The following is a 144,179-nucleotide window of genomic DNA, read 5'->3' as shown; positions in this document are numbered from 1 at the left end:
CTCAGAGTAAAAGGGAGAAAAAATAGAAAGAAAGAAAGAAAGAAAGAGGCTATAATATAGTGAAGTAAAATAAAGCTATTGTAAAGCAAAGCTATACAGACAAAATCTCACCCAGAAGCATATACATATACACTCACAAAAAAAAAGGAACAGGGGAAAAATTAATATATCCTGCTCCCAAAGTCCACCTCCTGAATTTGGGATGATTCGTTGTCTATTCAGGTATTCAACAGATGCAGGCACATCAAGATGTTTGTGGAGTTTTAATCCGCTGCTTCTGAGGCTGCTGGGAGAGACTTCCCCTTCTCTTCCGTGTTCGCACAGCTCCTGGGGTTCAAATTTGGATTTGGACCCGCCTCTGCGTGTAGGTCGCCTGAGGGCGTCTATTCCCCGCCCTGACAGGACGGGGTTAAAGGAGCAGCTCCTTCGGGGGCGCTGGCTCACTCAGGCCGCGGGGAGGGAGGGGTACTGGGGAGGCGGGGCGAGCCTGCTGCAGCAGAGGCCGGCGTGACATTGCACCAGCCTGAGGCGCGCAGTGCGTTCCTCCGGGGAATTTGTCCGGGGATCACGGGACCATGGCAGTGGCGGGCTGCACTGGCTCCCGGGAGGGGCGGTGTGGAGAGTGACCTGTGCTCACACACAGGCTGTTTGGAGGCGGCAGCAGCAGTCCCAGCGTCTCACGCCCGTCTCTGGGGTCCGCGCTGATCGCCGCGGCTCGCGCCCTTCTCTGGAGTTCGTTTAGGTGGCGCTCTGAATCCCCTCTCCTCGCACGCAGCGAAACAAAGAGGCAAGAAAAAGTCTCTTGCCTCTTCGGCAGCTGCAGACTTTTTCCCGGTCTCCCCCCCAGCCAGCTGTGGTGCGCTAACCCCTTCAGGCTGTGTTCACGCCGCCAGCCCCAGTCCTCTCCCTGCGATCCGACCGAAGCCCGAGCCCCAGCTCCCAGCCCCGCCCACCCCGGCGGGGGAGCAGACAAGCCTCTCGGGCTGGTGAGCGCTGCTCGGCGCCGAGCCTCTGTGCGGGAGTCTCTCCGCTTTTTCCTCTGCGCCCCTGTTGCTGTGGGATCCGCGCTGTTAGCTGCGGCTCGCGCCTGTCTCTGAAGTTCGTTTAGGTGGCGCTCTGAATCCCCTCTCCTCGCGCACCAGGAAACAAAGAGGGAAGAAAAAGTCTCTTGCCTCTTCGGCAGCTGCAGACTTTTTCTCGGACTCCCTCCCGGCTAGCTGTGGTGCGCTAACCCCTTCAGGCTCTGTTCACGCCGCCAATCCCAGTCCTCTCCCTGCGATCCGACCGAAGCTCGAGCCTCAGCTCCCAGCCCCCGCCCGCCCCGGTGGGTGAGCAGACAAGCCTCTCAGGCTGGTGAGTGCTGGTCGGCACCGCTCCTCCGTGCGGGAGCCTCTCCGCTTTGCCCTCCGCACCCCTGTGGCTGCGCTCTCCTCCGTGGCTCCGAAGCTTCCCCCCTCTGCCACCCGCAGTCTCTGCCCGCGAAGGGGCTTCCTAGTGCGTGGAAATCTTTCCTCCTTCACAGCTCCCTCCCACTGGTGCAGGTGCCGTCCCTATTCTTTTGTCTCTGTTATTTCTTTTTTCTTTTGCCCTACCCAAGTACGGGGGGAGTTTCTTGCCTTTTTGGAGGTCGGACGTTTTCTGCCAGCGTTCAGTGGGTGTTCTGTAGGAGCAGTTCCACGTGTAGATGTATTTCTACTGTATCTGTGGGAAGGAAGGTGAACTCCGCGTCTTACTCTTCCGCCATCTTCTCTCCTAAATCTCTCTTGCCCTTTCTATTGAGAACAGTTCCTCTGCCTTTTCATTTTACTTAACTTTGTCTCTGTGAAATTAGGTGAAACAGTTACCTACTGTGGTTTTGAAGAGGTGTTCTTAGGTGGGAGCATCCCTATGTAGACTGCATTGCCAAATACATTTGGTGGAAGGGATAGATTTGATGTGAATGCCAGTCATGTTTTTCCTCAGGGTGTGCTGGCCACTGTCACCTTGGTAAGAGGTGTGCCTGGTGATGGAGAAGCTAATGCCTGCACAGAGTTTAAGGTAGGACTTCCTCTCTGCTAAGGGACCATTACTGTCTTGTTAGGGTCAGGGTCTGTTCCCAAGTTGCTGGAATGTAAGCTCTGAGTTTCAGGCTTAAACTGGTTTTATTCCCTTTAAGCGTGTGTTTTTCCTTCTCCCTGAACTAGGGCCTTTGCCCCAAAGGAGGGAAGTGCTGAAGCAAGTGTGACCTATGTACTTACAGATATCCCATGTGCTGCCTGTGTAGGCATCTGAGGCTCCACTCAGATGCAGTCCATGGTCATGTCTTTTCCCATGTTGTGGCCACCCCAGATCTAATGCTAGGTGTGGGTGGAGTAGGCGGGGCTGGAGCATTCACTCTGCTTGGGCTGGGGTGTGCATTAAGGCAGTCACGGGAATTCTGGTGGCCATGCTGCTGTCAGAAGTCTGGGCTGTTTGAGTAAGCGCCAACTATGTCTGCATCTGTCCCACCTGGACTACAGCCCAGGCCTCTGCGTTGCCTCTGTGTACCTCAATCAGGTCTTTTCTCTGGTCCTGGCTGCCCTAGATCCAGTGCCAAGCTGTGGCGTGGAGTGAGTGGGTGTTTATTCGGTCAGCTAGGGCTGACCTCTCTCTACCCTATCTGGGGACAAGCCACACCCGTGCACTCCTCACTAGTGGAAATAGGCTTCTCTAGCCTTTTTACCTGTCTTAGCAGTTCTCCCAGCAACCAAGAGGGCTTGTCTCCTATGTGTAGGATCCCAGAACTGGGAAGCCCAGTTTGTGGCTCGACCCACTCACTCCCCAGGGCGAGTGTCCACCTGTGTGATCTCCTTTTTCCTCTTAGTCCCCTCCCAGGTGTACAGGTTCTAACCCAATGCTTTCTTCCCATCCTACCCATTATGTGTGTATCTTTCTTACAGCCTTGGTTGTATAGGAGTCTTTCTGCCAGTTTCCAGTTAGTTTTCCATGAGGATTGTTCTGCATGTAGATGTATTTTTGATTAGTTAATGCTGGAAGGTGAACTCCATGTCCTTTGACTCTGCCATCTTAATCTCCCTCTCCTTAGATTTCTTTTAGAGAGAGATTCCTTGTATTAAGCTGAAATCATTCGTCCTGTGGCATTTGCTCTTGTATCCTGCTCTACCCTCTGGGACCTACCAAAACGTGCATACTCACTCTGCTCCTTGACTGTTCCAAGTTCTGAAGACAGAAGGTATATCTACCTGAGTCTTCTGTTCTTCTAAGATCATTAAGCCCCTCTTCATAAGGTAGATTTCCTCTTCTTTCTCTGGACTTCTCACTTTCTTCTGGATACATATTTGTCTATCTGGGCCACTCTTAAGGGTCTGGGCCCCTCAGCTGATGTAGGCTATGTCCCTTGAGTAGCTTGCTTAAAGATACCCATTTCCTCATGTAAGCCATGTTTAATACAGTTTACCAGAATTTGTCTGAGTAAGGAGAATTAGGGCGTACCATTGGAGAGCAGCTGCAACAACATTGTTATATGATAGAGGGAAAAAAACAGCTTGAGAATTAAGAGACCTTGTTTTGAATATCCATTCTTTCTTTATGTCTGTGACCTTAAGCAAATAACTTCCACTTTCTGGGTTTCCTTTTCTACTACTGTAAATGAGCTGAGAAAGAGATTGAACTAAGTAATTTCTGAGGTTTTTTCCAACTCCAAGGTATTTTGAGTGTGGGCTTCGAGGCCATTGATGACCCAGGAGAGAACTGACAAAATTGATATGCCAAGTGACAGATAGAGGAAGGGATAGATATTTGGTATTTAAAATATAGTAAAATGTTAAAGATATAATCTAGGTGGAGGGCATGGAGGTGTTTACTATAAAATTCTTTCAACTCCTGTATGCTTGAACATTTTAATAACAAAACTAGGGGGTTGATAATCCAACAGCTATAAGAAATACATTTTTTTCTTGGACATAGATGGTCACATATTTGTTGTTCTTAAAATCATATGATTCTTATTACTTCCAGGTCAGTCAGTGTACAGCTCTTACTTTCCCTTGGTAGTGTTTATCAAATCCTCCCCACCACCTGGACATTCATATTAAAATGACTACTGGAGAACAAAGGAGCAAGAAAAGAAACTAAAGACTCCAAGAAAGGATGAAGATAGGAATTTTTTAGATGGCCTCTGACTGAGACTTGCCAGCAGTGGGTAAAGTAGTGATTAAAATATTAAATCTAGTCAATTCAGAACAACAAACATTTAAGATACATCTGCTGTGTGCCAGGCACTGTGCTACATCTGGGAACCCAAAAATGAAAAAGATATGGCCCTTGACCTGGAGAAGCTCTAGCTATAACAGGTCAAACAGACACATAAACAGATAATTTAACTATAATGTTATGTAATCCTAAAGATTAAAAAAAATTTTAAATAATATGGTGTTTTCTATTTTATGCTTTTGCTGCTATGCTGATGATATGATGAAAATGTCAAAAAGATTGTATTGTGTAAGATTGAGCCCAAACTGACAGTGAAATGTTAATTGAAAATTCATTTGCTAGAGAACTCACAGAAAAGTGTTAATGCTCTATATAAACTGGCTTACATTTCAATATGTCTTGTCCCATGAATAACCAGCAAGAGTGATTCTAAAGCCACTGATTTCATAATTCACGTCATTCAGAGATTTTCCCTGACACCAGAGCAGAATCAAAACAAGAAAGAAAACATAATTCAGACAATGCTTCATGTGAAATAGGGCCTCTCAAACCTCCTTAGGATTGGGACATAAGGCTACCTAAAATATAGAATGTTTTTATGGAATAAGATCCATTCTAATCGTTCATTAAGAGAAAATATAATCGATAATGTATCAACTGGTGAACACATTATGTACTAGACAATGCTCCTTCTCTGTATTTACATTGGCCCATAAAATCCACCTAAAATGCTTAAAAGGTAGGAAGGTAGATATCAACTCTACTTTTTGAATGAAGAAATTGGAGCACAAAAACATTAAGTATCTTGTCCATTGTCACATAGCTAGTAAATATTTGAAGTGTGATTTGAACCTATACTGTCTAATCCCAGATCCCATCCCCTTAACCAGTGTCTCAAATCAATTTTTACTCATTTTTACATTATTTGAACTCCCCTCACAAGACAAGCTGGGGGTGGAATGGGCAGTCTAAATTTTTAAGGAAAGATTGGATGAACTTTGGGAGGTGGAGCCAGGAGAGCATCTTAGAAGTAGCAGTATGTAGTAGAAAATACTCTTGATAGTTTACCTGTGACAGCTTCAGGAGCTGAGCTTGTTTAGACCCAAGCAAAAGGTCCAGGTTAATCTAACTTAGGAAAACATATGAATTGACATAATAATCTGAAAAGGAAATGCAATTTGTACTCATCATTTTCTCTTCTGGGTGTTTATCTTTAGGAAATAAGGACAAATGTGTGAAGGTGTATATATTTATGTACTAGAATATCCATTGAAATGCAAATTTTGAAAGCAACAAGTTGAAAAAAAAAGTCTAAATATACACTGGTGTGTAATTGGATAAAAATTATGGAATATCCATAAAATTAGTATTGAACAGCCATTACAAATGTTGATATAGAGCTGTATTCACATGGAAAGATGACAAGACATATTGTTCAGGTTAGAGAAAAATATATGACAAGTTGAGAAGATTGATTTCTAGAAAGATAGCATGAGGATTTCCACAGATTTGCTCCCAATTGAAACTGATAAAAAAAATATAAGAAAGCAACGATTTAAAACCTCTGGAAAGAGTCCTAAGGACACACAAAAAATGAAGAAACATTTATTCAAGAAAATCTATGAAAATTCTGTATGAGAGACAAGCCTATAGTATTTGAAGTAGAAGACCACACTCTCCCTTCCCCCTTCCAGCTCAACCAGGTGGAGACTACACTCCATACTGCTGCAGCCAAGAACACAGAGTTCCCTCTCTCCCCAGCTTCCAGTCAAAGGGCTGTCTTACTGGGAGGAGAATGATGTCAGTGTTTCTCATCCTGTCTCCAGCTACCTGCTGCTGAGGCTAAGTCCCAAGTGAGTGCAGGCTCCCTTCATCTATCCATCCTCTTATCATGGAATGGAGGCTCTACCTTGGATGCAGCATGCTGAGAATACTGGGAACCCAGTTGCCCTTTCCCCAGTTCATGAGGTAGGGGTTTCATGCCAAGCAAGACAACAAGCTAAGATGTCCTTAGGCTACTGCGTCTCACCACCACAGTGAACTCAGCTCCTGGAGTAGGGGTGTCACTCAGAGAAAAGCTTGCTATTGTCCCCAAGCCCAGCTCCAGAGCCCTAGATCAGAGTTTTGCCAGAACAAATATCAAACAGTGACTTCAGAAACCTCTCCTTCAAAAGAGCCAGAATTTGACTGAACTAGTTTGCAGAGCAATGTATGCCCCAGAGAACTGTTGAAAACAATAGAGCAAACACCCTATAATTAGTACAGTTTAACATGTGAGTGTGGTCAGGGAAAAAGGGGAAGAAAGCACTACCAGAGCCACTGTCATCCCAGGGTGACTGTGGGCATATTCAAAGCGGTGTTTTCATGAGAATCAACATCATAGGCATGGAGAAGAGAGGAATAGATTTCACTTAAATAATCCAGCCCGTCACTAAACAAATAAGCAATAAAAGTAAAAAACCCTGGATGAGGGAAGACCAGTACCCAGATTTACTATAATATATTATTTTAAATGTCCAGTTTCCAACATACGATTATGAGGCATACAAAAAAAAAAAAACCAGGAAAGTATGACAAATACACTAAAAAAAATCATGTTTCAGAAACTGCATGTGAGAGGGACTAGATGTTGGATTCATCAGAAAAAGACTTCAAAGTAGCAGTTGTAAGCATGCTCATAGAATTAAAGGAAACCATAATTAAAGAAGGAAAATAAGATACGACAATACCATATCAAATAAAGAATATCAATAGAGAAAAATATTTTAAAAGAATCAGAATACACTGGAGTTGAATAAAATAACTGAAATTAAAAATTCACTGGAGGGCTGGAGGGACTCAACAGTAGATTTAAACTAACAGAAGAAAGAATAAGTTAACTTGAAGATAGATCAATACACATTATGCAAGCCAAAGAACAGAGAGAAAAATCAAAGAAGAAAAATGAGCAGTCTTAGAGAAACGTGGGACATCATTAAGCATGCCAACATATGTATAATAGAGGTACCAGGAGGAGAGAAGAGAGAGAAAAGAGCAGAAAAATAAATATTGAAAGAAATAATGGATCAAAACACCATTTTCGTTTTTTTTCTTTTTTTCTTCTTCTTCTTCTTCTTTTTTTTTTTTTGAAAAACAATAATCTACACTACCAGGAAGCTCAATAATTCAGGATTGGATAAATACAAAGAGATCCACAAACAGACACGTCAAAGTAAAAAGTACTGAAATTCAAAACAAGGGAGAAATATTTGAATATTGAAATTCAAAACAAGGGGAAAACATTGAAGTTAAAAAATAACTTTTTGGCAGAAACGAGATGAAAAGGCTATGGAATAATTTATCGAAATTGCTCAAAGGAAAAGATTTTTTAAATTCTAGATAAACAAAAGCCAAGAAAATTGATTGCTAGAAGACCTGTCTTACAAAAAATACTAAAGGAAATTCTTCAGAATGGAAGCAAACAACCCGAGATGGTAACTCAAATCCACATAAAAGATGAGGTAGCCAAGCTAGCAGAGTAGGAAGACAAGACACTGAGCTCACCTCCTCCCACAGGCACATCAAAATTGAAACTATTTACAGAAAAATTATCCATGATAGTGACCTGAAGATTAGCATAAAATATCTTCTACAACTAAAGATATAGAAAAGGAACCATAATGAGATGAGTAGGAAGGGTGGAGACACAGTATACTCAAGGCCCATACCCCAGGGTAGATGACCCATAAATGGGAAGATAATTACAATTACAGAGGTTCTCCTCAAGGTGTGAGGGGTCCAAGCTCCACATCAGGCTCCCCAGCACAGGAGTTTTGCACTTGGAAGATGAGCCTCCAGAATGTTTGGCTTTGAAGGCCAATGGGGATTACTTTCAGGAGAGCCAGAGAGCTGTAGGAAATAGAGACTCCACTCTTAAAGGTAACACACAAAATCTCACATGCTCAAGACACAGGGCATTAGCAGTAATTTTAAAGAAGCTTGGGTCAGACCCATAATCTGATCTTAGAGAGCTTCCCAAAAAGGCAGGGGCCAACAGAAACTCACCCTGGGGACATAGACACCAACAGCAGCCATTTCTGGGAGTTTATCCCACCATGAGGACTGGTGCTGATAAGTGCCATTTTGGAATCCTCCCTCATGGTTATTAGGACCAGTACCCAGTCCCATCTACCAACTATTCAACATCTGTCCTGGGATGCCCAAAGCCACGCAGCTATCTGGGTAGGGACATCGCCCCACTTGTGAGCAGGCTGGGTGATGTTGGACACCCTGAGCCCACAGCTGCCCCAGAACCTGGCCCTGCCCACCAGAAAGCCCAGGACTTGGCAGCACCCACCAGTGGGGCAGCAGCTCTGGGAATCCCTGGGCCCTGCTAACACCCACTGGGGGGCCAACACCAAATCTATAATTTATAGACTCCACAACCAAAGAACCCAGGACCTGGTTCTGCCAACCAGTGAGCCAGCACTAGCCCTGAGACATGGCCTCACTCAATCATGAGCAGACATCAGCCCTGGGATCCCCTGGGCCATGGCCCAATATACCTGAGGGTCAACACCAACTTTGGGACCTCCAGAGCTCTGCAGCCAGAAATCCCAGGACCCAGGTCTACACACAAGAGCACTGGCACTAGCCCTGTGTCATTCTAGGCCCTAGAACAACTCAACAGTGGGATAATACCAGCACTAAGATAACCAGAAGCACACTGAGAGACCCCAGGAAGCAGTTCCACCCACCAGAGGACCAGCTTTAGTCCCAGGACCTAGCCTTACACAACAGTAAGTGGGCACCAGTCCTGTGATACCCTGAGCCCAGGCCCCACCCACGGGTGGGCCAACACCAGTTCCAGGACCACTGTGGCCCCACAGTTAGCCATGTTAACCAGGCCCAACAACTAGCAGGCCAGCAACATCCTGGAACAACCTGGGCTTCAGTGCTTCTCAGCAGTAGGCCAAAACAAGCTCCAGGACACCATGGGTTCCTCCACCAGCCATGTCAGGATCTGGCCTCACCCACCAGTAGGACAACACCAGCCTCAGGACCCCCTCCCAGGCCACTGTCCCACCCATCAGCAGGTGGGCATTAGCTCTGGGATCCACGGTCCTGCAGGCAGGAACTGCAGGGCTTAGTTCAACCCATCAGTGGGGCAGCACTACCCCCAGGTGGTCTCCTGCCCTGACCCTGCAACCTACAGACTAGTACCAGAACCAAGACTCCCATGGCCAGCTGTGCCAGGACACACTTCTGCCCACTAAGGGCAGGCAGCCTCTGCACAAGGCAAAGCCTGGCAACCAACTGAAAAGGGGACCAATCATGCCTACCAGTGTACCCACAGTACTCTGCCAACCACAAAAGAAGGACACATACAGCCCATATAGAGGATACCCCTAAAGCATATAGCTCTGGTGACCAGAGGGGAGTATGATACTAGATCCCATAGCATGTCACCTACATAAGGTCACTTCTCTAAGATTGGGAAACATAACCAACCTACCAAATACATAGAAATAAAAACAGTGAATTAGGCAAAATGCGGTAACAGAGGAATATGTTCAAAATGAAGGAACAACATAAAACCCCAGAAGAAGAACTAAGTCTGGTGATGGACAATCTACCTAAAAAAAGAGTTCAAGGTAATGATCATAGAGATGTTCAAAGAGGGATGCAGCAAAAGCAGTTCTAAGAGGGAAGTTTATAGGAATATAATCTTACATCAAGAAACCAGAAAAATCTTAAGTAAAAAACCTAAGCTTACACGTAAAGCAATTAGAGAAAGAAGAAGAACAACAACAACAACAAAAAACCCCAAAGTTAGCAAAAGGAAAGAAATCATAAAGATCAGATCAGAAATAAATGAAAAAGAAATGAAGGAAACAATAGAAAAGACCAATAAAACTAAATGCGGGTCTTTGAGAAGATAAACAATATTGATAAACCATTAGCCAGACTCATCAGGAAAAAAGGGGAGAAGATTCAAATCAGCAGAATTAGAAATGAAAAAGGAGAAGTAAAAACTGACACTGCAGAAATACAAAGGATCATGAGAGACTACTACAAGCAACTATATGCCAATAAAATGGAAAACCTGGAAGAAATGGACAAATTCATAGAAAAGTACAACCTTCTAAGACTGAACCAGGAAGAAAGAGAAAATATGAACAGACCAATCACAAGCACTAAAATTGAAACTGTGATTAAAAATCTTCCAACAAGCAAAAGCCCAGTACAGATGGCTTCACAGGTGAAATCTATCAAACATTTAGAGAAGAGCTAACACCTATCCTTCTCAGACTCTTCCAAAATATAGCAGAGTGAGGAACACTTCCAAACTCGTTCTATGAGGCCACCATCACCCTGATACCAAAACCAAATAAAGATGTCACAAAAAAATAAAACTTCAGGCCAATATCACTGATGAACATAGATGCAAAAATCCTCAACAAAATACTAGCAAACAGAATCCAACAGCACATTAAAAGGATCATACACCATGATCAAGTGGGCTTTATCCCCGGAATGCAAGGATTCTTCAATATACACAAATCAATATGAACAAACTGAAGGATAAAAACTATATGATAATCTCAACAGATGCAGAAAAAGCTTTCAACAAAATTCAACACCCACTTATGATTTAAAAAAAAAAATCTCCAGAAAGGAGGCATAGAGGGAACCTACCTCAACATAATGAAGGCCATACATGACAAACCCACAGCCAACATCATTCTCAATGGTGGAAAACTGAAAGCATTTCCTCTAAGATCAGGAACAAGACAAGGGTGCCCACTCTCACCACTATTACTCAACAGTTTTGGAAGTTTTAGCCACAGAAATCAGAGAAGAAAAATAAATAAAAGGAATCCAAATCGGAAAACAAGAAGTAAAACTGTCACTGTTTGCAGATGACATGATACTATACATAGAGAATCCTAAAGATGTTACCAGAAAACTACTAGAGCTAATTAATGAATCTGGTAAAGTAGCATGATACAAAACTAATGCACAGAAGTCTCTTGCATTCCTATACATTAACAATGAAAAATCTGAAAAAGAAATTAAGGAAACATTCCCATTTACCATTGCAACAAAAAGAATAAAATACCTGAGAATAAACCTACCTAAAGAGACAAAAGACCTGTATGCAGAAAACTATAAGACACTGATGAAAGAAATTAAAGAGGATACAAACAGATGGAGAGATATACCATGTTCCTGGATTGGAAGAATCAACATTGTGAAAATGACTCTACTACCCAAAGCAATCTACAGATTCAATGCAATCCCTATCAAACTACCACTGGCATTTTTCACAGAACTAGAATAAAAAATTTCACAATTTGTATGGAAACACAAAAGACCCTGAATAGCCAAAGCAATCTTGAAAAAGAAAAACGGAGCTGGAGGAATCAGGCTCCCTGACTTCAGATGATACTACAATGCTACAGTAATCAAGACAGTACGGTACTGGCACAAAAACAGAAATATAGATCAGTGAAACAGGATAGAAAGCCCAGAGATAAACCTACACACATATGGTCAACTTATCTTTGAGAAAGAAGGCAAGAATATACAATGGAGAAAAGACAGCCTCTTCAAAAAGTGGTACTGGGAAAACTGGACAGCTACATGTAAAAGAATGAAATTAAAACACTTCTTGACACCATACAAAAAAACACAGTCAAAATGGATTAAAGACCTAAATGTAAGGCCAGACACTATAAAATTCTTAGAGGAAAATATAGGCAGAACCCTGTATGACATAAATTACAGGCAAGATCGTTTTTTCCCTAGAGTAATGGAAATAAAAACAAAAATAAACAAATGGGACCTAATGAAACTTAAAACCTTTTGCACAGCAAAGGAAGCCATAAAGAAGACAAAAAGACAACCCTCAGAGTGGGAGAAAATATTTTCAAATGAAGTAACTGACAAAAGATTAATCTCCAAAATATACAAGCAGCTCATGCAGCTCAATATAAAAAAAAAAAGAGAAAAACAACCCAATCTAAAATGGGAAGAAAATCTAAATAGACATTTCTCCAAATAAGATATACAGATAGCCAAAAAACGCTTGAAAAGATGCTCAACATCACTAATCAATCATTGGAGAAATGTAAATCAAAACCACAATGAGTTATCACCTCACACCAGTCAGAATGGCCATCATCAAATATCTACAAACAATAAATGCTGTAGAGAGTGTGGAGAAAAGGGAACGCTCTTGAACTATTGATGGGTATGTTAATTGATACAGCCACTATGGAGAACAGTCTGGAGGTTCCTTAAAAATCTAAAAATAGAACTACCATATGACCCAGCAATCCCACTACTGGGCATGTACCCTGAGAAAGCCATAATTCAAGAAGAGTCATGTACCATATTGTTCATTGCAGCTCTATTTACAATACCCAGGACATGGAAGCAACCTAAATGCCCATCAATAGATCAATGGATAAAGAAGATGTGGCATATATATATATACAATGGAATAATTCTCAGCCATAAAAGAAGCAAAATTGAGTTATTTGTAGTGAGGTGAGTGGACCTAGAGTCTGTCATATAGAATGAAGTAAGTCAGAAAGCGAAAAACAAATATTGTATGCTAACACATATATATGGAATCTAAAAAAAAAAAAGGGTTCTCATGAACCTAGTGGCTGGACAGGAATAAAGATGCAGATGGAGAGAATAGACTTGAAGAAATGGGGTAAGGTTGGGGACGGGGAAGCTGGGACAAAGTGAGAGAGTAGCATTCACATATGTATACTACCAAATGTAAAATAGATAGCTAGTGGGAAGCAGCTACATAGCACAGGGAGATCAGCTTGGTTCTTTGTGACCACTTAGAGGGGTGGGATAGGGAGGGTGGGAGGGAGGCTGAAGAGGGAGGAGATATGGGGATATATGTATTCATATAGCTGATTCACTTTGTTATACAGCAGAAACTAACCCAACATTGTAAAGCAATTTTACTCCAGTAAAGTTGTGTAAAAAAAAATAAAAAATAGCATTCAAAGAACTCAGGACAAGATTTAATGAACAGTGAGAAGTTAGAAGCTTTTAACAAAGAGTTAGAAAATATACAGAAGAACCAAACAAAGATGAATACAATAATTGAAATGAACAATACACTAGAAGGAATCAACAGTAGATTAAATGATGCAGAGGAATGGATCAGCATGCTAGAAGACAGAGTATAGAAAATCACTGAAACTGAACAGAAAAAAGAAAACATAAGAATTGAAAGAAATGAGGACAGTTTAAGAGACCTCTGAGACAACATAAAGCGTACTAATATTCACATTATAGGGGTATCAGAAGGAGAAGAGAGAAAGGAAAAGGCAGAGAACATATTTGAAGATATAATAGCTGAAAACTTCCTTATCTGGGGGAACAACAACAATATCCAGGTCCAGGAAGCAAAGAATCCCGAACAAGATGAACCCAAAGATATCCACACAAAGACATTTTGTAAATAAAATGGCAAAAATGAAGGATAAAGACAGCAAGAGAAAAGCAACTCGTTACATACAAGGAATTCCCTTATGGAAAGCAGCAGACATTTCAGCAGAAACTTTGCAGGCCAGAAGGGAGTGGCATGATACATTCAAAATGATGAAAGGTAAAAAACCCCTACAAACAAGAATACTCTGCCCAACAAGGCTCTCATTCAGATTTGAAGGAGAAATAAAGAGTTTTACAGATAATCAAAAGTTAGTGAGTTCAATAGCACTAAAATTGGCTTTACCATAAATGTTAAAGTGATTTCTCTAAGTGGAAAAGAAAAGACTACAACTAGATATATGATAATTATGACGAAAAATCTCACTGGTTAAGATAAATATTCAGAAAAAGTAGATCAACCCTTATAAAGCTAATGGGGGATTCCCTGGTGGCACAGTGGTTAAGAATCCGCCTGCCAATGCAGGGGACACAAGTTTGAGCCCTGGTCCGGGAGGATGCCACATGCCACAAAGCAACTAAGCCCATGCATCACAACTACTGAGCCTGTGCTCTAGAGCCCGTGAGCCACAACTACTGAAGCCCGCACACCTAGAGCCCATGCTCCACAACAAGAGAAGCCACCACAATGAGAAGCCTGTGCACTGCAACAAAGAGTAGCCCCCGCTCGCCACTACTAGAGAAAGCCCGTGCACAGCAACAAAGACTGAACACAGCCAAAAATAAATAAAATAAAATAAATAATTTTTTAATAGAATAAAGCTAATAGGAAGGTTAAAAGGCAAAAGTAGTAAAATCAACTATATCCACAATAACTAGTTAAGGGATACACAAAAGAAAAAGATGTAACATATTATGTCAAAAATTAAATGCAGGGGGGATAAAAATGCAGGGTTGTTAGAATGTGTGTGAAAGTAAGAAATCATCAACTTAAAATAATCATATATATATTCATATATAGTCATTATAGTTATACATAAACCTCATGGCAACAACAAACATGTATCTATAATAGATACACACAAAAAAGAAAGGAATCCCAACATAACACTAAAGATGTTCACCAAAATCACAAGGGAAGAAAGCAAAGGAAGAAGAAAGGAACAAAAAAGAACTACCAAAAAGCCCCCAAACAATTAATAAAATGGCAATAAATATATACCTATCAATAATTACTTAAAATGTAAATGGAATATGCTACTGAATAACCAATGGATCACTGTAGAAATTAAAGAGCAAATCAAAAAATACCTGGAGGCAAATAAAAATGGAAACACAGCAATCCAAATTCTATGGGACACAGCAAGAGCAGTACAAAAAGGAAAGTTTAGAGCAATACAAGCCTACATCAGGAAACAAGAAATATCTCAAATAAATAATCTAACCTTACACCTAAAGGACTAGAAAAAGAAGAAAAAACAAAACCCAAATTTAGTAGAAAGAAATAAATAATAAAAATCAGAGCAGAAATAAATGAAATAGAGGATAAAAAATATATACAAAAGATCAATGTCATTAAAAGATGGTTCTAAGAAAAGATAAACAAATTTGAAAAATCTCTAGCCAATATCTTCAAGAAAAAATGAGAGAGAGGCCAAATGAATAAAATCAGAAATGAAAAAGAGAAGTTACAACTGGCACCACAGAAATACACAGTATCATAAGAGATTGCAACAAACATTTGTATACTAATAAAATGTACAACCTAGAAGAAATGGATAAATTCCTAGAAATATACAATCTCCCAAGGCTAAATCAAGATGAAATAAAAAATATGACCAGACTGAATACCAGTAATAAAATTGAATTAGTAATAAAAAAAAATCCAAAAAACAAAGTCCAGGACCAGATCGTTTCACAGGTGAATTCTACCAAACACTTAAAGAAGAGTTAACACCTATCCTTCTCAAACCATTTCAAAAATTTAAAGTGAAAGGATTGCTTTTGAACTCATTGTAAAAGGCCAGAATCACCCTAATACTAAAACCATACACAGCACCAAGTCAAAAAAAAAAGGATAGTACTAAAATACTTGATAGAAATAGCATATACTTTAGGACTGGATGATTAGAGTTAAAGTATTCTAAAATCCTTTTATTGTTTAGGAGGAAGGTCAAAACATGAGCTAAAATTAGAATTTTGTTAGTTAAGTATGCATGTTAATACAGCTAGAGTAAACACTAAAAGACTAAACAGAGCATATAACTTCCAAATGATAGAAGGAGAAAAATATAGAGTAAGGAGGAAAAGCTCTAATCATTCCAAAATATGGTAAAAACTTAGGGGGAAAAGGGGGGAAATAGAATACATGGGACAAATAATAAGTGCATACAAATAAACAAAAATTATCAGCAATCACAAAAAATTTACTATGTTAAATGACAGAGGTCATCAGAATATTTTTTAAATCCTGCTGTAAACAGTTCAAAAGAGATACACCTAAAACAGAATGGCACAGCAAGTGTGAATGTCAAAGTATGGAAAAATATATAACAGGCAAATACTAATAATGGAAAAAAGGTTGCTGTGGCTATGTTAATATCAGTCAAAAGAGACCGTGAAGCAAAAAGCATTAGTAAAGATAAAGGTGGTCACTATACAGTGACAAAATGATCAATTAATCACTAAGATATAACAAATATAAATTTATATGTATCTAACAATTTAAGCTCAAAATTTATAAAGAAATAAAATAACAGCACAATAAGGAGAAACAGACACCTTATACCATCACCATGGGAAGTTTAACACATCTTTCTCAGTATTGATCAAGCGGACAGAGTCAGTAAAGTTATAGAAGACCTGAACAAAATAACAATCAAATTTGAACTGCTGGAGTTCAAAAAACTATATACAGAATTTCATACCCAGAATTTGGAGGATACATATTATTTTTAAGCATGCATGAACATTTGTGAAAATTGACCATGTGCTAGGCCCTAAGACTAACCTTAACAAATTTCAAACGATTGGCATCCTACAGCTCAAAAAAATGCAATCAATTTAGAAAACACTTATAAAAAGATAATTAAAGATATATTTAGAAAAACACCCTACTAAGCAACTCATGAATCAAAGAAGAAATCAATGGAAAATTTGAAAATACTTAGAACTGAAAAATAATGAAGATACTACATAGAAAAACTAAAGTGGTACTTGTAAGAACATATTTACCTATGAATATTTATATTAGAAAAGAAGAAAGGCACAAAATTAATAATTTAAGCACTCAAGAATTTAGAAAAGGAAAAGCTGAATGAACCCAAAGAGAGTAGAAAGTAGGGATAACATGCATGTAATTTGATAAAGTATTGTCAGATTTTCCTTCAGTTTACACTCCCATCAGTAGTGCCTGAGTATTCCTATTTCCCATATGCTCATCAATACTTGATATTTTCCTCCTTACTAATTTTGTCACTTTTATCTGTATAAAGTGGCCGTTCATTATTTTACCTTTTCTCCAGATAAATTGAATAAATATTCATATACTAATGAGCCGTTCAGGTTTGTCTTTTTGTGAATTATTTTATTCTATAATTTTCCATTTTTGCTCTTGGATTTTGAGAGATATTCAAGAGTTAGAACCACATGACTGGTGACTGGATGTGGGACATTAGATAGAGGGAAGAGTCAGGGATAAGGATATCAATTTGGATTTCTCTAAGTTATCACTTCTCACCAAACAGCCCTGGTTCTAAAACCCTCCATGGATTATGATATCCAGCTCCTTCATAAATTGACTTTTTGTCTTCTGAAAAAGTTCTGTCAATATTCTCCTAAAAGAGTTAGTACCAGAGCTGGACGAAGCCTTCTAGGTCACCTTCTCATTACAGACTTCTATAAATTCAGATTTGATATAGCCATACCATTAATTGTGCATTAATGAAGCAATTAGAACCCACCAATACAATGATGAAATGACAGAACTTTCTGTATTTGGGGGTCTATAGTGTTCCTCTTTCCACCTTCCCTCACTACTTAAAACATATAGCCTCCTTAGCAGCTGTCCACTAATTCCACAGATTTTCCTGAAGCATATGGTCTGGATTAGGAGTAGAACACAGACAAGTGAGACCAGAGAATGGGTTATATTTCCCTAGGAAGCAGGTAGATCCCAACAGACAGAATTTGGTTCCCCAAACACAGACTGCTCTTCTTCTCTCCATTCATCTATTTCAAAGATGTTTGCCATCAGTCATAATGCACTGCCGCATATAAAGACCATTCCTCTTCCTTGGGATGAAAGTCAAATTATATGCTCTACCCATGGTGGGTCAAAAGAATCCTTCAAGGCAGACATCATAAAGTAGTAATTATGAGCATAGGTTCTGAAGTCAGACAGACATCTGTATTTAAATTTTGTTTCCACAACTCGCTGTCTGTGAAATCTTGGGCAAATTGCTTAACCTGTCTGAGCCTGTTTCCTCATCTGGGGAATAGCACATATCTCTCTGGAATGTTGTGAAGGTTAAGTGAGATAATGTGTGTACTAGGACCTTTGAACATAGTCCTTCATGAACATTAATAGCTGTATACTATTGTTATTCAGTGATATAACAGTGCATGAGCATAAAGCAGAAGTAAATTAGACACTAAACATAATGAAGTGAAAAGAACACTGGTCTGGAGTTAGCAGAAGAAACTCCAATTATTAGCCAGATCCACTCATGCTGGTACAAATTTTTCAGACTAGATGAATCAAAAAATGCCCAGGTTATAATCTGTTCCCCCTAATCCTAGAAAAGAAGATCCTATCTCCCATTAATCTGCCCCTGGCTGCCTTGTCCTGGCCTGGGTTCTACCTGCCATCTATCTGAGCAGGTACCTCTATCTGACAGGGCCCAGGGAAGCTCATAAATAAGATCCTAGATTTTTAACATACTAATTACTTTTTATTTGGAAATAATTTCAAATGTATGAAAAGTTGCAAGAATAAGAATAGTACATGATATGTCAATTATTTCTCAATAAAATTGGAAAAAAGAACAATAATACATAGGATACCCCTGTACCCTCTAGACTTTTTCATACTGAAATGTTTGTTTCTGTTATCACAGTGTGGAGTTTATTCCTCCTGACTATTGCCACCTCCCTCTTCTCCACATAAAAAGTAATAGAGAAAGAAAGGGCAACCAAGAGGTATTCCCCAAGTGACAATGGGAGGTCCAACCCTGGGAAGTTGCCCAGAAAACTCCACTATCTTTCATTTTATTTAATGTAGTTTTTTAATAGGAAAAAACAAATTTTTATTTCTGTTACATTATGGACATTTTTATTCCTCAGGAGCTACCAGGGTCCCAAAGGGATCCAAGGAGATAGAAGAGTTACCCAAAGCAACCAATCCCCTCATTGGTTGCCAAGGAAACATCCTCTGTTGATAAAGGTCTCATGCAGTATCAACTTCATAGTTGAAGGAAGAGGGCCTTGCACAAAGCTGGCAGCTAGTCCCTAGGAGGCCAGGACATGGGGCTCAGGCCACAGTAACCATACTTTTTCCAGTTTCAGAGAAAAAAAAGGAATAAATAGCCAATTTTTCTCAGAAAGACAGAAAGACACCATGACTTTGGACACTTTGAGGCTCCTCCAGGCTAATTAGAGAGTCTTACCACATGATTGCTGCCCTTTCATTACCTGATTCACTCTCGCTACTCAATTCATAAGTCTTGGCTCCTGCTCTCAAAAGACTCTTAGAGCATAACTAGGTGCCATTTTGGGAACTGAACTTAATTTCAGAGAGGCACCATTGGCTTGTGGGAAGAATAGTTAACTATAGGAGTCAGTCGTCTCAACTCTGATTTTGACAATTTGTAAGACTCTTGGTCCAGACTCTCTTTGAACCTGAGTCTTTCCATCTGACAAATGAGAGGAGAGAGAATTGAACCGGGTGATCCCTGAAGTCCCTTTGAAATCTGATGCTTTCTGAGTCAATACTGTCTCATTATTACTCCTCCACCCTGAGGTTAGCTTTGGTGTTCTAATAGCAATAAGAAAGGAGAACACCAAACCAGCCCCTCCCTCACATCGACAGTGTGGACATTTTCATCTCTGATATGCATCCCTATCCTTCAAACAAGTTGACATGCTGTTATTTGTATGGTCCATGGTGAATGAGAAGAGCAAAGGTAAATGACCCACAGAGGAGTTGAATTGGGCCTGTTGGCTTCAATAATGAGGTGTGCTAATTAACTGAGCTAATCTGCTATACACTAATAAAGCAGCTTAATGGCCTTATCTGAGCTTCCCAAGGGAAGATACCAGGAACAAAGAAGTTCCAAAATAGTTATTTTTCCCCTGAAAAAGGAAGGGTGGAAGGAAGGAAACTAGCACTTCATAAAAACCTATTATGTCAGCCCCTGTGTTTATTATACACCTTTTCATGCATTACCTCATTCTGCTATGAGGAGGGTTACAGATACATATTTGTCACCTTATTGACCTCCAACTTTGACTCCTCTTTAACCTTGTCATCCCCTGTGTGTCACTCTTCCTTGAAGAGGATGATTTACAAAGAAGAGGACCATTATTCGGCAAATGACTTAAGAGTAGCTGCTCCTGCTGGAATCTTTGTTATCATATTTAATCTTCTTATCAGCTTCATGAGGTCCTGATCTCTTGCGCCCAGGTAAGACAGATGATGAAATGTATGTTCCACAAACTGAAATAGCTTACCCAAGGACACACACTAGCAAGTGTCAGATTTGGAATTGGAACCTAAGACTCTGATACCATGTCCAGTCTTATCTATACTGTTCCTTATAGGTGTTACTTAGATCCCTCCATTCTTGGGGACTAGGAATAACAGACAGGGGTAAGCCTCAGGAACACGGAATGGGCAGCCCAGCAAAATTGGGAGCTCTGTTTCCCAGAAGATGCTTCAGATTGGGAGAGCCTCCCACGTTTACAGGCTGAAAAAAGTACCAAAATCAGCAAAGTAGCTTAGAGACCTGCTGAATTAATATTTCCATTTAAAGAAAACCACACTGTGAGACTAGTGAGACATCAGTACAGTCTGAGTTAGCTCTAGTCCACTCCGTCAGTCATCCCAATTTCTGTGTCATTAAAATGTTCTTGACTTCTCTGGCCCTTGCCTACTTCTTCTTGGAAGAGAAAGGAAACCAAGAAGTTCCCTGGAGCCCTCCAACCTGCCTCAGACTCCATGAGACAAAGTCCAGCTCCTGGGCCTTTGGCCAGTGGTATCTCAGTTTCGTGAACTTACCCACAACAAAAAGCAAAAGGAAAGAGTGGGAAGGGCCCAGTAAGGTGGCAAGAGCTAAATTGTTTTTCCTCAAAATGAAATAAACTCATGGCAAAACAGGGCCCTCAGCAATTTTTTCCTCTGGCCCTGGTCAACTCATCTGACATAAGCCATAAAGCCTTCACTGACAAAGAGTCATGAACTACACAAACTTAATGCCTTCCATATGCACAGGCTTCCTACCTGGTACTAAATCTTATACCAGGTACAGTCAGAAACCTTATTGCATTAACTCCTCCAAACAACCCTAGAGAATGAGGGTAATAATAACTAATGTTCAATGAGTATTTGCTATGTTTCTAGCTCTGTTCTCTAAGGTTGGCATATATTAACTCATTTACTCCTCACAACAACAAATCTATGAGGAAAGTTCTACCATATTTCATCAAATTTTAGATGCACTTTAAAAAATTAATGTCAATAAAATTTGGATGTATTCAATATCTTGTTTCTTTAACATCTTGCTCTTCATCACAGCACTCATCACAAATTATACATTTGCTTGTGATTACATCTCTCACTGAACTGTGAGCTTTTTGAGGGCAGAACACTTTGACATTTTTTGACCTTCTTTACTATCTTATCCCCAGCACTCAGCACAGAGCATAGTGCATAGTAAGTGCTCAGAAAATATTGAATAAATTAATCAAACCACTAAAAAGTAGACATTTCAAAATAGAAAAGTGACTGGAATCATGTAAACTACCCCTTTGCTTCTATGCAAAAATATTTGCAAAATTGACCCACATTAATAAAGCTTTCATGACATAAGTCACAGCAAGATCCTTTTTGACCCACCCCCTAAAGAAATGGAAATAAAAACAAAAATAAACAAATGGGACCTAATGAAACTTAAAAGCTTTTGCACAGCAAAGGAAACCATAAACAAGACAAAAAGACAACACTCAGAATGGGAGAAAATATTTGCAATAGAAGCAACTGACAAAGGATCAATCTCCAAAATTTACAAGCAGCTCAGGCAACTCGATATCAAAAAAAAAAAAAAAAAAAAAAACAAAAACCCAATACAAAAATGGGCAGAATACCTAAATAGACATTTCTCTAAAGAAGATATACAGATTGCCAACAAACACATGAAAGGATGCTCAACATCACTAATCATTAGAGAAATGAAAATCAAAACTACAATGAGATATCACCTCACACCAGTCAGAATGGCCATCATCAAAAAATCTACAAACAATAAATGCTGAAGAGGGTGTGGAGAAAAGGGAACCCTCTTGCACTCTTGGTGGGAATGTAAATTGATACAGCCACTATGGAGAACAGTATGGAGGTTCCTTAAAAAACTACAAATAGAACTACCATACGACCCAGCAATCCCACTACTGGGCATACACCCTGAGAAAACTATGATTCAAAAAGAGTCATGTACCACAATGTTCATTGCAGCTCTATTTACAATACCCAGGACATGGAAGCAACCTAAGTGTCCATTGACAAATGAATGGATAAAGAAGATGTGGCACATATATACAATGGAATATTACTCAGCCATAAAAAAAAAACGAAATTGAGTTATTTGTAGTGAGATGGATGCGCCTAGAGTCTGTCATACAGAGTGAAGTAAGTCAGAAAGAGAAAAACAAATACCGTATGCTAGCACATATATATGGCATCTAAAAAAAAAATACGGTCATGAAGAACCTAGAGGCGATTGATTCAAGATGGTGGAGTAGAAGGATGTGCTCTTACTCCCTGTTTTGAGAACACTGGAATCACAGCTAACTGCTGAACAATCATTGACAGGAAGACACTGGAACTTAACAAAAAAGATACCCCACATCCAAAGACAAAGGAGAAGCCACAATGAGACGGTAGGAGGGGCACAATCACGATAAAATCAAATCCCATAACTGTTGGGTGGGAGACCCACAAACTGGAGAACGTTTATACCATAGTAGTCCACCCACTGGAGTGAAAGTTCTGAGCCCCACGTCAGGCTTCCAACCTGGGGGTCCGGCAATGGGAGGAGGAATTCCTAGAGAATCAGACTTTGAAGGCTAGTGATATTTGATTGCAGGACTTTGACAGGACTGGGGGAAACAGAGACTCCACTCTTGGAGGGCACACAAAAACTAGTGTGGGCATCAGGACCCAGGAGAAGGAGCAGGGACCCCATAGAGACTGAACCAGACCTACCTCCTAGTGTTGGGGGTCTCCTGAAGAGGCAGGGGGTGTCTCTGTCTCACCGTGAGGACAAGGCAAGTGGCAGCAGAAGTTCTGGGAAGTACTCCTTGGCATGAGCCCTCCCAGAGTCTGCCATTAGCCCCACCAAAGAGCCTGGGTAGGCTCCAGTGCTGGGTGACCTCAGGCCAAACAACCAACAGGGAGGGGACCCAGCCCCACCCATCAGCAGGCAAGCAGGTTAAAGTTTTACTGAGCTCTGCCCACCAGAGCAACAGCCAACTCTACCCACCACCAGTCACTCCCATCAAGAAACTTGCACAAGCCTCTTAGGTAGCCTCATCCACCAGAGGGCAGACAGCAGAAGCAAGAGGAACTAGAATCCTGCAGCCTGTGGAACAGAAACCATGTTCATAGAAACATAGGCAAGATGAAAAGGCAGAGGGCTATGTAACAGATGAAGGAACAAGATAAAACCCCAGAAAAACAACTAAATGAAGTGGAGATAAGCAACCTTCCAGGAAAAGAATTCAGAATAATGATAGTGAAGATGATCCAGGACCTTGGAAAAAGAATGGAGGCAAATATCGAGAAGATGCAAGGAACGTTTAACAAAGATCTAGGAGAATTAAAGAACAAACAAACAGAGATGAACAATACAATAACTGAAATGAAAACTACACTAGAAGGAATCAATAGCAGAATAACTGAGGCAGAAGAGCTGATAAGTGACCTGGAAGACAGAATGGTGGAATTCACTGCTGCAGAACAGAATAAAGAAAAAAGAATGAAAAGAAATGAAGACAGCCTAAGAGACCTCTGGGACGACATTAAACACACCAACATTCGCATTATAGGGGTACCAGAAGGAGAAGAGAGAGAGAAAGGACCAGAGAAAATATTTGAAGAGATTATAGTCGAAAACTTCCCTAACATGGGAAGAGAAATAGCCACCCAAGTCCAGGACGCGCAGAGAGTCCCATACAGGATAAACCCAAGGAGAAACACACCGAGACACATAGTAATCAAAGTGGCAAAAATTAAAGACAAAGAAAAATTACTGAAAGCAGCAAAGGAAAAACGACAAATAACATACAAGGGAACTCCCATAAGGTTAACAGCTGATTTCTCAGCACAAACTCTGCAAGCCAGAAGGGAGTGGCATGATATACTTAAAGTGATGAAGGGGAAAAACCGACAACCAAGATTACTCTACCCAGCAAGGATCTCATTCAGATTCAATGGAGAAATCAAAAGCTTTACAGACAAGCAAAAGCTAAGAGAATTCAGCACCACCAAACCAACTCTACAACAAATGCTAAAGGAACTTCTCTAAGTGGGAAACACAAGAGAAGAAAAGGACCTACAAAAACAATCCCAAAACAATTAAGAAAATGGTCATAGGAACATACATATCGATAATTACCTTAAACGTGAATGGATTAAAGGCTCCAACCAAAAGACACAGGCTTGTTGAATGGATACAAAAACAAGAACCATATATGTGCTGTCTACAAGAGACCCACTTCAGACCTAGGGACACATACAAACTGAACATGAGGGGATGGAAAAGGTATTCCATGCAAACGGAAATCAAAAGAAAGCTGGAATAGCAATACTCATATCAGATAAAATAGACTTTAAAATAAAGAATGTTACAAGAGACAAGGAAGGACACTACATAATGATCAAGGGATCAATCCAAGAAGAAGATATAACAATTATAAATATAAATGCACCCAACATAGGAGCACCTCAACACATAAGGCAACTGCTAACAACTATAAAAGAGGAAATCGACAGTAACAAAATAACAGTGGGGGACTTTAGCACCTCACTTACACCAATGGACAGATCATCCAAAATGAAAATAAATAAGGAAACAGAAGCTTTAAATGACACAATAGACCAGATAGATTTAATTGATATTTATAGGACATTCCTTCCAAAACTGCAGTTTACACTTTCTTCTCAAGTGTGCATGGAACATTCTCCAGGATAGATCACATCTTGGGTCACAAATCAAGCCTCAGTAAATTGAAAAAATTGAAATCATATCAAGCATCTTTTCTGACCACAACGCTATGAGATTAGAAATGAATTACAGGGAAAGAAACGTAAAAAACAAAAACACATGGAGGCTAAACAATACATTACTAAATAACCAAGAGATCATTGAAGAAATCAAAGAAGAAACCAAAAAATACCTAGAAACTAATGAAAATGAAAACACAACAACCCAAAATCTATGGGATGCAGCAAAAGCAGTTCTAAGAGGAAGTTTATAGCTATAGAAGCCTACCTCAAGAAAAAAGAAAAATCTCAAATAAACAATGTAACCTTACACCTAAAGGAACTAGAGAAAGAACAAACAAAACCCAAAGTTAGCAGAAGGAAAGAAATTATAACGATCAGAGCAGAAATAGAAACAAGGAAAACAACAGCAAAGATCAATAAAACTAAAAGCTGGTTCTTTGAGAAGATAAACAAAATTGATAAACCATTAGCCAGACTCATCAATAAAAAGAGGGAGAGGGCTCAAATCAATAAAATTAAAAATGAAAAAGGAGAAGTTACAACAGACACCACAGAAATACAAAGCATCCTAAGAGATTACTACAAGCAACTCTATGCCAATAAAATGGAGAACCTGGAAGAAATGGACAAATTCTTAGAAAGGTATAACCTCCCAAGACTAAACCAGGAAGAAATAGAAAATATGAACAGACCAATCACAAGTAATGAAATTGAAACTGTGATTGAAAATCTTCCAACAAATCTAAGAAAAAAAAAAAAAAAGGTCATGAAGTACCTAGGGGTAAGACGGGAATAAAGACACAGACCTACTAGAGCATGGACTTGAGGATATGGGGAGGGGGAAGGGTAAGCTGTGACAAAGTGAGAGAGTGGCATGGACATATATACACTACCAAATGTAAAATAGATAGCTAGTGGGAAGCAGCCGCATAGCACAGGCAGATCAGCTAGGTGGTTTGTGACCACCTAGATAGGTGGGATAGGGAGGGTGGGAGGGAGGGAGATGCAAGAGGGAAGAGATATGGGAACATATGTATATGTATAGCTGATTCACTTTGTTATAAAGCAGAAACTAACACACCATTGTAAAGCAATTTTACTCCAATAAAGATGTTAAAAAAAAAAACAACTAAAAATAGAACTACCATATGACCCAGCAATCCCACTGCTGGGCATATACCCAGAGAAAACTATAATTCAAAAAGACACATGCACCTCAATGTTCATTGCACCACTATTTACAATAGCCAGGTCATGGAAGCAACCTAAATGTCCATTGACAGATGAATGAATAAAGAAGATGTGGTACATATATACAATGGAATATTACTCAGCCATAAAAAGGAACGGGACTGGGTCATTTGTCACACAGTGCCAGTGTCAGAGCTTCCATAATTTCTATTTCAGTGCTCTTTCTACCATACCATTCTCTTTCAGAACCTGCTGAAGAAGAATAATGGCTGCAGTTTATGGAGCACTTATTCTTTACCAATCTCTGAGCCAAGCAATTTATGTTTATTAGTTGAATTGAGAAGATGGTTGGTGGTATACACAGAATGAATTGAAGAAAAGATTGAGGGTGGAGGGCATCAGATAGAAGGCTATTGAAATAGGTTAGTTTGAATAAAACTCATACTAGGAAACTGGTGGTGGAAATGGAAAGGAAAGGAGAAGTGGGAGATACTTCCATTGGATTAGCTGGAAACAGCAGGATCCCAAGGACACTGGACACATGAGTTTTGATGTAGGAAAAGATAAACAAATGTGTCCTCTAAAGAAAGGTGCTGTCCAGATTGCTATCCAGCATCTGTGAAGCTAGCTAGTTTCTAGAAGAATCCCAGCCTATATATATATCTCATATTCCTGTCTACTCCTCCCTCAATATGGAACTTCTCTCAAATGTGGCTATCCATTGGTAGCTCCAAATGCATCCATGTGCTTGCCATAAATCCTGCTCCACAGCCCCTCAAAATTCCATTAGCTTTCATTTCTGCAATGGGTACATCTGGGCAAAAGAGGAATTGGCAGGATCTCCTGCAGAATTTTGGTTCTGCATAATCTAAGTGAGGATGTTCCCTAGCATGTCCAGCTCCATCCTATCTTCTAAATACACACTTATACCCACATCTCAAATTTAGCATGTTTAAAACCTGCCCTTGATTCAACCTCCTTGATTTTCTAGGTTCTATAGACAGTCTCTCCATTCTCCCATCCCTGCGAGTTAAGTCCTGGGATATCCCAGACTTCCTCCTCTCTCTGACCTCCCACATGAAATCAATCACAGAGCCCTAACAATTCTCCCACTGCAGCAAAGCTGACATCAGTGTGGGCCTTTTCTTCTGCACTGCCCAAATTAAAGCTCTCATTACCACTGATACAGATTATTGTAATATGTGTTATTCCTGCCTCCTCTTTCTTACTCCTGTGATATATACTGCACCAAACACCCACCTATTTACTGAGGTCTTATGATGGCCTCTACACTGAACTAGTTGTGGAGATACAGATAATAACAACATTGCCCTTAAGAACCTCACCATCTGGTTAAGGAATACAGGTGAAAAATCAATGCAAAAATATCTTTGCAAGTATTACATTGGAAGCATGAATGAAAATGCTATAGAAACTTTTGTGCTTGTTGGGTGAAAATATTTGAAAGGACAGCTTCACGGAGGGGGTGACACTTGAGTATGATCTTAAAGGTTAAATAGTCAACCTGGTGGAAAAGCAGGAGAAAAGCACTGTAAGCAGAGGAAGGACATGCATGATGATATAAGGTGGTTACACCAGGACTGTTGAACAGTCTGAATGGTTAAAACGCAGAAGAAAACCAGTAAGGCAGGGGATAGGGCTCAGCCAAACCAGGCAGAAACCCATGCCCCTTTTGTAGGAAGTGGGGGTGGGGAGAAGACTGTACAGCTATCTCAGAAAGGATTCAGACTGGGCAGGGGAGCTGTCCAAATGAGGGCTTGTTTCTTGGCAACAGTATGATAGCCCAATAACTGTGTCCAGGGGTCTGTCAGAGCAAGATTATCATTCAGGAGCCAGCTCCTTCTGGCCCCACTTGAGCAGTCAGCCTAGCTCATGTGCCTTGCACTTTTCCCTAGGGGTACAGTCAGGGTTGGCTCCAGTCCTCGTCCCACCAAGCTCTACCATCAGCTAGCTCTGCCTACCTCCCCATCAGTATCTCCAGAACCTCCTCATCTCCACCCTGTGCTTCCCTGAAATTGCTTGTGCTTTTCCCAAGGAAACATCTGGTCCCTACACATTCTTTTCCAGGCCACATCAACATTTGGCACTGTACATATCCAGAGCCCCCCCCCCAGATTCTTTGCTTTTACTCTCTCATCCCCAAATACTCTATTTTGGCTGAAGCCTCTCAGCCTTGCTGGCTCATACTCTAAGTGTGTGTGTGTGTGTGTGTGTGTGTGTGTGTGTGGTGTGCTACTTCCACTAGCTCCCTCAGAACAAGGGAGGGAAGCACTCACCACAAGGTCTTGAAGATTGGAAAGATCCAGTGAGAGCAGGATTGAGCTCTAAACCCAAATCATTTCTTCTTGCCCTTTCCTATGTCCTTGGGGTATAATTCCTGTCACTACAAATTAGCCAGACATTCTCCCAAACATTCTCCTATGCCTTCATCTCTCAGTGCCCCCCTCCTTTCATTCCCCACTCCCTTCAGAATCACTCAGCTAGAGGTCTTTTCTTGCCTTGTACTTTCCTCTCTGCTCAGGATACCCAACCCCTGTCTTCCCTGGGGCACCTTAGCCCCTGCCTCTCTCTACAGTGGCCCCAATCCTGCCCTCTCTTTCCTGGCCTCCCGAAGCATAGGGGAGACATGGTCCGCTATACCCCCAGTCCCTTACTCTGAAGCCCTATTCTTATGGAGTCTTCTACAGCCCCCGCCCCAAACACTGCGCTGTGAGATCTGCACCAGATTCCCTCCCCTCCCCTTCGCAGCTCTCCAGTAGCCCCTCCCCAGGGCGGTCTTAAGGTCAGAGGCTCTTTCCAGCTCAATTCCGTCCAATCCGTCCCAGTCCAGTCCAACCCGCCCCCAGCCCCCGCCAGATGACTCACGTACGTATTTAACAAGCGAGGAGGGTGATCGGCGGCTGGCAGGCTACAGGGAGGTTCGGAAACCCTCCGGTGGGAACCAGGAGTTTCTGGTCAAAGGCTGTTCCGCGCCTTCAGGGTCAGTCCTCGCTGCATCCCTGTTCACCTTCTTCTCTCTCGGTCTCCAGGCACTTAGGGCAGCCTCACTCGCTAGCCCGCTGGGCGCCGCCACGGGTCTGTGGCACCAGGGCGGGGACGGGGAGAAGACAGCCGATTGTTGAAGAGAGCTTTACTCCTGCGGCAACCCCGCCACCATCCCGGCTACTGCTGCTGGTCCATGACAGCGCTGAGGGCTTCTGACAGGCTACCACTGCGACCTCGTGGAGCATGTCTCCCCTATCCTTTGGGCGAAATGCTGGACAAGCCCCGCCGATCGCTCTCCGCTAGCCAGATCTGGCCAACTTCAGTGCCTGGCCCCCGTAAAGAAGATCAGAGCAAGGTATGTAGTTGCGGCAGCGGGGAAGGAACAGGAGGCAGTTGTGCTCTACAACGTGGCCAGCCTCCGCACGAGAAGAAGCACGTGGGAATACTAGTGGGGGAAATCAGGGCTGAGGGAGAGTCCTCCAACACCGACTCCACCTCCCGTAGCTTCAAAGCCCCCGTCAACACCCTGATCTCCCACCCCAAATTTGAAAGTATATATATGACCTCACTTCCGAGGTGCGAAAACCATTTCCTTCTTCCCTGACGTGCCTGGAGTGCGAGCTGGAGAGTCAGATCCTAGAGTACCAGGGGCTCTGCAGGGCTGGGTTCTTCCCAGTCAGAGAAATGTAGCATAGGCAGAGGCAAGCCCCCTCCCCAGACTGGGCATGATGATTCCCCACTCCCACTCAGCATTCAGAGGGGGTGGGAGTTCCACTTTGCTCCATCCAGCCCCAGAAGCTTTTCTCCACTAAGCCACAGTTTATTCATCTGTTAAATGAGGCTACCGAAGTCCACTCAGAGGGCTGCTGTGAAGATTACTGGAGGTAATGTATGTGCACAGCTCTTGACACACAGGGGTCACTCACTTTTACTTTTCTTTGCTCTTGACCCTACAACCTTTGAATGATAGAAACCTGGCGCATTTCCTATGGGGTGATATTCTTGACCTCGCAGGCACAAATCATGCTGAATTAGCTACCTCAGGGACAGAGGCTCAAGAGACAAGTAGGGGTGGGCAGGAAAAGTCCAGAAGAAACGAGGAACCTGCTAATGAAAGGAGAAACTCTGGTGACTAAAGAATCCCAAGGAGAGGAAGAGCCCTGGGAAGTAGGAGGAGATGCCAGCAGGGAAGTAGAATCTGAGAAAGAGGTAGAGTCCCAGGGATTTGAACAGGGTCGCCCCAGGAGAAAAATTAAACCCCCAAAATAAAAAAGATTGAAGCCTCGGATTTAGAAAGGATACTGAAGAAAAAAAGGTGGTGCCACAGAGACATGGGGGACAGTGAATCCCATGAGACCTAGAAACCTAGAAGAAGATTGCAGAAAAGTGGTGGAGTCCCAAGGATGCCCAAAGGAAATAACAGGCTAGAGATGGGACTGCAGAAAATGAGTGGGGTCCCAGTGGTACAAGGAAGAGTCTCTAAAAAACAGTACTCCGGAAAAGGGGTGGAATCAGGAGGAGGGAGAGAAGGTTTCCTGAGAGAGATAAAAACTGCCCTTCCGGGCTTCCCTGGTGGCGCAGTGGTTGGGAGTCCGCCTGCCAATGCAGGGGACATGGGTTCGAGCCCCGGTTGGGGAGGGTCCCACGTGCCGCGGAGCAACTAGGCCCGTGCACTACGGCCGCTGAGCCTGCGGGCCACAACTGCTGAGCCTTAGTGCCACAACTACTGAAGCCCGCGCTCCTAGAGCCAGTGCTCTGCAACAGGAGGGGCTGCCGCGGTGAGAAGCCTGTGCACCACAGCGAAGAGTGGCCCCCGCTCACCACAACTAGAGAAGGCCTGGGCGAGGCGGTGGGGACCCAAGGCAGCCGAAAATAAAAATAAATTAAAAAAAAAAAACAAAAACTGCCCTGTAGTGCCAGGGATTTAGGGAGAAGAAAACAGAAAAAAGATAAGAGATGCAAGCATAGGGGGTCCCCAGGAAAGGTAAGATTCCAGAAAAAATGGTGAAGCCCCAGGGAAAGATGGAATGGGGGCCTAAATAAAATTTGGACCCAAAGAGGGGTAGGACTCTATATCTAAAGGGAGGGTATTTTAGAAATGAGATAGAACCTTTCAAAAGACTGGCCTGTATATTGGAGGGACATCAGAAAAGGGAAATAGGTCCAGGGATTTGGGGTAGTGATACCAGAAGAAAGAATGAAGAAAAGGGGTAGAATTGCAGAGATGCAGGAAAGGCACACCAGAAAAGTGGTATAGCCCTAAGATGTGGGGAGACCCTGAGAAATAAAAGGCCCCTAAAGGGAGTACAGCTTCAGAGATGTAAGGATGAGTCCCCAGGAGAGACATAAGACACTCCCTCAAAAAAAGGCAAGGCCCGGAGACATAGAGAGTAAACCAAAGGAGAAAGTTAGGACTCTATTAAAAAGAAAGATGACTTCTAACAAATATGGGGTTTATTTTGGGGATGAAGAGAATGTTCTCCAACTAATTATTATGGTGATGGTTACACAATTCCGTGACTATAATAAAAAGTATTGAAGTGTACACTTTAAATGGTTGAATTATATGGTACCTGAATATCTATCTATTTAGATATATCTAGATAGATAGATAGATAGATAGAGGGAGAGAGAGAGAAGGAAGGAAGGAGGAAAGGAAAGAAAGTAGGGAGGGAAGGAGAAAGGAAAGCTGACTTGCCGATATAGGAAGGAGAGCCCCAGAGAGAATTTGGACTCCCAAATGGATGGCCCTAGATATAGAGTGAGGAGACACCAGGAGCGATAGAGGACCCCAGAAAAAAGGTACCCTGCAAGATTGGTGGCATGCAAAAAAGGGGTAACTCCAGTAATTTGGGACAAGTAAGTTGAAGAAGAGACTTCAGAAAAGGGGTAAAGTCACAAAGATGTAAGGAGGGGCTTCTAGGCAAGAAATAAAACTGCCTAAGATGGGGGAGTCCCAGGGCTGCAGGGAGGGGACCCTAAGAGAGAGAGAATTTGCAATCCAAGTTGAAACCCCAGTGATTTGGGAATGGAACTCCAGGGGAGAGGCTGAACCCCAGAGACTTGAAGACCATGATTCTAAGATAGTTATAGAACTTCAGAAAATGGCCACAGCATTAGAGATTGGTTAAATGTATTGTTAAAAAGGTGGGGGGGTGGTAAGCCAAATAAAAGAGACTCAGGACAAGAAGGAGTACCTCATAAAATTTTAGACTATCAGGGATTTCAGGGAGTTGGGGAAGAAAAAATTTCAAGAAAGAGATCGATACCCAGAAAAAAGGCGAATCCCTGGGAGAGAAGAGCAATTCAGCAAGCCAGGTAAACACCCAGAATTTAAGGATGAAGACCCCAGGAGAACAGTGTGATCAATGAAGAAGGGGCTTTGGGGAAAGAGTTTTATCCCAGGAGAGGGCTGAAATCCCAGCCTGGCCACTATCTTTTACTTTTTTGTCCCCCCAGCCAGCTGGGCTGAGATGACTGTGGTTTAAAACTGTGATAGGTTAAGGAGATCCTCAAGGAGGGGATTGGACTAGGCCACAACCCCCAGCTTCAGGGTCTTAATTAAAACATTCCCTGCCCCTACCTCCTTTCTTTCCTTACCTCTGGCACCCACCCTGGCCTTAATCTTAAAGGGCTTATTGACCATTATATTTTAAGTGATATTTGAACAGAGGGGCCTTCTTGTCTTTTTCAGATTTCAGCTGCTTACCTACTTGCCTGAGGTTTTTTCCCCCCTCTTCTCATTTAATGCTCATTTTATTTCTGTTTTAGCTATTTCATTAATATATCATTATTATTATCATTACAATCACTGTTGTCAGAATAAAGCTAAAATATAAACCTACTAAGGAGAAGTGACATCATGTAATAAGACAAAGTCAAAAACACTGTATTACCTAGTTCTGTATTGAACTTGGGAGTGCTGGAGTAATTCACTTTTCCCAGCTGAGCCTCAGTTTCTTCATCTGAAATTCTCTATGTGATTCTGTGATTCTATAAACCAATTTCTGGACAGCACATTTACTCATCTACCTCAGGGTAGTCAGTTAAGGGAGTTGAGGCAATGGCTGGCACTCAGGGCAACCTATTCCCCCTAGTAGAGTCTCAAGAGCTCTCCAGGTAATCTCACTGCCAAATTATTCTAGTGGTCCTGGCTGGGCTACCAGGGGATCCTGGGAATCCAATTTTTGGTGCAGATGCAGGAAGATTCTACTTCCATATCGGGCTTGGTGGTCTGACAATCACTGATGCTTCTACCCTGTCAGTGAGTGAGACAAGAGACTGATTGCTTATGCCTGCTGATCACCACTCAGAAGAAAGATTATTAGACTCTAAGGGGGCTGGGGCACCCTGTTATCTCCAATCCTGAGCTCATACCCAAGTGCCTTTAGGTGGGGCACCAGGAGAATCCCAAATGTCTTCAATCAACATATCAAGAAAAGATATCTGAAGGACTATACTGCTCCCACAGAGTGCAATGCCCTCTCAGTTGCTCCCATCCCACAGGAATCCTAATTTATTAAATCAGTCGGCTCAGTCTGAATTGTTTCCAGAGAATGCTGGTTAAATTCCTTTTCTCCTTGTTCTCTCTCTGCCCTACCCAGAACCTCTGCATTTGTTGGTAGCTGCCAAAGAGTAAGAACCTCTGTGGGGTACTGCATTGCTGCTGCTGCCACAAACCCAAGGAGAAAGACCCAGAAAGACCAAGGTTTGTTGATGGATTTTATTGGGGACCTAAAAGTCTAGGAATTATGTGGGTAATATTTTAAAACTAGCACTACTATTAAGCTTATGATAAGTACCCTGTGTCAATTATGAATATGCCGAGCTTGACTGGTCCCTGGGCATACTCTTTAGCCACTAATAACCAAGTATGCACACCCTGTCCCATGAACGTAACCTCTATGTCTTCTCAGCTCTAACCAGGGTCAAACACAAACGCCCTGTGTCCCAGGTATCTTTCTCCTTCCCATCCCCTCAGCTGAAATGAAGGGTGCCTGCTCTACCCAAAGATCCATGGGAGGGGAAAAAATAAACCATTCCTCTGCCCACCTTTCCCTCCCGAGGAAAACACTCCTAGGATAGAGCATACCCAGACTTCCTGACTGGAAAGAATAATTAATATTTAGTCTTAAATCTCCCCTTACCTCATCCCCCTACCCACCTTACATTTAGCTAAAGTGAGTCCAGATACAACACTTTCATGTATGTCGAAGCTAGAAGGGAACCAGACTGTCCTCTTCACTTTACAGGTGGTAAACTGAGACCCAGAAAGAAGAGATTTTCTCAGTAACACTGTTAGTGGCAGAATAGGATATAAAACCTGCATTACCATTTCCCTCTCAGCACCACCCCTCCCACCCACTCTCACACACAACTCTGAGGCTTCTTCAGAACTGGACCTATGCATTTACAATGAAATGCTAGCCATCTAGTGTATTTCCCTTCCCAGGTGGATTATCCCTGAAAAGAGGACCTCAGGGCAGATTTACCCTTAACCAAATGAATGTCCTACCAGATACCTTCTAAAGTATCTGGTATCTGGTATCAATAATAGACTGAGAGAGATTGGAGTGGAGCAGGCTAGGAGGGGACCCAAGGAGAAGGAACGTGGACAATGTCTTCACTTTGACTTAGATTTATAAAGCCCACTCAGCTCATGCATGACCCCTCTCCATCACAGGCAGTTAACTCTGCACCCCCTACCCCACTCCCTTGCTAAACTGTTCTCCTGAAGCCAGCCCTAAGACAGGTATCTCAGACAGGAGTGAAAAGATAAAAGGCCAAGGTAAACACTCATACTGTTTTATTCCTTACCTACCACTCAGTGGCCCTAGACCAACATTGGTCATCTGAAGTTTTGTTATGGGAAGTGGAGTTTTCAAGAAGCCCCCATATTATTACTTACCTTGGGCTCTGGACTGCATTTTTTTAATCCCTGAAAACCAATTCCTTTGCCTCTGGTATTATGATACCATGGGCTGCCCACATAGACTTCTTCATCAGATAAGGCTTAGTAGCTAGACAAAGAAATGAGCAATGAAGCTTTGAAATTTCTGGGGTTTTTTTAAGGGAAGAGAGGTGGTATGTGTGGAGGGGATCTATTTATAGATATTGGTTTTTCAAAGACTCCTCTAGGCCCAGAATTCTGGTCCATTTTACACGTCATCTTGGCAATCATCTACCCTGGGAACAGGAATAAGGGGGTGAATACTTACTTTTCTTACTATAGTGTGACTTCTATGTAAATTATGTGAGTGAGTGGTGTTGTGTGTGTTCATGATTATATTTGTGAGTATGGTCGTTTGCACAGGTCAGTTTTACAAGTTTGTGTGTTCATATTTCAGCTAAAATTAATACAGTTAATATTGCTGGTTAACTTTGGCATGAATGAAAACAAACTTCCAAGCACTAAAATTATATGGAACAAAATCCATATATTCTAATTTCCCTAAATACTACAGAAGAGGCCTGTGTGCACATCAGTCTTGGCAGACACACACACACACATCACTGGAGAGGATTATCTTTGTAGGGACACTATTGCTGTTTACTTGGCTCTTAGAGTAGAAACAAATTCTAATTTTAGAGACTATATCATTGAAAATGCCTGGGGCCGACTGGAAGCCTAGGAAGCTTAGTTCTTGCTTTGGTTCTTAGAAAAACTCACTATGTGACCTTGGGCAGGTCTCTTCAACTCTCCAGGTCTGTTTTCCTCAACTGTAAACTTGGGCTGATGACATTAGCCTTCCTTTTCTAACAGTTTTGGAAGTTGAGGAGGCAAAGTACCCAACACAATGCCTGACAGAGAGTAGGGCCTCACTAAATAGCAAAGGGCAAAGGCTATACTCTCTACTTCCTCCGCGTCCCTGTCCAGCTTCTTCCCTGGATGGGGGCCAACTCCTTGGCTTCAGGGAAGCATTTCTCAAAGTGATCAGGGTGAATGGTAGGTAAGTAGACTGCTTAGTAAAATCATTTTGAGCCCAGAAAGCCCTATCTTCACCAAGTTTAGAGCAGGAAGTACTGGCATCAGCCCATTTGCGCTTGGACCTCTGCCCAAGCGCAATGGAGTGGTGTTATTCCTTTCTGCTTGCTTCCCTATGGTGGTGAGGGCCCTTCTTCAGGACTATCCCTCCAGAACTTCTATTCCCTCCACCTTCTTCCAACCCTACCCATTCACCTGCTCACAGATTTTTTCTTTTTTTTTGGAGGCGTTGCAGCATCATGTGGGATCTTAGTTCCCCGACCAGGGATCAAACTCACGCCCCCTGCATTGGAAGTGTGGAGTCTTAACCACTGGACCGCCAGGGAAGTCCCTCATAGATTTTTTAAAGTCATTTCACTGGATGTACAAAAGCGCCAATAGTAAACCCTCCATGGGAGTGGTCACTGCCTCTTTTCAGTTTCAGGGTTGCCAAGTAAGGTACTGTGACCTAAAAAATTATCCTCCTGGATACTGTTGCTATCTTAATCTTATGAGTCCTAGACACTTCAATGGAAATGACCTTGTTATGGGAGAAAAGAGCATGGCTATGCCCTTAGGCAGATTGCTTCTCCTCTCTCCCTTACTTTATTCATCTGCAAAATGGGGCTGATCAGTCCCACCTTGATTGTCTTACAAGGTCTCACAAGGATCCAACAAGACAAAGCATGGTCTTTGTGAACCAAAAAACACAGGCCAAATAATGTGGATACCAAAAAAAACCAACCAACCAAACAAACAAAAAAACACCAGGCCAAATATCCATCAAATATTTATTCTCAAGTCTAAGAAATAAAAATAAATCAATACAAATGAGAGGCAGGGCTATGGACAAGGGCATAATTCAAATATAAATTTAGCCCAAGTACCATTTCTGTTGCCACTAAGAATAGCAAGAGGAGAGATGGAACAGAGGGATGGAAGTATGGATAGCAGTAGAAGATGTCTAACTTTCTCCCTTTAGTTTGATCACCACCTGAAGTTCAGCCACCTGCCCTGTTCTGCATATTTTGAATTTTCACTTTTGGTTTTCTTTTCTTTTCAGGTGATTTCCACATGGGAGATATGGGGACTAAGACAGTAGGGTAAGAGGTAAGGGTAGCTAGGGCAAGGCCCTAACAGATAGTGGGCAGTTCCTTTTTTTCAACCCCAGTGTAAGGGCTGGCCCCCTTACATTTCTGGAGGAGACTTCTTTTGTGGTACAAGTGGTTTGAGGGCCTGCAACATTGCTAGCCCAGAATCATTCTGGCCTCTGACTCTGTGCCCATGGACAAGAGACTCCAAAATCACCCTCTTTGTCCAGGCCACAAAGCTGGAAGCTGGCCACACAGGCTGCTTGGCTGCTGTCTGTTTTGGCAAAAGCCATCCTACCTCCAGCAAGAAAGACCTAGATCCAGATGACTCCTCAGGGACCATGAGGCATTTGGGGGTAGTGAGGTAAAGGTACAGGTTGGAGAGATCCAGCGTTCTTTCTAGGGACATAGAACAGCTGGGGGTGGTTGTGAACCAGTTTGCCTCTAAGTCTGTCTAAAATTTCCCCATTCCCTTTAGGAGAAACACTGTCTCCTCCTTAGGGATAGATCTGAGAGCCAGCCAATGAGACTGAAAGGATCCATGAGATGCAAGTCCAATCCTCTCTGAGATGCTGCTCACAAGCCAAGTGACCAGAGTCCAGAGTCCACAGCTGGGTCCTGGGCCCCTTCAAACTACCTCACAGGGTTGTTGTGAGGATGTCACGAGATCATGTGCCCAACACAGTAAAGAGCTCAATAAATGTCTCTTGAACAGATCCATACATGTGATGGTGCTTTGCAAACTATAAAGCTCCATACCAAATGGTAGAGAGAGTCAGGACACTGTTTTGCAGTCACATAAAGGAAGTGATTTTTGCCACTCATTCTCACCCCTCACTTAAGACTGGGGCATGGGAAGGAAATGGAGAGGAGGGAGAAGTTTGAAATAGGAAATAAAGGAATAAGAGAACAACAAATAAAAGAGGAACCTAAAGGCAGATTATTCTCCAGGGACCAACTTGTATTTGAGAGTGGCAATGAGGGTACAGACAGGAGGGACTTAGAACTCTTTCTAGGGACAGAAGAACAGAGTTCAAATGGATCTTAGATATTTACTTCAAGGTCCCAGCTCCTGTTTGCAACACCTCCAATGATGGGTAACTGTTTTCTCCCTGAGGCAGCTGGTTCTAATTATAACCAGTTCTAATGGTTAGAAAGTACTTCCTTGTATTAAGATGTTTCCTGCAGCTTTAAATTCTATCCCTTGGTGCCATATAGAAAAAAGCTAATGCCTTGACATCATGTGAGCATTCAATAAGTGTCTGTTGACTGACATATGGGCAGGTGCTAGGGAGGAGTAGATGATCTCCTTTTGTGTCTTCAGGAGCCAGTCAGCACAGCCTTATATTTTACTGAAGGTTCAATAAATATGTGTTGAATAAATGAATGAATGACCATCCCAGGGTAGGCATGACTGCTACAATCTCTTGAGTTGAAATGGTCCATTAAAAGTCATCCAAATCTATCAACCTACCTCTCAAAGAACTCTAAGCCATCCCATAAGATTCTGAGTCTTCAAAATAAGCACCTGGCTGTTCAGTGACTTTGGGCCAAACTGCAATCTTACAGTGAGAAAACTAATCTCTTATTGATCTACCCTCACCCTCTTCCACATCCCAAGGCTGATGGAAGGCAACATCTTAAGTGGAAAATGACTCTCAAAGCTAATGTGTGACAAATGCTCAAATAGAGGGTGCTATGGGAGCACAGGTGCAGGAGTACTTGAGTCCACCTGGCTAGGAGGGGCTGTGTGAGGACATTCTAGAGCTGAGTCTTGAAAGATAAAGAAGCTGCATGTATAAATGAGGTGGGAGGAGGGGGCAGGTAGCTCAGATAGAGGGAACTTCATGGAGTCCTGAACATGCATTCATGGGAAATAGCAGGAGTTTGCAAAATGGCTAAGGCTTCCTAAATGAGGTCCTGAAATTTGGATGGAGGGGTGGTGAGAGAGCAAATAACAACTTCTAATTCAATTTGATTCTGGAGGTGACCCAGAGTTTGGCAAGAAGCCGGGCCGTGATTAAATAATCACCATAGCTACTATGATCAGCACTGTTCATCTTCACCGCTCTCATCTCATGTGTCACCACTGCCATCATCACCGTTGTCAGGACTGTCATCGCTGCTACCCGAAGTGTCAACATAATTGTTACCATTCCAGCCCACTAGCATTCCAACTATTACTTCACCCATGCTCTTCACCACTGACATCCACCATCACTCTTGTCATGGCCCTCTGAGCCAGTGTTTCTCATATACTCCAGGAAGTTGGGGGGAATATTCTGTCCTTCTGGGGTGTGCTAGGGATGCAACCCAAAACAGCTAACTACAAGCCAAATTTTCTTTGAAATGTTATGTTGTGTATCAAATATGTATGCAAGTTTTGTTTTCTTTGATATAGCCATGTTTGTTTTAAGATAAAAGCAACACTATTTAAATTGTTTACTCCCCCTCCCCCTGCCAAATCTATAAGTAAAACTGATGTTGCATGAAGGTGTTTTGTGTTTACTCTGCCACTTCGTGTATCCTTCGGTGCCTGAACTATTTCCTTGCTTCCATCCCATCATTTTCTGTCCCTGATTTTCAGAGGCAACAGAGCATAACAGTTAAGAGTATGCGTCCTGATGTCAAGTAGCTTGGGTTTGAATCATATTATACTGTGGTATGTCCTTGGAAAAATTACGTAGCCTCTGTCATTCTGTTTTCACATCTCTAAAACAGAACTAATAATGGTACTTACCCATAGGAATATTGTGTTTTCGCAATGAGTTAGTGCATGTAAAGTGCTTAACACAGTGCCTGGCACATAATCTGTGTCCAATAAATTTATTATACCATGGTTGAATCAATTCAGTCTTTACAGAGCACATACCCTATGGCAGACATAGTGATAGGCTATGCTGTTGGGGGAGAAAGAGTGGAGTCAGATATGGGACTAATCTTTAAATTGCTCACACTTGGTGGGGTAGGACATGAAGTGAGGAGTATGAAATAAAATGTATTTAATCAATACCATAAGAAAGAAAAAATCAAATTGTGCCATGGAAAATTTAGCATTTAATAAGGATCTTGAAAGATAGGTAGAATAAAGACACACAGAAATGTACCAGATTGAAGGAATCCCACGGGTGAAAGGGTAGAAATGGGAAAATAGAAGACACAATGAAGAAACGAGTGTTGCAGTTTGATTGGAACATGGGATTTTTGGAATAGGGAAATATAACATTGACCTGTGAAACAAAGACCTATATGTAGAAAAGAAATTACTGGAAAGAGAATCCAGCAATGTATTTACCTTGATTGTGTTTGAAAACTGGTATACTAAGTAATTTCCTTCTTTTTTGTATTTTTCAAAATAAGCATGCATCATTTTTATACCAAAGAAACAAAAAAGTTATATTTTATTTTTTCTTGAGGGAAGATGAATTGTGTCAGTTTATCCAGGTGGACTTGACAGGACCTATAGGTTAGTATAGTGGAGGCCTGGGGTCTCCTAACCACCAACCCCCCAATTCTGCCACTGTGTGACTTTGGATAAATCTGTTTCAGTTGCCATATCTGTAAATTCATTAATTGATTTTAAAAATGTTTACTGAGCACCTACTACGAGCCAAGTTCTAGGTGCTGGGGATATAGCAGCAAACCAAACAGAGAAAAATTCCTGCTCTGTTTATTCTAAGCTTTAAAATAAAAGTCTTCTTATTTTCATCATGTGAAATCTTCAAAAGTATCCCCTACTTCCTCAGATTACATAAGCCCTGTTGGCACGCTTTATTCTCCATAGGCCCTATTGAGGAACCTACGTGTTGGTCCCTATGCCTGTCTGCAGACACCTAAACATTCCTATTAACACCTCCTCAGCTGCTCACACCTTCAGTGATACCACCTGTTTGTTCAGTGACTTTGGGCCACATCTTCAATGATTCTTTCTTCCCTCTAAGGTCACTTTCTAAACCAACCAACAAATATACCTTCATTTCCACAACTCCCAAGAGATCAGGCCATGGGAAAGAGGGTCCGAGGTCTACCTTCACCTACCATGGGCAAATGCCCCATTGTCCTTGGTGCCCTGTTCCAAATTCAGCTTGGTACTATTCAGCAGACTTAGGTGAACACCTGTGCCAGGCATGGTGTTGGACTGCCTGGTAAAATCTTTGCAAAGAGATAGAGTTTTAGATGGGCAGCTCTGCATTCTCTAGAGATCCCCAAGTTTCAGAGAAACAGGCTAATAACAAAGTATGTCTCTCTTTTCTTAAGGAGCCTCTGAAAGAAAGGCCTTGGTCCTAGTCTTAATTCTGTCACTGTTTCCTTACTTCAGAATGGGAAGTGCTGATGAGGGGCAGTATCTCATTTAAGGATAGGTTTCCTGGAAATATTCCAGGGTGCAAAGACTGAAGGTGGCCAGAGAACTCTAAGTCTACAGGGAGCATTCCTAGACTGGTATCTCCAAACCTAGAGCAGAGCTCAGTAGCCTTAAAACCCTATGATAATCTCAGATTCACCGTTATAGGGATGGTGGGTGATAGGGAGGGGTGTGGTCAGAGAAAGAACTATAGATGTAGCCCAATGTAGAGTTCTCCCTGCTATCAATGAGCACAATGCCCTAAGCCTAAGTGGCTTACTGAGAACAAGGAACTAATCATATCAACATTCAGCCAAGGTTTGCTTCCTTTCTCCCACATCATGCCCTTTCTTAGCCCTTTCTATAAGAATCTAGGACCAAGGCCAGTCCTACTTCCCTACACTCCACTCCAGCTACTTGACCTTTCTGTGATTCAGTGTCCTTAGCTGCAAAATGGAAATAATTATGATACAACTTCACAGGGCTGAGGAGAGGGTGACATGAGTTAATCTAAGTAAGTGCCTAGTGCATTTACTAGTGCATTATTACTATCATCAATATTATAACAAGTGGTATTTAATGAGTCCAAGCTAAGTTTTGAGACTCAAGGGGTATCTGAGGATGGAATGTTACTTTAAGGAAGGTATACCCCTCAACCCAGGAGAAAGAGAAATTTTTCCAAGCCTTAGGAATGGCAAAATATCATCCCATAAGAAAAAATTCAATAGCCTCTTTTTGGAGTGTCTACCACCTTTCCTCAGGAGCAAATGACCCATACCTGCCTAGAAAGGGGAGGAGAGCAAAACGAAAATATCAAAACAAAACACAAAACAAAACAAACAAAAAAACGCCAGACTTGACCCTGATGCCACCCCTGATAAGGTGGGACCCAAATCTCTTTGGGCTTCAGTTTCCTCAGCTACCATATAGAATAATGATACTAACTGTATTGGGTTGTGGAGACTATCATGGATATAATAGAGGTGAAAACAGTTTTCAACTATAATACATGCTCCAAACATAAGGTCTTAATGGGGACAGAAACTAACTGCTCCTGCCACAAGAAGAATTTAAGCCGTACTTAGGGAAGAACTTCCTGGTAACTCAGGGTTTTCTATTATTGCAATGGGTTAGGGAGAGGGAAAAAGAAAGAGACAGTGACATCCTTTATAATCAAAAGCCATCTGCTCTGCCTGGCTTGGCGCTAGTATAATCTTTTCTCCCAACGGGAGAAAGGTCTAATTTCTGATGATCCCTTCCTCACTGAAGATCCCAGCTCTCTTTGGTTGCTGGACAGCCTAACACTGTGAGTATCATACCCAGCTTCTGTTTGCATTCAGTTTCCCCCTTTCCTTCCTTCCTATCTTCCATCTTCCTTCTTTCTTTCCTTCCTTCCATCTTTCTTCCTTTCTCCTTCCCTCTCTCCCTTCCTTTCTTTGTAAAAATTATTCCCTGACATACATCAACTACTGCAGTCCCCTGGGGGGAACGGTAATTGCCAATCACCTGTTCTCTTCCTTAGCCCCTCCTTCCTGCCCTGTCCCAACACTCCTTCCACATCCCTTCATCCCATTATCTAGGTCCCTGTCTTGGGAAGATGAATTAAACTGTGGTGGTAGTATCAGATTTGAAGTTTTACTGAATCTACCCAGGGGATAGGCGAACATCACTCTCAGCCCTCTAGCTCCAAACAGCTTGCTTGGGCTTCAGTAAGGCTGAAATTCTCAAATTTCAAAGGGCAAAGGGAGGAAAGTTGGGAATTTGAGTGTGAGAGGGACTAGGAAGGTGTGGGCCTTTAGTGGCCATCACCATTAATGGTTTTTAATGGACATTCACCATCCTGTGTGTTTTAGGGAAGGGAAAGGGGACCAAAAAGAGTAATAATAATGCTTTTTGAGCACCTACTGTATACTGGGTATTTCGTGTGGTTAGGATTATTATTGGTCCTCCATCTTACAGAGAAGGAAATGGAGGTTCTGAGAGATGAAGTAACCTCTCCAAGAGTACACAGTTAGTAGGTACAAGTGCTGGAATTGATACCCAGAACTGCCTGATTTTTCCAGCCCAAACAGGCAATGGTCAATTAGAAACTGGCATAAAAAGTGGACGCTCTGACCACTAGATGCAAGTATTTTTTTTTTGGAGTATAGTTGATTTACAATGTTGTGTTAGTTTCTGGTGTAATTAAAGTGATTTAGTTACATATATATGTATACATATATATCTGTATACATATGTGTATATATATATATATATTCTTTTTCATATTCATTTCCATTATAGTTTATTACAAGGTATTTAATATAGTTCCCTGTGCTATACAGTAGGACCTTGTTGTTTATCTATTTTATATATAGTAGTTTTTATCTGCTAATCTCAAACTCCCAATTTATCCCTCCCCCACACTCTTTCCCCCTTGGTGCACCATAAATTTGTTTTCTGTGTCTGTGAGTCTGTTTCTATTTTGCAACTAAGTTCATTTGTATCATATTTTAGATTCCACATATAAGTGATATCACATGGTATTTGTCTTTCTCTGTCTGACTTACTTCACCAGCATGACGATCTCTAGGTCCTTCCATGTTGCAGCAAATGGCATTATTTCATTTTTTTGTTTATGGCTGAGTAGTATTCCATTTTGTGTGTTTGTGTGTGTGTGTGTGTATTATATATATATATCACATCTTCTTTATCCATTCATCTGCTGATGGACATTTAAGTTGCTTCCATGTCTTGGCTTTTGTAAATTGTGCTGCTATGAACATTGATGTACATGTATCCTTTTGAATTAGAGTTTTCTCTGGATATATGCCCAGGAGTGGGATTGCTGGATCAAGGCAACTTTTCAGTGTTTTAAGGAACCTCCATACTGTTTTCCATAGTGGATGCACCAATTTACATTCCCACCAACAGTGTAGGAGGGCTCCCTTTTCTCCACACCCCCTCCAGAATTTATTATTTGTAGACTTTTTAATGATGGCCATTCTGACTGGTGTGAAGTGATACCTCATTGTAGTTTTGATTTTCGTTTCTCTAATAATTAGCGATGTTGAGTAGAAATAAGTAATTTAGGATGTGACTTTGGTCAAGTCACTTCTCCTCTCAGCTTCATCTTCCTCATCTGTATAATGGGGGTTGAGTTGGGTTGGGTTGGGGAAACTGGAAGCAAAGGTGTTGGACCACATGATATCAAAGATCTTGTAGACCACTGACATTTTCTACGTCTCAGGTGTTATGAATATATTCCTCATGGTCATGCTCCTTTGGGATGCTTGGTATTGAATGAGATAGGTAATAAAAAAGGTCATCTGCCAGAAAGACAGATGATTTCTTTCCCTCCAGACATACAGGCTGAGAGCAGGGCATCAGTGAGACCAGAGAGTGGACACGGGGCTCTGGGCTAGGTGCTGACTGGGGAACTGCACAATTTGGGACATAGATCATGGGGCAGACAACTTGTGTACATTTTCCCTATCAAAATGTCTTCTTTTAGGCATCATTTCCAAAACTTATCTAATACTTGCAATCACTTGGAGTGGGAGTTCTTTCAATTACAAATTGCCAGGCATCCCCCTTGAATATTCTGAACCAACATATTTGGGGTGGGATTGATTCCTCCAAAGTTGGATGGTCCCTCATATGTGGCACAGACCTTTTTCCAAAGGGTCCTCAGCTGAGACTAACATCCATCAAAAGTGATAGTAACAAATCCTAAAGAATAGAAAGGAAATAAGTACAGAAATCATGAATAGGAAATAAACAGCCAAGCTTCTTAAGTATAGTATACATTGATTGATTTGCGCATATTAAAGAATCCTTGCATCCCTCAGATAGTTCCCAGCTGATCATGGTGTATAATCCTTTTAATATGTTGTTGGATTTGGTTTGCTAGGATTTTTGCATCAATGTTCATCAGTGATATTGGCGTGTAATTTTCTTTTTTTGTGATATCTTTGGTTTTGGTATCAGGGTGATGGTGGCCTTGTATAATGACCTTGGGAGTGTTCCTTACTGTGCAAGTTTTTAGAAGACTTTCAGAAGGATTCGGGTTAACCCTACTCTAAATGTTTGGTAGAATTCAACTGTGAAGCCATCTGGTCCTGGACTTTTGTTTGTTGGAAGATTTTTAATCACAGTTTCAATTTCAGTATATGTGATTGGTGTGTTCATATATTCAGTTTCTTCCTAGTTCAGTCTTGGAAGGTAGGACCTTTCTAATAATTTGTCCTTTCTTCTATGTTGTCCATTTTATTGTCATACAGTTGCTTGTAGTAGTCTCTCATGATCCTTTGTATTTCTGTGGTGACAGTTGTAACTTCTCCTTTTTCATTTCTAATTTTATTCATTTGAGTCCTCTCCCTTTTTTTCTTGATGAGTCTAGCTAAGGCTTATCAATTTTATTTATCATCACAAAGAACCACCTTTTAGTCATTGATCTTTGCTACTGTTTTCTTCATCTCTGTTTTGTTTATTTCTGCTCTGATCTTGATGATGTTTTTCTTCTACTAACTTTAGGTTTTGCTTGTTCTTCTTTCTCCAGTTGCTCTAGGTGTAAGGTTAACTTGTTTATTTTAGATTTTTCTTATTTCCTGAGGTAAGACTGTACTGCTATAAACTTCCCTCTTAGAACTGCTTTTGCTGCTTCCCATACATTTTCATTCGTTGTGTTTTGGTTGTCATTTGTCTCTGGGTATTGTTTTTATTTCCTCTTTGATTCCTTCAGTGACCCATTCGTTGTTCAGTAACATATTATTTAGCCTCCATGTGTTTGTGTTTTTTACAATGTTTTTCCCTGTAATTGATTTCTAATCTCATAACATTGTAGTCAGAAAAGATGCTTGATATGATTTCAGTTTTTTTAAATTTACTGAGACTCGATTTGTTACCCAATATGTGATCTATCCTGAAGAATGTTCTGTGTGCACTTGAGATGAAAGTGTATTCTGTGCTTTCGATGGAATGTGCTATAAATAGCAATTAAGTCTATCTGGTCTAATATGTCATTTAAGGCTTGTGTTTCCTCTTTAATTTTCAGTCTGGATGATCTGTCCATTTGTGTCAGTGGGGTGTTAAATTCCCCCACTATTATTGTGTTACTTTTGATTTCCCCTTTTATGGCTGTTAGCATTTGCCTTATATATTGAGGTGCTCCCATGTTGTGTACGTATATATTTACAATTGTTATATCTTCTTCTTGGATTGACCCCTTGATCATTATGTAGTGTCCTTCCTTGTCTCTTGTAACAGTCTTTATTTTAAAGTTTATTTTGTCTAATATGAGTATTGCTACTCCAGCTTTCTTTTGACTTCTATTTGCATGGAATATCTTTTTTCATCCACTCACTTTCAGTCTGTATGTGTCCCTAGGTCTGATGCAGGTCTCTTGTAGACAGCATATATATGGGTCTTGTTTTTGTATCCATTCAACTAGTCTGTGTCTTTTGTTTGGAGCATTTAATCCGTTTACATTTAAGGTAATTATCAATATGTATGTTCCTATTTCCATTTTCTAATTGTTTTGGCTTTGTTTTTGTAGGTCTTTTTTCTTCCCTTCCTCTTTTGTTCTCTTCTCTTGTGGTTTGATGACCATCTTTTTGTATTTGGGTTGCTTTTCCTTTTTTGTGTGTGTATCTATTGTAGTTTTTGGGTTGCATTTCCCATGAAGTTTTGATATAGCAGTCTATACATATACAAGGTTGTTTTAAGTTGCTGGTCTCTTAATTTCAAATGCAATTCCCATTTTCTGCATTTGTACTCACCTCTTCTCATGGTTGCTCATTTTGATATCATATTTGTGTATGGATGATTTCCTGCTTTTACTGTATGTTTGCTTTTACCAGTGAGCTTTCCCATTTGTGATTTTCTCGTTTATAGTTGTGCCCTTTTTTTTTCCCCTTGCTAGAGAGGTTCCTTTAGCATTTGTTGTAAAGCTGGATTGGATGTGCAGAATTCTCTTAGCTTTTTTTTTGTCTGTAAAGCTTTTGACTTCTCCATCGAATCTGAATGAGAGCCTTGCTGGGTAGAGTATTCTTGGTTGTACATTTTTCTCTTCCATCACTTTAAACATATCATGCCACTCCCTTCTGGTCTGCAGAGTTTCTGCTGAAAAATCAGCTGATAGCCTTATGGAGATTCCCTTATATTGTGTTTGTTGCTTTTCCCTTGTTGCTTTTAATATTTTTTCTTTGTATTTAATTTTTGTTTGTTTGAGTAATATGTGTCTCAGCATGTTCCTCCTTGGGTTTATCCTGTATGGGACTCTCTGGGTTTCCTGGATCTGGGTGACTATTTCCATATTAGGGAAGTTTTAGACTACAATCTCTTCAAATATTTTCTCAGACACTTTCTCTTTCTCTTCTTCTGGGATCTCTATAATTCGAATGTTGGTGCGTTAAATGTTGTCCCAGAGGTCTCTGAGACTGTGCTCATTTCTTTTCATTCTTTTTTTTTATTCTCTTCTGTGGCAGTGATTTCCACCATTCCATCTTCCAGCTCACTTATCTGTTCTTCTGCCTCAGTTATTCTGCTATTGATTCCTTCTAGTTTATTTTTCATTTCAGTTATTTTATTGTTCATCTCTGTTTGTTTGTTCTTCTAGGTCTTTGTTAAACATTTCTTGTATTATCTTCTTAATCTGTGCCTCCATTCTTTTTCTGAGATCTTGTATCATCTTTACTATCATTACTCTGAATTATTTTTCAGGTAGTTTGCCTATCTCCTCTTCATTTAGTTGTTCTTGTAGGTTTTTTATCTTGCTCTTTCATCTGCAACATATTTCTCTGTCTTCTCATTTTGTCTAGCTTACTGTGTTTGTGGTCTCCTTTCCACAGGCTGCAGAATCGTAGTTCCTCTTTCTTCTGTCGTCTGCCCCCTGGTGGGTGAGATTTTTCTAGGGGCTTGTGCAGGCTTCCTGGTGGGAGGGTCTGGTGCCTCCCCTCCTGTGAGTGGAGCTGGGTCTTGTCCCTGTGGTTGGCAGGGCAATGTCAAGTGTTGTGTTTTGGGGTGTCTGTGAGCTTAGTACAACTTTAGGCAACCTGTCTGCTGATGGGTGGGGCTGTGTTTCTGTCTTGCTGGTTGTTTGGCCTGAGACGTTCCAGCACTGGAGCCTGCTGTCTGTTGGGTGGGGCCAGCTCTTGGTGTAGAGATGGGTACCTCTGGGAGAGCTCACAGTGATTAATATTGCCTGGGGCCTCCACTACCTATCCCCTTGCCACCACAGTGAGCTACATCTAACCCCGCCTCTCCAGGAGATGCTCCAAGACCCCTAGGTAGGTCTAGACCTGTGTTCCTATGGAAGTGCTGCTTTTTGCTGGGTTTCACTGTACGTGAAGCCTTGTGTGTGCTCTCCAAGAGGAAATGTCCCTGTGTAGCCTGCATATGCATGGGGTTAAATTTTTTTTGTTGTTGTTCAAGGGCTCCTTTTAGTATGGATGACTGCCACCTCTTTCCTCAGTGTATGCTGGTCATTATTCCCTTGATAGGGTGTTGGACTGGTGTCTTGGTGACAAGAGCTTGCCCTGGATATTGAGCGGGGCCTCCCCTTTGCTGTGTGGTTGTCACTGCCCTGTCAGGGACAGTGTCTGCTCCTTAGTTTTTGGAGTAGTGGCCCCCAGTTCTGTTTCTTTACTGTATTTCTGATCTGCATTGCAAGGTAGGTGGGATTGGAGCACCCCCACTGGGAGAGAAGGCACTGAGAATTCTTCCTGTGGAGCTGTTCAACTGTGCATGTGCTCTGTTGTGTCCCCTTTCACCCATTGTGCTGGCTCACAAAGTACACTGTTGTCCGGACTGGTCTCAGTCCTTTCACCATAGGTATGTTGGCAATTGGCTCTGGTGTCTCTCAGGCACTCTTTCACCAGGCCACCAGTGCAGAATCACTGTGGTCAGGTCCCAGGACTTCAGTAATCATGTACCTGGACCTGCTATGGGAGCTATAGAAGTAGCTCAGATTCTGGCCTGGCCCAACCCCCATGTGTACATGCCCACAAATCCCACATCTGCTAAAGCCAGACCCATCTCAGCTGCAGGAGCACTTGTCTGTTCGGATGTTGTGCAGGTGCTGAATTTAGGAAGCCTTTAGCAGAGTTATAACTCCACCATTCACACTGGTGGGAGGAGAGATTTCAGCTCTCCTTCCTTAGTCACACCACCCCTGGGACTCAGCTGTGGTTTCAGTCTCACCTCTGCATATGGGCCACCCACTGGCATCTGCTCCAAAGTCTGCCAGAGCACACAAGCCTGTCAGGTGGGAGGGAGCTGCGAAGGCGATGGGGCAAGCGGGCTGCCCAGGAAGGAGGGAGCAGAGGCAGAAATCGGGGCTAGCATGTTGCCCAGGTGGGGAGGGGCAGAGGAGGCGATGGCTGCGGTTGGTCGTGTAAGCCTACTCCGGCGGGACCCCTCCCTAGTGCCCATGGAGGCAGGGGTCGGCACCTGAGGGCAGAAGCTGCAATGGTGGCCCCACCCTTTGCACCTCACACAACAATGGTGCTTTGCTTCTATGGTGGTCCGGGCTTCCTCCATGAGCACTCCTGTTTGCAGATTTCCTTACTCCCATCCCCTCAGGCTGTCTCTTCACAGCCAACAGCAGTCCCCTCCCCAAGTCTCCAAACCCCACGTTCCAGCACCCATCCCCCTTGTGCACTGGCAGACACCCATCTCAGCCTGAGCTGTGCAGAGCTGTGGCACAGACCATCTGTGTAGGTCTCACTCTGTCCTGCCTGCCACATACCGGTTGCTGTGCTCTCCTCCAAGCCCCCGAAGCTCCCCTTCTGTCCCAGCTGATCTCCTCACCAGTGAGGGGCCTTCCCCAGATGCGGAAACCTCTCCTCTTCTTTAGCTCTCCCCCAACCAGGGGCGCAGGTCCCGTCCCACTTCCTTTCCTCTTCCTTTTCCCTTCTTCTTTCTTTTGGCCTACCTGGTTATGTGGGGATATTTCTTGTCCTTTTAGGTGTCTGAGGTCCTCTGTTACTGTTCAGCAGGTGCTCTGTGAGAATAGTTCCATTTGTAGATTTATTCTTGCTGCATTTGTGGGAAGAGATGAACTCCATATCCTCCTACTCCTCCACCATCTTGACCTCCCTCTTTGCCATTTTAATTACAATGTGTCTTGCTGTTGTCCTCTTTGGGTTGATCCTGTTTGGGACTCTGTGCTTTCTAGACCTGGGTGCCTGTTTCCTTTCCCAAGTTAGGTAAGTTTTCAGCTATTAGGTCTCCAATATGTTCCCTGTACATCTCTCTCTCTCTCTCTCTCTCTCTCTCTCCTCCTTCTGCGACCCCTATAATGCAAAAATTAGTATGCTTGATTTTTGTCCTTGAGGTGTCTTAAACTATCCTAATTTTTTTTTATTCATTTTTCTTTTTTCTGTTCAGCTTTGGTAATTTCAACTACTTTGCCTTCCAGTTTGCTGATTCATTCTTCTGTATCCTCTTATCTACTGTTGATTCATTCTAGTGTAATTTTTATTTCAATTATTGTATTCTTCAGCTATGTTTGGTTCTTTCTCTGTATTTTCTATTTGTTAAGATTCTCTGTCTGTTCATTCATTCTTCTCCCAAGTTCATTAAGCATTTATGATTGTTACCTTGAACTCCTTTTTGGGTAGGTTATTTATCTCCATTTATTTTCTTTTTCTGAGATTATGTCTTGTTCTTTCATTTGGAACATAGTACTCTGTCTCTTCATTTTGCCTAATTTTCTCTGTTTATTTCTATGTATTATGTAGGTCTGTTACATATTCTGATCTTGGAGAAGCGGCCTTATGTAGGAGACATCCTATGAGGCCCAGAAGCATACTCTCCTCTGGTCACCAGAGCTATATGCTCTAGTGGTAACTTCCATGTTGGTTGCATGGGCCCTTCTCTGTGGCAAGGCTTACTACTGTGGTTGTGCTGGTAGGTGAAGATGGCCACCAGCCCAGTTGACTGCCAGGCCCTGTCTCATGTGATGGTCACTGGCCCACTGGCTCACTGGCAGGCAGGGCTGGTCCTGGTGCAGCTGGCTGCAGGGCCCAGGGGGCTCAGGGTTGGTGCTGGCCCACTGGTGGTGAGTAAGCCTCCGGCACTTGTAGGTTAGAGAGAGGACTCCAAAATAGTGCTTGCCAGCATGAGTGTCCTCACAGTAAAATGAGTTCCCCAAAATGGCTACCGCCAGCATCTCCATCCCCAGGGAGATTCTCAATTGCTGTCTCTCTCTCTGGGAGGCTCTCTAAGATCATCAGTGTGTCTGACCCAGGCTCCTTTCAAATTACTGCCTCTGTACTGGGGCTTGGAGCATGTAAAATTGTTAATAGCAGAGTCTCTGTTTCCTCTGGCTCTCCGACATGTAAGCCCTGCTGGCCTCAAAGCCAGATGTTCTGAAGGTTTGCTTTCCTGGGGCAAGACTCCTGGGCTGGGAAGCCTGATGTGGGGTTCAGACCCCTAGCTCCTTGGGGAGAACTATGCAATTGTCATTATCTTCCCATTTGTGGGTTGCACACCTGGAGGTGTGGGTCTTGACTATACCATGTCCCTGCCCCTCCCACTCATCTTGCTTTGGTTCCTTTTAAAAATCTTTAGTTGTGGAAAATCTTTTCTGCTAGTCTTCAGATCATTCTCATAGATAGTTGCTCTGTAAATAGTTTTGATTTTGGTGTGTCCATTGGAGGAGGTGAGCTCAGGGTCTTTCTAATCCACCATCTTGGCCACACCTTCTATAGCTGTTTAATTTCTCTGTGCCTTAGTTTCCTTCCTCATCTATAATGAGGTAATAAAAGTATTTACCTCATGGAAGCATAATGAGTATGATTTAATATATAGAGAGAGCTTAGAACAGTATCTGTCATATAAGAAGTCATATGTTTTATTTATTGTAGGTGTGTATGTGTTGGGAGTTGGGGACTAATTTAGATAGGGTAGGAAAGGAAGGACTCCATGAATTGGGACCTGAACAATTAGGAGCCAGCCATTGGAAGAGCATTGCAGATAGTGGGACAGTTAAAGGCCTTGATACTAGAATGAGCTTAGAATATAAAAGGAACAAAAATAAGGACCAGGACCAACCTGGTAGGAGAATCTGAGCAAAGAAGATGAGAAGGGTATAGGTGTTTCTAGCAGGTGGCTGGCAGCAGAGGGTAGAAAGGTAGACAGGAGATCTAGTGAGGAAGCCATGACAATCGTGCCAGCACCAGAGGAGGAGTAAGGAGATGCGGCATTAAAAGTTATTTAGGGAGCAGGATTAAAGGCAGGAGGACTGGGAACAGGGACATGGTAAGACGAGAGGGAATTGTCAAGGAAAATATCCAGGTTCTTATTTTGGAAAAATGAGTAGATAGTGGTGCCACCAAGTGAGAGGGGAACAGATGAGGATAAGCAGAGTAGGGTGACAATATAGAGAATATATTTGCTTATTAGACATTCTGAATTTGAGGCTCCAAGAAATATTTAAATCTTGTCTCTGTCACTCCAAGCTGTGTGACCTTTGACAATTTATTTATCCTCTCTGTGCCTTAGTTTCCTCATCTGTAATAATTGGCCTTGACTCAGAGATGTGAAAATAACATGAAGAACTATAAAGCACATTGAAGAGTGTCCGACATACAGTAAGTGCTTAGTAAACATTAATTATAATTACAATTATTATTACAAAGCCATGAGCAAATCTGAGATGTTGAGGGGCTGGGAAGGATCTACTATGTCTAGAATGTAAAGTGCTGGGGGGAGATAGATGATGATGAATAGTGGAAGAAAAGACAAGTCAAATTCTGAAGAGTCATGAATGCTCCCTAAGCTAAGCAAGGTAATGGATGTTCTCAAAGAGCAACAGGCTTGGAGCCCTCCATTTCAGCTCTAGAGAAGGATCTAGAAGTAGTGTAGCCTATTTCCTTAAGATCTTGACTAAAGGCTTCAAGAAACATCACCTATGCACAGATATGTAAATGTGGGATGGGGAGATATCTTTAGGAAGAGGATTGGAAACAAAGCAGCTAAGACAGTAAGGGTGCCCCATGGTAGACTGTGTACAGGTCTGGGGCAGATACAGGAGATAGTTCAAGGCTAAGTCCTGCTATTGGGACTGTGGACAAGTACCTTTGATCCTTGAGCTTCAGTTTCCCACTCTATAGAATGGGGAGAAAGGATTAGATCCAGGAATCTCTCTGGTCCCTTCCTGATCAGATATTATAATTAAGGGATATAGTAAAGCAAGCAATGGAGCACTACTCCTGGATGGCAGAGAAGGCCTGACCTAGGCCTTGAAGGCCCACCGAAGAGTCAGGAAGCAAGTTCTAGGCCCCTATTTGCCTGACTGCTTGTGTGACCTTAGACAAGTCTCTTATCTCTCAAGAAAGTATTTGTCTAGTCTGGACTCCAGTGGCTCTCAAAGTGTGGCCCCTGGAACAGCAGCATCAATGCAAATTCTCAGGTTCCACTTCAGACCCACTGAATCAGAGACTCTGGAGGTGGAGTCTAGTAATCTGTTTTAAGCAGCCCACAAAGTGATTCCAATAGACAGTAAAATTTGAGAACCATTATTCTAGATATTTTCAAACTTTTGCAGCGAGGGAACCCCCCCTTTATCTTTTCTTTTTCATGGATTTGTAACTTACATACACCTTGATGAATTTTTACATGTTTATACCCTGTATCCACCACCCAAACCAATTGTATTTCCATGACTTCAGGTTTCCTTGTGCCACTTTCCAGTCAATCCCTCCCACCCCAGCTCCAGACAACCATGCCTGCTCTAGAGCTTGACATAAATGGAATTATATGTTCTCTTTTGTGTCTACTTTTTTTTCTGTACAAGATATTACCTGTGAGATTCATTCATATTGTTGTGTCAGTAGTTGTTTTTTCTTTAATTTCTACTGCTGAGCAATATACCATTGTATGAATATACTATAGTTTTGTCCATTCTCTAGTTGATGAATATTTGTGTTGTTTTCAGATTTGGAGCTATTGCAAATAGTACTGCTACGTCTTTTGGTGGACAGAAGCACTCATTACTCTTGGATATATACCCAGGAGTACCACCACCCCTTTTAAAAATTAAATCTTTTTCTTTTGAGATCACTGTAGATTCACATGCAGTTATAAGATAAATAATACAAAGAGATCTCATGTACACTTTATTCACTTTCCACCAATGGTAATATCTTGTAAACTATGGTATAACATCACAACCAAGATATTAATATTGACACAATCAAGATAGAGTATCACTGCAAGGATCTCTCATGTTACTCTCTTATATATCCAGATCTACTTCTCAGATGGCTTCCCCCCACTTCCTTAACTGCTGGAAACCTACACTTTGGAATCATTAAATACATTGATACCTGTGTCCCACTACTAGAGATTATAATTTGATCTGAGGATGTGGTCTAGGCTTTGGAATATTTAAGATTCTAATATGCAGACAAGTTTGAGAGCCACTGCCTCAAAGGGTTGTCGTAAGGATTTAAAGCTCACAGAATACATACTTACTTTTCCTTGCAAGTATTGGCTCACCAAGAAGGGAGCTGGTAAGTGAGAGAGTATGCCAGGTCCAAGACGGCCTGGAAGGCTGATCTGGGTCTCAGTTTCCTCGTCTGTAAAACTGGGATAACCATATCTAGGCTACAAAATTGCCATGTTTTATAAACCATAAAGTACATCTTTTGTACATACATATACTAGTCTCCATTCTTACTTTATACTCCACTCCTTACTACCTTTTGCAACAGGGCTCAAGGTAATTTCTCTGACCTTCACTGGCACTGCAATAAGTGAGGATAATAGGAGGTGAGCAAGCCTGGAGGCCTTCCTGAAAAGAGGCAGGATAGGGCCTGACCACCCCAGGGGGAGTCCAGAGATATAAACCACCCCCCACAAGCAGCCCCAAAGCCCCAATGCCAAACAAGCCCAGGAGCATCATATGGTCAATACAGGGCCCATCTACACCAGAAAAAAATGGCCTAGGGCTATGGAAAGGACACAGGCTATTAAGTCATACAGTCCTGTGCCATTAGGCAGTTATTCTACTTTTTCAAGTCCATTTCCTCCTCTATAAAACGAGGATAGTCATATCCACTCTCCATAGGACTGAAGTGAGAATGAAATGAGACCAGGGATAGGAAAGTGGTCCACAGAGTGCAAATTACAGTGAAGTATCTTACAGCCACCCACTCATGCCACAAAGACAGATCAAGTCACAGTGAAGTCTTCCTAGATTTTATTGGCACTGAAATAGAACATTGGTTAAGCATAAACCCCTCCGAAAACAAATTTTAAAAATCCCAAAAATACACACACAAAAAAACTGAATATAAAATCTAACCTTTTTCCCCAGCTTCCCTGGGGCGGGGGGTACTACCTTTAAGGCAGCTAGATTGCCCCACAATTCCAGGTTTGAATTTAGCCAATATAGGGCATATCACCAAGAGAGTGTCAATATAATTCACAGCAATGCACATAAGACTCCGCAAGGTCAAGCAGGAGGCAAGGGGAGGGAGGGATCAAAGCCATGGACTCTGGGCTAGGGGCACCGCATGGAAGGACAGTAGGGCCCCTTGGGGAATGAACGCTGAGGAGAAGGCAAAAAAAGGAACAATAAAACCAAATACCAAGAACCTTAAAAAAGGATTGTATGACCTATAGTGGCAGGTGATATCACTAATACTGAAAGCTTCCTACATTAATTTTTCTGGCAAAATATTCTTTTACAATATAGTATATGCTTCCTAGGTGTAGGGGTGGCAAGGGAATGAGGCCAAAACGATCCTGTCCCAACACTAATATCTTCTAAGGGTGCATTAGCAAGAAACACAGAAATCAATATTGAGTTAGATGCCACTAAAATATATAATACTGGTGGAAAGAAAAAGAGCACACATGAGACAGAGAGGAGGAGGAGGCTGCTCCTGGGTTGAAAGAAAGAGGTGGGGGTGTGAAAAGGACCAGGCCAGAGCCCCTAACAGCTCTCTGGTTTACAGCTCCAAGGGATAGCACAGCTGGTGGCAAGACCTGGGTTAGAGGTTTATTAAACAGAGGCAGGACCCAATCACCACCTTGGAGAGGTGTAAACTGTAGGATCTGGGCCACAAGCTTCTCTCACCATACTCAGCTTCTTCCACCCACTCACCAATTGAGCCAACTGACGTCAAGATCCAGGGCTCACCAAACCAAGGCCTTAATGGCCCTGAAACAGGAGCTGTGGTCCAAGTAACTCTGAAGGGAGAAGTGGTCTGGGACCCCTGGCAGGTAAAATACTGAAGCCACGTGTGAATATTTCCTCCCTTTAGCAAGAGTTCTGGATGGGGCTGGCTGGGTTTGGGGGTAACCATCCCTACTGTTCTCCCTGGAGGGGGTTTGGGGATTGGAGTGGGGAGGGGCAGATCCCAAGAGGGGAAGAGGAACACAGAATAATAAGTAAGGGATATCTCTGCCCATAGAGCTCACTTGAAACAAGTCTAGGCTCCCATAAGGCATAGGGGCAGATCCTCTACCCAATCTTTTCTGAACAGAATGGCCAACGGCCTTCCAGGATGTTGGTGAAGCCTCTTGCAGGCACTGTCTCCCCATATCACCCTGAAGAGAAACTGAGTCCCTGAACTCAGGGACAAGGTTTACTGGGACCAAGTTTGTAACAGGCCCAATCTGGGAGGTAGAGAGAAGAATGAGTGAACATCTTTTTAGCCTCCGATCATTACAAAGCCTAAACAACCCTAGAAGGAATGGACACTGGGAGGCCTAATCCTAGGGCAGTTGACATCCTAGAGCATACAGCCAAGGCTCCACCTCTTTCTCTAAACCCTGTGATGTTCCAATTCTGCAAATCACAGGACCATGAAGAGGAAGGCAGTGGTGGGGGCCAGTTTTCAACATACTACACTTGACTCCTGCAGAGCAACAGTAAATGTGGGGGTATTTCCCAAATCAAGTGGGAAGTGCCTCTGAGCTGAGAAAGTGATCTCTTCTAGCAAGCTAGATCACCTGGGATAGAGGAAAAAGAGGGTCCCATCATCACCACAGTGGGCCGTCTCTCTGCCTAGGGAAGTGAGTGAGGGCTGAGGGGCTAGGTTTGGTCCCATGGCTGTACTGAATGCTTGGCATGACTCCTGGGCTGCTCTAGTTAGTGGCTCCAGCACAGTGTGAGTTAGGCAAGAGTGTAGGAGTGTGGGGGCAAGGAAGAAGGGAGGAGGGGTCCCTAGAGGCTGGGTGCCCATTACATGGACTCAAACTCATCAATGCGCTGCTTAGTATTGCCCTGCCGGATCTGGCGCAGGGTCTTGTATTTGTCTCGACCCAGTCGCATGTTCTCAGCATGAATCATGTCATTAGCAGTCTTCTTGGACTCATCACGGGCATTGGCCAGCTCTGAAGTGAGGGCCTGTGAGGGTGCAAGGGGATAAGGGGTTAATGGCTTCCTCTCATTTTACCTCCCCTCGTTAATCAGATGTATTTCCTGATTTATTTCCTTCTTACCTTCCTCCCACCCTCCCCACCACCTTTCTCTCTCAACCCCCACCCCTGCCCCCCTCTTTATACACACAAACACAGACACACACATTTTTTGAGAGCCATTTCCAGCCCTGTTAGAACTGCAGTGGGGCAAGAATTTAAAAAAACAAAACAAAAAAACCAAAACACCAACTTAGCAGATCAACTGATGACAGAATCCTGAGAGTAGAACAATACACCAAAGATTCAAGTAGGAATTGTGACAACTAAGTATTTTCTGAATATGAGGTACATGGAATATGGGTGGAGGACGGTGCAAAAAAACAAAAAAAAAAAAAAAGGAAAAGGCGGTCCAGGCTCTGATTAATAAGTGAGAGGTGGGACTTCCCTGGTGGCACAGTGGTTAAGAATCCGCCTGACAATGCAGGGGACATGGGTTCAAGCCCTGGTCCGGGAAGATCCCACATGCCACGGAGCAACTAAGCCCGTGTGCCACAACTACCGAGCCTGCGTGCCACAGCTAGAGAAAGCCCACGCGCAGCAATGAAGACCCAACACAGCCAAAGATAAATAAATAAATTTATAAAATAAATAAATAAATAAAAAATAAATAAGTGAGAGGTGCCCTCCCTGAAAGTTCTCACTGAGAAATGCTCAAGCTCCCACACAGCACTGAGACAGGCTCCTCTACTGCTCCCGTGCCCGGATGATCTAGGGAAGGCCATGGGCTACTAAGTCAAAACACATGGTCTCCATGACCATGCCTCGATACCTTCAGGTGCTTCTGCACACGCTCATTCTTCTCTGCCTCAGTGGTACGTTCCTCCTCGCTGCGATCCTTGGCCATGGCATCAGCCCGCAGTTCGGCACTGGCCTCTGCACCGTTCTCATCCTGCTCATCCTGCTCATTCTCGGCAGGCTCTGCCACATGAGGCGTGCTCATGGCAGTCTTCAGCTCTGCACGGGTCTTCTCCAAGTCTTCTTGTACCATCTGAGCCTGTTCAGTAACAGAGGAAGAGAAGGACTGGCAGTCAGACCAGGCTAACTTGCGGCATCCCTATGTGTGCCTAGAATGGCCCAGCAGAAAGCAGGCACCAGGTAGGCCAAGTCACTTTGTCTGACTGATCTGAGTTCCTTCAGCTGTATAATAGGAGTAATTGTACCAAATTCCCTGGGGATATTGGAGAATTCTGGGAAGTATTTGAGAAAGCCTTGAGCTCCTTCTCCCATGATACCCACTGTCAAGGAAGGATGGAAGCGTGAAGAAACCCAAATCCTCACATCGGTCAGAATGGCCATCATCAAAAAATCTGCAAACAATACATGTTGGAGAGGGTGTGGAGAAAAGGGAACACTCTTGCACTGTTGGCGGGAATGTAAATTGATACAGCCACTATGGAGAACAGTATGGAGGTTCCTTAAAAAACTAAATAGAACTACCATATGACCCAGCAATCCCACTACTGGGCATATGCCCTGAGAAAACCATAATTCAAAAAGAGACATGCACCACAATGTTCACTGCAGCACTATTTACAATAGCCAGGACATGGAAGCAACCTAAGTGTCCATCGACAGATGAATGGATAAAGAAAATGTGGCACATATATACAATGGAATATTACTCAGCCATAAAAAGAAATGAAATTGAGTTATTTGCAGTGAGATGGATGGACCTAGAGTCTGTCATACAGAGTGAAGTAAATCAGAAAGAGAAAAACAAATACCGTATGCTAACACATATATATGGAATCAAAAAAAAAATGGTTCTGAAGAACCTAGGGGCAGAACAGGAATAAAGACACAGACGTAGAGAATGGACTTGAGGACACGGGGAGGGGGAAGGGTAAGCTGAGAAGAAGTGAGAGAGTGGCGTGGACATATATACACTACCAAATGTAAATAGATAGCTAGTGGGAAGCAGCCGCATAGCACAGGGAGATCAGCTCGGTGCTCTGTGACCACCTAGAGAGGTGGGATAGGGAGGGTGGGAGGGAGACGCAAGAGGGAGGAGATATGGGGATATATGTATATGTATAGCTGATTCACTTTGTTGTAGAGCAGAAACTAACACACCATTGTAAAGCAATTATACTCCAATGAAGATGTTAAAAAAATAATAATTTTTTTTTAAATAAAAAATAAAATAAAAGATACTTCCAGGTATTATCTTTAAAAATAAATAAATAAATAAAAGAATCTAAGGAACTGGAGCCTATGCATATGATACCCCATCCCACACTGCTTTGTCCTGGGCACTGTATCTTACCTTCTGCTGCCATTCCACAGCCTCACTCTCCTTTTTCTGTCGGGCCATCTCCAGCTGGGAGATCCGAGCTGTCAGCTCTGCCATTTCCAAGGCCTGTGGATCAATTGGAAGCTTATGAGAGGTGGGCATTCTGGTCCTCAGGCCCCAGGTGTCTTCAACCCCAGATCCCCTGAGAACTAACAGGGGACTTGCTGCTCCACTTGCTTGCTGCTCTGGAGGCTCTTTTTACCACACTTCCTCCAGGAAGCCCAGAGGAACACTCTTATTCTCAGATCTACTATAGCACCCTATTAACTCCAAACTATTTCCTTATAAGTCAGAGCTCCCTGCCTAGACTATAGACCTGAGGACAAACAATGTGTCATCTCTGGCTCTTCCTCATCTCTCTCTCTCCCTCTCTCCCTCTTGGTATTGCCAATTGCACAGTTAGGGCCTCAGTAAAGCTTTGGAGATCACTGTGTCACTGCCTGAAGTGGCAGACCCTTTCCTGTTATCCTACAATGCTCAGGGCTCCACTAAGACTCTTCCCAGGACAAGTATAGGAATGACACTCAAGTGTCACAAAGTGATCTGAAGAAGGGAATAAAGCTTATGTACGCCCTCACACTTTGGGCAAATCTCCCAGAGGACGTTTCCCCCTGAGAATTAGGTTTTAGGTTCCTGCACTCCCACTCCAAACGGTAGAGGGGGAGAGCATATGTCAAGGACTTTGGGACACAGGTTCTTAATTTCTGAGTCACAGAACCCTTGGAAATTGTGATGAAAGTATAGATGCTCACCCTTCTCCCCTAAAAAATGTATAGACACACAGTTTTACATGTGATTTTAGGGAGCAAACCTTTAAAAGAGAGGCAGAAATGACTTCTCATTCTTACTCAGTCACAACAGTGTGACCTCTGATGAGTCTCTTCAACCTCTCTGAGCCCTAATTTCCTTATCTGGGCATATTATCCCACAAGGATTAATCTCATAGGGTTATTAGGAAGAGGAAATAAGGAAGTAAGGAAAAGGGAAAAGTTGCTAGTATAGCTTGTAACACACGTAGCTAGTCAATCAAGTGTGAATCCCTTTACTTCTTTCCTCCCTCTCTCCTTTGTCAGGTCATCAGCTCAAATCCCCAATTGCTAAGAAAGAGAATAAAAGTAAGGGTTAGGGAAGAGTATTTGCAAAATGACTTCTCAGCTTGCTTCTGAAGGAGCTATCTGCTGGAAGCCTGCTGAGAGTTACCCTGCTGGAAAGAACCAGTCCTGCAAGCAGAGGTAGCTGTGAATAGGTAGGCAGACAGAAGAGAAAACTCAGGTCCCATAATCCCAGCCCATTTTGTAGCTTTACCAGTTGTTCCTGGGTCTTCTTCTGGTCCCGGGAGGCCTGCAACAGGGCCTCCTTGGCCTCTTCAGCTTCTTGACGCTCTTTGGCCAGTTTTTCAGCCTCGCTCTGGGCACGCTTCCGCTCCTGTTCAAGTTCCAGAGCCCTGCGGGTCTGTTCTTCCAGTTCTGGGAAGAGAAGGTAGGGGAAAGGTGGTGAAGAGTGCAGAGATCAAGAAGGGATGCCTAACTTCCTTCCTGGAAATGCTTCACCCCAGGACACAGCTGGCAGAAAGTTCTAGGCACTCTTCCTCTTGCCCCATCACTCCTCTATTCTTTAGCCGTATCTGGAATATATGGCCTGAGTCTGCAGCTCAGACAGAAGGGTTTCCAGCTCATAGAGTCAGACTGTGGGAAAACCCAGTCTCCAAGGTGACTCCAAGCCTCACCTTGTTGAGCCTTCTTAGTTTGTTCCTCGATCTGCTTCAGCCTCTCCATCAGTTCCTCCTTTTCCCGTTCAATCTTCTCCTTCTCCTTTTCTGCCATCTCACGTTTCTTCTTCTCATTTTCCAGCAGAGCACTAGGAAAGGAGAAAGAAGGGATGGAACAGGATAGCAAGGCCACATGGAAGCCTTGGAATCCCCAAGGCTCCCTGGCCCTGGCCCCTCAGTCCCCACCCATCCAATACACTCAAGGCTTGTGAGGCAAGACCACTCTCCCTTCTCTCTACATTCTTGTCCTTACATCATAGCCCTACATGGGCCGGTATGCTCAGGGCCCTGTCAGTTTGTCTCAGAATCAGGAGATCCAACCTGGACTCTCAGCTTGTCCACTACCCAGTGGGTAATCAGTGGGTGACCTTAGCTACATCATTTCTTTGCTCTTGTTCTCAGTAACCTTATCTGTAAAATGGCCAAATAAGTCCTGCCCTATCTACCTTATAAAGTTACAGGGAGAAAAGTTTTGGATCTGTGCTGATATACTGTGGTTCAAGTCTGGTGATCCCTATGGCTAGGGCATCAGTCCTCTGCCTGCCCTCTGAAGCTCAGCTCTAGGCTCCTTTTCCCCAGAATTTGTTGTAAATCTAAAATAAGTATTTGCTTTTTCTTGTCCCAGCGCCTCTTCCAGGAGGCCTTCTTTTCTCCCTTGGCTAGATGTCTTTTCTCTTTCTGACCCCTCAGAATACTTGGCCTGTCCTTCTCCACATCCCTCCTCCCTGTTATTTTTCTCCATAGTACTTCTTATCATGTCACATACCATATAATATGCTTATTTGATCTGTCTGTCTCTTCCCACTAGAATGACAGCTTCATGGGAGCAGAGCAGAGATTTTTGTCTTTTTTTTTTCACTGCTCAATAAATATATATTGAGTGAATGAATGACACAGCATTTGTACCTTGAACTGTTATATATATACTGTTTTTTCCCTTTCTTCTACTATACTGTGAGATCCTTGAGGGCAGGTTCCTGCCAGATCCAGTTCTGTAAACTGCCCCTAATTTCATTTTTTCAGAATAAATGTGAACTTTGGTGTCTAACCTCTCATACACGGAGTAATTTTCCAGCCTACTAGATTAGAAGCCTCCTGAGGTTCCAAACTCTTTATGACAGAGTATCTACTAAAACAGTGCTCTCAAACATTAACATGCACAGGAATCACCAGGGATCTTATTTTTCAAATAACTTACTGAGGTGAAATTCACATAATATAAAATTAACCATTTTAAAGTGAATAATTCAGTGGCATTTAATACATTCACAATGTTGTATGACCACTACCTCTATTAGTTCCAAAACATTTCATCACTCCAAAGGAAAACCCATACCTGGTATTAAGCAGTTTCTCCACATCTCCCCTCCCTGCAGCCCCTGACAACCACCAATCTGCCTTCTGTTTATCTATTCTGGATATTTCATATAAATGGAATAATACAATATGTGACCTTTTGTGTCTGGTTTCTTTCACTTAGCATAATGTTTTACAGATTCATCTACATTGTAGTATGTATCAATACTTTGTTCTAAAATTTTTAATGGCTGAATAATATTTCATTGGATGGCTGTACAATTTGTTTATCCATTCATTCACTGATAGACATTTGGGCTGTTTCCAATTTTTGGTTATTGTGAATTGCACTGCTATGAACAGGTATGTGCATGTACATGTTTGAACACCTGTTTTCAATTTTTTTCAGTATATACCTAGGAGTGGAATTGTGGAATTGTATGGTAATTCTACATTTAACTTTTTGAGGAACCATCAAATTGTTTTCTACAGCAGCTGAACCATTTTACATTCCCACTAGCAATGAGCATGAGTTCCAATTTCTCCATACCCTTGCCAACAACTGTTATTTTCTGTTTTCATTTATTATATCCATATTAGTGAGTATGAGGTGGTACCTCACTGTGGTTTCGACTTGCATTTCCCTAATGACTAAGGGTGTTTTCATGTGCCTGCTGGCCATTTGCATATCTTCTTTGAAGAAATGTTCAACTAGGATCTTAAGTTGCAGATTTTGAATCAGCAGCTTTGGGGTAGGTCTCAGAATACTGCCTTTCTAAAAAGTTCCAAAGTTGATGCTGATGCTGCTGAGCTTTAATGCACTTTGAGTAGCAAGGGGCCGCAGTGCAAAAGGGCTTGGTAGGGAAAATTCTGGTGGCTCTGCCCAATTCCACTCAAAAAACCCTAGAGTCCAGGTTTAAATGTGCATGAAGCCTTCTGCTACTGCTGCGATACTGGTCAGATAGCCCAGAGCAACCCAGAGTCCACCTAGAAGAGCAAAGGCATGAGGGTCATAGATAATGGGGAACTATGAAATGCCCCTCCCTCCTATGAGCCTCTGAAATCCTAGGGTTCTAAATGCCTGCCTCCTGGGGATGGGGATGCCTGAGACTTAATGGAAGGGGTGTATCCCTGTACAGCTCTCTCTCCCCCAGTACCAGGATGGCTTCATGCCTTGCCTTTAGCAGGCTTGGCACCTCTGAGAAGCTTCTTTGCCGCAGCCCCAGCCCCCACTTCAGTTCCATGTCACCTACCGCTCCATCTGTTTCTGGTGCTTCTCCTCCCGGGCCTGTGCCTTCATCTGCTGCACCTCGATTGTGTCGGGCTTACGGCGGCGCATGTATAGCTCATGGTTCCCCATACACAGAGCCAAGATCCGCTTGTTAATCCGCAGCCGAGGAGCATAGAAGACGAAGTCCTGGTGGAAAACCAGCAGTCAGAAAGAGTTTAGAGGGACAGATGAAGGTGGGCTTCTGCCTTCTGAAAAGCTAAGTCCAAAAGCACTGGAAAGATCACGTTACAGATGGGAAGACCAATTATCAGAGTGGGGAAGTGACTTGCCCAGGGTCAGATGGCAGGTTAGTGGCAGACCCAGGGCTAGAACCCAGGCTTCTTGACTCCGAAACCAGTGCTCTTTCCACCGAGCCACAATTTCTTTCAACCTTTGCTTATGAAAAGCATCCTAAAATACCCTCAATGCAACTGAAAGATAGAAACTGACTTTATCTGCTAATTAGATATCCTGCTGGGTCTCAGGGGCCTCTCTTAGAGGCCCAATAATCCCTGCATAATACCGTGGTGAGTGTAGTATGGGTGGGCTGGACTGGTTCTATAATCTCCTAAAAGCATATCCTAGACCCAGTCCCTTCAATCCTGTTTGGAATAAGGCAGTTTGTAAATACATACATGAATATATAAATCTCCTGAACATCGATTATCCTGGTTGTTGTTTTTTAAATATGCCCTTGATCTCAGCTGGCTTTGTTACTTACCTTTTTCTGATGAAAGTTGAGCACAGCAGCAGTATTAAAAAAACAAAACAAAACAAAACAAAAAAAACAAAAAAACAAAAAACACACACACACAAGAAAATCCAGTGAGTTTGAGTTTGTTACTACAAATACCACTGGACCAAGGTCACCAGCTGATGGGCTAACCACCAGCTCCTCTGCCACTGAACCCAAACTGCTACCGTCTCACATAGCTTAGGGTGCAGTAGAAGAAGCACAAGAACCAGAGGTCAAACAACCTAGGTGTAAATCCCAGCTCTATCATTTTTAGCTGTGTGATCCTGGGCAAATCACTCCATCCCTCTGAAACTCAATTTCATCATTTATAAAATAGGTATGCTACTACCTACCTGACAATGTCGTTGAGGGTTTAAAGAGACAACATATATAAAGTTCCTAGCAGGGCAAGTTCAGAGACCTCGGAGCTGGAGAAGAATGGCTGAGGCCTCATGAGAAAGGTCTGGTTCAGCATGGCCATTGGCCCTTGTTGGACATGAGGTACATCAAAAGAGGAGACTCTCACCTCAGTTTTCTATCCTATTCCCAAGCACCAGCTTTCCAGTCTTGTCAGCCACAGGCAACTGAGTAGGTGACAGGTGTGGCAAGCATGTTAGAGGAATGACTGGACTGAAAGCACTTTCTTGATTTTGGATTGCTCTGGAGAGAAGTCTTGAGAGGACAGCAGCAAAGTTATAACAAAAAGAACACCTGGAGAATCATCTTTGGATCTGGACTTCTCCTGGCTCTGTCCTTTCTCCACAATTAAAGATAAATCAAGTACATGAACAGTTTCCACTTTCTAGGGCCTAGAGGCTTTAAAAGATAAGATGTACTCTCTGTTTCTACCCCAGAGCCTCAGGGAAGTAAAAGACAGTGGCTAAGAGGCAGTAATTAGACTGCCTGTGGCTCTCCATAATCCATGCTTCTCCTGAGACACAGGTAGCAGTGTGGCACCAGTTATAGGATGCCTCCTGACCATTTCTTGGCATCAGCATCCCCTTTCATTGCCAATCGCCTTTTGTGCCTCCTATTCCCACCCACATACACAAAAAAGCCAAAAAAGGGAGAGAAATATAGAATGACACAATTGCTTCTAGCATTATCCAGGCCTTGGCAAGTACCTGTGTTGGCCAGTGGGAGGAGTCACTTACCGGGGCTTTTTTGTCAATGGGCTTGATGACAAATTTCTTGTCATTGAAAGAGATGTTCCTGATTTCACTCCAGGGGAAGCCTATCTTAGGAGTCAGTCTGTAAAAATGGATGCCAAGAACATTAGGATAAAGGCAAGACAAGAAGGACTTAGAGGGTTGGTGCCTTGCCCTCCCCACCACCAACTTCTCCCTTAAGGAGGTAGATTCATTGCCAGCTCAGCCAGTGTCATCACATGCCACCACGTCAGCTGCCAGCATTGAGGGTGCACAAAGGACCTCCTGATACCACAATCAACATATCCCTTGTCCCAGTATCTGAGGTTTGTTTAATTTTATTTTTTGTTGAGGCATGGACCTTGTAACAATCTCTCACAAGAATCCCCAGCCCTACTTAACTGGAACTCTTCTACCCAAGGTTGTAAAAGTTGGGGAGAAGGTAAATAATGAGTTCCAAGACTCAGAAGTTACACAAAACAATAATATACTGATCTTCATCCTCATCAAGAGCAAGCCAAGAAGGGACTTCCCTAGTGGTCCAGTTGAGAACCCACCTTCCAATGCAGGGGACACGGGTTCGATCCCTGGTCAGGGAACTAAGATCCCACATGCTGCGGGGCAACTGAGCCCACGTGCCGCAACTACTGAGCCCATGTGCTCTGGAGCCTGTACGCCACAACTAGAGAGAAGCCCGTGCACCGCAACGAAGAGCCCATGTGCCGCAACTAAGACCCGACATGGCAATAAATAAATAAATAAATAAAATACTTTTTTTAAAAAAAAGAGCAATCCAAGGAAAAAAAAATAAGCTAGTGAGATAAGGCTGTAGCAAGAGGGATTACAGGCCAAAAGGCACTTAATCATCATATGCAAAGGAGATTAATTACAAATCGTGACAAGGTAGGTTTTAGACCAGTGTTGTCCAACAGAAATATAATGAGAACCACACATGTAATTTTAAATTTTCTAACAGCCACATGAAAATAAGTAATAGGAAATAGGTGGAATTAACTATAACAGCAGTTCATTTAACCCAGTATATGTAAAATACTATCATTTGAACATGTAAATCAATATTTTTAAAAATATTAGTGAGACATTTTGTATTCTGTTATTCACACTAAGTCTTCAAAGTCCAGTATGGAGTTTACACTTATAGCACATTTCAATTCAGAGCAGCCACATTTCAAGTGCTCAACAGCTATATGTGGCCAAAAGCTACCATAGTGGACAGTGCAAGTCTAGTCAATGCAAGATTTAGAGGCCTGAGGGAGGTTGTACAATCATCTGGACTGGTCTAAACTAGGTAGAAGAAGAATGATATAGGTGGGACCCAGGAAGTATAATCCTACTCTGTCAAATCCTAGGTGTCAAAGTGGTCCAAAAAACTAAGTAAGCTCTGAACTATACCTGTCATTCTGCTCATAGATGTTGAGACCCAGGGCATCCACTCCCAGCCACAGCTCTGAGCCTTTCTTGTTCTTGATGCTGAAGTAGTTCACACCATACATCTCCAGATCCTGGGCAATCTTCAGATACTCCAGGACAGCATCCTCCCTAAACAAGAGAGCAGGGTGGGGCGGGGGCAGGGAATATAGGGGAGCCTGTGAATCAGACCCGGGGAGACAGAAAGCCTACTTGTTCTGCACTTCTGACAAGAATCTTGCTATAAGGGGTGGGAAAGAGGATGGAAGGTGAACAGATGATGGCGAACAGAGCACAACATGACTTTTGCCAAAAAATGCTCACAGGAGCCTCAGGTCTGAGGTTCCCAAGGGGAATAAAGGCAGGCTGACCCTTGCTGGCCTCTGGCATGTTAGCTATCACAGAAGCCTCGTACGCAGGCACATTATTAGCAGAGCGCAAATGAGGTGGTGATGGCAAAATGGTAAGATTTGTTCTTCAACTAGACAACTCCAAAATGGTATGCCATGTTTATAGAGCTCCTTCTTCATTTCATTCTTGGGGAGGAGCCCCTGGTGGCACAGAAGCTCCCTAGGGATCCTGAGATCCCCTTCATTTCTTTATGGTCAAAATTGTCTGGGCTATCAGTTGCCATCATTCACAAAAAGTACAGCTTTATAATGGCCCTGATTTGCCTTCCATTTCTAATTTCCTGTTTCTCTCTCTCCAGCGTCCTCCAGTGTTCCTAGCCCTCTGCCTCTTCTCCCTCCAGAACCAACTCTCATTCTCCCTGCAGGGGCAGTAGAGCCCACAGTTGCTAGGGCCGGCTTACCTGAGCATGCCCCGGTGCTCTTCATGCCATACCTGGATCCGTTCCTCCCACTGGTCCTTGTTAAGTTTGTGCTGTTCCAGGACCCTGGAAAGACAATGCATGGTGAGTAGTTTAAAGCACAAAGTCCAAAAGCAGGGGTAAAGGGAATTCTACTTAGCTCCCTAAGGGGTTGATGCAAAAAGAATGTGGGGTCATTACACCAGAAGCAGACTGAAATTACAGCAGGAGGTATTAATTAGACATAGGGAACTGCCTGAGGGGTATGAGAGATACAGAATGGGTGACCAAGAAAGACAATAGGAACACCTTCCTTTGTACCTTTAACCAGAAAATCCAATATGTGCTGTGGTCTCTAAGCAGAGCAATAACATATCAACAGTCTGTGCTGGCTTGTGGGGCTAAGAGTAGGAACGGGCCTCGTGGAGGCATGCACACGCTCTCCTAGATCTTTGTGGTACCAACAGTTTGCAATTGTGAGACTATTGCTCAGGGATAAGATTACAGCCTGTGGCTACAGAACAAAGAACTGAGCCCAAATGGCTCTGGGAGAAACTATTGATAATGGGCTCAACCTCCCAGATCTACTAGATCATAAACAAGGCTTGCTTTAAATATGCTATCTCAGACATTATGGCAGTGACTTAGGTAGAGTCCGAGGGCACAACCACTATCCTTAATACCTTCAGGTGAGTTGTACATTTGCCACAGCTCCACTGGGACTGAGGCTACCAGAATGAAGCAGAACTTTTCCTTCCAATCCAGAAGCCTATGAAAATAGCGAATGGATGCAGTGGGGTTAAAAAAATCAAGAGACTAGTGTTCTAGGTCACCTTAAATGAGCTGTGGGAGATTGAGCAGGTCAGAGTGAGCACCTCTGCACATCTATTTCCTGAGCCAATAAGGATTGTGCTGCCTTATTCATTTTGTGTGTTGTTGTGATGCTAAAACAAGAATAATGAGTGTTTGAGAGTGTTCAATTTTGAAGTTTACAAAAGCAGAAATCTCTGTACACTGGTTATCAATATTAAAAGACTGTTTGAGCTCCCCACATCCTTGGCTTAAGTATTTCTCACTCCTATGAACCTCTGATATAAGAGGTCTAAATCAGTGAAAAGGATTGAGAAAATGGAACCGGGGCAAGGAGAATCAATCCATCTCTGGTTCTCTATATAAGCACCTGTTTACAGGGTAATGAAGTCCTGTAATTAGGCAAACAGAGGAGGAAAAAAAGCTTTTTATTTTGAGAACCAGAGAAATAACAACAGGGTATGGTGCCATATGCAAATGTGTCTGTCTGAGCAGCATAACACGGTCTTCAGACAGACCCTAGTGGAGAGGGACAGATCTGGCAACCCCTGTATAATAGGGATCAGTCAGCTTTGGGCTGCAGCCCACTCTGACCAGGGCAGATGGCCAGTACATCACCTCACCTCTGTGGCAGCAACTTGTCCCCGGCCAAGTAGCCAGACTTGTGGACTTCCTTATTGAAGTCACCATACTTGGACTGGACAGCATAGGAGGCCAGCAACACAGCAGTCTCAGGTGGGCAGTAAATATCATCATTGAGAATGCCCTCCTTCACTTGCAGGAAGAATAGTCGCTGTGTGATGTCCTGGATCAATTCCTCGGATACATCCTCAGGGTAGAACTTAGCCCGGAACTTGAAAAGCAGGGGGCTTTCCTTCCGCACATCCTGGGCAGTCACCTGGGAGCAGCAAGGGGTTATGGGCTCTCAAAAAATAGACTTTAGGGGTGGGGGAGTGGCTGTAGGGTGGGAAGAAGACACTGAAAAGTCATCAATTTGGATAATCCCAAAGAGCTGGGTGGCAATTCTCCTGGTAATTCAGAAAAGAGACACATTACTTTCATTGGGGACCCAATCCCATATCCATAATTGCTTCCTGTTGGGAATTTCTTCCTGAAATAACCTAACACCCACTGATAGTCATAAGCCCTTAAGCCATCATCATCTGACAATATATCCAGCTGCCCCCACGTTCTGAAAGTAGGCTTAAGAAACTCCTCTTTTAAGGCTCCCCCAACTCCATAAATCAGCAAAGTAAAGACTAGGATGTATGACTGAGGTCTGGGAATTGGCTATAGGCAAAAGCACAAATCAGACTGTCTTTTAAAGCCTGAAATTGGCTATTAGCGGCTCCACATTTTTCCAGCAGAAGTCTCCACTCTTTGTGAAAAGAAGACTCTGCCAGCAGAAGGTGGGGCACCCATCCCCTAGACACTGTCAGGAAAATAAGCCATAGGACAATATGGAGACCTCCAAGGACAAAGTCAGCCAGTTTGAGGATAATGAGATGGAGAACTGCCATGTTCCTGCAGAGATGCTGCTTGGAGGTGGAGAGTTTGAATGGACCTATACTTAAACCATCCCACTTGGAATTCAACTGAGATAGAAAATCAAGAAAGAAGGACACATCTGTATGGGGCTCAGGTATCAGTTGACAGGCAAGAAAAGGGACAAGATAAGATTATGAGACTTTCAAGATTCTTTCCAGTTTAATAGTCTATGACTCTCTGTTTAACAAATTTCCTAAAGCCCTTCAGTTTGGAAAGGAAAAAAGGATACCAATCCCCTCCTGAAGAACTACTAATGGCTATGGTCCATAAGTGGGTCCCATCCTCCTTGGACACTGGCCATTCTTGCTGTTAGGAGTCCAAGTGGAGACAGCAAGAGATCTGCCCTTATTCTGATCTAGTGGTCGATCAGAATTTTTCACTCATGAAAAACTGAGCCCTAGATGCCCTGCATTTGCCAGCGAACACATTTTACACCCCTGAGAAAGATCTGGTAGAGGAGTGAATTCCAAACCTGACAATGGGATAAGCAATACCTTCTTATTGAGTTTTAGCCAAGTAGAGAAACCCTTAGTGTCCTGGTACTGCAGACCAAAAAACCAAACTTCCCTCAGGCCGATAGTTTTCACCACCTGAAAGACAAAACACAAAACAACCACTAGTTGAATGCCTACCTTGTGCCAGGCACAGAGGACAGAAATGTGGAGCCCACATGGTCCCAGGCTCTGGCAAGAAAATATACTTGGGCAGGAGCTAAGAAACGATGTCAACATCTCTCTGAACAAAGTACTTTCACTGAGGTAGGGACTGGATCGATTACTTATAAGCACGACCACACACCAATAACTTGATATCCATTATCTCCTTGAATTTTCACAATAGCCCTATGATATAATTACAATTGGGCCCATTTTATAGATAATAAAAGTAAGGTTCAGAAGTGAAGGTTCGGTTAGTAAGTAGCAGAGTCAGGTCTGTTTGACTCCAAACCCATTCAAATCCAGTGCTTTCTGCCACTCCTCCCCACCCCCCCTCAATTATGCCATGCAGCTTCACACACCCAGGATGGATTAAAAGCTGAAGGTAAAAACTGTTGGTTTAAATCCTGAATCTTGTTCTCCTGGATTACTTCTTTATGTTTAGCAACTAGGAATAATGCCCACACCCTTCAGAATGAATCCTATTTACAATGTCCAAATAAAGAATGTTTGAGGAGACAGAGCAGGGACTGGGGTATCTATACACCCCAAAGCTGTGCTGTGCCTAGGGGCTGAGATGCTTCTTTCCAGTCCTGATTAGAGTTCAGTCATGATTCCCTTTTACCACTCACACAGGTTGAGAGTGGGAATGAGGGTGGAAACAGTGTGAGTACCTCAGTGTAGTAGCTGAGGGGCCCCGTGGTGTTCTGGGCATCTTGGCTGAGCAGTGGGCAGGAAAGGGAGGCCAGCCAGGAGAAGACAGATGGGGTCTGTTTTCCAGTCCCCGACATTAGCATGTAAATAGTTCTGGCTGGTGGCTCAAACCCAGCATGCCTACCACTGGGGATAGAGGCAATAAAGCTGAGCCACATCCTAATGAGGTCACGCTGGCATCAGAGTCTTCTTTATATTTTCTTCTATTGTTGGGGGGTGGTGCTGGCGGGGGGTGGTTGAGGTGAAGAAATGTACCTGGACTTAGAAACAGGTAACAAGGACCCAGTGTTGCTTATGTCTTCCCTGTGAATAAATCAGTATATCCCCTCAAAACGCACACATGCACGCTTACACACACACACACACACACACACACACACACACACTGCACTGTATCCAAAGTCTGCATTACACATCCAAGGCCAGGCCCCATAGTCACTCCCAGAGCTTACAATCTAGAGCTTCAGAGGTCCCAAGGAAAAAGTAGATCATGTTTATTAAAGTATCTGTTATGTGCCAGGTACCAAACACTGAACAACCATGAGATAGCTATTATCTCCATTTTATAAATGAGGAAAATAAGGCTTAGAGAGGCAACCTGTCTAAAACTGCAGAGCCTAGACTAGAATCCTAATTGTATGACTCCAAAACCTATACCCTTTTCTCTTGCATGCTATCTCCTAATGCCAAGGGCTCAAAGGATCTTAGAAGCTCTGGGGTTCCCAAGTGACTAACTCCCTTGTCTCTCTTTTGGCCCAGATATCCCAGCCAGACAATGAACTTTGACTACCTCTGCATCTAGATATAGTGCCTGGCTTTCCCACTAGACTCAATCAACAACAGCTTTGGAGAGAAGCCATATCCCGAGGTCATTAACCTTCATTGCTCACCAGGGTATGCATGGTGATCGCCCTTCCCTTTCTAGCTTGAATCAGGTATCAGAAAACCTCAGTGGAAGTCTCAATTCTGTCTCCAACTTGCTGTGTGATCTTAAGGTACCATATTTCCCTATCTGGGTCTCAGCTTCCTCATCTATCCAGCTTCCCCATCTACTACGAATGGTGTGGCTTAAACGACCTCTTTCTGTTCTCAAGTTCTACCATTCTACTAATTAGGTTATTTGTAAATGACCAAGAAATACAACCCCATTTCCCACCTACCTCTTGCCAACTTGGGTAACTAGGAACATGCTTAGAAAAAATAAATGAAGGAAGGTGCATGGTATGAGGAAAGATCAAAAGACGTCCAGGATTCAATGGCAAGGTGAGTCCTTGAGTCTAAGTCAATAGGCAGTAGGAATTACCAGTTTTTAGATGACAACAAAGTAGTCATGTTGAAATGTGATTTTGGCTTTTTTTGCAGAGGATAGAGGGAGAGGATGTGGACAGGAAAGATTTTTTTAAAGCACCTCTTATCTCATCCTATATCTAAGATAGGGCCTAATTAACAATTCTAATGGTTTTTCACAAGGCTGCAAAATAATAATGTGCCAAGGTACAATTGGTGGAAAGAAATAAGTTCCAAGAAACAATTCAGCCCCAAGAGAGAAAGGGACCCACTGAAGATGTTGAAAATGGACCATTAGGGCCAGGATGCTAGGTCACGGCAGGGCAGACTGGGAACAGAACTAGTAGGGCAGCAACTGGTTTTTGCCTGTACCAATGGTACAGCTGTAGAGGCTCAGAGACCCCAGAACTAAAAGGGAGTGAGGAAGGCACGGACTACACAGCCAGTCCCATAGGTCCCAGGAGTAAGTTCCTTAGCCTCTTCTTGCACCATGTTGTCTGTTTCACTAGTGGGATGGGTAGGGGTTGATGAGAAGAGGATCATGGGAGCCAAAACAGTTCCAGGATCTAGAGTATCTCTGAGGATAAAGTAATAGCTAAAGTGATATCAAAAGAAAGATCAGCAAGGCATTTTAATCTCTCTGAGCACTGCCTCTTCCCTTATGAATACAGAGAAATCAGATGTATATAAATTTTCCACTTCCTTAGGCTGTAGGGATTGGAGAGATGAGCAATGTCTCTTAGCCTCCACTGAAGTCCTAAAGTGAGGAAGTGAGGGTGTGGGGGGAAGGAAGTATGGTCTGAAGTCAGAATCAAGACTGAAAAAGAACAAAGGATAAAACAGATGACCCCTGGACCCCAGGCTATAAGGAAAACTCCAATTAAGGTCCACAGGGCGCTGGGAATCACTTGATCAGGCAACTCTTGGCCCCATTTCAAAGTCCTGAAATATGGAAATGAGGCCAAGCTTAGCTTGCTTCCAGCTTTGCCTCCAGCTGAGACCTTACTCCAGAGGAAACAGAAACCTCGTTTTCTAGTGGGAAAGAGTATCTAGGTCCCAGTTCCAGGAACATCTGTGGCTCCAGTGACGGGTCCTTACCATTCCACTCTGAGAAATGGCTGCATCCCTGAGAAAAAATGTCTTTCTTTGCTCCCTTTGATTCCAAAGAGCCAGCTCATCTGGCCTGAGCTAGTATTTCTCAAAGCTGCCATGGAAGAAATCCTTAAGCAGCAGAAGATAATGAATGCATATACCCGGGGGACGGGGGTGGGGTGGGGTGGGGGTGGCAGCGTGAGATACAAGAAGATGGCTGCAAGCCACAATTTTTTTGAAGCCTGAAGCTTTAACCTTAATCATTTGTGCAAATTTTACTTTCTACTCCTTAAATATCCATGTTTTAATAATGAAATAGATATTATCTACAAGTAAAACTGATGCGCCAAGATACTAAATCACATCCATCCCACGGCTCTGTGTACCTCCTGGAACCTGCCACATTCACCTAGAGGGGCTAGGACTTCAGTTTGTAAGACACTGGCTGTGGATTCTATTCAGCCACACAACAGAAATCCCCCAAACAGACTGGAGCATTGCAGGATCCAAGCAGCATAAACTAGAAAACTGGGGTCCAGTGAGGGAAAGAGATTTGCCTCTGAGAAAATCCTCACTAATTACCAGGAGCATCTGGATGTAAGCAAGAACTCCCTTTTGCCTCTCTTTTGCATGTGAAAGCTACTTACGTCTGAGGTCTGGGGAGGGGAGGGGAGATTAGGTCAATTCTAGAAACCAAAGCCCCCCTCCTCATATCCTTTATGCATCTATCTGAGTAAACAAACTAGTGACATAAGCAGTCACTTCAGAAGCCCAGAGCAGGATTGGGAAGCAAGGTTTGAGCCTCAAGAGGAAAACTGCATGAGAAATTATGTGCAAAACTGCACCAAAGCCCAAACACCTGAGGCCCACTGAGATCCCATTACAGGCTTGGCAGCAGCTGCATCAGCCACCCACCTGAAAGCAAATCAGTACACAACTGGAAAATTCCAGGAGGGCTGCCACCATCGCTGCTTCTGCTACCCCACACTGCCTGTGCCCAAGTGGCCACCTGCTCTGTAACACAGAACCCATTCAGCTAGGGTTCTAAGTTTAGGGACCAAACTTTGTTCTTAGAATGGAAACAGGCAAATAAAGAGGAGGTCACAGAGGACACAGCTGACAAAAGGCACTGGGAAAATTGCAAATGCTATAAGCTTTGGTTCAAGCCACTATACTACTTCTTAGCTATCTGACCTTAAACAGGTCTTTTCCCCTCTCCAAGCCTCAGTTCATCATCTATAAGATGGGGATACTATTATTATAATAATAGATATTAGTTATTTTATAAAACAAAAATGGTAAAAAAGAGAAGAAGGGATTGCTGCCTTCAATGCAGAGTCGACAAATCCTAAGGCCTTCACTGAGCCAGAAAAGCATCCTGATTTCATGGCTCCCTTATCTGAACTCCCAGGGGAAATTCCACCCACTTATTTAGCCCTTAATAAGAATAAGCAACATTAGAATGCCTGCTATGCACCAGGCACTTTACTTACTCAAGGATTAAATAAGACTACAAAATCTCTAAGATTAGTGTGATTACTATTTTACTGAGGAAAGTAAAGTCCTAAGAGGCTAAACAAGCCATCCAAGGTCACATAGCTGAATATCAGGACAGAATTTGAACCCAAGGCTGACACCAAATCCCATGCTCTATATACCACCTCTATACACAACCTGAGCCTCAAGGGTGTTTGTTTCATTCAATGTGAGAGGAGAGTTGCATGTACTTTTCTCTGTTTCCATAGGTGAGTAACTCCAAGTTCCTTAAGGACAGAGATGGTGTTTGATAGGTCTAGAGATTCTCCTAGAGACACAGTAGACCTTCAGTCAATACTGAATCAGTCAATGAACAGATGAATGAATGGATGGATGCTCTGAGATTTCACCTCTCTTCTAGAGCTCAAAACCTTAAGTGGAGGGGGCAGGTAGAGCTAGAATAGAGCTAGAGCTAGAGACCACGGCTGAGGAGAAGCCAGGCAGAGGGTTCTTAAAAAGTGGAACTTATTATGGCAGCACTGCCCCCTAGTGGCACCTAGGTAATCAAGAGCCCTCGGAAGAACCTCACGCTTTAGAAGTGGGGCTAAGTGACAAAATCGCTGTAACAAAATGTGTTCTCTCTCCTCCTTAGCTGTGAACACACTCACAAGAACGAACAAAGGCAAACGGGAAGAACTATGGGCCCCACTTCCCTTTCCCACCAGGCCTTGTAACTCCTCAAGCTATGGCTTCCCATTGTTGCCTGTTATTTATCACTGGTGCCAAGGAGGGTGCTTCCTCTCCAGTCAGCTTCCTCTCTGGTCATCAGCCAGACAACTGCTGGATTCCAGGATGGCCCCAGAGCTTCTGTCAATTCCTCCCAAGGAGTCCAGCTCCTTCCTCCTAGGCCCCTGATCTCACTGAATGATGGATCTCAAAGGTCAGACAGAATGGACTTCCTTCCTTATGCCTCATCAACTTAGAGAGAGGGAAGAAGGGAAGAGATCAAATCCCCCAATGGCCTGTGAACACGCACCTCTGAGGATTTCCATCCAGACCGGCCTTGGCCCCGAGAGTGCCATATGCTCAATTCTGTGTCAGAGTTCAATTTTTTTTTTCCTGTAGTTTTCACCTATGGGGTCCCAGCTCTGCTCCTTCTGACCTCACAGAACATGATTGCCCCCTCCTTCCTACAACAGCCCCTCAGTGATCTCAAGACAGAGAATACATCTTCTCTTGAGTCTTCTCCAAGCCAAACAGGCTCATTCACCCCAAACAGAGTAGCACAGTAGGGAAAAGTATAGTTTTACAGTCAGAGCTATATTTGAAACTCTGTATCACAATTTACTAACTACATAACCTAGAGTGTGTTTTTTCACCTCTCATAGGCAGGGTCACTACAAGGATTAAAACAAGGTTAGTCCATAGTAGGTGCTCACTAAATCATATTTCTCAAAACAACACTGATCTTCCTGGTCGGAAATCATGAACTTCCTGGTTTCCTCCCTTTCCTCTCCCCAACCAGTATGAAAGACTCAAGTCTCTCAAGGGCTTTTCTGGGGAAGCAGTAGCTTTCAGAACTAGCACACCAATCTGGCCAGGGCTCCCTACCAACTGGGCTTCCCTCAGAACCACACCCACAGTACACAAACCAAACCAACACTAACAAAGAACTATCCGGCCCTGTGGCTTTTCAAAGTTAATAAACCCCTTTGTTCAAGTATTTTTCTGCTCTAGGCTCTAAATTATGCCTTCCTCACCCTCCACAGCTACGCCCTCCAATGCAAATGGACAAAGCCCCCAGTGTTGAAGGCAGGGAACGGTGTCATTTGTTTGAGAGAGGTGGGGTATAGAACCAGGGCTCTGGGAAGGCGTCTGGGTAGAGGCCAAGGGAGTCTCTGGTACCCAGCTGGACTATAAAATCCACATTGGCTGATACTCTCCTCTCTACAGCTGCTGCCCAGAATGATACTGCTGTCTGAAGCAAAGGGCCCAACAGCCTACGTATGGTATGGACACCTTCTCCCTTTTGTCCCAGAGACAGTAGAAGCCTACCTAGGAAGAGTTGTCCCCCCGCCAGGTATCCTTCCCCTCCCCACGCCCTGGCATATGCCAATTGCAGATCATACTCAAGTGAAGCATTTCCCTCCTTTTTACAGAAAGGGGTCATCTGAAATCCAAATAGTGGGGTTAGAAATGGGAAAGAAAAGATATGGAATACAGAAATAAATGCCACAGATAAATTTCTGAGAGATAACCAAATTTGAGATATCAGTTAGACAGTGTACAGATGGGGAAACTGAGGCCCAAAGAGGGGAAAGTTTTGTGTAAGGTATCAGGAGAGTTAGTGGTAGAGCCAGGCCTAAGGCCCAAAATTTCCAACTTTCTATCCAGTGCCCTTTCAACTTCACCAGGCTGTCCCTTGAAAAGCTTTCCAATATAAAACCTGCATGCAAAGGGAGAATGCAAAACCTTAATGTAATCAAAATGCATTCAGTCATTCCAGACTAGCATTGTAATCACTTGTGAACTATGTGAATGTCAGCACATTAATTGTAGTAAATGTGTGTTTAAATGTTCCTCTGACTAATTTGTCTTTTGTAGATTAAATATCAATGACTACCTTTCACCATTCGATACAAAACAAACTCCAGAGAAGAAGCAAGTTCTAGCTAGATCCAAAGTTAGATATGCTGAGGATCTTCAAGCCCATCTCCCAACTCTAGCTGATTAATGAGACAAGAAGTGTCGCAGCATTTGGAAGCTATCATTTATTACATCTCTACTACATGCCAGATGCTTCACATAACACTCACTTCTCTATTTGTATTTTCTTATTGCCTTTCTCTCCTATTTCTAATTTATCCTTTTGTATCCTTATAAACCACCGTAACAAGTTTTCTGAGTAGCAAGTGAGATACAAATAACATACTCTTTCATAACCTCACAAAAAGCCTGTGAGGTAGGTATTAGACCCACTTTTGGGGGGCAGGGACAGGAGAGGAATGAGACTACCAACCCAGAAAGGTTCAATAATTTTCCCAAGGCCTAGCTACGAATATGAAGATTTTGTTTCCCCATCTGTAAAATGGGGCCAGTACTAATTCCTGCATTCATTGGGCCTTGTGATAGTCAAATGATATGGTACACAAAATGTCTGTCACAGTACCTGACATACTGTAAGCCCTGGACAAATGTTAACTTTCATCTGTAATAGCCATAGACAACAATTTTCCCACTCTACCACATGACATCAGGGACTCAGGAGACATGCCCAAGCTGTCCTCACATTTCTAGGCATATTTTCCTTCTTTTTACATAGAGATCTGAATGGAAAACAGCCTTGCACCATCCCCATCTCCATCCTCTCCCCTCACCAGTCAGGAGTATTCATAGTAACAGAATGATCTCATTTGAAAATAATCTCCTTCTTCCTTTCCCTTCCCAACTCTGGGTAAGCTCTCAGACAGCATAGGTACTCAGAGAGCAAAGGAGAAAGGGAAGCAAGAGGGCCTGGGAAATCTATTAAGGGGACATGCGGTCCCAACATCCAGGACAATGTTAGACTCCCACCTCACCAGAGGCGGGTGTGGAAATAGGATAATGGCCCACCTGGAGGGATTCCAATCTCTGGAAATGGGAACCCCATTTTTACTCCTAGAAGTCTGGTCACAGATGGCACACTCCTTTGGCCCCTGGAGGGTCTTTGAATGCTAATAGATTCTGTGGCCCCCACCTGGCTATTATATAGCACACCCCTTTTGACAATGGTGACTCACAGCGAAGGAACACCCCTTGGATTGGAGATGGGAATGACCACTTCAGCATTATCTCCATGGCATGATTATAGGAGCTGAGGTATCCTCCTATTGCATTCATCACCCCCGGTGGTATCCTAAGTCCCAATATTCCTTGAGGGAAATGTACATAGAGCACACTACTTCAGGGAGAATATGTTGGTTTCTTTCTACTAGGAAGAAAAAACAATGTGACAGAGGCCATGTTGTACAGTGACAAGAACATGGGGTTCAAATACCAGCCAGATACCAGCTGAGTGCAATTAAGTTATTTAATTTCTGAGCATCATCATCAAAATAGAGATCACTTACATCTTTCAGAGTTGAGAGAAAGGCTCTGCATGCTGACATTTTAAAAGCATCTAGCACAGTCATATCCCACTCGCTTCTCTTTTCTCCCAGGTTCAGCACCAAGGATAGGATTAATCGGGACCATCAAGGTGCAGGCTGCCAAAGTTAAACTTTGCCTCCTTCGTTATTAAGGCTGAGGCCAGACTTTGTTTTCACCTATCCTGGAGGAGTGAGTAGGAGAAGAGATTCCCCAAAAGTGGGCATTATGGTGGAAGCTATTGGGAGAAGTGGGGGGCTAAGGAGCAACAAGTCCCTCCCTTACCTGGTCAAACAGCTGCTTGCCAGTGGTGTTGGGCTGAATGGCAAATTCCAGCTCTGCGTCCATGGTGGTCACACGCACATTGATCTAGGATGAGATCAAAGGAGGCAAGTTAGTTGTCTGGCTCTATGCTCAGCAGAGCCTGGGACAAGTCTCTGTTCAACCACAGGAGAGGGAACTAAGATGCAAGAACCTAAGACATTTAGATACTGGTGTGAAGGAAGGGAGACTATTGAACAAACAATAACCCAGCCCTGCTCCCAACCAGTTTACTGAAGACAAAAAACCCCATAGCTACAGGGCAATGCTTACCAAGGGGCAAACAAATGAATGCAAATCAACCTACTATCAAGAGGAAACAAGTGTTGACTGTACTTCTTCCACCTACACCAGCCAGCTCCAAGCCCACAGCATTCTCTCCCCACCTCTGATCTATAGCCTGGATTATCTACAGCACTGATCTTTGCAGAGGCAAGTTAAGGGCAGGATAAAGAACACTGCATTCTAAGCCTAGCATCATAACTGGTTCACTCTACAACCTTGGATAAGTCTTATCCCCTTCCTGGGCCTTAGTTCCCCTCATCTGTGCAAGGGCAGGAGTGCAGGGGGTGGAGGTTGTCAATTACACTAGGCAATCTCCAACAACCATTTCAGTGCTGACGTCTATGGTTCTATATACTGACTTACATTGTTAACACTTCCTGTATTTATGTCTCACTGGTCTCCCTAGGCTCAAGAGAGGAAAGGGGCCTCAACAGAGATAGGTGTGGGCAGCACAGAGGTGCTTGACTTCCCAAAGCCAAGTCAGCAGAGGGAGAAGGAACAGGGACAGGCCCAGATGGAAACACACAGTATTTCACAGGCACTAGAAAAAGTACCCTCTACCTTTAAGAAGAGATCCGCTAGCCAAAGTCAATGATAGCTGAAATTTCATCAATAGAGATATGTTCCTTTGGCTGAAAGCTTGGTGGTAGTGGTAATAGTATTAATAGCAATAATAAGCAGCAGCTTTCATGTATGGAGACTTATTACTCACTAGGCACTTTATATGCACTACCCCATTTAATATCAACAATCACCCTGTGAAGTAGAGAGTATTATCTCCACAGTGGGGATGAAGACTTAGATATTTGCCTAAAGTCACATCACTAGTAAGTGGGGAAGACAGGGTTTGAATTCAGATCTAAGTCCAAGCCTCACAATTTAAACCAATACGCCAAACTCCTCTCACACCAAAGTGTAAAATGTCTCCATTAAAAGAAATCAAAGATTAAGTGTTTTTTTCTGTTGTTGGACATTTTGCTTAAGTAACTTATATGGTTTAGCCACAAGATGGCTTGTTACATGGTCATATAAAATATTCATAAAGATTATTTCATGTCCAAGGCAAATACTTCAGTAATATTAAGTAAGGAAGACTAAGCAACAAGATTTCATGAGCTCAACTTTGTAAAAAGTATGCATACAGAGGTTATTGGAACCATACCCAAGTGTTAGTCAGTCTTGGTTTTTGGGTAGTGATCTTATGAGTGCATTCTCCCTTCTTTAAATTAAAAAAAAAAACTAATCTACATTTTCTAAGATGCTCACGTATTACTTATACTATTGGGAGGGAACTAAAAATAGAATTGTCAAAGATGCAAATCCCCACGGAGTGGGTAAGAAATCAGGCCTTATCAGTCTTTGACACCTATGGGCCCTTCCTGAGCACAGGGGTCAGCTAGCAGGGAAGAGGGGGCCAGACAGCAATTTTGCCAGCTAAACAATTCTGATGAGGACCAGGCCTGGGGAACAATTTTGTAAATAAATCTCACCAGGGAGCCAAGGAGGAAATCTATTTCAGGATTGACAATGGGACAGGAAAGGCCATGAAGGCAGGAACAAGTAAGGCAAGTACCCCAGTGGGAGACAACGGGCAGGGTTAGCCACTTTGACTCAGTGTTACCTAGGCTTCCTGCCAATCCAGTGACCTCCATAGAATAGGCCCTCATAAGGTAGGGAGAATGAGGCCCAAAGGGCTGGAATTTGGCCTCAACATCTAGCCTTAAATCACCCTTAAGCTGAGTCAGGGGAGCCCTCAAAACACCAATGACTTGATAGGGATAGGAAAGAGTAGAAAAGGGACAGTGGCCCTTTTAGTACATTGAGAAATTTCATTCTCACCTCAAGGTTTCTGTCTTAATTAGAGTTACCTCTCTAGTATCCAAGACTCAGTGGGTACTCACAAGATATTGGCTAAATGAACAGTACTAAGCAAGGGGATATAAGAGATAAATATAGCATAGTATACAGAATCAGAGGTGGGAACATTTTACATCTTGACATTTTTGTGCCATGGACCTTTCTAAGCAGTTTAGCGCGGTCTGTGGACCTCCTTCTCAGAATATTTGTAAATGCATGAAATAAAGTAGATACAAAGAGACCAATTATATTGAAATAGTTATCAAAGTTTAATATGTACTTCTTTATTATATTATATAATTACCTAACACTGGGTCTTATTATTATTACTGTAATTTCAACTTTGTCTTCGGCACAAATGATATTTTGAGAAATCTATACTAAGTAAATCGTGATACAAAAGTATCTTAGATTTCCACTGGTGACAAAGTCATAGTTACTAGCTTTTTTTTTTTTTGGCCTACATTCATAATTGAAAGAGGGGCTAAATTTCAGTGAGAGGTTAGTGAAAACAAATATGTAATTTTCCTCCATCCAACTTCATAGATCCTTCCCACTTCAAATTATACCTATGGACTTCACAGAGGCTCAAGGACTCCAGGTTAAGGAGCTTCCTATAAATTTATTTCAGTTTACCCAATATTAATGGAATACTATGTTTAAGGAACTATGGTTGCAGTAGAGCTATAGGACCAGTCCCTGACCCCAAGGTACTTACTGAATAACAGGAAAATTATAATATACAAGGGAAACCCTGAGAAGTGCCATACCAGAACAGAAGAAACCTTTTGTGGAAATATGGAACCACAGTTCAAAGTGGTATTTGCACTGGTCTCTAAGGATAACCTGGATTTTGAAAAAGGGAGAGTGTGGGAAATGGGGGGAAGAGCACACAAATGCCCTAGGTAGAGAAAGAAATACGTGCAACGGCCCAAAAGGAGACAGAGATAAAAGCATGCAGGTCTATACTGCTGAACTGAATGAATAAGCATTTTCAGAACGCTAATGGAAAACTGATTAATTCATAAAAGTGCTAACAAAAGATCAAGATGAAAAAAAAATTAATTACATGGGACTGAGTGAACTGATGAGGATGATTATAATTTTTGTGACTTTCTGTTTGAATAAAAAAAAAAACACATTTGTAATTAAAAAAAACAAAAAAAGCATGCAGGTCTCCTCCAGGGTGAATGAGGCCTGCAAGGTGAAGAGTGGGCAGAGAGGCCAGGAAGGTAGGTGGAAGGCCTTGAAGAATATGCTAGAAAGCTGGGCCTTAATCCTGTTGAGAGTGGCCAGCCACCCTGAAGGTTCTGAGCAGGGTGGGGCAGAATCAGAACAGGGCTTTTTAGAAGAAAGCACCCAGGGAGGACACCGAGGAAAGGGGTGGGGTTCCAGGGAACATTCCACATCTAGGAGTTCCCTTTATTTATTTTTTAAAAAGATTTATTTATTATTTATTTATTTATTTTATTTATTTTTGTCTGTGTTGGGTCTTAGTTGCGGCACGCGGGATCTTCGTTGGGGCATGCGGGATCTTTCATTGCGGTGCACGGGCTTTTCTCTAGTTGTGGCGTGTGGATTTTCTATCTCTAGTTGTGGCACGCAGGCTCCAGGGCACGTGGGCTCTGTAGTTGTGGCGTGTGGGTTCCAGAGTGCATGAGCTCTGTAGTTTGCGGCACACAAGCTCTCTAGTTGAGGTGAGGGAGCTCAGTAGTTGTGGCACACGGGCTTAGTTGCCCCGTGGCATGTGGGATCTTAGTTCCCTGACCAGGGATCGAACCCGTGTCCCCTGCATTGTAAGGTGGATTCTTTACCACTGGACCACCAAGGAATTCCCAGGAGTTCCCTTTAATTCACACTATTGGGAAGAATTTTCAAAGGAAATTCAGTGTCTCTTGCAGATCATGTCAGTCACAGGTCATACCAATCTATCATCTTCAGGGGCTGGCCCACAAGTCCAAATATTTAACTTAAATATTTGGTAAATAAATGTTTCTTAAATAAATCAACTGGTAGAAAAGAACTCAGCCTGGGTTAGGAATAAGCATGTCAGAGAGGCTACTACTGTCCAGCTTCCTCCCTCCTAATAGAGCATCGCCCCAGAACAAGGGCTCTCCTCAAATCTGAAGCTGTCCAGCTGAAACCAAACTGGAACCTACTTCTCTAGAATCCCCGCTCAGAGTTTCTGTCATTCCACTGTGGCTGCTTCTCGAGGGAAAGCAGCCTGTGGTTTCCTGAACTTCACTGTGGAGACAAATAATCTTAGGTTTAAAAAAATTAGAAAGAAAAGCAAACACAAAGGGACTTCTCTTCTTGCCACTACTTAACTCAGAAGAAAATGTGAGTCATGAAGACAGGGTCATGGGTCTGTGTTCTTTTTTTCTGTGTGTCAGAGGTAGGGGGTAGTAAGGGTAATAGCATGACTGGGGCTGAAGGTGATAGGTATAGGGCAGGAGTGTTGATCAAAGAATATCCCTTGTTTTCCTTAAGAGTAATCTGAGACCCAAATGTGTACAAGGAGCTGCAGGCCCAGACCCACTGCCGCACAGGGCCCACTGGATGCTCACCCTAGTGGGCACCCACTGCCTTCCTTTTGGGCCTGGCCTCTTCAATCTCAATGAGGAGAAGAGGGCAGTCTAGTTTGAGAGGCAAGAACTTGAAAATAAAGCCTCCAAAGTCAGCAGAAAGTTCCCAGGCAGCCCCTCAGCTCAGCAGGAGTGGAGGAGCTGGCCTGGGTGGAGTAGCATTTCAAGATGTGGTCCCCAACAGAGAACTAACACCCTGTGTAAGCCTGTCCTTGAAAACAGTGTCTCTGGAGAACATTTAGAGTTTAAGGAACAAAAAAAGTCTGGGTGTGGTGGGGGGGTGTGACACCCTCTCATACACCCTAGCCCTCCCACCCCTAGCCCAAGAACAATAAATCCACTTTTATTGAACAATTGAACGCAGACACTTCCCACACCAAGCCTTTCACTGGACACTAACAAGCCCATCTCAGTGGTCTGTGATCCAAAGCCCTCAACAAACTGGGATCTCTCCTGTGTCCCCAGTTGGCTGGCCTAAGAAACAAAATAACCAGGCCAGATGCTACCTCTGCCTTGGCTGCAACAGCTGGGGTACTTTGCTCTCTGGACTTGGCCAGCTTCAAATAAGGGACCCTCTCTTTCCCTAGGGCCAGGAGTATCCAGATGAGCAGTAGCTGGGCCACAGTGAGATCAGGGCAAAGTTTCCTCTTACTCACCCATGTCACTCAACTACAAGATGGCTCTTTCCTAGAAAGGAATTTGGGGGAGATAGAGGACAAAGCAGAGAGAGTCGAATAATCACAAGTGGCTTGTCTGAAGCATGGACCTGAACACATAAGGCAAATGGCATTACCAGCCTCACGTCACGGATGAGGAAACTGACGAGCATAGAGGCAGGTAACAGAAGGATGGAAATGAACACTTACTGTATAGCAGCTATGTGCCAAGCCCCTTCACTCACAGTCTCACTTAACATCACTGAAACCACATTTACTCAGCCAGCAAGTGGTGAAGACAAGTCTTCTGGACGTTCCCAGAGCACCATCCTTGACTCCACCTACCTCTCCAGTGACGCTGATTTCACTGCTGACTTCAGATACCACCTTGGCAACTATTTTGGCTAAGACCCAAACACTTTAGCATAGGAAGCCTGGGCACATCTGGGAAGCACTGCTTGGGAAGGCCCCCTTGCCAGGGCAGAGCTTATGAGTCAGTCCAGTTGGGGCTGAGCTCAATGACATCACCCCTCACCTGCCACCTCACCATTCTCTTCAAAGGCCCAACTCCTCTGGGCTTTCAGTGGCACCGCTGCTATGGAGAAGGCAAAGGTAAGTGTAGGAGGGTGGCCAGAGGCAGGACAAGCCCTACCAGGGTAACCCCAGAACTTCAGTCTCTTCCCTGGACAGAGAGCAGTCACCACAGTGTCACTCAAACTGCCTATCCCCATTATTTAGGCTCTAGCACCCACCACTTCCTGCTGCCAGAACTGGGGCCAGGGCAGGGCAGGGCAGGGCCTGGTCTGTCTTGCCTCTTGGGATGACAGCACTGCCTCAAGCAGCTGTTTTCCATAAGGGGTAAAACAAGGGTTGCTTTGAATCTCTAGCCTAGGAGGCATTCTCCCCCTCCCCCTTCCCCTCCTCCTCCTCCACTGACTCACTCACTTCCCGGCAACTCAGCCTCTTCCCTGTGGACTTGGAAGTGGTACCTGGTACAGTTATCTGTTCTGACCTCTTCCTGCCCATTTCCAGACCCTTAATACAGCTGGCAAGACCTGCCTAGGGTTAACCCTTCCTATGCCTGTGCTTTTTCCCAGTAGGTTCTAGAAAGGAGACCACACCCAACCCCATGCACACCCATACCTTTAATGGGTCAGCAATAATTCTTTAATCACTCCAACTGCTGCAAAGGGCATGGGAGACAAGGGTCCCCTTTCACTTGCTTTGGCCCAGTCCTGCCTTCCAAAAGCTCCCTGAGAAGCATTTCAACTGGGAGACAAGGGCATATTGGACACTGAGTGTTACTCCTCCAGTTATCATATACTTAGGGGAGTAACCCCAAACAAAACTAACCCCTCTTAGCAATGAGAATATAACTACATTGTCACTATAGGAGGAGAGCTCAGGACAGAGAACAAAGCTGAAAAGGTCAAAGGTCAGAAACAGTGAGGTTACCTTAGTAAGCTACAGCTTCCCCATTAATCCAGCCTTAATTGCACAGCCTTTTGCTCAAACTCAGACTGAGGTAGAGTCCCCCTCTTCTTCTCAACACATGAAGGTCAGGAAGGAAACTAGCTCCTCACCATTTATACCTAACTCCAGGACTTATTTTCAAAATCAGCTCAGCCAAACCACATCCCAGGAGCAAACACCACCCACTCCCCTACCCCCCACCCCAGCTCATCTCTCCTTCCAAGGCACAGGGGGCTGCCCCACAAGCTCCTTAGCATAGCCATTCCTCCTCTTTAAATTTCCTCAAGATTTCAATCCACTCATCCTAGAATCTCATCTGGCACCTCCAGAATAAACCCTTCTGAACTTCTCATCCCTATTCTCCAAAAGAATAAATAATCCAGAATCCCCAACTATCAGACCTGAAAGGAACCTTAGAGATCACTTGATTCAAACTCTGCAATATACAGCTGGGGAAACTGAGGTCCAAGGAAGGGGAAGCACTGGCCCAGGGTCACACAGCTGCTGGATAGTGTGAGAACAAGGATTAAAAATCTGGCTCTTGAACCAGTGGCCATAATAAGCAATAGAAACATCCTAGCACTTGGAAAACAGTAGACACGTCAGGCTGTTGAGCTGGAAAGACTATGTGGAGGAGGCAGGACCAGCTTGCTTCCATGAAAAACTCCAAGCTGACACCGAATGGAAATCTAGTTTATGACAGAGGGCAAGCCTAACTTTCAGGCTCTGATACATTCACCATCACCCATTCTAGGGAGACTAAACCTTTTATAACAGCATGGAAGGAAACTCAAAGATCCCTTGTTTCTAGGACAGTTTCTTTTGCAAAAACTTGGTTAGCAACTGATTGGGAAGGTCCCTGGCAGCAGTCACAGCCAAGACCCAAGCTGGAGGTTGGGACAGGGCGGGGAGGTACAGAGAGGGTGGAGACGACACAGCAGGGAAAGAGGCAGGGAATTTGAGGAACGGATTTATATCTAGATAGCCAAGAACAACAGATTCTTCAATTCTCATAAAACTTTGAAGCTGCCGAAATAAAAGGAAAGAGGGCCCATCATTAATAAAATAAGTCTCTCAAATGGGTTAAGCCCCTCTCTGGGGCCCCACCCAGCTGGGCTTCAGTCTCTAGCATCAGTTTCCTGCTTGACCCAGCTTCCTGCCTACAAGTTTCACAGGAAGTATTTATAGACTGGAAACACAGACCGTTTGCAGCTGCCTGGAGACACCAGTTTTGCCCAGAGCACCAGAAGAGGGCTCTACTTTCTGTGCTCAAGAACACATCACAGCGACCTCCAGCACCCCAGCTCTGAAAGGCACTGGAGCTGATCTAAGCCTCAGCTTGGGTTCCATCCATTATTCATGGGATTTCTGCCCTGTCCTGTGCTCCTCGGTATTAAAATTGCTGAAGCCAGGATCAGTCAACTATGCAGGAGCAAGGGGAGGCTTCCAGGGTAAATCAAAAAGCTGTTTTCTAAACTTATGGTTACCAGCGGGGAAAGGGAGGAAGGGATAAATTGGGAGATTGGGATTGGCATATATACACTACTACATATAAAATAGATAACAAATAAGGACCTACTGTATAGCACAGGGAACTCTACTCAATACTCTGTAGTGACCTATATGGGAAAAGAATCTAAAAAAGAGTGGATATATGTATATGTATAACTGATTCACTTTGCTGTACACCTGAAACTAACATAACATTGTAAATCAACTATACTCCAATAAAAATTGAAAAAAAACAAAGCAGTTCTGTTTTCAACCCCAGAGCTAAGCTAAGGTCAGCTTCCTGCCAACGTTGCTGGTAAGCCAACAGCCAAACCTGGTATCTGGGGAACTCACAAAATTGCAGCCCTCGTCCCAGAAATAATGGTCTCAGTTCTTTGAGGAACAAATCATGTTATAGCAGAAAGAGGCTTTGGAGTCTCTCTGACCTTCCTCTTTCTGAAACTCAGTTTTCTAATCTATAAAATGGGTCTAATAACATCAACCTCACAACAGGGTTACTGGGAGATTTAAGTTAAAATAACAGACATGAAAGTACTTGGTATATCATAAGTAGAATGTGATGATTACTAACCCCTCCTTTTTTAGCCATATTATTACAAATATTCTACCTCTCTGAAATGATTTAAAACAAAAACCTGTTTGACTGCACCTAAGGGCTATGGATTGCCCAAGAAGACCTCCAGAGAGCCCTTCTAGCATAAAGGACTCTTTGACGGTGGGGGCAAACTCTAAAAACGTGATTAGACTTCTACTTGGTTAGACAGTTTGAAGCCATGCACATCAGGTGCACACACACATCCTTGCATTATTTTAAATGTTTTCTCTCTTGGGAGGGATGGGGATTTCCCCCAAGAAGCAGAGCCCTGAGGGGAGGCAGAATACAACAGAGCGCCTGTGCTACCTTGTTCTTTTAAAGGCTGCCTGATCTTCTTTCCTCGTTCTAGGCTCTGCCTTGCCATTTTCTCCAAACATGTCCCATCAATATATACAAGTTCCCAACCCTTCAACACAACACACTAAGATGTCCAAACTCCTTCAGCTGTTATCCAGAAAAATCACAAACTTTTTAAAATACAGATTCCCTGGCTTCACCCACAGAGATCATGATTTATTATTATGTAAGAAGCAGGGCCTGGGCATCAGAAGTTAAGAGCTTCAGATGATTCCAAGGCCCAGCCAGGTTTGGGAACCTCTGGCATGGAATACAGCCTCTCATGTGCTGGTGTTAACACGGCCAGAGGGATGCTTGATGGAAGGGAAACAAAGCCAAGTAGAGAGCAGTAACTACAGGGACACCTAGGCCGGTGAGCCTAGTGAATGGCTCTCCAGAGTTGAATGCAGCTCACCTCCACAAAAGATCAGGAATGCAGTCAGTCCTGCTACTGCCCCCAAAGCCCTCTGCAACGTGGTCTCTTTATTTGTAAAGTAGGGCAGGAATTATCCTTGCCCCTCCCTACCTAGTATCATCACTTCCCACCACCACAGACACTACTATGTACTAAAGCAATTTCTCTCTTGTAGGAGGAACATAGCTTTATACTCTAAAAACCTGAGGGCAGCATCCAGCTCTGCCAATAACAAGCCATGATCTCTCAATCATCCTATCTGTAAAATGGGCATAATGACATCCACCTGGCAGATGGTTGTGCAGTGGTGATGTGGTGTTTCCCAAACTTAACTGTTGGGAATCATTTGGGACACTAGTTTAAAAACCCAGATTCCTGGACTCCACTCTAAGCTTACTGAAACAGACTCTCCAGAGAAGGAGCTTGGGAAGCAGTAGCTTTGTCCCAAGTAATTCTTACCCTCTGGGAAGTTTAAAGAAACATCACCTGGCACAGATGCTGTTGAGATGAAATGAGAGGTCAGACCAGAGCTCCGGTCCTCCAAAATGCTTCCTGGCCCAGAGATCCTCATAGCAGGAACCTTTAGGTTAGAACCCAGCAGAGGACGCTCTGCAGGCAGAAGAGGGAGGAGAAGCCTTTGGAATTCCAATCAGAAAGCTAAGTGCAGGACTTCCCTGGTGGTCCAGTGGTTAAGAATCCGCCTTCCAATGCAGGGGACGCGGGGTTCCATTCCTGGTCTGGGAACTGAGATCCCACATGCCCCCGGGCAACTAAACCCGCAGGCTGCAACTACAGAAAAGCCCGCTTCGAAGACCCAGCGCAGCCAAAAAAAAGGAAGAAAGCTAAGTGCTTTCTGGAATGACCATACCCTCAGGCCACTGTCCAGAGCCTTCCACTATCTTCCCATCTAGTTAGGAATTAGACAGTGGGAGGAAACAACTGGTGCAAATACCTCAGCAGCCAAAACACATTGATCAAAATACTCTAATTAGGGCCCTAATCAAAATCTTGTCAAGTTCTCTGCCCCTTAAACACTTTCTCTTGGGAGAACTTTCAGGCAAGGAGCAGACCTTAAATGATACTCTCCCTTTCCTGGATGCTCTGGGAACTTGGGGAACAGAAAACACATGGTGAGAGGGTCTTGCATTGGCATACAGATGTGAACAGATTGAGGGTGGGAGTGAGCCTGGGACTCTAAGATAGGTGTGATTAATAACAGTGCACTGGAACCAGCTCGTACTAGAACTGATCATGTGCCACTCTACAACTCCTCCTTCAAAGACCTTGTATTGGTAGTTTGAAATTGGCCATGGTGAGAGTATTTACATCACAGGGATTAGTAAACAGTTCAAATCATGGCTTCACCAGAGTTTGTTGTGAAACATTTACCAGCACATGAAACACACGTGAAGTAAGCCACCTTTAGGCCCATTTTACAAATGAGGAAACTGAGTCTCAATGAAGGGAACCAACTGCCATCTTTTAGTTGCATGATCTTGGCCAAGAGCCAGGTCTGTCCAACTAGCAACAAATCCCAGGCTCTTCCTACCAGCATCCCAGGGCAGTAGGAAGCCCTTGTCAACAAAAAGGGAGCTGACCCAAAGGGCTCCTCCATCAACTAACAGCCAAAGGGCACCTAAGTGCACCTGGTGTACCAAGGAAATCAAGAGGACATGAAGGCAATAAGAGACAGTTTCATCCCCACCAGAGGAGAGAGGCTGGAGTGGAGCAGGGAATGGGTTGGAAAGCCCCAAAGGAAACCACAGCACTTTCTTAAGGTCTCTTTACAAATACATAACGGAGAGTGTGGGTTCTGGAAGGAAGCCCTGGGGGCACTGCAAGTCCCCAGATCTCTTGAAGCATCAGTTTTCCTGCAAGTAAAATGGGAGTAACAATGCCTACCTCACAGATTGTTGTGAGGACAGCATTATCTCCTTTACTCATAGGAAAGGACCTGGCTTGGCACCTAGCATGTATTAGATGTTTGATACCTTTTAGTTCCTTTCTCCTGCAACCTCATTATCCAATCCAGGACCTCTGGCTCACCCTTATACAATAAAAATCCTAACACCATGTGCACAGTGCTTTACACTTTAAAAGACACTGTCCACATGCATTCTCTCACTGAACTCAACTCTGTATGAAAGGCAGAGCCGAGATGAGCACCATTTTATAGACAGGTAAAACGGAAGCTCAGTGAGGTAAATGGCAATTTGCTCAAGTGTGAAGGAGACAGGACTAGAACCCAGGTCTCCTCAACTACTAGCAAGTACAGTGTTCTTTGCCCTTCCAAGTTTCTCTTATTTAAGGTTGCAAGAGAGTCCTTCCAAAGGCTTACTTGCTATCATTTATTTCATCCAAGAAATCTAGTGGCCTCTGGCCTCTAGCTCTGTCTCAGGGTGCTACAAGAGGGGCTCTCCTTGGGATGGGAGAAGATCAAGGCAGCACAGGGTGGGAACAGTCTTTCTGGTAGTAGAGGGAGCCACACTATTAGTTGGAAGCAACCAGCCAAAAACAGTGGACCAGTAACCTTGAGATAGTCCCTTCCCCCTCTAGGTTGGAGTGTCCCTAACTGTACTGGGTAGGTCTTGATCAGTGGTTTTCAGTTTTATTACCTTTTTTAGCAGCTTCCTGCCTCTTCATTCTTCCAAACAGAAAATCTCATGAAATTTCAGGATATAAAGTACATAAAAGTAGAATTGTTCTGGTCGAAGGATGGCTACAGCTCCCCAGGCAGCTTGGCCAAATACAGTTTGCAAACCACTGGACTAGCAGCTTGGGGGAAGGGAGGGAGCTCCAGTTCTAACCTTGTAAAATTCTACTCATCTTAACTCTGCTGATTCCTTAGAGGACTTAAAGATTCCCTGGGGCTCAGTTTACCCATCTATGGTATGAGGTGGTTGGACCAGTTAGTCTCTAAAAGCCCTTTTTTGCCTTGTGATTCTAGGAAAAGGGAGCCCAGCAATCCCCGTGGTGGAGAACTGTGATGAGAGACCAACAAGAGCAAGGCCTCATCCCTACGCCCAGAAAGCCCCTCTGCCTCTGATGACTCTGAACTTAACTCTACAGTCAGTTCCTCAAGCGCTGGCAGCTGGGCGGGTGGGCAGACAGGCAGGAAGGCGGGCGCCCCACCCTCCCTTGCACAGGAAGCTAGCTACATCCTCTTTTCCCCACCCCAGGCAGCACATCTCCAAAGGTCCCCAGAAGAAGTAGTGGGGGCGGGGAAAAGAAGAGGATGGGGCCTGAAAGGAAACTGAACATGCAAATCACCTTCGTGTTCTAGGCAGCCATCTGTTCAGAGGGGAGTGACTGGGGCCTGGGGAAAAGCAACAAAGCAACCCCATTCTCTACTGGGGTACAGCTCCCCGGACAAAACCTTGCCAAAATGGCCTATGGCTGCAGGAGTCACAAGGCATGGGCTGATACAGTGGGCAGCCTGGGCCCACCCACTCCTTGCCACTGAGTTTCTCCAGCCTGAAGAGCTGGGCTTCATTCACAGGGGTTTACAGTTCTTTCTTAGAGTAAGAACACAGACATGCCATGGGTGGGTGGGTGTACACGAGTTAACACTAGAGAATAGAGGGGCTCTTCATGCCTCTCAAAGCCAAGGAGGCAGGCACCAACCCACATGGCCACGCTACCAGCCCACTTTCCCGTGCCCGCCCCCATACCCTGTGACTGGGCCGCAGCCCTCCCCACATCCTGTTCTCAGAGAACACGTGGCTGCCTGGGGAAAGATAATGTCATTACCACACTTCCCCTCCCTGGAGGAGGCTTTGGTTGACTGGGGAGGGAGCTGGAGTAACCTGCTTGATCAAGCCGAAAAATCTGCAGTATTCTCCTAGTTTCACAGACAGGGACAGGAAGGGTGACCAGCTAACCATGGGAGCACCTTCCACACTGGAGGACCCATGCCTAGAGAAAGATGGTGATGGTCCAAAGTACTTCTGGAAAAATGAATTTTCTGAGAAAACACAAATTGGCAACTTCTCCTATATTTGGAAACTGAAAGAAAACATGCCAATGCTCTTCCTTGATTAATGAACCAGGAGATGCAAAAATACAGTAAACGTATTTTTTTAAAGCCTCCCAAACATCACTGAAGTCTCACTACACATGGGTTTTAGATGCCAGTATCAGCATTTCTGCTAAAGCAACATGATTTGCACAGGGTCTTAATGGGCCTAGAGTGGCTTTGGCCACTGGATAAAAGAAAATGACTTCAGACCAATAAGAACAGCTCCCCCAACAAGATCAGAGGAAGGGATGGTGAGGAGGTACCACAGTCTGAGCCCACTCATTGTTCAATTTCCCTTCACTCCTCTCTGACCAGCTGACGCCCTGGATCCCCCCTTGTCTTCCCTTCCCAGACTATAAGTAGCAAAGAATGCGGTTGAACATTCCATCTGAATATTCAGGGAGGGCCTCCTCATTCATCCAGGGTGAGAAATCAGAAGGCAGATGCCATTCCATAGCACTGCCTCACTAAGTGCAGACCTTCATGCAGCATAATTCCAGGCTAGATTTATATGGGAGACCTTGGCTGACTACCCCTAAACAAGTCGTCCCCAGTCCCAACCAGCCTGCTGCTCTCCGACACCTAATCTTGCAGCCCAATCTAACTCTTGCCCCCATCAAGGAACAAGGTTTGTCATATAGGCCTTAAGCAAATACCAACTCTTAGCACCTGCCTCCAGTGGATGTGCTGAAGGCTGAAGAGTGGCGTCTGGCATCACACCTGCCCTAGGTATCTCTGTTTGTAGCCACAGTCTTCATTTTTGTCATGGTCACCTTCCTGGAAGCAGAGGTATAGAGAGCCCAAATAATGCCCTTGAGCTCTGTGGATCTATGATTGTTTTGGAAAAGTCCTAGGGCAGGGTGAGGGGGGCAGTCAGTAAGAGAACAGGGACATGACATCCAGCTTATTAATTTTGGTCCCTATGTAGATTAACATAACTTCTTTAAATGCTGGCTCTGTATTTTTTGAGTTGATAAAGCCACATCTTGCCCTCCAAACCACAAGCTCAGCTACTAATTTACTGAGACCGGTAAAAACTGTTTAACCTATCCAACCAACAATATGAGGGTTTTTAGCACCCCTACCACCAGAAACTTACAATCTTTGTATCCCCTAATGCTAAGGTTGAGCATGCATGAAACCACTCACTCCCAACACATACGCACATTAGAGTTCTTCGGGTAGGGTAAGAAGCACCCACACCCTAACTTTGGTTTAGTTTCTTTCCATAGCAGCAGGAAAGAGGCCCACCAGAATCTCTATAGAAATTACCCGGCAGCCTCTCTTATGGCCCAGGCAATAGATATTGTTCCACAACCCAAAGTGAGTCCTAAAATTGTACCTACAATTCTAATAAGACCTAGAAAAGCAAACAGGGCCACCTCTTACCTACCTCAGGTGTTTCAGAAAGGACCTCTACCCCTGACTCAGTCACATATATACACATGCTTGCTTCACACACCACTATGGACCAGGCCTTGAGATGATTCTAATGCTTGCAGATGTGCATTGTGAAAGTGAGTGAGCAAGCGTGTGAGAGTGTTTTTGTTGGGGAGGGGTTGCAAGTTCATGGGGAATTACCGTGCTGTACAGCAAGAGCAATGATAGAGGTAATCAGAGGGAACTGTGGAAACATAAAGGGGCATCCAGGCCATAATGGAGAAGGCAGGAGGGCAGGTTTCTAGAGAAAGAGCAGACCTGTCCTGAATGACAAATAATATTTTCACAGGAAAAAGATGTTAAAGGGAAAGGGAAGCTCATGGTATTCCAGGTAGACAAATAGCCTGTACAGGGACACAGAGTGTAGGCCCTTCAAATGCCACAGGAAAATATACAATATGTGAAATCCCTCCCAAAAGTACAAAGTTAAGTACCAAGTCCTCCTTTCCCAGCTCTCTGACCCTCTTGCCAGAAACTATCAGAAGAAAATACATTAGAGAGCTTTCCACCACCACAGTATTAAACACCAGCTCATCAGATGTGGGAGAGAGGTGTGCCACAGGCAGAGACAGAAATCCCTGAAGACAAAGCCAGACAAGGTGGCCTAGTATACAAGATATAGGTAGGAAGCTGGTTCTATTCCGCACAGCCTCACTGAGGTACCAGCTTAGCTTAATGAGCACTCCCTACCCTAGCTTCCACAAACCTTGGGGGAACCACTCTCCAGATCTTGAGGGATCCTGCTACAACCCACCTTCAGTCCATATGGAAAACCTGTCTACCCACAGATAGACCTGGAAGGGTGACAAGACTAAGATCCCCCTGCACCCTACCACACACACACACACACACACACAGGAAGTGAAAGCTACCAGCACAGCAAGGGCTTGGGGTGGGCCTCAGCTATGGCTGCCTAGCTTCTGCAAAGGGGTGGGGACCCAATGATTTCACAAACTGTTTTGCCTTCTTGAGTAAGGGTTCCTCTAACCATTGTCTCCTCTGCACATTCTCTCTTCTTCCCATCCCAAAACCATCCTGTCTAACCTGGGTCTCATAATACCTAACTCCCTCATCTTGGGACTTTCACGGCTCCCCAGAGCTGGGGTTCTTCTTCACAGAGCAACAGATTCACCCACAAAAATTCTTGGACTGTTTCCCCTCAAAGGGCTGCAGTGGAAGGTAGTGCAGTGCAGGGAGCACATTTACAAATTAGAGGAAAAGCCTAACTAGGGTCCTAAAATTCTTTGATCTCAAATACTTAAAGAGGGCAAAATACAATGAAAGAAATTAAGAGAAAAGGGGCTTTTATCAAGCATCTTCAATATGCCAGGCACCCTTCTAGGTATACTTTCATGCTCATGTGCTCTTTTCTCTCTCATAAATTCCAAGGAAGTGGGTGTCATTTTTTATCTCCATTTTAAAGATGGAAAACTAAGATTCAGAAGGTTAAATACCTTACCCAAGGTCATGCAGCTATAAATAATGGTTGAAAATAATTCTACAGGGGCTTCCCTGGTGGCACAGTGGTTAAGAATCCGCCTGCCAATACAGGGGACACAGGTTCAAGCCCTGGTCCAGGAAGATCCCACATGCCGTGGAGCAACTAAGCCCGTGCGTCACAACTACTGAGCCTGCACTCTACAGCCCGCAAGCCACAACTACTGAGCCCACATGCCACAACTACTGAGCCTGCATGCCACAACTACTGAAGCCCGTGCGCCTAAAGCCTGTGCTCCGCAACAAGAGAAGCCACCGCAATGAGAAGCCCACGCACCACAACAAAGAGTAGCGCCCGCTCGCCACAACTAGAGAAAGCCCACGTGCAGCAACAAAGACCCAACGCAGCCAAAGATAAATAAATTTTTTTTAAAAAAGAAAATAATTCTACATAATTGGCCCACTTAATTTATCTTATGGCTACCATCTTCCTTTCTCTCAAGTCACCTTGAACAATTCCGACCACACACCCGCCCAAAGAAGTCAGGAGAAACACCTGAGGCAACTCTACTTGGAATGCTCACCATTAATTGTCACCTTAAAACCATTTAAGCTAGCCTCACTCACTGACTATTCACAAACATGCTTCAGTCCCTAAGGGTCGGAACATCTTTACACATTCCACAAGTCTTCTATACTGTTGGGTGTAGAGGTATAGGGCTCTGGGGACAGAAAGGAAGGGGAGACGAGGAGCAGCCCTGGTCACCCCTCAGGAAGCTCAGTGGTTGAGTCTCCCAGGCCTAGTAGCCTAGAGTTGGGTGGGTATCTACAATCCTAGGTGTGTTTGGGGAAGGGTGGGGACAGCAGAGGAGAAAAGAGAAAGCATTCCAAAGCAGATCTGGTACAACACCTCTTATAATCCTGGCTTTTCCAGGAGAATGACTCAGCCTTGGCACCGTACTCTCTCCATTACAGAATTCCCAGGAACTCGGCAAGAATGGGCATGGGTGACCAAATAGGCATATACCCACATAAACACACAACAGTTAACAAAATGCAAACCTCCAGAACACTGGATGTAAGGGCTCCAGATAGAGCTGGGAATGCCTCCCTGTCTGGGTAAAAGCTACGCTCTAATATCACCCCTACAACAAACAGTCTCAGTATCTTACTCCAAAAGTACCCAGGATTCCTTCTGTTCAAGCATAGTCTGGAAAGAACACAAAGGAGGCACCTTCTCAAAAAGCCAGGATTGATTTTTAGGAGGCTCAGCAAAGCCAGGGATGAAGTGTGCGGGGAGGAGCAGGAAGAGTTATTAGCCCCTGCTCCAGAATCCCCTGTTGAACACAGCTTTGGACTTTTGTGATTTTGTTTTCAAATCTCCCTAATTACCATCAACAGGAGCTGCTTACTTATCAGATTTGGGGCCATCTGAGATGAAAAGTTAAGTCTTACACAGGAACAGTGAGCTGGAGGAAAGCATCATCTATCGGGTTCTTTCCCCTCCAAGAAGGATACAATTCTAATTCTAACCCCCAGTGACTATGACACCAAGTATACACCAGAAGGAGACAGAGTGGTTTGGTTAGTTAGTAACCAACACAGAAGGGACTAGCTACAAACATCCCAATCATAAATCAGGAGTCAAAGGCCTACCATGTGCCTGGCTCAGGAAAGAGGAACCATGAGTTTATAAGAAATTGGTATATAATAGGGACTTTCCTGGTAGTCCAGTGGTTAAGAATCCACCTTCCAATGTAGGGGACGCAGGTTCGATCCCTGGTCAGGGAACTAAGATCCCACATGCCGCACGGCAACTAAGCCTGCACGCTCAAGAGCCCATGTGCCACAACTAGAGAAGCCCACGCGCCACAACGAAGAGCCCGCATGCCACAATGAAAGATCCTGCATGCCACAACGAAGATCCCGCATGCCTCAACTAAGACCCAACACAGCCAAATAAATAAATAAATTTTTTTTAAAAAGGATTTGGGAATCTTAAAAAAAAAAAGAAATTGGTATATAATAACTTGGTAGTGTAAAGCATAGATTACCAGGGGTTGGCAAACTGTTTCTATGGGCCACATATGGTCTCTGTTGCATATTCCTCTTTTTTCTTTTTAACAATGCTTTTAAAATATGAAACCTATTCTTACAATACATACAAAATCAGGTCTCACGGGCAAGTTTGCTAATTGCTAGACTAGGCTAGTAACTCCATTCACTATCTGCAAGGTCTCAAACCTGGACCAATAGCACTCTTCACATTCTACTTTCCATAGAAGATGGGCAGCAAGAGTCTTATCTGAAAGTTAACCAAAGAAAACTGGACCAGACCATCATACACAGTAGCCTATTCCCTTCCTAAGTAAAGGCAGTGGGGGAAAAAAAGGTAATAAGCTTAGACCACTAACCATCTATTCCCCAAAGGCTCATTCAGATACCAGAAAGGCCCTGGGCCAAGCTGACCCCCCTCAATAGCAGGCCCCAGACCAGGGGCTGAATCAAGGATTGCCTGGCCCCTAGGCCTCTGGCTCAAACCTCTGGCCTTGAAGAGCAAGAGGCATGCATGAAGAAGAAAGAAGAAGGGGACCTTCCTAGCCAGCCTATTAAGGGCTAAAGAAACAAAGGGCCATATGTGGCTTGTTTCCCTTCCTATCCCCTTAGAAAACGTTTGGAGAATAAAAGGAAATCAAGTTGGAGATGCCAAACTCAGCGGGAGGGACAGCTAAGAATGAAACTAATGCCAACCACAAAGCTCCAAGGCTAAAGACCTCCATTAGTGGCCAACACTGCACACAAGCCTTTCTCCTCTGGACAAGGATCTAGGATCTAGGATCTTCAAGGGTCCAGTTAGCACTTCTCTCACAAGCAAGTGGTGAAAAGAAACAACCATTCAGGAGTGCCCACCTTCTAACCTCCCATTTCATGCCCTCATACTTGCCCCTCCTGTAGAAAAAAATAAAAAATAAAAACAAAAACATATGTGTGAAAGTATGTGTACTCTAAAAGTCAACTACTACTATGAACTGTGGGCTTCTGGATACAAGGGATACACCAAAAGCTAATGCTCAGATGCAGCCCTTTCCTCCTCCCTAGCTTCCAGATTCTTCCCCCAGGAGACAGAAGGCTTCTAGGGAGTCTAGCCTGACTCAAGGGAGGGAACAGGAGAAGAGATGCCTTCAAATCAATTCAGCAGCTATTGAGTACCTGCAAAGTGTGGGGCAGGGTGCTGGGCACTGAGAATACAGAGATTATGACAAGCCCCTACTTCAAAGCGTTCCCCATCTAGTAGTGAAAAAATGTAATTATTGGATCCCAAAGAACGCAGTGTGTGCTATATCCACCCTGAAGCTCCCAGTCACCTTTCTCTTCAAATAAAAAGTTCCTTTGGAGGCTGGTAGGAGAAAAGAAACCAAGATAACCTCTTAGCACTGCCTGGTTCTCCACACTAAGCACCTTCTTGTGCTCCTGGGAAGACTGGGAGCAAAGCCCTCTTTCCAATCATAAAAGGAATTTATTCTCTAATTGGGGTGCCACATACAAAACATTGGGAAATAATATAAGACCACACTGTGATATGGTGCCAGGGCTTATGAGAGAGCTTGGTGTACTCTGAAAGTATAGGAGCAGCAAGGGCTGGGACCTAGTCAGATGTAAAGGCCATCCAGCTGAAGCAGGAAGTGGAGAATCAGCAGTCTTCAGTTCCAAAGCACCTTGCCTTGGACACAAGGCAGGGTCCCAGCCCAGCACTTCTATATGGCACTGAGGAATGAAGTCACCAGGTCCTTGGGCTCTTACTCACCAACTCCCTGTAATGTTCCCACTAACTGAATGCCTTGGTGTCCACAGCATTACTCACTTTCCATCCTGTCCTATCCTTTCTCTCCCACCACCACTGGTATGCACATGCCTAGCCAGTGAACTCGAGCTCTAAAGAGAGCTGCTTACCTCCCTGGGGTCCAGTTAGTTTCTTTGAACCTCACCCCTTCCTCTAGTACTTGAGGTGGGGAGTGGTGCATAACTCCCATCTCATCCAGGCCCAATAACCAAGTTTAGAGAATGCCCAATTGAGCTGTCTGGGCCACCTTTACTTCCAGCTATGAATGGAGTGGATTTCTTCAGTCTTGCCTCTTTCTGACAAAGGCTAGATCCCAGCACGGGGGGCGGGGTTGAGAACTGTTCCAATCCTCCCTGGAATAACAGTCCATATAGGGCAATCTCACACATGGTCTTTCCTAGCTCCATCCTTTGAATGGTTGCCTCTCTCCCAATCCCAGTCTTATAAATTTGTCACACCCACCTGAGTTCATAGGCTGGAGGGATGGTCACAGAGGGCATAAATGATCTGCGAAGTAGAAGCCCATCACTTTCCTTGCTCCAGAAGCCAAAGTTCACCATTATTCTTTTGGTTAAGGTCAGTTATCCACATCAACGTAAGAATAATACCCTGTGCATAACTCAGCAGTAGCAATCTAACCACTTGACTTTGGGGTTTTTTTGGAAATATTTATGTAACTAACTATGTCTTGTTTGGACTATCAGAAGGGCCAAGGGAGTTTGCATTCCCTGGGCTCATATGGCTTAGGACAGGCAGTCCACACATAGCTAGGAGAAGAATGTTTTGTTATGGATAGTTGAGAGCCGATTATATTTCAATGCATCATTCGTCCCAAATGGTCTATAAATGATCCGTTCCACAGAAGTGAACTTTTCCTGATAACTGAGGCTTACCCTTTTAAGGATCATAACCATTCTTAATGGTGAGGTGAAAGTCTTTCATCCACTGAACACATTTTACTGCTTTTGTCAACAGAGGGTGTGAAAATATGATTTACGCTTCTCTAAGCACCTGAATCCTATATGCTTGATTTTCTATAGAACACTCGAGGGCTTTTTTAATGTTATCTTATCCAAGTTTCCCACCAGCACTGAGGATTATCATCCCCACTTTACTGATGAAGAATGGGAGGTTAAGGGACTTCCAAAAGGTCACACAGCTAATATGTGTTGAAACACATATCTTCCTACAAGCCTGACCTACAATAAATTCCTGAAGATACTTTGGATCCAAGCCTTCTCAAGTAGCGCAAGAAATTCTTTAAAATGTCATTCCCTTTCCCTTTTTAGAGTCTGACCTCAGAGCCTTGCTCTCCCTGCCCCACAAGGATTCAGAAAGCTCCAATCACTCAATTTGCAGGCAGCTTCCTCTTTGTCTAAAGGGGAAGGAATAATGCCTGCAGTGGCCTGTAGTAGGCCTGGCCTAATCAAGGTCAACCTCTGGTGGCAGAGGCTCTAGGATTAAAGGCTGGGCAAGCATAAGCTCTGCTCCACCCACTGTGAAAGTCTGGGAACTAAGAAGACAAGAGAAGGGTGGGGCATGCCATGAGTGAGCAGAAGAGAGCCTGCATTTCTGGTAATCCTGCTTCTCCTTGCCTGGCCTGGCTTCTTCAACGTGATCAGTACCCTCAAGCTAGCAAGCTTCTAAGAGCAGGAGTGGCCACTGGGCTAGATTTTTTTTAATATACTGTGTACAGCTGACCCTTGAACAACATGGCTTTCAACTGTGCTGGTCCACTTATAAGCGAGTATTTTTCAATAAAAACGCACCACTGTACCACACAATCTGCAGGTGGCTGAATCTGTGGTAGGTTGGTTGAATATGTGGATGTAGAACCAGGGATATGGAAGGCCAACTGTAAAGTTATATGCAATTTCGACTGGCAGAACACGGTGGTGGCGGGGAGCCCATGACCTCCCTATTGTTCAAGGGTCACCTGTATTTATTTGCATTTCAAAAATCACTATCTTTCTCAGTTCTTCAACTGGATGCCTCAGCTATAGCTGAGCACTCTGCAAAATTCCACTTTTCTGCCACTTGGACAAGATCCCTGGTAAGTACAGGGTGAGGGGATTCTAATCCAGCTTCACTGCTCTTCTCTGGGGAAAACTGGAAAGGCATGTGCACACCAACAAAACACACACACACACACACAGCTTCTTTCCTCAACCTCAGATAGCTATAGCAGCCAGAGGTCTTCTGAGGAACAGGGTTCTCAGTCAGGTACTGTTTGGAATCAAACTACCCCAAACTGGCAAAACCACAGAAGAGGGAGAGGGCCACGTTAAGCACAGAAAAGTGGTTTACCCTACCACCAATCACTCCACTCAGATCACTTAGGCATGGGTGAAATCACAGCAATCTCTAAAAGTGGGGCCTACTGAGCTTGAAAAGGGGAACAGCTTTCATCACCCTATCCTTCATCCCAACAGAAGGGTCCACAACTCCCTCCTTCTCCAGAAAGCCTTCTCTCTCAGGCAGGCAAGCCCTTACAATGTTCTCTTTATTTTCTATTCAATGAAGAATATGAGCCCTTTTCATTTGTGAAACGCTTTTAAGTGCTTTTAAGTGTTCCACCCACTTGATAATTTGATTATTAATGAGCCCATACAGATGTTAAAATCTGATTTGATATGAAAAGATGGCCACCACATAGTAAGTTTAAAAAAACAAGTTGCAGAACAGTATGGATTTGTATTATGTGTGTATTTAAAGTTATATGTGTATAAATGCATTTAAAAAGGAGTCTAAGTTCATATAACTAACTAGGTCACATAAATGTTGGTTCTCTCTGGAGAATAGAGTCAGGGCAGAAAACAGGGGATTTTGTATTTTTCAGTGTTGTTTTATTTCTCACAGCAAATACGTATTAGTTTCACAATGAAAAAACACAAATCAAAAATTGTAAAATAAATAAAGTCTGGTTTTATTTAAGTCTGCCCTACCAAAAAGCACAGACTATGTCTGTTTCTATTCTTCGTACGGTGTCTAGCTCAGCACTATAAGAACAGATGGAAAAAGTCCTTTAAAGACTAGATAACCTTCAGAGGCTCTTGCTATTTTAGGCCACCCAACCCTATCTAGTAAGCCTAAACCTATACCTCCCAAATGCTGGCCACACCCCTCTCTCAGGGAATGTGTGGGAGGAAGAATACCTCCTATTGCTCCCCAAATTAGCCTACCTTGACTAAAGCAGGCCCAAATCTGCAAAGATACACAGTCTGGGACCTAAGGCAGCCTGGGTGATGGTGGTGGCAGTGGTGGTGACAACAGCAGCAACAGCAGAACACGGCTGCTGGGTGCCCCAACATGATGATCTACAGCATTTCCCCGCTGTCCTTCCTGATCTGTGTCTGGCCCTACCCATCTCTAAGCAGAGGAGCTAACTCAATCCTTAAACCTTGGGAGCACAAACCTCTCAGGATTAGATTACACAATGCAGTCCTGCAATGCTGGCCATGCCACAATGAGCAGCACACATACAAAAAAGTAAAAATTTTTAAAAGCTGGGTAGTGCTTCAAATATGTACTCTAGGGCCAAACTCTGGGTTGCTTCACAAACGCAAATAGAAATGCTTGCACGGCTACCTATTAAAATCCACTAAAAACTTTGATTTGAATATTCTCCCTTGGTGTGAACACTACTGCATTGTGTGAAGACATGGGAAAAGGGAATGGAAATTAGCTATGAACAAGCTGGTCACTCACACACAGGTAAACAGGTTCTTCAAGGTGCATAAGAGGGAAAACTCCTCCCCATTTCTTGGCACTACTTAGCTCCACTCTTCCAGGGCCCAGCTGGGTCCACATTAGGTAATTTCCAGTGGGCCCCTGAAATTGTTGTTTGGCCTTCTAGTAGACCTAGCCAAAGGAGTCTGTGCAAGACAATTCCAACTTGACAATAGTAGCTATTAATGTATTTATTCAACAAATATTTGTCGAGCACCTCCTCTATGCCAAGCACTTGTGCTAGGTACTGGGGATACAATGGGAAACTGTCCCTGTTCTCAAGAAGCTTACATTCTCAGTGGGCTAAGCTGATAGAATGAAAACAACACACTCCTGAGAGTCTTGGCTTAAAGACTTGCTTCTGCCCCTGACTGTCTACATGACCTTGAGCAAGTCTCTTCCCCTTGTTGTGTTTTATAGTTGACAAACAGATCTTCCATAGATTCAGGTAATTTGCTTCCTTTGTAAAACATAAAATTCTGGGGTGGATTCGGGGTTTTCAAATGGCCAGGACAGCAGCAAGAAGCCATGGGTAGTATGTGGAGAAAATAAAAGTCACACTAGATGGAGGAGAATCTCTATCCAAAGACCTTGAATGTTCCCCATGAGCTATTTGCCCAAGACAGGTGGGATGGGCAGGCCTTTGAAGAGCATATAGTCAGTGACAGACACAGAGTCCTGTCCTTCTAACAGTACATGGCTGGTTTGAGGCCAGAAGGCCTGAAAGGTGCCCAGTTTCACTGCAGCTTCTATAAATACTTCCACCTCCAGCTGAAGAGATGTTAGGAAACCCTCTACTCTAGTACCACTCATTTGTTGCTAAAGAGCTGAAGAGAAGGTGGTATCTCCCTCCCCAGCCACCTGTGGCCACTTTTTAGTAGGGCTGTGCTGGGGCCAGTTGGAGCCATGCTGCCCAGGTAAGTGGGGAGATGGGGACTTCCCTGCATACCTCCCACCAAAAGCATCAGGTTGTGGGGCACCTATGGGAATGCTTGCTCGGGGAAACTGTAGCATCTGACTTATGGGCTCAGAAGCTTGATGAGCAACACACATAGAGCAGAACTTTAAAAGGCCAACTGGAACAAAAATTACGGGGTGTCATGGACCTACCCTCCCTCCCCTGTGCCCCACACCTCACAGAGCACTTCCAGGTGCATTAGTGCCCGAATCTTCACCATAACCCTAAGAAGTAGGGTACTATTACTCTTTCCATTTTACAGATGGGAAATCGAGATCTGGAATGGTTTGAGAAGTCTGCTCTGGTGTGTCAAGGCCAGCAAGACTCTCTCTCAGGGCTCTCCACCCTATAGGTGCTAATGCATCTTCCCTTCTCCAATGTGTATTTTCTCTATTATCAGTACCTAGTATGTCCTACCAGGTGCTCATCCAACACTGTTGGATCCCTTGCATACATTACTGCTGCTTCCCCTTCTCCATGTCTGTCACTGACTATATGCTCTTCAAAGGCCTGCCCATCCCTAACCATCTCCACCTGAACAACAGCCCCTTCTTGAGGCAGGAGGAGTTAGAAACGTTCAAATCCACAAGTTTACTAAAGGAGAAAGCATGGGAGCCCAGGTGGCTTCAATACCACATGGTAAGTATCATAACAGAAATCCTCACAAGGTACAGTGGGCACACAGAAGATAGTACAACTAATACTACCTGGGAGTATTAAAGAAAGTATCCAGTGGAGGTGTCATGGAGCGGGGGGAGGTGAGGAAGAGACACTTGACATTTCAAGTTGAAAGAAAAAACATATGCTAAAGGTGAAAGATATAAGAGGTAAGGCTTACTTGGGGAAACTTAATCCCACAAAGCTACAGCATAGCGTACATGTGGGGCCAAGTGGGACCTGAGTCTGGAGAGAGAGCTAGGATGGAGCCAGGTATCAAAGGGCTCTCCATATATACCATGCTAAGGGGTTTAGATTTTCTCTTTTTCACATTCACTGCAGTGTTATAAATACTGGCAAATGCTGGGAGTAATCTAAATGACCGGCAAAAGGGGAATGGTTAGTAAATTATGACATAGTCATTGGATGGAATTTTGTAAAGGCATTAAAATGTTCATTTTTAAAAACTAAATAGCATTTACCTAAGTTTTTAGTGATATGTTAAATAGGGATAAAGAAGTAAGATTTTTTTTATGTACAATACGATTATACCATGGAAAACTAAGGTACATATATGAGATGTGATGAGAAATACACATAAACAATAACTGCTATGTTAAAATGGTGGCCTTATGGAAGATGTCTCCCTCTATTTGCTAAACTCTGTCATATGCCATGTTGGGTTTTATAAAAAGGGGAAGTATAAAAATAACCACTCTTCTTCTATTTGACTCCTCTTTCCTTCTCCCCTTCTCTCTCCTCTACTGGTTTCCCTACTCTCCCTCACCAATAGCATTTCTAATCTACCACCTGTGACTGGAATCCTTAACAACACATGTGAGGCCCCTAGGAAGGAAAGGCTGCCAGGAAGGTGGCTACTCCAAGCAACAAGCTCCTGCATGGTCCAGAGGTCATTCCAGCTCAATGCTGGAGAAGAATCTTCCACCCAAAAGCATTGTCCAGCTTTACCCAACTAAGTCTTCTCTGATTAAACTGCCCTAGGAACTTATTCCCAAAGGAAAGAAGACAGACGCCAAGAAGACTTCTATCTTGCCCTCACTCCAGGAGGCTCAGGGCAGGTGAAGATCATGTTCATGGCCAACTCCTAGGTGGTTGATATACAGCCTGGGATCCTTGATTTCCAAGCAAGCACTGTACAAAATGTCAGTGAGGAGGAAGAAGAAGGGTGAAAACAGATCCAGCCAAGGGCACACCATCTCCAGGAACTAGCTTATGCCTCATCAGCCTATCACTCCCTCATGGGAAATTCAGAAATCCCTCCCCTTTCATCTACAGGTCTAACACCACAGGAAGCCATATTCACAAAATGCAGGATAAGTTGAAGGCTGAACACTAGGCCTATGGCAATCTCCCTCACTAGAAATTTCTCCCCTTCACTCCACCCAAGACCACATCACCTAGCTCTCCTGATCCAAGGGCAACAAAGACAGCGGTGACTCCGACAGAAGAAGGGGAAGGGGAGCTTAGCAATTTAAGACTCAGCCAAAAGCAATTTCATAACCCTAAGGAGAGGTATGTTGTGGGGGAAGGGAGTAGAGGAAGTCAAATATCATTTGCATTTCAGTTGTGGTTTGTTTCTTGGTCTTCTCCTTCCCTACTGGAACAATGACCAATTCAAGGGTCTTCTATTCTTCCTGGAGTCACCAATGACCCAAAATAGCCAGCAACTGTACTCTGCAGGCTGAATTCCAAGGCCCCACCCCCAAGGCGCTCAGTTAACAGTTGTCTCTCCAAGCCAGGATACCCATGGCAAGCTCTGTGGTAGGTGGATCTAATATGCCTAAGGAGAACTCACTGAAATAGAGAGGGCTACTTACACATTGATAGCTGGGGGGGAAATGACACTCCCAATACCATTCTAAAGAGGAAAGAGCAACTTCTCCAAATAGTCACTGTTCTCTGTTCTGTTACACTCTTTCCAAGAACCTCTTACTATCTTCTTAAAGACTAGGCACAAATAATCAGAATGTCAGAAAAAGCCAATGTTCTCATTTTACAGGTATGAAAACTAAGGCCCATAAAAGTGACCTGCCCAAGGTCACACAGGCAGAGACTAAAAACCAAATATCCTGATTCAGTCTGTTATTCTTTTTGTTGTACCATTTCTACTCAAAAGCATTTTTTAAAACAATTCCAGACAAGTGCTCCAAGCTGTGTCAAAAGCTGAGCTCTTCTAAGCTAGGGCTAGACAGCTCAGGACTGGAGATAAGAGGCAGAGGGACGCTGGACGCAGCCCGCTCTGGAAAGTCAAGTGAGAAGCCTAGGCATACGAAAGGCACAAGTAAAGAACTCAGCAACTGGAAGGCTTTACTTACTCCAAAGGAGTAGTTTCAGATGCTGAGAGCCCAACCACGCCCCACCCCACCCCCACGCTCTGAGCCTTTCCAGGCCGAGCAAGACTACTCTTAGGCTATCAGAGATCTAAGTAAGAAGCTAGAGGGAGGTGACCAGGCAGGGTAAGGAGGGCAATGAGAGATAAGAAAGCAGGGTGGAGAAATCACAGTCATTCCAAAGCTCTCTCATCTTCCTCTCTCCTTTCTCACTGGCCCCCACCCTGGCCCCAACAAAGAGCCTCACCTCCTGCTCCAAACAAGCCTTAAAAAAGGAGAAAATAGAAGTTTGCAGATGGCACTATATAAACATGAGGAAGGTGTTCCCTGTACCAAAGAAGAACAAGGCACTAGTTGAGGTGGCAAAGGCATTTGAGGGGGGAAAATATAGCCAAATAAGGCATACTTGACTGGTAAGGAATCATCAGGAAAGGTTCCAGAAGCTGACGTCGCAGGGAGGAAGCCTTTAGTCATTGGTTTCCTCTGGCAACTGGCCTAAGGCCAGGCGGCAAACTCCCAACCTTAGGAAAATGCCCAGGCTATGGTAGAAAGAAAGGCAACTAAGGCTAAATTTTCCCCAGGCCCTCTTCAGGTCCTGCTGGAGCACCCCTCCAAGTACCAGCAGAGAGGTGTAGTATAACCCTGAAGCAAAGTGGCAGATGTCCTCACCAAGCATATGCTAGATCGGCCAAGGCCCAGGTGCCAAGAAGAGTTAAGGAACCTGAGGAAAAGGGCTCTACTCCAGTTATATATTTCTGATATTGTTGATATATTTTCAAGTTAGAGAAAAGAAAAATTCAAACACAAAATGTTAAGTGACTTTTGCTCTCAACAAGGGAACTTCTATGGGTTAGTCAATCTCCCAGGAGTTAGTCAATCTGCAAGGATAATTGGAGAGAGGTTTAGCTCACTTAAAACCCTTGAAGATAGCAAACATTTGTACACCTTAACTAAAGACCCCCAAATTGGCTATTACCTTGTCCCCCACCCTCCAACTGCATACCACAGATTAGTCAACCCCAGTTAAAGATTACAACAGGTATACAACAGGTATACAGGTATACTCTTGGTATACTTCATCTAACCTTCAGGCTGAGATTTCTGATAAAGGACAGGGGTGTGGGAAGGGTGAGGGGCAGATTAGACCAAGACAGTGAGATCAGGAACCTTATCTAAATGTACTTCAGTGGAGAAAAACGAGCCTTGACCTTTCCCAGGTATTTAAGGGAGGCCAGGACTAAAGATAGGGAAGGAAATGCTGACCAAGCCCAATAGGTATGCCTTATTCCCCCTCCTATCTGCCAAATAAATATCCAGGAAAGGATTTCTCAGGATTATACTTTGTTACGTATGACCAAATGCCCACATCTCAACTTTTCTCTCATTAGACCTGGATTGATACCCTGGCCACACAAAATATCTACCAAATTCCCACAGAGAAGGGTCACCAGGGACAGGAAGAAACTTCAACCTTTGAAGTCACCTATCACAGGAGCTACCTGGCAAAGCATTACTACTAAGCAAACACAGTGGTAGGTCACCATACCAGTGGCCTAGGAGCTAACTCAACACTTACCTTATGCCACAACAAGCCCACTGAAAGGAGCATCAAATCTGGTTCTGTCATCAGGCACAGCTGAAGAGCTGTGCTTTGAAAGTTACCCAAAAGTTCTTTCTTCAAGTTTAAGGCCCAGATGCTCCAGCTGGATCCTGGCCAGAAAATGCCACATTCTTCAACCTATCACAATCACACACGAAGAAATCCTCCCCTCATTTCCATCCTTTCTCAAATACCTATCTCATAGCAAAGCCACTGAGAGAACTAAAAGCTGGTTTTAGGCTGCTGACCTAAAGAGAGTAATCACTAAGCTCTATTCCTTGGTTTAGCTCACATGGAAACATGAAGGAAGGAGCTGCTCACATACCCACTTGGGCAACAAAGACAACAAAATTTGTTTTAGTTAATTCACCGGATTCTGGAAAACCCAAGGTAGAGTCTCCCCCAACAAACCCCTTCAGAAGGGGTTTGCCAGTTGAGACAGGACTGTTGGCTCCAACTGACCCTATAAAAAGCAACTTGGTCTATGCTGACATGTACTCTGTGGCTTGTACAATCCACAATCCCTTGAAACAATCAGCACATCAAGCCTTCCTTCATTTCAGACAAACTCATTTCAAGAGAACACTGGCCTAGGGCCACTTGGTTTACACCCACATACCAAAACTACATCACTGTCCCACCCAGAAAAGCCACTGCCCCCAAGTGTACACATCCTCTAAAGCCCTGTTCATGTCCCAATAAACTCCCTTCTTCTCAAAATCTATAGAAAATGTCATGTACACACTTTTGTCAAACTGTTTTTAAGTGAGTTAGCCTTAAATCTCCAGTTAAATAGGAGATCTACGAAGGCAGCAATTGTACCCTCCATTCATATATTTGTATCCCTTATAGTAAATAGTACCTAGTAACCACTCAAATAACAGTGAGAATACAGCTGCCTGCCTTCATTCTTACCATCCTACCTAGCACAGGGTTGGGCATATAGTAGTTCCATAAATAATAATAACTAACATTTGCATAGCACTGATTAGATAAATGCTAGGCACAGTTCTAAGCACTTTATAGGAATTGCCCTGTTTAATCCTTACAACAACCCTACGAGATAGGTACTACCATTATCTTCACTTTACAGTTGAGGAAAATGAAGCACATAAGTTAAGTAACTTGCCCAAGGCTACAAAACTAGTTGGTCATAGAGCTGGAATTTGAATCCAAGCAGTCTGGTTCTAGAGTTTGTGCTTTTCACCAGTACTCTATGTTCCCTTTCTATAAAGGCCTAAAAAGTCCTTTTTTTGGCTAGCTATCTTCATCGGCCTTGGCCTACAAAATCTAAAGGTGAGTAGTGAGGGTTGAGGCCAGGACACTCCAGTCTGTATTCAAATGGTTGCAAAGCAGAAAATATTGTCGCCAAAGTGTAAGAAAGTACCATAATATTCTCCTAACTCAAGGAACAAGACAAGCTGGAGCACTGAGTCAGAATACAAAGAGGTCAGAGCTCAAAATTTTAAATGGCAAAGAGAAAGTGGGGAACTTGGGTGAGGGGCAGGCAGGAAGAGAAAAAAGTCATTTTGAGGCCCCAGAAGAAGTGAGTCACCCACTGACTGAAACTTGCTACAGCAGAAGCTATTTAGGGGAACTCCACTGTGGCCATATTGTTAATGTAATCACCACAGAGCCAATTCTCTGGACGTCTGTGTCCCATGGGTGAAAAGAGTCATCCTTCCAAGTCAGGCAAGTCCAGTGAGAGACCACTAACTTGGGAATCAGGAAAGCCAAGTTCTCCTTTCAAAACTGTTACCAAGGGACTTCCCTGGTGGCGCAGTGGTTAAGAATCCACCTGCCAATGCAGGGCACATGGGTTCGAGCCCTGGTCCGGGAAGATCCCACATGCCATGGAGCAACTAAGCCCGTGTGCCACAACTACTGAGCCTGCGCTCTAGAGCCCGTGAGCCACAACTACTGAGCACGCGTGCCACAACTACTGAAGCCCACGTGCCTAGAGCCCATGCTCCGCAACAAGAGAAGCCACCGCAATGAGAAGCCCGCGCACCGCAATGAAGAGTAGCCCCCGCTCGCCGCAACTAGAGAAAGCCCGTGCGCAGCAACAAAGACCCAACACAGCCATAAATTAATTAATTAATTGATAAGGATAATCATAGCTATCATAAAAAAAAAACAACTGTTACCAACTTCATGTGATCCTGAACAAGCTGGCTAACCTTTCCAGGTATGAATATGGAAAAGAAATAACTCTACTCAATAAAGACTCTTACTGGGACTTCCCTGGTGGTCCAGTGGTTAAGAATCTGCCTTCCAATGCAGGGAACGTGTGTTTGATCCCTGGTCGGGGAATTAAGATGCCACATGCTGCAGGGCAACTAAGCCCGCACACTGCAACTACTGAGCCTGCGCGCTCTGGAGCCCATGTGCCACAACTAGAGAGAAGCCCACGCTCTGCAACAAAGAGCTCACGCGCTGCAACAAAAGATCCTGCATGCTGCAACTAAGAGCCGACGCAGCCAATAAATAAATAAATATATATATATATATATATATATATATTTTTTTTTTTTTAAATAAAGACTCTTAAAACTGTGAAGTCTAGCCTCAAGCAGGAAAACATAGCTAGTCTCCTCTCCTTACCTCCCTTCAGTGCACATATCTACTTTCCACCACACTTTACAGCCAAAGCAAAACACTTACCTTCCTGGGAAGTGCTACAAAGAATCCCAAAAGCAAGGTCAGAGCCTGAACCATCTCAATTATCTCCATACAAAGTAACCTTTGAGATGAGCTCTACATACTCAAAACCACTGCTCTTCCCAGAACCATTTTAACACTATGGTCAAGTCACCCACAGCACAAAGGGAGAAAACACTGAGCACACTGCAGCAAGTGCCATTTAAAAGGCAGGCATTCGGGGCTTCCCTGGTGGCACAGTGGTTGAGAACCCGCCTGCTAATGCAGGGGACACGGGTTCGAGCCCTGGTCTGGGAGGATCCCACATGCCGCGGAGCAACTACTGAGCCCGTGAGCCACAACTACTGAGCCTGCGCGTCTGGAGCCTGTGCTCCGCAATGGGATAGGCCGCGACGGTGAGAGGCCCACGCACCGCGATGAAGAGTGGCCCCCGCTCGCCACAACTGGAGAAAGCCCTCGCACAGAAGCGAAGACCCAACACAGCCAAAAATAAATTAATTAATTAATTAAAAAAAAAAAAAAAGGCATTCAAAATTCCTCCCCTAATCTGGGATCAGGCAAGTTGGATTTTAGTCATAGCCTTATTACCAGTTCATTCAAATCACTTCTGTTTCTTGGGCTTTGGTATCCCCAACTAAAATATAAACTAAACTTAAACTACAAAATTTAAGGCCAGCTCGTTTGCTCTGTGATTCAAAACACTCCTGTGAGAAACCCAGACCACTCAGAACAATCAGCTAAAAGGGAAGCTTAAGGCCAAGGAAGCTCTTGGTCATCGTAAATACAGATGCATTTGAAATGCTGCACCCCACAACAGCCAGCCTTCAGCTCATTGGTGATAGATACCTTAGGAGGTCGGTTTATGCCCACCAGCTCCTCACTGTCTACCAGTGTATCTAACTACCACACTCAACAGGTTAAAAGTAAACTTGAAATATAACTCAGTAGCTTCCTGGCCTCTCAGCAGAACTACGGGAGGCAGGGGGTGGGGGCGGGCCTATGCTACAGACAGGCAAGGAGAAGAAAGGGGGGGAAACCCATGAGGTTTTCTGAGTGTTTGTCTGAGGCTCTTCAGTCAACCCACAGCCTTCACAATATAGTCTCAGTTGATTTCTTTCTTGTTCCTCAGACATAGCCCATAGACATAGCCCATAGTCCGTAGCCTCAAGAGGAAACGGCCAAGAACACTCATGCCAGTGTTCCTGCCAGAGCTACTAATGAGACAAACCAATTCCCAAGCTAGAAACTCTCTATTCTGAACCCAGTACCCAGGAAGAAACAGCACTCCAGAGGTGTAGGGGGACAAGAAGATACATTTTAGCAAGTGCTGTTGAACTTTGTATTCTCAGCATAGCCTAGCACACTGCCTGGTACAAAGAAGGCACTCAAATGTTAAGGGAAGGATGTCTGAAGGAACAGACGTACAAATGGGAGGCTTGAGGCTGTACCATCAAGGCTTTCAAGAACATCAGTACCGGAAGGGTCCCTAGAATGTACCTATTACTAGTACAGTTCTCTCATGACAAGCTGGAGAGATTGAGGGCCTGAAGAAAGACCTTGCCTAAAGGCCCACTTCATTTGGATCACTTTACTGAGGACAGGGAAGATGTTCTTCTTACATGGAAAGAGGAGAAGAAAAATTATCAGATCAGTGTTACCTGCCATTTCCCAACACCCACCTACCAAATCAATGGAGTCCTGCGCTAACCCTCCAAGTGACTGTTCCTGCACCACAAATCAGAACCTGGAATTGAAAAGTTTTTCAGCTCTATCAAGCATTAAATAGGAGGAGGGATGAACAGCAAAACCAGTCAATCATGACAAGACCACCTCCTTCACTTGACCAACAGACTGCCCCAAAAGAAATTACCTTTGTACCGTTTTTTCTTCGGGGGAAGAAGAGTAGAGTGGGGTAGCAGGGAGAAAATATCATGAGTTAGGAAAGATATACATGATAAACTCAGTTCTTTCTTTGAAAGATCAGAAGCAGACTGTTCCCAACCTGTAATGATGCCAATTTTCAGTAACTCTAGCCATGAAAGTCCCAATCCTAGTAGTGTTGGTAGCCAGATATTCTCCCTTCTGGGGACCTTGAGTTTTGAAATTCCAGTGATGGGGATTCCCAGGAAGATACAAAGGGACCTAGATATCCTGTTGCCAAGTAACACTGTTAGAAAAGATTTCAGAATAAATGTAGCTGTCAACTCATCTCATCCCTCTAGACAGAATTGGAATTGGAGTCAGGGAAATAGACCAGATGACCTCTAAATGTCCCTTCCAGCTCCACCATTCAGTAAAGCAATCTCCTGAGAGAAGGAAGAAAGAGAAAAGTAAGAAGAGCACCCTCAAGGGCTTCCCTGGTGGCACAGTGGTTGGTAGTCCGCCTGCCAATGCAGGAGACACGGGTTTGAGCCCTGGTCCGGGAAGATCCCACATGCCGCGGAGCAACTAAGCCTATGGGCCACAACTACTGAGCCTGCGCTCTAGAGCCCATGAGCCACAACTACTGGACCCACGCACCACAACTACTAAAGCCCGTGAGCCTAGAGCCCGTGCTCTGCAACAAGAGAAGACCCCAAATGAGAAGCCCGCACACCGCAACAAAGAATAGCCCCCGCTCGCCGCAACTAGAGAAAGCCTGCATGCAGCAACGAACACCCAACGCAGCCAAAAATAAATAAATAAAATTTTTTTAAAAGTTTAAAAAAAAAAGAACACCCTTAAAACAAGCTATTGTTACAGGCAGCTAGATAATAATGAAGAGTTAGCAGACTTGTGATCAATACCATCTCCGTCACCCACTCATAGAGCAACCTTCCCTTCTCCAAGCCTAACATGACAGAGTATAGATTAGTTGGTACCTTCGAGGGTCCCACAAAGGCTCTCTTGCCACACTAGCCCCTCTCTGCCCAGAGAGCTATTCAAGGAGAAGCCTAAAGGAAATCCCCAAGATGGTTCCTGCTCTATCATCTAAACTTTCACAGAGGGTCAAGTGAACTGGAGAACCGAAGAAGTGGACAAATGCAGGATCCAAAGAGTCAGTCTCTCTCACATAACCTCCATTCCTGATCCTTTGTCCACCCCTGAAGTCTACAGGCAGGGAAGGGTTAAGAGACTGATATTCTGCCTCCTATTCAGCAAGTACCACTTTAGTGCCACTCGAGTGGCTCAAGTAATGCTAGGAATGGGAGGAGAATAAACAGTCCACACAGCCCCTGTTAAAGTTTAGCTGAATGCAGACCCAGAAGCCTTCAAATACTTCAAGGAGCTGGACTCCTTACATCTGCTCACATGGATGGTCCCATCAATAACCATTTGATCACCTTTCCCCTGACCTGTTGAGCTAGAGCTAAAAACTCAGCAAACTGAAGAGGTTTTACCAAGACTGATCCTCTAACTAAGTCCCAGATTCAAATCCTAGCTTCACTACTGACTTGCTGCATCATTCTAGGTCAGTCCCTCCTATCTGTGGGTCTCAGTTTCGCCATCTATACAATGAGAACAATTGGACTTGACAATTGTGAAGAGCCTTTTCGACTCTAGTAAACCAAAAACTCAAGAACACCTTGAAAATTCAAAACAATCACTTTTCAGGGAATCCAAGAGTCCCAAAGACTTTGTGATCTAAAAAAGTTAAAGAGGGTAGGGAGGGGAAAAAACTTTTTTTTTTTTTTTTTTTTTTACAACTGTCTTATCATCACCACAAAGTATAGACAGTAGTTAATAAACTTCTTCATTCTGGCTACTAAAGCAGACTCAGGAAACTGGCAAGTAGAAGCACAGAATCCAAGAATTGGTTGGGGGGACAGGCGTGTAGAGGGGCATGTTTTAACAGATTTAAAGGGAGCTGGGTGACTAAGGGAGAAAATTGGCTGTAAAAGTGAAACTAACCCTAGACAGACTGTAGACATCGTTCATATGAATGAATGGATTTGATTTTTCCACTACCTTCCCTATCTGTCATACTCCAGAAATAGCCTAAAGCACACTAGTGAAGAAGGAATGGAGAATAAGGAATTTTTTCCCTTCATTAAAGTTACTAGCTGGTATGCAGTGAACTAGAGTGTGCCCCTGGATGCCTCAGCATTGGGATAAGGAATGAGAAAAGTAACATGAGGCACTTTGTGACACCTCGAACTCTCACCAGGAGACCAAACAAATGCCAACCTTGGTTACTTTGCCCAAATCATCCACTTCCTTTTATCTGAGGACCAGAAAGTCCTGAGAATAGGGGGCAATTTGCTTTGAGCAAGAGAGGGGGCTCAACTTCAAAAATCCTTCACTGAGTGAGAACAGAGGGTCAATGGGATGAGCATCAAAAAGCACGGACCGCGATCTTGGTTCTGTCACCATGTGCCCTTAGGTGGTAAGTCCTTTCCTGTTAGGCCTAAATATCCTTATTAGTTGAGAGAGAGAGAGAGAGATACTAGATAGTGTCTGAGATTCCTTTCAGGTTAAGATTCTATGGTCTTAACAGGCATGATATAGTTGTTTCTCCTAAAAGTTGACCATTTCTTATTTGAGACAGGTCCCATTGCTCAGGTGGGCGTCGCCCAGGTGGGCTCAGGAATTTTGTAACCATCCCAACACGGTGGGGAGGGCGATTAAGAGTCGGGTAGGGGGTGTAACGCTGAAACTTTTTCAGGCAGGGTCGTCCTTTGTCCTTGAAGCACCATTGTCCTTGGAGCACCACAATTCCTTGAGCCAAACAGCATAGGAAATTCTCCAAAGCTGCCAGTCTATCAAAATTCAGCCCTCTCCTTCCAACATGATTCAAGTTTCAGTCAATCTGCATAAAACTACTTTCAGTATTCAGGTACTTTCAGTACCCTAGGCCTGACCTCAAACAGCTCATACTCCAATCTCTCCACAGCAGGAAAAAGATCACCATGCTGTCTTCTTTGCCACTTTTGACTGAGATAGGATGGTTTAGATAACTTTGAAATAATTTCCAGGCCCATTAAGTTGCATTTAAATGAGAGATATCTCAGGATTGAGGATGAGAGATGTCACTAAAGAAAAGCGGTTGTGGGGCACAGTCTATTCCCAGAGATCCACCCACCTATTTAGGCAAAGCCACATCTGAAGGAGTCGAAGAGTCAACCACAGAGAGATAAAACCAAAGAGAGGCTCCTGGAAGGATTTTTATAATCCTCTGTGATAGCGGAGACTGCCCTCCCCCCTTTTCAAAACCATTCTGTCTCACTTTGTGTGTATGTGGGGCGGGGGGGGGGGTGTGGGGGGGGTGTGGAAAAGCCCCATGTCATAAAACCATTAGCAACTGAAAAGAGAGAGATGGTAGAAGTACACACTTGTTGAAAACTTGGTGTTTTTGAAGGACAGGTTCTGGAAAGGCAACAATGACTTCGCAATAAGGCTGGAACACAGCAACGTGGCAAATAAATCTCAGCACACACCAAAAGAACTGGGCCCCCCACTTCTCTCTTTCAGGGACCCTCAGTCCTTCTCAAGGCTACTAGTCACTATCTCAGCTCTACAAGGCTCAGGCAGTCCTAGGGAGAGGGGTCTGGGATAACTGCATAGCCTAAGCCAGTGCAACAAGTTGCCTGGCCTAAGGGACTCAAGCCAGGGTGGTCACCCAGCCTTCCTGAGCAAGGGAAGGGCCTCAGCAGCCATTTGGCATGACTTGCACAAAAGCAAGCAGGGCTCATTATTCAGGCACACCCCTCCCCCCTCCCTCCTGGGCATCCGGCCCCCCCTAGGCCCCACTCCCAAGAGGCTTCTTCTCTTCTCAAAACAGCCAGTAGGGTGGAGACCAGATCCTTAGAAGCTACCACCACCCTAGAAAGGTGTGGCCCCACAGGCGAGTCCACACCTCACAGAATAGTACGGAGTGGATAGGAGGAAACAGAGAGCCAGTAAGTAATGGGAAAGGCAGGGATTTGGCGAGTGGAGAGGAGGAAGAAACCCGTCTTCTTCTCCCCGACCCGCCCCCCAACCGCGCGCGTCCAGCCGCCCCCCCACCGCGCGCGTCCAGCCCGCCCCGCCCGCAAAGTCTTCTTGCCTCCCTTCAGACTGGTGCCTAGTGAAGTGTTAGCGCTCCCGGGTAAGAGCAAGCGGCCTCGATGAGTCTGTCCACAACTCTCTCCTCCCCTCCTAGTGGGAAACAGCTGAAGCCGCCTGGGGAGGCTGTGGGAAAGGTGAGTGGGGGTACGGGATCCACCCTGAGCAGCTCCCACCCTCCTCCTTGCTTCTCGGTTCCCATGGCCCCTCCTGGTCAGTGGCAGCCTCGCCCCATAGAAGCGCCAATTCCTGGACTGGGGTAAGTGTCCTCCTCCGAACCAGAGTCCTCTCCCCTGCGCCCAGGGCCCGTCAGGGGTAAAAGGAGACCTTGGGCCCCCAAGGAAGCCTTCCCTACTGTGGCAATCCAAACACAAGGAACTAGAATCTGCGAAAGAAACCGGCCAGCCCGGCCCACACTTCTCTCCCTAGACCCCTTTACCCGCGAGAGCGCGCCAGACCCGGACTCCACTGCCGCCCCTCCCCACGCCTGGCCTCGGCGGAAGGCGCGGCATCGCGAGCGGACGCGCGGCTGCCCAAGCCCCCGGCCATCGGCGAGGGGCTATGAGGGTCCGCAAGAGCCCCGGGGGTCGGAAGCGCCCATCCCCGGCACTCACCGTCTTGGGCATGGTGGCGGAAAAGGCGGCGGAGTTGGTGAAGTTTGGCTGGGAGCTGTCGGACGGCGCTGAGAACGCAGTACACACGGCTCGCACTCCGGAGACTGGGGGTTCGGATTGGGTCTCTAGCCAGCGTCGGGGCGACTGCTCCGCTTCCTGCTAACGGGCCACGACTTCACAAACCCCACCCAGGAAAGAACCGCCCCCGTCGCACCGCCCGCTCCTTTATGTGACCCGGCTTCCGCACCGCTCCCCGCCCTCGCGCCCGCCTTCTAGCCTGCCGCCGGCCTCGCCCCGCCCAGCCCATCCCTGCCCTGCCCTGCCCTGCCTGGCCACACCAGCTAATTGGGGGCCAGGCTGGGCCTGGGCGCCCCGGTGGGGGCTCCCACCCCTCACCTGGGCCTGCCCGCCCCTCTCCCACCCCCTTCACGGCCCCTGGCCCTCAGCATCCGGGCCATTCGGCCCCACCCCCAAGTAGGGCTGGGCCCTAGGCCGCACCCTGGAAAGAGGCTTACAGCCCTGACTGCAACTTTCCACTAATGGGGAGCTCACTACCTGTCAAAACTCTCCGTTCCTACTCAAGACGGCTCTGACTCTCAGAAAGTTCTTCCCGTGTGTGTCTGAACTCCTCTGTGGCTCCGCCTATGGATCTCAGTTCTGCTCCCTGAGACAACACAAATCCCCTGCTGTCCCTAACTCCTCAGAAGTCTGAAGATCCCATATCCCCCTGAAACTTCTTTTCTCTTGGCTAAACTGCCTCAGCTTCTACAACACTTCATCGATTCTCTTCTGTAGGATTCTATATCGCTTTTCCCATCATATTTCATCCCCATCCTTGCTCAATCCTCATTTTTATCAGAATTGGGCTCCTTTTTCCCATATCTGTCTCTATTCACTTTCCTTCCTACCAATCCCAGTCTCCACCTTATTCAAATCCTGATCCTATAGCCCCTCCAACACATTCACTGATACCTGATTCACTGTCTGATAATTCCCCCAGTCCACTCCTTTGAGATATGTCTGCCAGCACCCTTTCTGCTTCTTGTCAAGGTCACAGAATCCCAGGATAGAGGTGCTCTAGACTGTAACAGTCATCTAGTTAAGTCTGAGCTTTAGTTTGAAAGTGACGGACCATAGTTCTTTTTTCTACTATCCACTGGTAATTGTGCGGAGGCATGGTCTGAGTATTCTTTGTGAGGTAGGGTAACACATACCTCAGGGATGATGAGCCAGCTTGGGGCAGTGAAAAGGATATTTGAGAGGGATGGTCAGGACACCTGGACTTTAGTCATAGCTTTGCCATTAACTCACTCTCTGATCACTGTGTAGCCTTGGGTAAGTCCCTTCCCCACTCTGGGCTTGAGTTTCCCCTTCTGTAACAAGAAAGGGCTGAACTCCTGGGCTTCCAAGGTCCTTTCCCACTCTGACATTATAAAAGGATAACAAAGGAAGTAGACTTCCTAGGACAATAGATGAGTCTAGCAGGGTTGCATAAAGACTGGCCTTGCATTTGCTCTCAGGAATCAGCAGTCCTATTCTCTACTCCTCTGCTTTCCCAGCTCAACAGGGTCCACGCATCAATGTGCCTCAGCTTCTCTCACTGCTGTCAAAATCCATTGATATGTGCTAGGGAAAACAAAGTTCCCTGCCCAGACCATTTTCTGGAGCTGAGCAGTTGACCCAAGAAAGAGCAGCACTCCCCAGAAAGCCTCAGCAGCATGGGTAGCAATGGCATCAATCACATTCCTTGACATTGTCACTGCCCTTTTCTCCCAGGAGTTCAAGGAACTCACTGATTCCCTCATTCATATTCTAGAGCTCACAGGGGCCTGGAACTAGGCGAAGTGCCTAAAGCCGGAGGAGAAATTGATTGGAAACTCCAACTTTCATTATCCATCCTGGAAAGTGGAAACCCCCTGTGTGTCATTCCCCACATCCCATGCCAACACACCCCCTGCTCCAAACACACACACATAAGAGACCTGATTAGGGAGTGTCAAGCATCTGAACACAGTATTAAAAGGGAAAAGAGACACAGGAGTTCAAGTGAGGGAAGGGAAGTCAAAGGGTAGGGAAGAAAGGAGATTGATGGAAAGAGGGGCTGAGAGAGGAGGTGGTTAGCCCCCTGGGGAGAAGGGTGGGGAAATGGGAGGAGACTGTTTAGTCTAGCCCCCATTCAGGTCAAGGGAACTGAGGATCCAAAAGAGGGAAGAACTTACTCAAGATCGGGCAACTAGTGTGGAGAATGGATTCAGGGGTAATAAAGAAGACAGAGCTCAGTTAAGCTGTTTCCGTAATACAGGCAAGAATTTTTGAAGGCTAGAATCAGAGGAGTAGTGCTGCCGCCATTTCACCAGACTGAAGTTTGTTATGGTGATTATAGTCAAGCAGCTGGACATTGCTTGAAGGTTAGACTTGAAACCTCCTGGCTAGGAGGGACCCATATTTGATATCTCCATGTCTCCAAAGCAGAGCAGAGGCAGCTGAGGTGCTCTCTTGTTCTTCAAGATGGCCAGGGAAACACACCTTTGTTTTTACCTCTTTGTAAAATATTTCATGCCTATATGGCCAGAACTAATCTGCCCCACCCACCCCACACCCTACCATGATCCCATGTGAATTGAGTTAGCTCAATCTTCTTGGGGCCAGAGTAATCCCGATACTTAGCTTTAGATATGATGAGGTTTATGCCAGTGTTTGTAGAGAGAAGACATGGGAGTAAGGGCTAAACATCCCCACATATGTTGGCTGGGTGAGGGAAGTAAGAGGTACGAAGATACTTGCGTTTTTAGAAGAGCTGAATTCAAAGTTCAAGGAGGAACAGGCAAGTATTTTTCAAGCAGTAAATCTAGGTGAGGGGCAGTGCAAGGACATTCTGAAGCTGGAGTCCAAAGAAGCTGGGGTGGAGGTGGGGATCTGAATCCGGGGGTAGGAGATACAAAAGGAGAAATCTGACCTGTGCTTTAGGGCCATACATGGGGTCAAGTGGAAAGGCTCAGGATTCCTCGGAGGCTGGGACTGTTCCAGAGCTGCCCCAAGTCTGGATGTCAGAGTCAAGGAAATGGCAAGCAGGAACTGCGTAAGGCTGATTTATGTGAAAGCCTATGCCAAGCTCAAGAGAGAAATGAGATTGGACTTGTAATCACCTCCCACTCAAGATATAAGCTCACTGCAGTAAAGAAGCTTCTGCATTCTAAATGGTATTCCTCTTTCAGAGGACACAATAGTGCAGGAGAGGCAATATCAGAGAGGAACTGGGTAGGGTGCAGTCCTGAATCCCAGGAATACTTTGACTAAAGAAGCATTCCTCCCCAATCCATTGGATGGTAACAGTTAAAAGTTCCCCTTCACTCAGAACTTTCTGAGGGCTGCTTTTCATTTTCATCATTGTTAGAAAGTCCTTCTATACATCTAAATTAGATCTCTTCTGCTTCACTCCACACAATTGCTCTTGGCTGATGCTTGGGTAAGGAATTAACTAAGCCTCTAAGTTGCTCTTCTCCTTCATTCATAGAAGAGAAATGTAGCAGAGAGGTGAGGAGAAACATAAGCTTAAGGCTATGCACTCAGAGTCCTTCTCTCTCTCTCTTAATTTCCCTGGATCAGCAGCCCAAGCACTAGGCTAGCTGTGCTCTTTACACAAACAAGAAAATAAGCAGAAGAATATACTCTTGTCTCCCCAAAGGGAAGAGGTCCTCTTGGTATAATATGGCTGAGAGTAAAAGCTGCAGCAGTAGAGAAGTCTTGCTTTTAACCATCCTCAATCTTCTACCTACTTCTTGGAAACAAAAGCTAGGGTTTGGTTTAAAGAAGAGAAGATAACATTAATGAGGCACTTATCGTGTGCTGAGCAGTGGGGAGGCCATTTCAATACCTAACAAGAACCTTTAAGGGTAGAAATGAGGAAATTGAGGGTCTAAGGAGTTATCTAAAAGTCACACAATTTGTTGATGGTGGGACTGGGATTTGGGCCCAGGTCCTGTGAGTCCAAGGTCCACCTTCTTTCTACCAGCCTGACCTGTGACCTTCTCAGTCCCTAGCTGTGACCAGGCAAACCCGAGGAAGGAGATGGATTTTAAGATTCATATCACCCCTGCACCTCAGTGGTCAGACTAGACAGCTTGAGAGAGCAGGTGGGTAATAATAAACAGTGGTAATATGGCATCTTGCCAATATAAAGTGCCTGGGAATATCTATTATTAATCATACAAATGGACCACGGTGAGAGGGAAGAGAGTTTCTCTCTGGCTTTTCCTCTTAGTAGTAAGGCTGGAAGCTTTTTGAGAGCTTCCCCCAGCCAGCCAATATCAATTCAGTTTGAGCCAGTGCCATCTTGGAATATGAAATTAGCCCTGCAGAGAGGGTCTCCCAGTGGAGTCACTAGCTCCCAGCCCTACCCCCAGCAGCCAGTGACCAGCAACCACACCTATGTGTCCGGTCTGCCTATGGGGCCCAGAGAGAAAACAGCCCGCTGAGCACATGGCCCTTCCTTCTGTGAACAACCCACAATTCAAACTCGATACACTTAGAAGGAAACTATCCATCTGTCCATCCTACCCATGCCTCCAGCAGTGACCAGGTGCCTGCTGGGTGCCCGGTTCTATGTGAGGCTCTGCAAGGGGTACTCACCCTCTTCCTCCCCAGGAGCTCTCCTTCCCAACCGCTCTGTGTTTGTTGGTGGTTTTGCTGTTAGCGCCGTCCTTTGTGTGCACGATGTCATCATCTTTTTTTTTTTTAATTAATTTATTTATTTATTTATTTTTGGCTGTGTTGGGTCCTCGCCTCGCTTCTGTGCGAGGGCTTTCTCCAGCCGCGGCAAGCGGGGACCACTCTTCATCACGGTGCGCGGGCCTCTCACTATCGCGGCCCCTCCCGCTGCGGAGCACAGGCTCCAGACGCGCAGGCTCATCAGTTGTGGCTCACGGGCCCAGTTGCTCCGCGGCATGTGGGATCCCCCCAGGCCAGGGCTCGAACCCGTGTCCCCCGCACCGGCAGGCGGACTCTCAACCACTGCGCCACCAGGGAAGCCCGATGTCATCATCTTTAACTCTCCTCTGCCTTCCCCCTACCATCTGATCACCAAGCCCTGCTCTCTGTCTGTCTGTCCTTCACAGCTTCTCTCCCTCCCATCTCTGCTGCCAGTGCCCTAGGTCAGCCCTCACCGACTCTCCCTGGTCTCCCTGACTCTAGGCTGCCCCACCCAGGCCATCCTCCACATGGTCACCATGGTGATCTTCAGACATGCAGCCTTCACCTGTGCTCAAACACGTCAGATGACCCCCTCCACCCAACACACACACACTTAACCTTTGCAGGCTTCTCTTGCTCCCACAGCTCCTCAGCACAGCCCTTCCCCTCGAGCCAGGCTACTCTCACCGCATGCACACAGCCAGGTGTGCTCGCTCTTGTCTCTGCACAAAGCCTTCCCTTGATCTCTCCTGCCCTCCTTGTGCTCTCTGCCTCCCCCCAGCTCCTGTAGTGCCCAGGTCTGCAGTGCTCATCTGGCCTCCCTCCCACATTCTGCTTTGTCTTGTCAGCTGCTGCTTTTTTTTATCTTTTCCTCCATTCCAGGCTGGGCTGTAGTTGCCCCCCAAAAGGGATCACACTTTGTGTTCCATGCAGAAGGAGCACAGCACACTTCCAGGCATATCTTTGGAGCTCACACTTTGTGTTCCATGCAGAAGGAGCACAGCACACTTCCAGGCATAGATTGCTCAGCTAAAGAGAGGGATCTGCTATTCTCATGTCCAACCCTAGAGACCTATCAACTGGTATTATGTCCAGATTCTCTGAAGGCCCAAGTTCCCCCTTACACTGCCTCAAATTCTCCTGTTAGGAGACAAGACCAATGAATAGAGGCTTCTATTCCTATCTCATTACTCCTCCCCCCATTCACAGCTCTATTTGTGGGGGTGGGTTGGGGGGGTGCGTGTGCATGCGCCATCTCTACTACCAGTCTATCTTAAGGAAACACTCTATTGTTCACAAAGAGGCATCTACAAGGACATTTATTGCAATACTATAATAATAAAAAGAAACAACCTAAATGTCCATCACTATGGGACTGATTATATACATGGTATAGCCATACAACAGGATGTTATTCAGCCTTTTAAAAGTATGAACTACTATGAAAAGACGTTTTTTTAATCTACTCTGAAATCACAGAACAGTATGAATAGTATGATACCATTTATGAATTAAAATATCTATGTTTTTATAAATATGTTTGTAAGTCCCCAGAAAAGGGGAAAGATGCACATGAGATTGATACTAGTTGTTACCTCTGGAATGGGGACTGGGATTTTAGAGGAGAGTAAAGGGAGAATTTTTCCTTCTTAATGTATATATTTCTATACTGTTTGATTTTTTCAATGAGCCTGAAAGAAAGAAAGAAAGAAAGAAAGAAAGAAAGAAAGAAAGAAAGAAAGAAAGAAAGAAAGAAAGAAAGGTGAGTAGGAGGAGGAAGAAAAGAAGGAAAAAAAAATCTGGGAGGGAATGTGGATAGGTTGGGCAACAGAGTCAGGATCCAAAAAGTTTATGACAAGCCCGAGTGATGGTAAAGCTTAAAAGGATAACAGATGTAAGGGTTGTGCTTGGGTCCAAATAATCAACCTTGTGAGGAAAAGATGGGAAAGATGTGACTTAGCAGCAGTATGGCTAAAAAGACCTCTGAGGTTTTACTTGTTAATAAACTACGTGAACGTTAGCAGTGAGCTGTGGCTGCCAGGAGAGTTAATTCAAACTCAGAAGGCTAATGTTTAGGGGGAAGGGGACAGTCCTGCCTTTTGCTTCCCTGGTCTGAGCCCATCTGACGACTGTATCCTGCTGTGCACCCCTCTTTAAGGGAGAGACACACACACTGGTGTATATGTCCATGTGAGCTAGCTGGGGAGGGAGCTGAGCCCAGGACACATGAATAGTTGGAGGATCTGAGGTTGTTTGACCTTGGGAAGATTCAAGGGGATGTTGTCTATGTCTTTGGACTGCTAAATGCCTACCTTAAGAAAGAAGGAACAGACGGGCTCCATATGACCCCAAAGGGCAGAGCTCAGAGAAAGCTATGATGGATGCAAGGAAGAAGGTCCTTATGGTCATATCTGTCTAAAACTGGAAATGGCCACTCAGTGAATACTGAAGTCATAATTGGAAGTGTGTGAGCAAAGGTTGGATGAGTACACAATGTGGGTGGTTGAAGAGGAGATTGCTGTACTCTGAGAGTCTATGAAACCAGCATGTTAAAAACCCTCAAGTGAAAACAGGGCTATTTTCAAATCATTATTTCATTTACACCTAAGAAAAACTTAGGTAGACTTAGGTAGACAAATTAGGTATCAATCCTTATTTGACAGATAAGGTAACTGAAATTCAAAAAAGTTAGGGCACTTGGCCATGATCACACTACAAGTAAGGACTTGAAATTAAGCCATTTGACTTTATTATTCATCCATTCATTTTTTAAATTCATTCAGAAAATGAGTGTGTGTGTGTGTGTGTTTGTGCTTACTATACATAAGGCACTGTACTAAGCCCCAGGGATATATACATGAAAGACGGAAGAAGTCCCCACTCTCACAGAGCTCATTGCCCGGTGGGAGAGACAGAGAAGAAACATAGAAATAATGTGTTCTTTCCACTACTCCCCACATCCTAAGTGTTGAGGTATGGAGATTAAAGGTTTCATCTCAGCAGGGCCAATTGAAATTATTGGCCCGTCATGGAAAGCTCCTATGCTCTGTAAAAGGAGCCCATAGGTGAGTGGAAAAGGAACAGAAGGAAGGATAACTCGTGGGTTTGAACAGACTCTTCCCCTCATTACTGAGGCCTCCATAACAGTGCTGCTCAGCACCTTCTGCTGGTGGCTTTATGCATTTATATATGTATTAAGCCATTTGATGTTATTATTCATCCATCCATTTTATTCATTCAGAAAATGTGAATGCATATTTGTAGCATATAGAGATAGGCATATATGCAGCAAGATAGCAGCATGAATTTTTGTATGTGTATGGGAGAGAGAAAGAAAGTGCCACTTAGAATGCAGCATGAGGTGGTATAAAAGAGCACTGAATTTGAAGCCAGAAGACCTGGTTTTAGCCTCAGTTTTGCCATTTACTAGTTCGATAAATTTAGGCAAATCAATTGATTAACCCCAAGCCTCAGTTTCCTCATCTGTAAAAATTGAGGTAATAATAATTGATACCTTCCAGGATTGTTGTCAAGAAGATATATAAGGTTGAACATGAGAAGTATTTTGCAAACCATAAGGTACTTGCATGTGGTAAAAGGATGCTCATAGCTGTGTTTACTTGGGGTAGAAATGCATGTTCCAGGGTTTTCCTGGGTCCAGATGTGCCTCTGTTTGGTCACATGTGTATTGTCTATATGCTCCCATACTTGCCTGTTTATGCATTTGCATGTATGTGTGTGTATTTCCAAGTTAGTGACATGTAGGTTCATCCTCCTGAAATACTTTTTCTTTCCTTAATCCCTAGTCTCAGACCAGAAAACATTCTAACATTCTTTTACCTGAGAAATGTAGGTCTCAAACATCCCTAACTATATTTCGAGAGCCCTTCCCCTTCTTCCCACCGCCCCCCAATGCACTGGGTATGTTCAACCCAGCCATGTGTATACATGCACATGAGAACCCATATGTGGATGTTTCTCAATGGGGAAAATGCAGGGCCTTCCACTGGGTTGGACATGCCTTTCAGAACCAGACACATCATGTGCTCCTGAACCTCCCCAGTGGCTCCAGATGATGTGCTGCTGGTGGATGTAATGCCTCAGGGGAAAAAGAGGAGCTGTTCTCCACTTCCCCTCACACAAATGCCACTCCCCAACCCTTTCAGCCTCCCCTTCTCCAAGGCTTTGGGATTGGGGGCTTGAGAAGTCTAGCTCTACTTTCCTCAGATCAACAAAGCCTCAGATGTACTGCCAGATGTCCCAAGACCTCTGGTCAATTATTCTGAGTGTCAGAATGTTTGGGAGAAGAGAGAGAGCCCTGTGTTTAACTCATAGAAACACTGAATCTTAGAACTGGCCCGGTCCTTCATCACTTCCTAATCCCACCTCTCACATCCTTGTGAAAGGATGAAAACAGAAATCAGAATCCTGAAATATCACACCTTTAACATCATCTAGGGTACATGTCCCCATTTTATATGTGAGGACATATAGACCAAGAGAAGCAAATGAACTTGCCCAGGGAAAAACTTAGCTCTCCTGAGTCCCAGGCCAGTGTTCTTTCTGCTGGATCTCCAAACTCAAGAGCAATAAGGATCAAGCAAATTAGGAGAAAAGAGGAATGGTCCTACAGTCCTGTTGCTTTGGGGATATCTCCTGGAAATAGAAGCTGAGTGGTTCTTGGGGAGGGGAATAAAGGTACAGAAGCAGGCTGGTGAGTCTCTCTGCCGAGAACAAACCTGGACAAATTACCTACCATGGCTCAGCAGAGTATCTGACACCCAGGAAAAATGTGGGCTCTCTTGTCTAGCAGCTGATCTGGAAACTGATAGGTCTTATTCCTCCTGTGACATGAATTCCAGATCTCCAGCCAAAGCTCCTGAAGTCAAGGATTGTGGCTTGCATTCTCTCCTCATCTCCCAGAAACTTGCCCAACTCCAGGCCTCCTGATTGATGATGCTTGCCATAGAGATGAGATCATCCTGGCTTCCTGGGCAAAAGCCTCTGTCTTGATCTACCCACTGGCTGGATGTGTCCTTGAGCTGCAAGTACACCAGCCCTTTGGTGCTCCACATTCTGATTGTCCCCATCTTCTAGGGAGTTGAATCAGCACAGTACACTGCAGGGCTCATGGGGTTGCCTGCTGGTCTAGGGGGGCTGCTTTTCATCCCTATGGCTCTGACCTCATAGACTACATGGAGAATGGAGGTGGAGGTAATGAAACCCCTTCACCTCATTGCATTTATTTCATTTACTTCTGTGAGGTATTCTGCTCCTACTTGAGCTCTCCCACTCTTTAGGAAAGGCTGGACTTGGGCTACTTCCACTTACCATTCAGTGTCATACTTTTTCAACTTTGGGGTCTTTGCAGATGCCTTTCCTTCTGCCTGATACACTCTTCCTGGAACACTCTTCCTCTAGCTATCTGCATAGCTGGCTCCTTCCTTTCCTTTAGGTCTCAGCTTAAATATAATTCCTTTCTTTGTCCATCCTTTCTAAAGTAGAATGCCTTCTGTCCCCACCTCCCCCCAAAAAACCCTTTATTCTCAGAGATTTGTTTCCTCAGCACTTACTATAGTTTGCAATAATGTGTTTTATCTATGTATTTACTTATTTAATGTCTACCTCTCTGCAGCAGGCAGAATAACAGAATAATGCCCCCCAAAAGATGTCCACATCCCAATCACCAGAACCTGTGAATATGTTATATTTTATGACAAAGAGGGATTAAGGTTGCAGATAGAATTAAGGCTGCTAATCAGCTGACATTGAGATGGGGAGATTATCCTGGATTATCCAGGTGAGCCCAATGTCATCACAAGGGTCCTTAAAAGTGGAAGAGCGGGAGAGGAAGGCATGAGAAGATGTCAGAGTGATGTGATGAGGATTCAACCTGCCATTGCTGACTTTGAAGATGGAGGAAGGGATCACAAGTCAAGGAATGCAGACAGTCTCAAGAAACTGGAAAAGGCAAGAAAAGAGATTCTCCTCCAGAGTCTCAGAAAGGAATGTAGCCCTGCTGACCCATTTTAGATTTCTGACCTCCAGACTGTAAGAGAATAAGCTAATGTTGATTTAAGTCTTTAAGTTTGTACTAATTTGTTATAGTAGCCATAGAAAACTATTACACTCCCCGTTAGACCATAATTTTTTTTAACATCTTTATTGTAGTATAATTGCTTTACAATGGTGTGTTAGTTTCTGCTTTATAACAAAGTGAATCAGTTATACATATACATATGTTCCCATATCTCTTCCCTCTTGCATCTCCCTCCCTCCCACCCTCCCTATCCCACCTCTCTAGGTGGTCACAAAGCACCGAGCTGATCTCCCTGTGCTATGTGGTTGCTTCCCACTAGCTATCTATTTTACGTTTGGTAGTGTATATATGTCCGTTCTGCTTACCATCGTAGCCCCAGCATGCAGTATAGTGCCTGGCACAGAGTAGGATCTCAATTAATATTGGTTGGTTTTGATAATGAATGGAGCCTGGGCATGCCTTATGCCCTACAAACCCTCCCTCCATAATGCCCCTCAGTGTGGGGTGGCCTTCTATTCAAGGGGCTGAGCCCAAGGGAGACCAATAACTTCCCAGCCAGTGTTTGGTAGGAGAAAGAAGCTAGAAGCCTGGAAACACATCTTTTATTTCTCAGAAAAAGAAGCCTGTGAACTCTATGTCAGCCACCTGTCTATCCACACAGGAATGTACAGATGTTCTTTTTCACACTTTCTTATATACAGATGCTGATTTTCATCCAAGAACCTTTTCTGGAGCTCCTGCTATCTGCCATGTGCAATGTTAGCAAGATGCTCATATGTTATTTGTGGATGGTGGTGATTATAGTCTGTTTTCCCACATGTTAATCTTATTATCTCATTTATTCCTTGTTTTGGCAAGGTAGAGATTCCCAGCCCTACTATGAAAGGGCTCAGAGAAGGTATGAGCCCTGCTCAAAACCACACAGCCAGAGTATAAGAGCTGAAACTAGAGTCCAGCTCACCAGACACTAGACCCAGTAATAATTTTATTTTTTTTACTACTGCCTACCTCCACCATTCCTTTGTACACAATATCCCATATGCTGGACCTACCTTTTTTCTTCCCCTAGACTACATCCTGAATATTTCACCATCTCCCTGCTGAAGTGATACACCCTGCCTTTTAGCAAGCACTTTTTCTTCATTTTCCCTCTAGTGAAAGAAAACAGTAAGTTGAGTAGAAAGGTCATAGGATTTGGCATCCTGGCCTAGGTGTGAGTGCTCCTTTGGTGACTTATGAACAGTGTGATTTTTGGCACTTTCTCTCTGTCCACAGCCAGGCCCTATACCTTTCATTTCCAGACTTATCTCTCCCTTTAAATGCAGGTGGATTTCTCTATCAGGCTGGTGTCTTCTTTGCCCATGCCCACCCCAACCCCCACTACACACACACACACACACACACACACACACACACAAATGCCCAACAACAATAAATACAATCTTAATTGAGTGTTTATTATGTATCAGACATCTTGCTAAGTACTAGATATGCATTATTATCTCATTTAATCCTCACAACCACCTCAAATCATTAGTATTATTATCTTTGTGTTATAGATGAGGAAGCTGAAGCTGAGAGAGATTTAAGTAAGTTGCCCAAGGTCATTGGCACCTGAAGATGAGAGGATATAAGCCCAGATGCTCTGACGCAGGACACACACTTTTAACTACTGCACTCACTTGGTTATACTATATTCACACACACATACACACCCTGTACATTCACACCTTAGAGACATTCTTCTAGCTACTACTTCCTCCTGGAAAGTGGGGATGGGGTGGGGGGAGTAATGAAAGTAGTGCATCAGACAGAAGGAACAGGATCTATAAAGTGAAGAAAGCAAGAGAGATCACAGAAATTTAGAAACCTGCAAGCAGATTGATAAGGCTGGAGCACTAGGTCATATGGCAAAGAGGCTCCACATTACAGATTCCTCTAACTTAACACTTCCAAAACTTGGATTCCTCTTATCTTCCCTCTCAAACCTGTCCTCCTTCAGAAACCTAAGAGTCATTCTTAACATCTCTTTCTTCTTCACCCCTACCATTTCAGTCCATTGCCAAGTCCTATCAATGGGCCTCATAAATAGCTCTCAAATCTGTCCACTTCTCCCCATCTCCACTGTTACTACCCTGGTCCCAGCTGAGTCAAATGGACAACTGTAGCAGGTTCCTAACTGATCTCCCCACATCCTTTCTGGCTCTCCTTCAATCTATTCTCCACAAAGCAGTCAGAGGAAACTTTTCAATATGCAAATCGGATCCTGTCGCTCTCTAGTTTAAAAACCTTCAGTGGCTTCTTCCCTTAGCTCTTATGATGAAGAACAGAATCTTTGTCATGGCCTTTAAAAGCCCTTTATGGTCTGGCTCCTGCCTACCTCTACAGCCTCTCAACCAACTCTCTTTGTTGCTACTTGCATCCCAGTTACACTGGCGTTCTTTCTGTTTCTAAAATGTATCATGCTTCCTCCAATCTATCCCCTACAAAGACCTTTGCATACTATTTGTTCTGCAGGGGGCACACACATACTTCCCCACACCCACAATTTACCTAGTTAACACCAACCTATTCCTTCTTTTAGACCAAATACCACTTCTTGTGGAACTTTCTAAAACTTAGGCCCCCTGCCATATGTCCTCAGAGAACTAGCCACCCTTCGTCCAGAGAACTGACCACAGTTTGTAAGTATACATTCGAGTCTTGAGTTGATTAATGTCTGTCTCCCCAAATAGACTGTAAGTTCCTTGAGGGCAAGAACAGTACATATTTTTGATCACTATTGAATGCCAGTGCCTAGAACAGTATTTAGCACATAGTATAATTGGTACTCATATAAGTACAAATAAATGAAAGGTGATAAGTTTCTAAAGGGGCTTGCAACTCACGCTAAAGGTCTTTAATGTTATCCTCAGGACAATGAGGAACTGCTGATGGTTTTAAAGCAGGGGGATGACTTGATCAGGATTTGCTTTTAGAAAGAATAATGTTGCAGGCCAGAGGAAGACAGATTGGAGGGGATGAGATAGGGTTGTGAGATATAGAACTCAGTTTGGAAGCCATTGTAATAGTTCAGGTGAAAATAATGAGGATCTGAAATATTTTATCTCCTGTGGGCCAACCATCTGTCAACTCATCCAGTTCTCAATTTGTTCCATAAATGATCTGAGGTAACTCACCACAGAAATGCAATAGAATTATAAAATAAATAAATATAATTTTTAAATCAGGATGACAGACATTAGAATCAGAAGACAAAATTGAGGAACCTTGTTGATGGTGAGAGAGGAGGATAAATTAGTAAGAATAGAGGACAGATATGGAAGCCACTAGGGCTGACACAGTTGAGCTGTGAATTTGGCTCTGAGCATCCTGTACTCCATATGAAAAGGGAGACATGATCAGTCACATAATTTTCTTTGTAGAATGGGAAAAGTCATATTCATTCTTCAGTACTGGACTAGGATGGTAGTTTTAGGAACAGAGAGAAGAGGATACATTACAGAGAAATTAAAGAGGTAGAGTTACTAGGACTCAGTGATTAGAAGCTCTAGAAGAAGACCAATTTGTGGGGCAAGAAGATGAAGTTTTTGGACATGGTGAGTTTGAGTTATCCATGAACCATCAAGTGGAGAGGCCCAGGAGGAAGCTGAGCAGTCTTATCTCAACATTTCCTCCAGCATTCCCTGTCCTCCCTAACCCCACCATGCATCTCCTCTATGCTGGAACCACACCTAATCATCCCTAGGTCAGTTCAAAGCTCTGTTCCTTCAAGCCTATTGTTCCCTCAGTTTTATAATCCTTCTCCCCCTGACCAACCCCTATCAATCTTTACATCTCAAGCCATATGTCATTTTCCCTGGGAAGCTGCCCACACCCACCACAGGTACTGCCTTCCTTCTCTGTGTTACCACTATGCTTTGGACACCCAGCTCTCCCACTGTCCTATAATTACTTTTGTCTGCCTTCCTCATTAGACTGTCAGTGAATGAACATGCTTCAGGAAAACTCCATGGGGGAGAAAGAAAGAGAACCTTGTGCTATAGGGAACTGAATTGAAAGGGTCATTACATGAAGCCCAGAATACAGATGGGGAACACTCCTCCAGTGCAGGTTGGAACAAGAACCAGAGCAGAGATCTTGGGGGATGCATTGCCAGGGAACAGAACTGCCAGTGGTAGAGAGGTCCGGGGCCCCTGGGCCCCTTGTCCTAGAGCAACCTAGGAAGCACACTCTTTGAGAGACAGCCTGAAGGCCAGCCAGCTTGGGCCCAGAGTCTATCTGGCTCAGCCTAGACTCAGCCCAGACAGGGGAGGGTGAGGCTGAACCTCCACACAGGAGCTGGGCCTCCTCCCAGTCCAGTATCCCAGGGATGAGTCAGGGCTAGGCGTCATTCCATTACTCAGCAACTTGGGCCAAGAAAGTGAGTGTCTTGTTCTGAGATTGAGGATAATGCTAACTCTCACATTGTTTTTGTTAATCCCTCTCTATTTGCCCTGGAGTTAAAAGTGGTTAAAGAGAGCTAAATATCTGACCCAAGCTTAAAACCCTTCAGTGGTGTTCTGACATCTACAGGCTAAAGTTCAAACTCCTTAGTAGGAATTTATATGACCAGCCTCATCTGTCCAGCTACCAATCACCCTGCTTTCTAGTCACACCAACCACTAGACTGGACTGAAGAACCATGTTTTCTGACTCTTCTGGGCCATTGGGTCTGCTTTTCCCACTGCCTAAAATGCCCTTTCCCTGCTGGCTTCCCCCCCGCCCCCTGCCACACACACACCCCTGTTTACCTGAAGAACTATTACTTTTCTTCTAGTCTCAGCTCATCTCATCTGAGAGGCCCTTCCTGACCATAGCCACTTCCCCAAGATGAATTTGGTTCCCATGCCTTGAACTCCCATAGTCCCTTGAGCTTCCTTTTCTCTTTGTACTCAGACAATGTTTATGGGAAAAATTAAATACAGTGCCCTCATAAAGGACATATGGGCTTATGGGAGTCAGGGAGGTGGTTGGACAGTGTTATGTAACTCTGGAATGAAGGGGCTGGGCATCAAGATGTGCTGAGTTTGAATCCCAGCTCTGGCATTAATGAGCTGTATGATCTTGATCAACAGTTACTTTACCTCCTAGGCCTCTGTCTCTCCATCTGTTTAATGGTGGGATAGGACTGAAAGGTGTCAGTGGTCCTTTCCAACTCTGATATCCTAGAATTTTTTAAATGTTGAAAGAAGAGGTAAAGAAAACCATGGGAGAGAAGAAAAGGATAAATGGGAGCCAGCCAATCACCACAATGGACATTACAGATTTGACAGGCAAGAATCCTATGACCTTTACAGCCTGGCAGGTAGTGCTTATTATTTATAACATTCCGTCCAGTACTGTATGCAGTGCTTTACAGATCACTGAGCCCTTTCACTAATGTTATTCCATTTTATAGTAGCCAGTGAGAGAGTCAGCATAAACATTCAAAGGCTATTCCTGTTTCACAGAAGAGAAAACTGAGGGAGAAAAAGAAGTGGTTGTCCCAATCTGTGCTCAAATAAATGACTGAAGGTTTAAATACTTGCAGTCACACTGTGGTGGCCACCGTTTCTGATTTGCTGGGGATGTGGGAAATCAGAAAAGTTTTAAAATCAGAAAAGTCCCAGGAAAACCAGAAAGTTTGGTCATCTACACAAGTAACTAGCCCTCCTGCCTTTAATCACCCTTGAGGCAAGGGGCTGTAGCTGGGGGGGCAGAGGGGTAGTACTGTCCCTTCCACATGATTCTGCACTACTGAGAACCAGAAGGCTGATCTAGCCCTGTTTGTTCTCCCCCAAACTAGATTATATCTGACTGGGCTTCTCTTAACTTGGTTCACAGCCCTGGCTGCATATTAGAATCACTTGGGAAGACTTGCAAAAATAACTATGCTTGAACCCCACCCTAGACCAATTAAATCAGAATCTTCTGGCTTGAGTGAAATCTGGGCATCAGTATTTTGAAAAACTCTCTGGGTGATTCTAATGCGCAGCCAGACCTAGGAGCTACTGAGTCTAGCTGTTCTAAGCTTTAACTGCACTGTAGATTGGACCCCTGGATAGAAAAATTCCTCCCCAAAGGCCTCCTCCCCTCTTCTGCCTTACTTAGCTTCCCAGCATACAAAACTTCTCTAGATACTCTCAGAAGAGGCTTTCTGCAGAATGCAGAAGCCCTTCCCTACCCCTCCCCTTTTCCTGGCAGCTTAAGGTGATCCCCTTCCCGGAATTATTGGCATTTTTGCAAAGGAACTTTGGAAAGCATTCAAGATTCAAAGGACAAAGCACTATGGTGAAAAATCAGACATTGGGGAGGTCCCTTAAAACAAGGGGATCCGCCTAGTGCCCTTGGAATCACACCACCTAGGTAACCGCCTACCTATTCAGCCTAACAGTGGAACCAATTTAAACTCTCTGACCCAGAAGGAGGGAAGGGCTGTAGGAGTTCCAGTCTCTTTGCTGGAAGCCCTGCAGTCCCCACAGGTCAGATGCTGTAGGAGAAGGAAAGGGCTAGTGGGGAAGAGAGGCCAGGAGAGGTAAGGAGAGATCTCTCCAAGGGACTGGGGGTGGGAAGCCAGGCTGACTGTGGTCTTTGCTCTAACTCAACGCAGGTCCCACCAGGCTTTATTCCCAGGGGCTCCTGCCCTTGCCTTTCCCATCCGTCCCAGGCAGGCAATGCAGGTCCACATTTGTCAAGTGTGAGACTCAAAAACTAGAGGGGAACTGACTTGGAAGCCATCTAACTGACTCCCTGACCCTCTTCTTACTTACCTCCAGTGGTGAGAAGCTCACTTCCCATATCTAGCTAGACAGCTTACTCAATCACAAGAGAACTAGAGCATTTGAAGAGTTTCTTTTATTTAAGCCAGAATCAGTTTCCCTGGAATTTTTATCCTCTCTGGCTCCAGCACCTTCACCTATTTCCCTGAGTTGGGTCCCTTCTAGCCTACTTACTTCCCTCTGGATAGACCCCAATTTGTCATTTGTCATTTGTCTGTGTGCCTGTTAACATACCATGCCCAAAGCTGGACCCTGGAGGACTCTGCCCAAGGTATAGCTGAACTTCTTCTAGAAATGATATTTCTCTTAATATAGTCCAGGATATATATATATATTTGTATTGTCTTGCACAATGGTCAGAAGGCTCATGTATTTCTGAAGAAGGAAATAAACTACTTTTAAAGCTAATATGTGTGTGTGTGTGTGTGTGTGTACACAACCATAATTTACACTCTCTACATGATGATTTATAATTTGCTTTTTTTCACTCAAAAGTATTTCATGGGCATCCTTTTATGTCAACTAATATAAATCTATTTCACTATTTTAAGTGGCTGCATAGTGTTTCATTGCATGGATGTACCATAGTTTATTTAAGCATTCTGCTACCTAAGGACACTTGGGTTATTTTTAATTTTGTATTATCAAACAACATTGTAATGGATAACCTTATGCATATATCTCTACACACTGGTCCACATTTATTTCTCAGTGAGTCAAAGGGTAAGCAAATTTTAAATTTTGATACATGTTGCCAAATAATCTTCAGAGAGATTGTTCTAACTTTCATTTCCATGAGCAGTGCATGCAAGTACTTTTATCCTCACATGCCCACCAACACTGGGTATCAATCATTTTAATCTTTGCCAATATGCTAGACAAAAAAAAAAATTCCTTCATCTTTATCTTCATTTATATAATTACTAGTGAGGTTGAGCATCTTTTCATGTTAAGTTAGTCATATATTTCTTATTTTGTGAATTGACTCATATCCTTTGTTCAATTTTTCCTGAGGTGTTCTCTTTTTATCATTGATTTAGAAAATTTCCTTATAATTAAGGCTATCACCCCCTTATATGTCAAATATCTTGCAAATATGTCGTCAGTTTTTCCTTTGTCTTTTGACTTTAATTTTTCACAATGCAAATTTTATTTTCTGTTGTCAACCTTATCAATATTTGTTTTGTTATTTCTGTCTTGTCCTGCCAAGGTTATAAAAATATTAATCCATATTTACTACCAATACATTTAAGCCCTCATTCTGGCTACTATACCGTTCTTCTGCCTTCCACCAGAACTCAGCATCTGGCACCTGCTTTCCTTTGCCTCCTGCTAGAGATTAAAGCTAGTAAATTGAGAAGTGCTAATAGCTGCCTATGTGTTCTCAGGCTCCCAGGTATACTGTCCTAACGTGTTGATAGGGAATTCTTGGAAGCAAGTGCTACCCCACAAGAGTACCATTCTAATGGAGTAATTTTGAGAACAAAGGTAGGTGAAGGAAATGATTTGGAGGCAGCAGGTTCAGGGAGGTAGGTAGTGGAAATAGTGGAAATAGTACCAAGTTTAAAGTTAGACAAATCTGCATTTGGGATCTCAGCACTAGCTGTGTGTTGTGGCCAAATCATATTCTCTCTCTGAGACCCAGTTTCCTCATCCATAAAATGAGAAGACTACCATGTGTTCTTTATGTTTATCGCCTGTTTGCCCTCTGTGTCCTCCCCCTCTGGTCTCATTCACTGTATACTCCCAGCACCCAGCACAGTACCTGACAGATAGTAGATGCTCAATAAGCTGTTTTAATTTCTACCTGTAGGCATGTGTTAATGGTTTTTATTTGGGGGGGAGGACAGGTGTTGGGAAAGGGCAAAGAGAGAATGTCAGGTTGGGAGAATATGGAGAGTGGCAGGGAGTTTGAACATTCCAAAGGGAAACATGGCAAGTAAGAGAATAATTTAGAAAGGTAAGTGGGGACTAACAAACAGGCTTCTTAGGCTTACATGTCAAGCTAAGGGATTTTGGATTTTATCCAATAGGTACTGGGGAGCTAGTGAAGGCTTTAAGCAGGTGTGACACACTCCTGCAATCCCACCCCAACCCCAAATTACGATAGGTTTCTCTGGCCAGTATGGAGGCTAGATTGCCCACAGAGAGTCTAGAAGCCAAAAAAACAAGCTATTGCAACAATCCATGACAGATATAGTAAACTAGGGCACAGGTGATGGAAATGGATCTAAGAGATTTTTTTCTCCCTTCCTTTTTGAGAAATATCAATAGTGCCCTCTCCAGTCTTCCCCATATATACATATTAAGGGAGCAAGACCAGCTGACTTCTAGGATACCTTCCAGATAGGATACTTTGGCATCTTGGGGTTTGAGGTGCTTTATACACCTCCACTGTGCTCCCTGAGTGTCTCATCATGTGTTGCGACTACTCCTCTCTCTCTCCATGACACTCCACTCTGGGGCAGTGTTACTATTGTTTTCTCAGGCCTGGTGGGAGCTCAGGAAGGATAGAAGGCAGGCCATAGTTCTTCTATCATCAATGAATCCTCTGACAACCCAGGCTGAATGGAGGGGGTAGGAGTCTTCTGGGATATTTTGAAAGCTTCCAAAAATAGCCTCAAGGCCTCAGTTAGAGAGCACAGGGCCAGGACACTGACTGAACATTGGAACTCACAGTTTTTGCCAAGTTCCCACCCCGGCCTCCATCCTATTACTGAGTAAGCCAGTTTTCCCTCCTGCTTTAGTTTTCTCCTTGGAGGACCCCACCCAAGCCTGAAAAGTTCAAATTTAGCCTTAAGTCTCCATCCCTAACTCCTCTGGAGAAAAAGCCCAGGATATAGCAACTTAACCTCTTTAAAAGTCCCTGTGGGCTCTGTGATGGGAAAAAAAATAAGACAAAGATAGGGAGATGATGAGACCAAGACACACATCCACAGAGGTCAAGAAGCAAAGGAAGAAACACTGGAATATGAGGAAAATAGAGAAGGAAAGACAGAATGACAAGGAGAGAAATAGAAAGGATAAAATAAAGGAGAAACTGAGTCTGAGAGACTAGGGCAAAAAAAGAGAAAGACTCAGAGATATAACTGAATAGAGAGGGCAAGAAAAAAGCAAAGAGAAAGAGGGAAAAAGATATATATAGTCAGAGACAGGCAGAGAAAAAGGGAGAGTGGGAGCCAGAGAAAAGAGGGAGCCTCAGTTCCTTGTCCTGTCCTAAACTCCTTCATCAAGCCAACAACTAGTAGCTAGAGGCCTGAACTGAGCCCTGGAGGCAGTCCCTGCAAAACCCAGTTCCTCAGGGGTGGGAGCTGACAGGGCCCCCCAGAGACCATGACAGACAGAGAGACCAAGACGAGCGTGGCTGTCAGCCCAAGCAGCCCTCATCAGGCACTCACACCCACCATGTACTGCAGATGGGCCAATAAATAGTCACCCTCAAAGCCAGTGCACAAAAAAATGACCTCTAAAGTGAGAACACTTTCCTATTTGATATTTAAAAACACTTCAAATTAGTTATCATGAGATATCAGAATATTAATGAACTTCTTTACACTGATTTCAATGGCTTATTGTTTTTATTTTGAATTATGTATTGGCAGGGTCACCACAATCTGTTCATCATCTGGGACCTTTAAAGGTTTTCACTTGATGTGCCACCATGGTTCTGGGTGTTAGTGTACAGTGATGAAAGGACGTGTTTCCCTTCTGGACCTGTTTGGATGCCTCTCTGACTGCCCCTTCTCAGTCATTTTTTCAGAGTCCTTGGGTAAGAAGTAGAAACTTTCAAGCCAAAACCTGTCCTTTGGGGGTTGTAAGGATCAGTGGGGAGAAAGCAAAGAGATTTGGCCAAGAAGGTGAAGAAGCGGTGTCTAATCTAGTAAGGCATTGGACCACATAGGTTTAAGGCCCAACTCTGCCCCAGAAACACTGTGTAAACTTGGGCATGTGACTTCATCCTTCTGAAATTCAGCCTCCTTTTTAATAAAACAGAATACCTATCTTGCCAGAGTTCTCATGAGGTTAACAAGAGAATAAGCTATTAGAAACTACAAGTGTGAGAAGAGTTCCTATTATTACAAATAGCTTTAAGGAATGTCAGACCATTAAAGCAAACACACTTCCTGGTAGAGATGAGGCAACCCAGGCTCTCTGAATTTCACTAGGGCAGGAACAGGAAGAGAAAACAAGAAAGCCTGAAAGAGGCCTGGGGGAAAACAGGGGAAACAGGAGCAGGGGGTTAAAAAATGGAAATCTGAGTTTATTGTCTTAATAAGAACTGAGATGTGATTAATTACATGTCTATGGTCATGTTTGGGCTTTGTTTGGTGATGGGCTAGGGAGGAATTATAAATATGTCTAATATGTAGAGAGCTTTTTATAACAAACCATTGAAAAGGGAGCATGGCCAGCCCATCGGAGACCCAGAAAGTAGCCACCTCCTTGACATCAGGAGTCTGAGCAAGAAGCCTCAGGAGATAAGGGGCACCATAAAAGTCTCCAACCTGGCCAAATGTCACTCCTGGAGATTTCATGGCTCCCCAGTACCTATGAGTTTAATTCTAAACTCCATTTTGTAGTAAGTCCCTGCTCGATCCCTCACTGCCTCCTCCCCAAACTCATCTCTGGCTTTTCTCCACCCCACTCTCCCTGTCACACTGCCATATTAAACCTCTGGCCACCATACCCTATATGTACTCTCTGCCTGAAATGCATCCATGTCACTCCTCCCTTTGCTTAGCTAAACTAACTTGTTCTTCAAAGCTTAGCTAAAAATCACCTTTCCTAGGAAATCTTGCGCAACCATCTTCCATCCCCAGTCTGAGATCTCTTAATTTCTGGTTCATGCCTCCTCCATTTAGCAATCTGGGTTGACATTATTTGTTTCCATGTCGTTTTCTTCCATAATATAATGACTATTTTGAAGGTGGGGACTATATCAATGACATTTTTGTAATAATAATTATAGCTAGCATTTACCTAGCTATGCCAGACACTTAACACATGTGAACTCTCACATGAACCCCATTGAGGTGGACACTATAAAATAGCTCAGGTCATACAATGAGATATCACTATAAACCCATCAAAATGTCTAAAATAAAGAAAAGTGACACCACCAAATGCTGATAATGATATGAAGAAACTGATTCACTCATACATTGCTGCTGGGAATGCAAAATGGTGTAGCTCTGAAATACAGTTTGGCAGTTTCTTTTCTTTTTTTAATTAATTAATTAATTAATTTTTAAATTTATTTTTGGCTGTGTTGGGTCTTCATTGCTGCACGCAGGCTTTCTGTAGTTGTGGTGAGTGGGGGCTACTCTTCATTGTGGTGCATGGGTTTCTCATTGTGGTGGCTTCTCTTTGTTGTGGACCATGGGCTCTAGGCATGTGGCTTCAGTAGTTGTGGCACATGGGCTCAGTAGTTGTGGCTCGTGGGCTCTAGAGCTCCGGGTCAGTAGTTGTGGCACACAGGCTTAGTTGCTCCATGGCACGTGGGATCTTCCTGGACCAGGGATCGAACCCATGTCCCCTGCATTGGCAGGCAGATTCTTAACCACTGCACCACTAAGGGAGTCCTGGAAGTTTCTTTTTCTTTTTTTTTTTTTTTAATTTTTTTTAATTTAATTTTATTTAATTTTTATACAGCAGGTTCTTATTAGTTATCTATTTTCTACATATTAGTGTATATATGTCAATCCCAATCTCCCAATTCATCCCACCACCACCCCCCCAACCACTTTCCCCCCCTTGGTGTCCATATATTTGTTCTCTACATCTGTGTCTCTATTTCTGCCTTGCAAACCAGTTCATCTGTACCATTTTTCTAGATTCCACATATATGTGTTAATACACGATATTTGTTTTTCTCTTTCTGACTTACTTCACTCTGTATGACAGTCTCTAGGTCCATCCACATCTCTACAGATGACCTAATTTCTGGCAGTTTCTTATAAAACTAAAAATGTAACTACCATAAGACCCAGCAATTGCACTCTTGGGCATTTATCCCAGATAAGTGAGAATTTCTGTTCACACAAAAACCTGCACATGAAAGTTCATAACAGCTTTATTCATAATAACCCCAAATTGGAAACTACCTAAATGTCCTTCAGTGGGTGAATATTTGAACAAACTGTGGTACATCCATAACATGGAATACCACTCAGCAATAAAAAGGGAATAAACGATTAAAGCATACAACAATATGTATGGACCTCAAAAGATTATGCTGAGTGAAAAAAGTCAATTCCCAAAGCTACATATTGTAAAATTATAGTCACTTAACATTCCTGAAATGACAAAAATTATATATATGGAAAACAGATAAGAGACTGCCAGGGATAAAGAAGAGGGTGGAGGTAGGAGAGTGGTGAATGTGGCTATAATAGGAAAACATGAGGGATCCTTGTAGTAATGGAAATGTTCTGTATTTTGACTGTTTCAATGTCAACATCCTGGTTGTGATATTGTACTATAGTTGTCAGTAACTGGGAAAAAACTGCAGAGGATCCCCCTGTCTTACTTCCTACAACTGCATGTGAATCTACTACTATCTCAAAATTAAGAGTTATTTTTTTAGAAAAGGAATAGAGTACTGATACATGTCATGACATGGATGAACTATGTAAAAATTATACTAAGTGAAAGCAGTCAGTAACAAAAGACCACATAATGCATGGTTCTATTTATATGAAATATTAAGAAAAGACAAATCCCT

The 144,179-nt window shown here is 44.0% G+C and overlaps 1 protein-coding gene and 1 long non-coding RNA gene across 3 annotated transcripts; one reads left to right on the top strand and one right to left on the bottom strand.

The window, feature by feature from the left end:
* Positions 1–29,130: 29,130 nt before the first annotated feature.
* Positions 29,131–39,812, top strand: LOC137756735 (uncharacterized). 2 transcript variants are annotated; one of them, XR_011072256.1, is made up of 5 exons: positions 29,131–29,170; positions 29,335–29,645; positions 33,895–33,998; positions 37,318–37,364; positions 37,824–39,812. It is a non-coding gene; the product is annotated as an uncharacterized lncRNA (long non-coding RNA). The 2 variants fall into 2 exon arrangements; XR_011072255.1 differs by lacking the exon at positions 29,131–29,170 and having other exon boundaries at positions 29,199–29,645.
* A 16,046-nt stretch (positions 39,813–55,858) lies between these two features.
* On the bottom strand, positions 55,859–120,136 carry MSN (moesin). Its single transcript, XM_068533931.1, has 13 exons — positions 119,927–120,136; positions 80,847–80,930; positions 71,706–71,801; positions 70,287–70,561; positions 68,857–68,940; positions 68,031–68,177; positions 66,624–66,720; positions 64,717–64,880; positions 62,126–62,256; positions 61,705–61,865; positions 60,373–60,465; positions 58,876–59,100; positions 55,859–58,032 (listed from the first exon to the last, which is right to left on the bottom strand). Exons 1-13 carry the CDS (start codon positions 119,936–119,938, stop codon positions 57,868–57,870), a joined length of 1,734 nt encoding a protein of 577 aa, XP_068390032.1. The 5' UTR covers positions 119,939–120,136; the 3' UTR covers positions 55,859–57,867.
* Positions 120,137–144,179: the final 24,043 nt, after the last annotated feature.

The sequence above is a fragment of the Eschrichtius robustus genome, chromosome X (genome assembly GCF_028021215.1).
Source record: "Eschrichtius robustus isolate mEscRob2 chromosome X, mEscRob2.pri, whole genome shotgun sequence".
Taxonomy (NCBI): domain Eukaryota; kingdom Metazoa; phylum Chordata; class Mammalia; order Artiodactyla; family Eschrichtiidae; genus Eschrichtius; species Eschrichtius robustus.
This window is presented reverse-complemented; position numbering and strand designations above follow the sequence as displayed.

Excerpts from the sequence above, each read along its gene's own strand:
- MSN (XM_068533931.1), bottom strand. Across the intron at positions 68,178-68,856 it reads GAGCACCGGGGCATGCTCAG|GGAGGATGCTGTCCTGGAGT; the intron begins GTAAGCCGGCCC and ends TCTCTTGTTTAG. Across the intron at positions 58,033-58,875 it reads GTGTGCAGAAGCACCTGAAG|GCCCTCACTTCAGAGCTGGC; the intron begins GTATCGAGGCAT and ends GCACCCTCACAG.